Source organism: Lacerta agilis, chromosome 12 (genome assembly GCF_009819535.1).
Source record: "Lacerta agilis isolate rLacAgi1 chromosome 12, rLacAgi1.pri, whole genome shotgun sequence".
In the NCBI taxonomy this organism is placed as follows: domain Eukaryota; kingdom Metazoa; phylum Chordata; class Lepidosauria; order Squamata; family Lacertidae; genus Lacerta; species Lacerta agilis.
The window spans coordinates 48,673,676-48,798,142 of record NC_046323.1 but is presented as its reverse complement, the minus strand read 5'-3'; the positions used below and the strand labels follow the sequence as shown (position 1 = coordinate 48,798,142).

Genomic DNA, 124,467 nt, shown 5'->3' with positions numbered 1-124,467 from the left:
TTCCTTGTGCTCGCAAGGACCCCGGATCGTCCGTTTGGGTGCCACTGGAAACAAATGTTGGGCCTCGGCTTTCACTTTTCTTTTCTTTTCACTCTCTCTTATGAAGCCAGGATTGGGAAGAAAGGCAGCACACCAGTGGCCTCATCTGGGGCCGGGGGAAATCTTATCGCTCAAGTTTTGTTGCGGTTTTGGAGCAGTTAAGGGATATGAAGAGGAGGGAATCCCATGTGAACTGTCAGGGGCCACAGTCTTGACTATAATTGCTAAGTTTATCATTATTGTACTGCCAGTCAGGCTAGGAGTGAGGTGCTGGTGGAATAACCACTCTCATTTCGCTGGCAAATAAGGATGTGAGGGATTTGGGTGAATATCACAATATGACGATCAGGATACGATGAAGCTTCCTAGAGAGTCTTAAATAATGAGAATTGTAGATCTTGGGATTAACGTTTGTGGTAGGCCCTGGATTGCTCCATGAATGTTTATGGTACCCTAGAAGTGTAAGGTTGCGCCCTGAGAGTTGTAACTCCACACTGCTTTTCTCCTCAAGGATTAATGGCACCTTTTCTCATCCAAAGGCCTCAAAGGCCTTTCAGAATCTACATCCAGAAAAAAACAGCACCGGTGGCAAAGGAATTCACACATTCCCCACTATTTCCATCACAGCCACCTGCGGCCATTTCACTTTGTTCATTTCTGTGCCATGATTTCGAAATAAAACAAATCACAGTGACTGGTGGCGTACGTTTTTCATAAATCTACATGCGGTAGCTTCACTCAGGACGAAATCAGCAAGTGAAACTGGGGCACTCCTGTTTTGTCTTCCTTTTTGCCCCCCAAAGAGGAAGGACTTGTGGCTAACCCCACCACGGTTTATCGTATTGGTAGAGCTCCTTGAATGACTTTTCCCAATCTTGAACTGGAGAAGGAACCAGTGTCCGGCTAGGAGACCCTGACATGGAGGTTAAAACATGCATAGAGCCACAGTAGTAGTTGCCAACCTATTTTGGCCAGTGGGCCCATTTGGACTCTTGAGATGTTGCTGTGGGTGTCAGTAACAAAATGGCTGCCGTCGGGCTTAATACAAAATGGCTGCCGTGTCTGAAAGAGCAGAAAATGCTCCTGCCATCATTGGGGGGAAAACATCATTGGCCACTGCCATGCTTGCTCAGAAAGCAGTTTCTTGAACCTCTCCTCTGTTCAGAACAGATGGGAGGGTAGATGTACAATCCTGCCATTCAAGAAAAAGTGAGCATTTGCGGGTGGAGGTGGCAGAGTTCAAGGTAGGAGAGCTTGCGCTCAACCAGTTTAGTTGGCTATGTGCATTTACATATCAGGTGAACCCAGTAAGAAAAATAAACAGGAAAAGATGAGGCAGAGAAACACGATTCTTTTTTTTTTTTTCTTTTTTTTTTAATCGCAATTAAAAAATATATTATTTATATCGTACTCTTGTCAACCCTCTAAATCTGTAGCTTTATATGGCATTTTTAAATTAAAAAAAAACCCTCAATATAAAAGTCAGTTTTGTTTGCAGAATGATTGGGTTATATCTCGCTAAGCTCTACTCAAAAGCAGATCTTCTGAAATAAAGGGACTTTCATTAGCTGTGCTCGCCAGTTCCAATGGGTCTACTCAACAGTATGACTGACATGAGATATAACCCATTTAGGCAAGATCCACTGTCATGTCAGGGAAAGAAGTGGGAGTGTTGATGTTGGGCAAACTATTTTTGTCGTGTAAACAATAGTGCATTGCAGAGGGTTGGACTAGATGACCATTTGGTCCCTTTCCAACTCTATGATTCTATGTCTTACACCAGCCCAAGATCCCCATTGGATTCAGCTAATGCATTACGACACAGTCAGGGCTCCACTTATGGAATATCTGTTAAAAGTCAGCTACAGTTGCGTCTCAACCATTCGTCAAGTTTACCACCCTGTGATTGTCTTCTACACAAACAGAATAAGGCTTGGGCAGTTATAAGGTCCCAATCCGTTTTTTGTTTTTTAAGTGCTAGACCAGGACCTTACAGTTACCACAATAAGGCATTACGTGGCTATTCCATTGCAAAACCCCAGATGGTAGTGTTTGGGGGTAAGAGGTGACACTGTTCATCATAGCACCTTGAGAAACGAGATAATGCTCGCCGTAAGAAAGGGAAAACGTAACGGCTTTTAGAAACCACCTCCCAGTTTAATGAATTTGCAGTGCGTTTCGTGAAAGTGGCTCTCAGGATTCCACCCCCCCCCCCGTGTGTGTGTGTGTGTGTAAAGGGACCCCTGACCATTAGGTCCAGTCGCGGACGACTCTGGGGTTGCGGCACTCATCTTGCTTTATTGGCCGAGGGAGCCGGTGTACAGCTTCCAGGTCATGTGGCCAGCATGACTAGGCCACTTCTGTGAACCAGAGCAGCGCACAGAAAGGCCATTTATCTTCCTGCCGGAGCGGTACCTATTTATCTACTTGCACTTTGGCGTGCTTTCGAACTGCTAGGTTGGCAGGAGCAGGGACCGAGCAACGGGAGCTCACCCCGTTGCGGGGATTCAAACCGCTGACCTTCTGATCAGCAAGCCCTAGGCTCTGTGGTTTAAACCATAGCGCCACCCGCGTCCCTATATATGGCAAAGCCTAACCCAAAACAAGAGGCGATGTTGGGTTAGAGGCACATGGATTTCCATGACACAGGATGAGTTCCTGTCTCCACTGAGGCCCTGCTCTATAACAATGCAGACCCCATTTTGCAGGTGAGAGGATTGGAGGTGGTGGCCACTTTGTGAGGCTGGCCAAGTCTCGAAATTTGCACTGAGAGGTAGTGAAAATGGTTGAGGAAAGAAGCCGGTGCCAACTTTGCTGACACCTCGATCCTGACAACTCGATCACAGCTGATGCTACCCTGAGAGAGCAACTCTCCACAAATTGAGAAATTCAAGTTGAGATCACAGATTCTCTCGGTCGGATCACTTTCAGGCACATCTGCTTTGATGTGGAACTGCAAACTGGCCAGTGCTGTTGACCAGTTCTTATGTCTTGAAATGAAATCAGGGGCATTTGGCAAAGCACCACAGTATAGGCACCTAAGTCTGAAGCAAGCTTTGGGCCTGTTCTCATGAGATAACATTGCGTGTAAATGAGCCTTCAGCCTCAACAGGTTGTTTAAAAGGATTCTGCTCAGTGAAAAGCAAAGGTTCTCCTTTCTTTCCAATCTAAAGTGAGTTTTAGAGGCTGGGACCACATATAAAATAAGAGTATTTTGTACGACATTGTCAGTAGGATAGCATTTTCACAATTTGCTATAGAACACAGTGTAACATGCAGCAAAGATCCAGAGCCATTTAAAACTCGTAGATATCACTGGGAGAATTAGGTGCATATTTAAGTCTTTCCCACTGAAATCTACCGAACACTTAAAAAGCGTTCGGCTTTAGGTGGATTGAGGGCATGGATTTTGTAGTGTATCTCACATGTAATGTAAAAGAGGCAGAATGGTGGCAGAATAGGACTCTGATTCAAGGCTTTTTGATGTGAGGTTCTGTAAACTCCACAAGTTTCTAGTCCTCACCACTTCACAGAAAATCTTAAATACAATTGCATCATGTTCAAAAACAGTAGTAATTCAGAACCAGCTGGGGGAAAACCCAATATCTGAAACAACAGAATTATCATATTTTATATCAGTCAGTTTCTTTCAAGCGGCTGAATTTGCTAATGTTGGGATAAATTTTCACAGGCAACAATCATCTTTGGATAATGGCCTATGAGATGGATTAAACCCCAGTCTATATCCTCACCCCTTCAAATTCAGAATAGTTTCCAAGCTACTAAGAAAAGAGAGGGCGTGACTGTACAATGAACCTGCTCCTTGGCTGCTTTTGCCTAAAAACAATGTAATAATTCTAAAAAGATCGAACAAAATTACAAAATTTACAAAAAAAGTAGTATCTAGCAAATTCACAACGTGATGATTGATGCACTTGCCTCAGCTTCTAAAACTGAAAAAGCCTAATGCATACTCTGACAAAGTCCGAGGATAGTGCTTACGTCTTAATGTCTTAAAAAATATATTAGAAATCACATTTTTAGAGTTATGAAAACTGGCTGGGAGTACATTGCTAGTCCACTCTAGCGCAGCAGAAACACAGAACGAAACACTGACCCCAGAAACCAGCTTCTTGAGAATCTCTTGTTTCAGTCAATGTGTAAATTACCAGTCCTTAGGACTTGAAAGAAGGTGAGCGACGCCCGGTTAATTTTCAGAAGTCAGAGAAGTTGCAAAGGAGGGATTTGGGCTGCTGCTAAAGGTCGAATTAAACATGGCACAAGTCTGCTAAATTTGAATGATTTACACAGCTTGCAGCACCCAGCAGCGGAATATACACTTTCTTAAAACGATGTGTACGTATGGACACATCGTTCAACACCTTTCCTTAGCTTTCAAAATTGCGTCGGTAATCGCCTTTACGCTTACCTTACTTATCATGAGGACTGGGAACTTTAAAAAGTGAAAACCCTGAAAGGTAAGCACTGGCGCCTTGCTGCCCGAGCGCACAAGGCAGTCAGTAACCATCGGACATAAGGGAGGAGACAGAGGCATGGAAACAAGCGGAAAGGACACAGGAGTAGAGAAGCCACATCTTGGATCTGACTCAGAACATGCCTGAAGCCAGTGCTACAGTCCAGATGAGGTCCTCAATGACAACAGAGGGGGGACAGTGGCCAGTGTGTGGACCTGCCAGCCTTAAAGGACTGAAGTAACAATCTCCTGCGCCTGTCCCCTATCTTAATTTTCGTGCTTCTCTCCATGATTGTAAATCTAGCTCTTTTTCTCCTTTCCCCCAGAAACGGCAGCTAGGGTAAGGAGCAGGGGGGTCAGCAAACTTTTCCAGCAGGGGGCCGGTCCACTGTCCCTCAGACTTTGTGGGGGGCTGGACTATATTTAGGGGGGGAAAAATTGAACGAATTCCTATGCCCCACAAATAACCCAGAGATGCATTTTAAATAAAAGCACACATTCTACTCATGTAAAAATACCAGGCAGCCCCAACAAATAACCCAGAGGTGCATTTTAAATAAAAGGAAACACTCTAATCATGTAGAAACATGCTGATTCCCGGACCGTCCGTGGGCTGGGTTTAGAAGGCAAATGGGCCGAATCCAGCCCCCGGGCCTTAGTTTGCCTACCCATGATGAGGAGGATAGCCCAGCTTCCCAACCACAACAGAACGTGGCATTTTACAGGCACTTGGAACAACACTTCTCCACGATGCTTTCTAAACGCAGCAAGAGGGCTTGCACAACGACCTCTGCGGTGGTTGGCTCGACTCATTTGTCCATTTCCTGCTCTCCGAGGATGTTGTAGGTATTCCACATCGGCTGAAAACCAGGGTAGTGTTTGAGGTCCCTCTCTTCCCAGCTTGGTAGGCAGGTTCATTTGGAAAGGGACTGCAGGGACCCCTCCCTTGAGCGGTCCGAGAAAATTGTCCTTTTAGTAAGCATCCGTAATATTGATGTGCACAAAGAGCGTGGCAGAAGGGTACTGGTCTCCGTTCTTTGTCAAGAGATGGATGTGGCGATAGCCTGGAGATTATCACACACACACAGAGAGAGAGAGAGAGAGAGAGAGAGAGAGAGAGAGATTACATCAAACATTGTGGTGTTCTCTTCAATTGGTGTATTTCAAAAGCTGGCACTGGGAGTAGCGACAATCAGACTCACACAGGCCAGGGGGACTGGGGGATGCAACATAGAGATGGGGGAGAAATTCAGTTTTAACGTGGCCTAATCCGCTCTTCCCAAAACAAGACACAACATCCTGAAAAAGCAGATAGCCTTCGAAACCTGTACATCTCTGAATTTTGCAGTGTAGTTCTCCAGCCACAAATCTGCATATATTAAGAGAAAGTGTGCTATAAACTGGTTTCTCTGAAGGTGGTCAACTCTTTCTCTTACACGTGTCACCAATAATAATTCAGAAAAGTGTGTCTTGGATTATCAGGAATTTGGGAAGCGCTGCCTGATGTGGGCAGTAGAGGGCGCTGTGCTCCTATAAGACACCTGGGAGGTTCGTAAACAGTGTGATTTATCTGTTGTTGCAGACCCCTTGAAATTAACGAACCCAAGTTAGCCATGTTAATTAACTGCACAGGGTTTACTCTGAGTAGGACTAGTGTTGGTTACGGCCCTATCCCCTGAATTTCAGCCCACAAGGCTTATTAACTACGAACCCCAGAATTTGGGATTCCTTCCAAACCTGTGTCACAGTTTTGCAGTCATTTTGCAGCACACACACCCCCCCACGTTTTGCAGCATGCCCCCCCCCCAACTGAGTAATTGATACGGGTTCAAACCCAAAAATCCAACAATGTTTGATTCACTCCAAACCGGTGCCAAAGTTTTCACTGCAAAATGACTGCAAAGCTTTGGCACAGGTTTGGAGAGGATGCAAAAATTTGGGGTTCGTAGTTCATGAAGACCTCCCAACCATATTGAAAGAGACATTACACTTAAAAAGGAGAGAGAGCCTTTTTTAAAAAAAAAGAACAACACCCAGTTGTTAGCTGGCCCCAGAAACTCCCTGTTACCCTAAGCTTCAAATGAAGATTTGCTCTGAAGGTTAAGATGGGAAGACTCACCTTGCTTCAGACTTGTGAAGGGAGCTGTGAATTGCCCGATAAAGTCATTTTTGGTCGACGCGTCAAAGTCTTCCACCATGAAACGAACCAGAGCGAGCTGAGGGACGTCAATGTCAAACTCAAACGCTTCATTCCATCTGGGGTTAAAGCCTGGCAAAGGGGAGAGAGAGTGTTAGGTGAGGAAGGAAGGAAGGAAGGAAGGAAGGAAGGAAGGAAAGAAAGAAAGAAAGAAAGAAAGAAAAACACAGGCAACACAAGAGATGTACAAGTTTGAACATCTTTCCAGTAGGCTAGATCCGTAAAAGATGGAAAAATCTGGCCACATCCTTGATCGATAAAAAAGATGCTCTGAGACTCATTTTTCCTTCTCTCTCTCTCTTTCTGCCTGAGCTACATCAACAGAAGCATAGAGTGCTGATCAAGAGAAGTAATAGTCTCACCCTATTTTGCCTTGGTCATACCCCACTGGGAGTCCTGTGTCCAGTTCTGCACACCACAAGGATGTGGACAAGCTTGAGGGACATCTAGGAATCTCAACTGAAGCATCCATGACAGATGGCCATCCAACCTCTCTGCTTAAAAACCTCCAAGGGGAGTTCACCACCTTCTGAGGGAGTCCGTTCCACTGTTGAACAGCTCTTACCATCAATCATGAATCTCCTTTCTTGTAGCTTGAAGCCACTGGATCGGGTCCCACCCTCCAGAGCAGGAGAAAACAAGCTTGCTCATCTTTCACATGAAAGCCCCTGAGATATTTGATGAATAACGTATCTCCTCGTCTCCCTGGTGTGTAAGCTTTCGACATGCCAAGGAGATCGCGCCATTGTGGGAGTTTCCAAAACAGCAATCCCCTTCACCCCAACGTCTTGCAAGGTGTTATAGCCTTTTGAGAGGACTGTACCACATGCATGTCTGCACACTTCAATCGGTTTTCAGTTGGGCTGAGAGCCACGCAACCCATTGCCCAAAGTTGGGAGAATATACAACCAAGGCTTTTGCCCGCTATTGGTATTTTCGGATTCAGGATCCCTTTCCCCTTCCAAGAAGCAATGAAAGGCCCTTTTGTAAGGCATCTTGGACAAAGAAGAACAGCTCCAGCTTTTTCCTTCACCGGGAAACAAATGAACAAAGCTGCTATTGAATCTCCATTTACCCAGCTACAGCAAGGAGAAAAGAGCCTCTCCAAGCTAGGAGCCAAGGGGGTTTTGTCAGAGTAGCAGCCCAGAAGGTATGGCAGCCAAAATCTTGGTCCTTTTTCAATCACTATGCAGCAGAACCACTGGAGTGGACTTGAAGCTCATGGTTTCTAAGTGCCTTGGTGTCATATGGACTGGTTAGATGCAGAGGAATGGTGGGAGGAAGCAGCTGGGAAACCCCCAATGGAAGAAGACTCAGAGCCCGGGGAGTGGTGGTGGGATGACAATGAGCAGTCAGAGGGAGAAGACTGGGAAGAGGAAGTGTTGGGAACTGAAGAGGTAACAGGGTTTATGAGCAGAAAGAGGCTGTGGCAGAGAGAAATCTAGAATGAGAAGCAGAAGCTGAAGCAGGAGAGGAGAGGAGGCCAAGAGGCAGCGATGAATTCAGCTGGTGAAGACTCACAGGTGTCTCCTCCTCCTCCTGTGACAAGCTCCCCTCTCCTCTGACCTCCCAGAACCAGAAGAGGCATGAAGTGGGACGAGGAAAGACAGGCATACAGGCACAGTGTCAGATTGCTGCAACAAGCTCATCTCCTTGCTCGTCTCCCAGAACCAGAAGAGGCATGAAAAGGGCAGAGGTGAGGTTGGCTTCACAGAGGCACAGTCTCCAATTGCTTGGGGAAAGCCCTGAGGAGGCGGGGACTTCCAGTCTCGGCAACTGATTTTCATGGAGGAAGACCACCGGGAATGAGCTGCTGTACTCATTAGGCCTGACACTCAACCAAGTCTGTGGAGATCGTGTTTTTGCTAATAAAGAGCTAACTCCAGCTTTGAACTGTGTGATTACTGACTGGGGGCTCCTGCGGCATTTGAGGACAAAGTTGCAAGGGATGTTCGGAGACAGAAAGTGACTTGTGTCAAAACTGTGAGCAAATGTGAGCTTGAAGAAGGACTGGCCATCTTTATCTCCCGGGTGAGAGATAGGGAAGTAATTGAGAGAGAGCTGGGAGGGAAAGGTGCTATGAGCGAGAGGCGCAGATGCCATCCGATCAGATTAATTGGTTAGTTTAAAGCAGGAGATTCCAAACTATTCCTCCTGGAGTGTGCTGGATGAGGAGAGGGGAGCGCTTGAGCCTGAGCCTCCTAAAACACTAAACTGTGGTTAGGTCCAAACCATATTAAACAAACCACAATGCTGTTTGCAATCTGGAGGTGATTGTGGGATGTAACAAAGGCAGTCAAATACAACATTTCCTGTATGCCCAGAGTGGACACACAGGGGGAATGTTGCTCCAGACAGGACGGACTTCCTGTCACACCTGGTCTGGAGCATCCTCCCCTTGCATGTGACCAGGTAAATGGGCGTGACCCTGGCAGACCCTATAAAGAGGCTAGTCATGCAGCCATCTTCCTCTTGCTTCTTGACCTCTCTTGTCCCTTTTTCGCCTTATCCCATTGATGCCTTTTGCTCTCAGCCAGCAGCATATGGGCTCATCCCTCACAAAGGATGAACTCACGCTTTCAGGATCATGCTGTGAACTGAATGTGAGTAAACCTCATCATTACTTTTAAAACTAAGACTGTTGTGTCATTATTGTTTTTAAGAGGGGGCAAAGGGAATTTAACAGGATTTCTCAGGAAACATCAGAAGGAAGCATCTCCTCTTACCGTTGTTGTCAATGACGGTGGTTTGCTTCTTCTCGTTGTCCCTCTGGACGCCGTGGATCTCGACTATCACCCTGGGGTCCACAATGGAGTTCTTGCTCTTGTTCACCTTGGGCAGTTGCTGGCCTGTGATGACCTGTAAGAGAGAAAGAGGCGGAACATTTGTTGGGTCTTGAGTGCCCATCATGACTTGGAAGCCTTCCAGGGGACAATAAGGAACAGCACTGAGCCACCAACTTTGGACTTCAGAGAAATGCATGTAATCCTCGTTTCCAATTCCTACCTTCACCTGGAGTTTCTTCCGGGTGCACCATGGCCCTTCTGAGACGGCCTTGGGGTTGAACCTGGACTGCTCGTCCCGCAGGAATTCCGGCTTTAGGACGTACCCACAAAAGCCGTTTTCCTGGAATCGGCCTTGGTAGACATCCATATCGGTTCCCTTGGACTGAAAATTCAAGGCAACTGGGGGAGGAGGGGGAGAAATACGTACAATTAATTGGCAAATTATTATTTTAAAAGGCAATGCTTCATTTAGGTATGTATGATCATTAGTAGCCCTTAACCCATTGAATGGGGCACGGTAGCAGATTTACAGTAGAAGAAGAAGAAGAAGAAGAAGAAGAAGAAGAAGAAGAAGAAGAAGAGTTTGGATTTGATATCCCGCTTTATCACTACCCGAAGGAGTCTCAAAGCGGCTCACATTCTCCTTTCCCTTCCTCCCCCACAACAAACACTCTGTGAGGTGAGTGGGGCTGAGAGACTTCAGAGAAGTGTGACTAGCCCAAGGTCACCCAGCAGATGCATGTGGAGGAGCGGAGGCGCGAACCCGGTTCCCCAGATTATGAGTCTACCGCTCTTAACCACTACACCACACATTGTCGTGTTCTGGAAAAGTAATGTAGTTCTTGCTTTCGATTACTCCACAGAGAGTTGTTGTACAGCTTCCGGAGAACGCTGAAACTGCACCTGTTTACCCTGGCTTTTGACACTTGAGGTGTATATACCTTAAGACCCGCCTCATTTTTAGGACTGTAATTTGTTTTGAACCAAGTTTAATATTGTGTTTTAATGTTGTAAACACTCCGGCGCCTTAAAGGGGAGGGCAGGTGATAGACAAACAGACAGAAAGGCAGAGATAATATTACTTCACAGCCCCCTTTCATCCCCCGTTATTCACAACTAGATAAGCCATGTTGATTTTAAAAACCCAGTTGGCCTACTCCTCTCCCGTCTGCATTTACCAATCTGGCACCCCACATTCCACATGTCAACGGGGTTGTAGTTAGACGAATCCGTCCTCCATCCCGCAGGGTAGATTCTACTCAGATGCCCGATGTTGTGATGGATAAAGTCGGTCCCTGGAATGAGAACAGGAAAAAATGACAATTTCTTTCTCCTCCTCTAATAATAATGGAACTGTGGGAGAGCTGGAGTGACCCAGAGAGACAGATTAGGGTTGTGAGGGCGGAAAACGCTTCTTCGTACAACACATAATTAAGGTATCCCACATGAGGCTCCAGTAAGTGTTGGAAATGTAAAGGAAAAGAAGGCACTTTTTCATATGTGGTGGAATTGCAAAACGATTAAAAATTATTGGGATACGATTTATAATGAAATTAAGAAAATGTTTATGATAATGTTTGTAAAAGACAAGAAGCTTTTTTTAATTAGGCATTTCAGGTCAAGATATGCCAAAAGAGAAGAAAAAACTTTTTATGTATGCTACGGCTGCGGCTAGGATGCTAGCCCAAAGAAGGAAAAGTGATGAAATACCAACCAAAGAAGAATGGCTACAAAAACTGATGGAATATGCTGAAATGGCGAAGCTAACAGAAAGACTTAGAGATAAAGACAACAGAGAATTTTAAAAAGATTGGGAACCATTTATGTTGTTGTAAGGTTTTCAGTGGCTGCTCATGAGTAACCAGGCTGATGCAGAAACTTCTGAAACTAAGTTTCTTTATTGTGCAATTATATACAGTGCAGCTAAAGAAAAGATGTCCAGCTCATCCTTCGGCAGAGTCCGGGAATGACCCCTTCTGGTTCTTTGCCCAACATAAAAGGCGTGGGATGCGGAACCCCCACCTACCCCCTCTGCGTCTTTCCCCCCTGCGCAAATGGGGAGACGGAAGGGGTGCTTCTCCTCCAGCCTCTGCCTGGTGCGAGGGCTCTCTTCCCCTGTCAGAGCCCTGACTCCTATTTCCTGCTCCCATCTCCCCCTCCCCACTAGAGGACTCACTGCTTCCCCCACTGGAGGAAGATGAATTACTCAGCATCTGGGATGGGGGCTCGCGATACCGATAAAGCCCTGGCAACTCCTTGCCTTCCGGCGAGGGCAGTCCTCTGACAGTTGTATTTACAGAAACAATGTAAAGAAATGGACTCACAAAGCAGGGTTTGAGTAAGCACTTGCAATTAGCAAAAATAAACACAGACATTATAAATGTGATGTTAAAATGATAAGAGATAATGATAACTAATATAAAGAATTTATATGAAGATAGAACAACGCAAGCAAGGGGAGTGAATATGTAAAAAACCAGAATAGAAAGTTGAGGGAAGTCGGGGAGGGGGGTCTGGGGAATGTATTCCATTGATTTTGATGAATTGAAATGTTAGCATGATAAAAATGTAAAATTCAATTAATATTTTTTTTTAAAAAAAGGCTATCACACATGATTGTGGCCACTGGGATCTGACACAACAAATCTACCAACCATTATTAGCACCGCTGGCCAAACAGAGCTTCCAGGTTCAGCAGCGGTATACCTGCATTTGGGTGGTGCCGGAAATGAGAAACAGGGGGAAGGAGTGGTTTGGCAAGCCCTCTGTGTAAGCTTATAAGATGGGGGGAGTTCAAAAGTAGGGGAGACATCCCCCCCCCAAAAAAAACACAGCATGAGCATGATCGATAGCCATGGAATGCTGACTGATTATTAGGGGGGAATAAATAGAAAATGAGGGGGTGGGTTTGAATGGAATTTCCTCGCAGTGGGCTGGAATGGAGTATCCTGGGAATGGGCATGGCTGGCTAGAATCGTGAAAAGCAGCACACTCCACACTGCAGCGTTTTACTTCAGGTCACACACACACATGTTCTTGGGTTATGTTCAGTCGGTGGATCTCTCTTTTGAACACACCAGACCAGGCAGGGGGGCTACGTACCAGATTCCTGGGCCAGCTTCAAAGCTTTGCTTTCGCTGAAGGATGACATTTCATTGCAATCGGCATTACCGAAACCTTGGAAGTGGACGCTTTTGCAGTAGACCACCGTGTCAGATAGCTCCTGGGCAAGCTTCAGTTTTTCACTCTAAAAAGGGGGGAGGAACAAGGTAGAAAACTTAGAATTCATCATAATTTCAGGGGCGGGAGGCAGGGCGTGAAACAACCCACTAGCTTCTAAATCTCAAAAGTTGTTAGTCAATGCTCGTCTTACTCAGAGTAGACCCATTTAAATTAATGAACGCCAACGGGTCTGCCCTCTGAGTAGGACCAGCACTGGGTACAACCCCAAATGTGACCAGCACACTAGCAGGTAGGTGGCTTATTTGCTAGGATTCAGAGTGATGCAGCGCAGTGGTTTTCAAATTATGTTTCAGGGAGCACTGGGGTTCCCTGGATGTTTCTCAAGGGTTCCTCCACGAGAACAACAGCAATGGCAAATCCTCTTCCTTGAAAGACAGACCGCCTACCACTGTTCATTCCTTTCTCTTCAATATACAGCCCCACGAGAGTCTTGGGTGCGTTCCAAGGCACATATATAATGCCAACAGGAAAAGAATGAGGTCCAAGAAGACCAGCCAGCGCCCCACATGGTCCCTTCACCTATCAGGAGCTGCTGGGATCCAGGCCAAGCTGCTGCCCCAAGTGGTGAGCCAATGGGGTCTACTTCTCCATGGAACACCCTCAAGCCCTTGGCTGACCTCACAAACAGGAAGCAGTATAAGAGGACTTCCTGTCCCAGCTGAGCCTTGCTTGAGCAATCAGGGCCACACCGTTGGTTGTTCTTGGGTCATGACTTCTGCCTTGCTCCTTGACTCCAACTTATTCTTTAGTGATGACTACTGGTTTGTTCAATGTCAGCTTTGACAGCATCTTAAAGCATGTCCTGGTATGGCTTCCTCCATTCTCAGAGGCAGTATGAGAACTGTATGTGAGAACAGGATGCTGGACTAGATGGGCCTTGGGCCTGATCCGGCAGGACCTATCTTCAGAAGTTCTTAAGCACGTCTGTGGCAAACGGGTAACGCAGAAAGGAACCCCCAAAGCCCGAAAGTGTCAAGATTGGACTTGGATCCGAAATATGTTTACTCAGAAGTAAGTCGCAATGAGTTCAGTAAACCTTACTTCCTGGTAAGGGTGCTTGGGATTGCCACCTTGAGCTGTAATCCTTTGCACACTTCCCCAGGCACTGACACAGTGGGACTTCCTTCTGAGAAACACACACACACAGGACCACACTCTTAACTGCTATGATAACATATCATAACGACAGAGACGTGAAGGGATAAATTAACTGATGCGGAGGGATTCTGTGAATGCTGCATGGAGCGGTGTTCCCAAAATCCATGCTAGCAGTTGCTAAGAACACCCAAAATCAGGGCGTGGAATTGCTAACATGGTCCGCGAGGCTCACCGTCGTTTTCCTCTCCACCTCAGTCTTCACAGTTTCGTCTTCCATTTCAGCCGCTTCATCCTCATCAGAGACTTCTTCCGTCTCTGGGCTCAGCTTCTTCCCTTTCACCAGAATCTTCCCCTTCAATTGCTAGAGGGAAAGGGGAAAGGGGAAAAGAGATATAACAGCGGTAAAGGGTGCAATTGGTGGAACAGGATCAGTATCTCTGGCCCTGGGAAGGAGGACTACACCTCCTATCATCTCAAACCATCAGCCAATGCTGTCTGGGGCTGAGGGAAGTTGTAGTCCCGTTGTAGTTCCACAACATCTGGAGGGCCACAGGTTCCCCACCCATGACTTAGTTTGTCAACCAAGATGGCAGCTGCAGCATTTTACGTGCTGATAAAATGCAGTTAAACTCACCTCCGGCGAAGGGAGCTCGGACGCATCTGAGTCGACTGGCGCCACCAAAAGCATGTCTTCCAAGATGTTGTGCATGTGGTATGCTATCGTTTTCTGCTGCTCGAGACTACAGTGGTTCTCCAGGGATATGATGACAGGATAAGGAGAGGTCTGCGGGGGGTAGGGGGGTGGGAGAGAGAACAGTGACATTAATACATGAATAACTGCTGTTTTCCTCCTGTACGAGTGACTCCAGTCCTTGAGCTCTTCAAGAAAGGTCCTGATCTGCTGGGTTCTTGCTTTTGAGGAAGAAAAATCAAGCCCCCCCCCCCCCCCAGAGCAGGGCCTTCTTTTTTATAAAAATAATAATAATTTAAATGTTATTAATTTTCAAGAAACATTATCCAAATAATTGGTCCTCCCCCAGAACACAAGTCTAATGCAACACATGTCTTCATACATCTATGCGCATGGGTAGGCAAACTAAGGGCCGGGGGCCGGATCCGGCCCAATCGCCTTCTCAATCTGGCCCGCAGAAGGTCCGGGAATCAGCGTGTTTCTACATGAGTAGAATGTGTCCTTTTATTTAAAATGCATCTCTGGGTTATTTGTGGGGCATAGGAATTTATTCATTTCCCCCAAAACAATATAGTCCGCCCCCCCAAAGTCAGAGGGACAGTGGACTGGCCCCCTGCTGAAAAAGTCTGCTGACCCCTAATCTACGGTGTGTGCATGGTTGGTGGGTGCCAGACATCAGGGTGTCCATTTGAATAAAGGGATGTCATATTTTAGCAAAACCACCAGGATCAGTTGCATCATTCAGGGTGTGTACTCTCTCAGTTAAAGGTAAAGGGACCCCTGACCATTAGGTCCAGTCGCGGACGACTCTGAGGTTGTGGCTCTCATCTCGCTCTGTAGGCTGAGGGAGCCAGCATTTGTCCGCAGACAGCTTCCGGGTCATGTGGCCAGCATGACTAAGCCGCTTCTTGCAAACCAGAGCAGCGCACGGAAACGCCGTTTACCTTCCCGCCGGAGCGGTACCTACTTATCTACTTGCACTTTGACGTGCTTTTGAACTGGTAGGTGGGCAGGAGCAGGGGCCGAGCAACGGGAGCTCACCCCGTTGCGGGGATTCGAACAGCCAACCTTCTAATCGACAAGCCCTAAGCTCTGTGGTTTAGACCACAGCGCTACCCACGTCTCTCAGTTAGATTCTCAGAAAAAGCAATTGTCCCACAGGTGCTGAAGTCTCCCTCAATGAAGTCCATCAGATCCCTGCACTGCTTTACTTCAGGCATGTAGGTTTTTTGTTTGTCTGTGCCAAGATTCGACCAAGATTTTTTTTTATGACACAAGAAGAAGAATTATTGGTGTATATGTATTTGTTTAATTTCAGTTAGGTGATGGGTTAATGTTGGTGTTTTATTTGTTTGTTGTAAAATCAATAAATTCTTGTTAAAAAAAAAATAAAGCAATAAATTCACCCGCGCGTTTTAACTGACTGGGACTTTTTTTTTCTGAAATGCCTGTTGTTGCTATTTTCATTTCTTGCTCGCGGCATGTCTCAAAGTGTCATGCAATGATACAGAAGGCATAAAGATATTTAAAGCTAGGGTGCTGGCTGGGGGGGGGGGGAGAGGAGCCGCCCTTACTTTGAAAGCGTAGTTCTTGATAGCTTTGATGGCATCGCAGAAGAGGATCTTGGAGGTGAGCGTGTAGCCGTGGTAAATGACAGGCTCCGAATTAGGCCCGTCCCAGCAATCCAGCTCCACACACCGGCAGCCTTTGGTCAGGGCTCTGCAAAGGAAACATCGCAGGGTCTGTTGGGAGTTGTTCAAAACGAGATTCCCAGAAACGGCGAAAGGAGGAGGTGCCCGTATATCCGGAGCTGCATTATACCAAGTCAGACCATTGGCTCCATCTAGCCTACACCCTTGTGCAAATTAATTGAAACAAAGCGTGTTTTCCATCTTAATCATAATCCTGTACTGTACTCAAAACAAACACGAAAATTCAGTTGATTATTATGGTGTCGGAAGCCTGCAGCCAACAGAAGGAATGATGCGCTCGCCACAATATACTGAGGTTCTACGAAGGAGAGTTATTCCAGAGCTGGAAAAGAGGTATCCTGACGGTACTGGGATATTGCAGCAGGACCTAGCCCCCTGTCACAGATCGAAAGTGGTGAAGAAATTCACGACAGAGCAGCAAATACAGGTACTTGATTGGCCAAGGAATTCCCCGGACGTAAATCCCATTGAGAATTTGTGGGCCGTATGCAAAAGCCGCCTCCATGCTGTAGACTGTACAACTATGGAGAAGCTCATTCAGGCGCTGATTCAAGTGTGGCACAGGCATCCGAAAATCAACAGTGACAGTTCGAAACTAGTAGACTCCATGCCAAACCGTGATCAAATGCTGCTTAAAAATAGCGGAGGTCATATCCGTTACGAATGTACGTATATGTGAGTTTTGTACATGTATACGTGAGTTTTGTACAATAAACTACATTGTTTGTTTCAATTAATTTGCACAAGGGTGTAATACTGTTGACACTGACTGGCAGCAGCTCTCCGGGGTTTCAGGGAGGGAGTCTTTCCCAGACATGTCTGCAGATATTGGGGTTGTACCTGGGAACTTCTCCGCACAAAGCAAATGTTTTGCCGCTGAGCAGTGGCCAGAACAATGGCCGTTTCTCTCCCAAGACCTACGGTCCCAGAATGGTTTGACAAACAATCTGTCCTCCCAGGGAACTCTGGGGATTGTAGTTCTAGGCGGGGGAATAGGGATCTCCCGACACCTCTCAACACCCTTAACAAACTATAGTTCCCATGATTCTTTGCGGGGGAAGCCACGACTGTTTAAAGTGATACCGCTTCAAATGTAACGTGTGGCTAGGACCCAAGGCTGCTCACAAATGTTTTCCCTACCCCAGCCTTTGCTGACCTGATGGCTTCCAGATCTTTCGGACTATAGCTCTGAAACAAATTGTTTGTCTGGGATTCTGAGGAGCACCAAGTTGCTGGGTGTGACCAGTGCTGCCCTTTTTAACTTCCCACAATGCCTTGGGTGATGCTGTGCCCCGGGGGCACTGTGGGTAATTAAAATGGAAGCACCTCTCCCAGGCCCCTCGGACAACTTTCTTGGCTCTTCCATCAGAAGAGGGGAGATGATGCGCCTCACCTGATGTAAGCCTCGGTGCTGCTGGGTCCTCTCAGCTGGTCCTCCATGAGGTAGGTGTTGTGCGAAGACGATATGTAATAGTGGCTCAGCGGCTGGGTCATGTCCTGGTACACGGGGATGTGAGCTTGATTGAATACATTTCCGTGGGGAGACAGCAAATACATCTGGAAGCCATCTTTGGTCATGGCGTTTTGTCCCTTGACTGTAAAAAAAAGGGGGGATACAATGGGGAGAGGGAAACGAGAAAACTGAGAATGGGGCAGGCTACGACTACATGGCTTTTTTTGTGGGGGTTGGGGGGTTGTTGCCAGCTTTTAGACATTGAATATTAAGTTTTAATGCTGATTTTCAGAAATTAAATCTTATTGTTTTCCTTTATTGTATATATGTGAGCTGCTTTGATAGTTTTACTGGTGAAAATTGCTCAAGAGAGAGTGGCGGGGAACTATAGCAGGTGTCACCAAACTTTTTCAGCAGGGGGCCACTCCACTGTCCCTCTGAGCTTGTGGGGGGCCGGACTATATTTCCAGGGGGGGGAGGATGAACGAATTCCTATGCCCCACAAATAACACACATTCTACTCATGTAAAAACACACTGATTCCCGGACCATCTGCGGGCCAGATTTAGAAGGCGATTGGGCCAGATCCGGCCCCTGGGCCTTAGTTTGCCTACCCATGAACTATACACTATAGCCTACTCATACCACCAGAAAATTCTTCCTGATGTTTAGTCAGAATCTCATTTCTTATAACTCGAATTCATTGGTTCTGACCCCACCCTCTGGAGCGGGAGAATGCTTCACCTGCCATTTGACAGCCCTTCAGATATTTGAAGATGGCTACCACCTCAGCTCTCAGTCTCCTGTTCTCCACTCTAAACACACACCCAACTCCCTCAGCCATTCCTCATAAGGCTTGGCTTCCAGATCCTTCATCGTCCTGGCTGCCATCCTCTGCACGCATTCAGTGTAAATATTGTCAAATCCAAAGGGTTACAAACATACCGCTTCCGTTGGGTTCGTATCTCTCAATCAGAGAGAGGGCCAGCTCAGGCCCTGCATCCTCCTCGCGCTGTTCTTCTCGGAGGAACCTCACCAGATCCTCCAGCGACATCATCGCCTGGCCGTTGGAGTGCTCAGAGAAGATCTCGTCGATCTCGCTCCGTTCGGTCAGTATCTTATAGAATTCCTCGATCTCGTCGTCTTCCAAAGTGTCCGTCTGGGATTTGTCGCATTGCTGTGAACGCAGAGAGAAGAGGTAAAAACCAGTCTTCTTTATGGGTTGAAACCTGAACCAGGGCTAGACAATGCAAAACAGATACGGGTCATTGGGAGAGGTCAGCTTTGCAGCCATGGTTGGCAGCTGTTGCCGAGGTACCACACCTTTTTCTCCCTGTTTTAGGGCTGAATCAGACTTGGCTAAATAAAGTGGGGGAAGGAAGGGTGGATTCTGGAAGCTAGAAAAGGGAGCCGCCATGTTGAGGGCTTCAGAGTAGAGAATAAGGATTCTCTCAATTTTGGTTTCCCTCAGTTTCTCATTTTTTCCCCCAATCTTAAATTCAGTTTCCACATTTCCACATCACTTTGTGCTTCTTCTTCTTAAGTCCTCATGGAACTGCGTTAGCATTTTAACATACATTTATCCTAAAGTACCTATGCTCATTCAAACACATGCATCGTGCTGAACCCAGAAGTGACCCAAAAACGTCACAAAAGGGGAGGAATTGAGTGTTTGCAGGCTTCTCCAATGGTGTTTCAAATGGGGGGGGTTGCCTGCATTTTTGTATGCGATCTTGCCTAACATACACATTTCTTCCATGCTTTTTTGTATTTGTGTGTGTCCTTTTCTCTAGCCATATGCATTTTATGGCAAACTGCATTGCAAAATTCAGACAAGTGTGAATTTTGAAGGGCAGTGTGTCAATTCGGTTTGTGTATTTTTCCAGAAAGAATTCAGTAGGTTCGGCTTTAAACGTGAACCAAACTGAATTTCTGCTCCATTGCTGTTCGGTGTGCTTTAATCCACTTTAATTATGCAGATCAAAATTTCCAATATTCAACTGAATCCCTCCTACAAAATTCTGAGAGTCAGGAATACACACACACACACACACACACTGGTCTAATGAGTGCAAATCCTACCCTTTCCATATGCTTTACTCAAGAGGAGGTCCCACTGGATCCCATCAGGCTTCCTTCCAGAGAATGTCCATAGGATCAGGTCCCTACCGTTTCATGAAACACCACTGCCTCATAACAAAATACGCTTGCAAGTGAGCGAATTAAATTCTCCTTACCTCAAAGATATTCCGGGCATAGTTGTCATCGACTTGTATGTTGACTTCTTTCATAAAGTTCTTGAGCTCTTTAAAGCTCATCTTGTTGTCTTTGTTCTTATCCGCCTTCCGCAAGCAGGCGTGTATCCAGCTGTTCAGTCACTTGTTAAGGGGCCTACATCAAAAAAGAACCTCCCCTCCCAATATTACTATCCTAAGCTTTTTGGGGGCGAATGTGTGTGAACGCAGGTGGCTCCGGTTTCAAAATAGGTTTATCTCGGCCTATAGCTAGGCTGTTTGTCAGACTCCACCCTTGGTCACTTTGGGTAGGATATGCATCTCTGAAGTGGCACCGAGGCAACATTGATGCTATGCTGGCCCACTCATAAGGCAAGGTGAAGCAAATGCCTCAGGTGGCAGATCCACAAAGGCAGCAGATCCAGTCTCCAATGAGAGCATCGCCTGCTCCTGCGGTGGCAACAGGAGTGTGGCGCCCACCTTGGAGGCAGGATCCACCATCTGCTTGGCAGCCTGCCCCTTGCCACCTCTACCTCTCAGCAAATAGGGGACGCTGGCTGGTTTCCTCCCACCCCTAGGGAGGAAATGGTATTAATTGTCCCCTGGGGTCTGCAGCCACCTGTCGAGATTCAGAGCAGGCCCCTTTCCCCCCGTGATGACCTTTGATCCCCACTTCACCTGTCTGGTAAGGTTGAGTAGGTTTCGCCCCTTGATCCCGATGTAGATTGTTACTCTCGCTTTGTCCCAAATGTAGATTTTCACCCATCTCTTCTTCACTGGCGGGAAGAGGGCGCCATTTTGTGGTTCGCCTCAGGTGCCAAAATGTCTCGGGCCGTCCCTGCACAGGGCTATCTGTCACCGACTGCCCTGTGGTCAGGCGCAGGAGACTGAGGGAGGCAGGCAAAAGATGGCCCCAGAATGTGGTCCAACGAGATTGTCCCCTTCCCTTGCCCTGCAAGGACATCTGCCACCGACTGCCCAGTGGGCAGGCACAGGAGACTGAGGGAAGCAGGGAGACAAAGATGGCCTCACAACCAGGTCCAAATGGAGCACCCCCACAGAGCCAACTGACACCAACTGTTCTGAGAGAAGGATCCTAATGAGCAGCTGTTCTTATATCAACTGGTTGTGATGGTTTTACTGTAGTGTTTCTGTTTTACCTGTAAACTAGCTAGGGCCGATCTGTATCCTTCAAGGTGGTATACAATAATTCAAAACAAAGCTGAGATGCACAAGCCCTTTGTGAGGTAAAAACAACCAGCATGGATGTACTCTGAGGTGTGTGCATGTAGAAACTGGTTTACAGTACAAGTTAAATTTTTCATCCATTACAGTGGTACCTCGGTTTACGAACTTAATCCGTTCTGGAAGACCGTTCTTAAACCGAAACCGTTCTTAAACCAAAGCATGCTCTCCCTAATGAGGCCTCCCGCCGCCAGTGCCCTTCCACCATTCGGATTCCGTTCTTAGACCGAGGTAAAGTTCGCAAACCGGGACACTACTTCCGGTTTTGCGGAGTTCGTAAACCGAATCGTTCGTAAACAGGGCTGTTCTTAAACTGAGGTACCACTGTGCTCTGCTCCTGCTCACCAATAGAATTTGGCCTCCAGAAGGGAATGTGGCCCTCGGTCTGTAAAAGGTTCCCCATCCCTGATTTATATTAATGGTGCATATGACACATTTGCAAAGCACAATTCAACATGCTAAATGCTCTGGAGGAAGTCATTTAAAGGTTGCAATGACACACACTCAGATGTGTGTGTACACACACACACACACACACAGGGAGGGAGAGAGAGAGCAGTGTTGTGAATCAGTGCTTGCATCACATTTCAAACGGATTACTAATCTTTCCCCAAGCGTACCCAAATATTAAAATGCCCAGCTAATTATAATACAGGTAATTGCAGCTTCAAGGAAAAACCTCTGACTTGCACTAAACAGAGCCAGCAGGAGTTGACCTCAGTCAAACCTCGGCTCAGAAAGGCAGTTGGCTTTCAAAATGTTTGAACTGGATCAAACCCCTGGCCGACGAATATCTAAATTTAGAAGTCCAAGCTTGAACCTCAAAAGCAGCGTCAATCTCGTGCTTGTCTATGAGAAGCCAGGGTTTTCCAAGAAAACGGCCCAGATCAGAAGGCATGATCGCTGCATGCCGGTAATTATGCCCCATCAAATGGGCTGTGTCTATCTCCGCTGCTTAACCATACCCAAATAGGGACACGTTTTCACTCCGTTAAGAAAGGGCTTTCTCCAGACTCCAATGCCGTCCTTCGGGGCACCGATTTAGCAAACATAACGGCTGGTTCTCAACCCAGTGGTGGAGAAGAGGAGTGAGGAACCTCAGGCCCAAGGGGCCTTCAGTATACTTGAAGGAGCATCTCCACCCCCATTGTTCCACCCAGACACCCAGGTCCAGCTCCAAGGGCTTTCTGTTGGTTCCCTCCCTGCGAGAAGCAAAGTTACAGGGAACCAGGCAGAGGACCTTCTCGGTGGTGGCGCCCTCCTAGTGGAATACCCTCCCATCATCAGATGTCGAGGAAATTAACAACTATCTGACTTTTACAAGAAACCTGAAGGCAGCCCTGTATCAGAAGGTTTTTCATGTTTGATGTTTGAATTGTGTTTTCAATATTCTGTTGAGAGCCGCCCAGAGTGCCTGGGGAAACCCGGCCAGATGGGCGGGGTATATGTAATAAAATTACTACTACTAATACTACTACTACTCTCCTCAGGCCACACCCCCTACTTGCCCCGCCTCACACCTTCCTTGAGTGTTCGTGCCTGGCCATAATGTCTCCTTGGACTCTGAAAACTCCTATTGCTTCCCTGATGGAGGCTACAGAGGGTTGTGTGACTCTGTGTAGAAACTAGTCTTCTGTACAAAGGGAACATTTGCATTTGACGCTCCGCCCATTTTGTTCCTGGCCCCACCCACCACCAGCAGATGTCTCTCCCCCCCCCCCCCGGCAAAACAGAAAGGTTGCCTTGAAAGGAATGAGGCTCTCAGGTTACAGCTGGATATAAATGCGATAAACAGCTCTGGTACGAAACCAAAGGATACTGTTGTAATTTCTGCCGCTGGCTCATGGAGTTGCTCTTTGTGATGATCTTGGCCAGGCCTGCCACCCAGTGATTGGCATCAGCTTCAGAGCCAGCTATGAGGTCCAGGTTCTTCCTGTGGTCCTTGAATATGATGGAAAAGCAGCGATGCTCGGGTACGTCCTTGCAGTATCTTTCCATCCCTTCCGTCCTGTGGCCTGCCCTGACGTCTTGGATATCCTCGATGGAAACTGCAGGAACAAACAGGTCGGGTTTTTTTATTATTATCAAGAGCGAGCTATGAGCCCAGCCTTATCTGCATTTTGCAGAGGAACCAAGCAACATTTCCAGCGCTCTGGTTTGCTCTTTCCCCACAGCGTCTTAACCCGAGTACAGTGGTACCTTGGCTTGCGAATTTAATCCGTTCCGAATGCACATTTGTAGGTCGAAAAATTCGTAAGTCGAAAAAAGCGATTTCCCCATAGGAATGCATTGGGAACGAAAAATTCAGAAAAAATTGTAAGTCGAGTAAACCGCATCTAAAATTTGTACGTCGAGTAAACCCCATCTAAAACCACCAACGGATGTCCTTCAGATGTCGAAAAAATTGTAGGCGTGCGGGCACTTTTTTCATTCGTAAGTCGAAAAATTCGTATGTTGAGTAATTCGTAAGTTTTAAAAAGGTTCTAGCACCTCTCGATTAAGACCAAAATAATAATAATAAAGTAAAAGGAGATGTAAGGGAGAAAGATACAGAGTATCCCCTTTCATTTGGCTCGAACCACCAACCTTCTGGTTAATAGCCAGACACACTGACCCACTGCACCGCAGCTGTAGGGTTAAAAACACACTTGCCATCCAACAAATCAGGACTTTGGTGATGGGAAATGCACAAGAAAGTTCAGGATAATGTTTGCCTGGCACAACCTCCCTTCCTACAAATCAGAATGAATGCTGAATTAATAGCCAATGCCATCTAACTTCCCTGAAAACTTAGTGCAAACGAATCAGGATGAATGCTGGGGGAACAGGTTGCGTGGAATGGGCTGGTTATTTATTCATCAGTCATTCTGATTTGTTTGTAAGGCGGTTCCTACAATTGCCTGTGAACTGAAGTCGCTGGTGCACCACTGAGCCCTCAACCTGCAAAACAGCAAGAGTCTGGAACCGGTTTGGGTTCCTCATTGCAGTTTGAAAACAAGCCGGTGTGTGTTCCCACAAGGAACGGCTCCCTGGACGTATTTTCGCACTTCTGCTTCTCATATGAGCTAGGAGCGTGGGGTGCATGTGAGATACACATTGTGGTTTCTAGAGCTATCAGTTGCAAGAAGACATTTCAGAGAAAGGGGTTCAACTGCCTAGCACAAGCAACGCAGTACAAAGCTTACAGGCTTAAAATGCAGCAGAATCGTTCCCCTCGCCCCTGGATTTCAAGTCGTGTTTTTACGTTGCTGTAAACGCCAGAGAAGAGGCAGGGATGTTGTTGCCCATTGAGCATTACCTGATTCGTTTTCCTGCACCTGCAACCCCACCTCCTATTCCATGGAGTTGCCATCTGGGCATGTGCAAAGCTGTCCCAAGTGTACACACCTCAGCTCAGCCCACCTCAGATTTGCATCGGAAGCTGGTTTGAGCGAAAACAAATCAAACAGCCATATTTCTCAAGAGCCTTCAGCACGCATACGGCGAACGTCATATGTGCTCTGCTTCAAGCACCAGCAGCGGGAACGCACTGGAGTCAGAGTGAGCAGTAATGTGTACACAGCCTGGCCTAGCCCCGTGTAGGATGAAAGCTTTAGTGTGACCACACGCTTTGTGCACAGAAGTCACAGGTTCGAATCCTGGCATCTCCTGCTAGAGGGGTCATGTACAAAGGTGATGGGAAAGACCTCTGGTTGAGGCCGTGAAGAGTCGCTGCCAGTTGGAGTAGGCAATATTGGGCTAGGTGGACAATTAGTCTCATGGATGTAAGGCAGATTCCTACAAAATGTACAAAGAGAGGCCCTTATCCCACCTTCTCGCCAGCCGCAACATTGGCATGAAATTTGGACATGAAGGCTGGAAAAGACCCTGCTAGATCAGGCCAATAGCCCACCTAGCATCCTGTTTTTGCATTTTCCAACCAAATGCCCCAATGGGAAGTCCCATAGCTGGAAGAAGAAGAAGAGTTTGGATTTGATATCCTGCTTTATCACTGCCCAAAGGAGTCTCAAAGCGGCTAACATTCTCCTTTCCCTTCCTCCCCCACAACAAACACTCTGTGAGGTGAGTGGGGCTGAGATACTTCAAAGAAGTGTGACTAGCCCAAGGTCACCCAGCAGCTGTATGTGGAGGAGCGGAGACACAAACCCGGTTCCCCAGATTACGAGACTACCGCTCTTAACCACTACACCACACTGGACAGGAGCATAAGAGCACTCTCCACTCCTGTGGTTTTCAGCATCTGGGATTCAGAAGCATTACTGCCTCCGCCATTTTAGCCTCCTCCTCCATGAATTCGCCCAATCCTCTTTTTAATGGCTTCCAAATTGGTGGCCCTCACCGCCTCCTGAGGGAGCCGGAGAGTTTAACTTTGTGCTGCACAAAGAAGTACTTTCTTTTATCACCACACCTCTCAGCGGGTTTAGCGAGACGTGTGAAGCATTTGTTCACCGAGACCAAAGTAACAATGCCCCCCCCAAAAAAATCACAGCACAATTTGGAGCAGCCGGCTGCAGCAAGGGAGATAAGACCACAGCGCATTATCTCACTAAACCACAGGCCTACAACGACGCCTAGGATATATGTGGGCAGCTGAGATGAGATAGAAACCGCAAAGGATCTCTTCTCCACAGGCAGCTTGTAAAGCCTAAAAGGAGACCCTTATCAGTCATCCTTCTGTGTGAGAGGATACAGTGAGGGGAAACCACCAGTTCTGGTGTTCCTCTGACCTCCATGGATTGAAAAGGGGCTGCCTTCATTCAGCCTTTCCCAACCTGGTGCCCTTCTGATATTTTGGACTACAACTCCCATCAGCCCCAGCCTGATGGGAGTTGTAGTCCAAATCATATGAAGGGCACAAAGTTGGGAAAGGCTGGCCTATAAGGACAATGGGGAAATAACCATTGGACCTTTCTGAGGCCATATCCAGCCTCTACATTTAAAGCAGTATCACACCACTTGGCATCTCCCAAAGCATTATGGGAACCGTAGTTTGTGCAGAGTGCTGAAGGTTTCTGGCCCCTTTTCTCTCTAATTTATTTTGGATCAGATCTTCCAGAGCACATCCAAAATATTAGAATCACATGCCCCCAAAATCAACCAAAACCCGGTCCCACTTTTACCATATGCAGATGATACGACCTTATTATCACTGAGAAGGATACGTTTGAATTGTCTTTTACTCTCCTTGGTTTCTTACTGCAAAATTAACAAACTCTCTCTAAATTATGAGAAGGCAAAAAATCTGGTCGTCTCTAAATCCCGGAAACTAGAGAAATGGAAAATAAGAGGACAAGAAATCCAGCAACTAAAGATAATAATAATAATAATAATAATAATAATAATAATAATAATAATAATAATATTTATTATTTGTACCCCGCCCATCTGGCTGGATTTCCCCAGCCACTCTGGGCGGCTTCCAACAAAAAATCAAATACAAAAATATCACACATTAAAAACTTCCCTGAAAAGGGCTGCCTTCAGGTTTTTTCTGAATGTCAGGTAGTTGTTTATTTCCCTGACCTGTGATGGGAGGGCGTTCCACAGGGCGGGTGCCACTACCGAGAAGGCCCTCTGCCTGGTTCCCTGTAGCTTTGCTTCTCGCAGTGAGGGAACCGCCAGAAGGCCCTCGGCGCTGGATCTCAGTGTCCGGGCTGAATGATGGGGGTGGAGACGCTCCTTCAGGTATACAGGACCGAGGCTGTTTAGGGCTTTAAAGGTCAGCACCAACATTTTGAATTGTGCTCGGAAACGTACTGGGAGCCAATGTAGATCTCTCAGGACCGGTGTTATGTGGTCCCGGCGGCCACTCCCAGTCACCAGTCTGCAGATACAGATATATCTCGGAATTTTATTCCAGAGCAACTCAGGTTGGGCAAACAATCGCGCAGGTGCTATAAAACAGGCAAAGTGTAGCTCCTCAGCAGTAGCTCGCTATTATTTTCAGAAAGGTAACCAATTCATAACAGCTGCCACTCAGATTTTTCAAGCTAAAGTGTCGTCCTAGCTACATTTTGGGATCCCAATATAGATGCAAGCATGTAATAGGGATTTAGATAAAATACACTCCAGGTTATTGAGACGTATCCTCGGGCTCCCAAATTCAATCAAGCATGAGACAATGTGTGCAGAATTAGGTATACACATGATTGAATATTGGGCGTGGACTGGCACTATAAAATACTGGCTGCGTTGCCATTTCCGTTCCCAACCTTCGAGTCTGCTTTCCGAATTTACTTAAGGACTCCTATAAATCTGGATACAAGCTCCAACTCAAACACAGCAAAATCAGATCTATTGGTACTGGCTTGGAATTATTGTATAATCCCAGTAAGCAATATATTTATTGCAATATCCAGATTAGATTAAGGGATATTGAAATATCAAAACACTGAGTCAGCTGTAAATAAAATCTGCTCCCCCAAGTTCTGTGGTTTAAATAAAACCGATAGCAGGATCGCTTATATCTCAAAGTTAATGATTCCAGCCTAACGCAGGGAATTTATGTTATGCCAAACACACGAAAAACGTGACCGGCTGAAAATTTTTGTGTGTTTGGCATAACGTCAGTTGTGATCTTGGTTCTTTTGTGGGAATTTATGTTAGCCTAACTGAACAGGGACCCAGGTGGCACTGTGGCTTAAACCACTGTGCCTAGGACTTGCTGATCAGAAGGTCGGCAGTTCAAATCCCCGCGACGGGGTGAGCTCCTGTTGCTCGGTCCCAGCTCCTGCCCACCTAGCAGTTCGAAAGCACGTCAAAGCGCAAGTAAATAAATACGTACCACTCCGGCGGGAAGGTAAACGGCGTTCCCGTGCGCAGCTCTGGTTCGCCAGAAGCGGCTTAGTCATACAGGCCACATGACCCGGAAGCTGTACGCTGGCTCCCTTGGCCAGTAACGCGAGATGAGAGCCACAACTGGGTGGAGCCAGAGTGAATGCTGGGCGGAGCCAACTAATCCTAGTTTACTCCCCACCCTCTTCTTCCCTGCTGAGTTCCATAAGGGCAACAGTGAGACTCAGGAAAGAAGAAGCCGACAGCGACTTTCAGCCCCTTAGATTGGCTGCAAGGAAGAAGGTGGGCAGGTGGGGGCTGGCTGAGGTTGGTGGAGCGGTGCCCCATTCATCCTAATCAACCAGCCTTTGCTGCAGCCAGCCACCATCCTTGTGTGCTTGTAGACATAGATACTTAGCAGTTCTGTCTAGATTGTGTCATGGACTGCCTGGACATGGAGGAACAGTGGGAAGGATCTGCTGGGGAACCCCCCAATGAAGAAGGTTCAGAGCCCAGGGATTGGTGGTGGGACAATGATGGGTGGTCAGAAGGAGAAGACTGAAAGGAGGAAGTGTCGGAAGCTGAGGAGGTAACAGGGCTTAGTGAGCAGGGAGAGTCTGGGGCAGAGAGAAGTCCGGAAGCAGAGGCAGAAGCAGAAAGCAGGAGAGAACGAGGCCAAGAGGCAGTGATGAGTTCGGCTGTTGAAGACTCACAGGTGTCTCCTCCTCCTACTGTGACAAGCTCCCCTCTCCCCTGATCTCCCAGAACCAGAAGAGGCATGAAGCGGAACAGCAAAGACAGGCACACAGGCACAGTATCAGATTGCTTGGGGGGGAGGAAGAGACACAGCCGGCTGTGGGGAGGCGAGGACCTTTAGTCTCGGCAACTGATCCATGGGGCAAGACCTACCAAGGATGAATTCCTGTGCTCATTGGGCCCAACACTCCACCAAGTCTGTGCAAATCCTGTTCTTGCTAATGAAGAGGTAACTCTACCTTGCACAGTATGATTTACTGCTGCCTCGCTCGCTCCTGTCAATGATATTTCTGTTCTTGCTCCAGCTACTGAGATCCCCCCCCCTCTCTGAATTTGATCCGGCAGTGGAAACAGCTAACAGACATTGTCATGGCACGGTGGCATTTGAAACAGAGAAAGACTCTGCTAGGCAGGACTGAGTGGCGTTGATAAATGCCAGCGATCAGAAAGCTCAGCAGGCAGACGGGTCCTGCATTCACAGATCACTTGAGCTTGGCATAATACGCTTCCATCAGCAATTTTTTTTGGGGGGGAAACGGTTGTCAAGCGCTGAGCAAAGAATGGCTGGTGGCTGCTCTCCCAGACACATTCACTTCTGGAAGCAAGGGCCTCTTTGCATTCTGCAGACTTCCCAAGCAGAAAACCATTTCCCCGCAGGAACGAGCATGCAGCCTGCTCAAAGATTCTCACAAAGTTTGGGGGCAAAGTTCTATCAACGCCCAGGTTACAGAAGAACCCAAGAGTCTGGCTGTTGGGCTACTTCTTATATTCTTAAATTGTTGTGACAGTTGCTCTTTAAAACAAGAAGTGTGCATGCACAGGAAAGCTCATACCAATAACAAACTTTGTTGGTCTCTAAGGTGCTACTGGAAGGATTTTTGTTTGTTTGTTTGTAAAACTTAAAAACAGGGGTCACATCGATTACAATAAATTTCAGATAAATTTGCCTAAAAACAGATTTTATTCTTGCGTGTGAGGAGTTACGAACGTCAAATACTTTCCCACCTCCCCAGTCCTGATTTGAAGAGAGCCACTTAACATCTCTGTTCCCCCCCGTTAATGGATGTGGCGGCGCTGGTAAGAACACGCTGAAAACCGGAATGCCTGCCGGTGTTATTTCAATGGGCAGCCCATCCCCACACTCGCTTTCCCTTTCAGAGATATCTGTTGGGTCTGCCACTCTGATGGCGACACGGATAGATCAAACCTCAGAGCTGCTACCCAGCCCACAAATTAATCTCTCTCAGCCACTTCCTCAGCAAGCGGACGGAGGAATCGAGAAGCAAACTGGATAAGAGCTTTTTCTTTGAGAAAAACAACAACAACCAGAAGCTTTCCTACAAAAGAAACCTTTCATCCACTATGATAGTGACATTCTGTCGGTGCTGATAAGCAGTCTCCAGAAGGGCACCAGGGGAGAGGAGCTACCTCCTGGGGTTTTGGTTTGACGTACTTTGCCTGGGATGGAGTGTTAGACTTGCCTTGCATTTTTGGCGTGGCCCCTTTTTGTGCAAATGTCGGCAGAGGAGCTTGTAGTGTGATGGCCTGGGACTCAGACTCAGACTCGGAACCAGAGGAGTCTCAGTCTGCACCGGATCCTCTGCCTCAGACATCATCTGAACCAAGTCCGGGGCCTGATCCCGAAGAGTCCCAGTCTGCACAGATTCCCCTGCAGCAAACACCAGCTGGGCCGAGTCAGGGGCCTGAGACTGTCCTGGCTCCAGATGTGGAGATTACCTCATTGACTTCAGCTGGGCCATCACTTACAGCTGTTGCACTACCGATTTGGTCAGGGGAGGCTGGGTCTAGTAACCCACTGGCATCTCCCGAGTTGCAGAGACTCAGGTCTAAGAGAAGGAGAGACCTGAGTACTCGCAGGAGTGCTCACCTTCGGGCAAGACAGGGAGGTGAGTCATCGAGGGATTGGGACTGGCCGTTGCCCCGACAAAGATAAAAGGCTGTCGGACCCCGCCCCAGGTTGCGGGTGCAACATTGCTGTATGCCAGATCCTGCCTGAGATCCTGTACCTATCCTTGCCTGGTTTCCTGCCCCGTGTCCTGCCTTGGCTCTGTCAGACTGACTCCTCGCTGAAACTTCGGATTCTGGGCCGGACCTGGACCTCGTTTCTCGGGTTACGCCCGGGCCCAGCACATGCAGTGCCACGGGGAGAGGTTGCTGCTGCTCCCTGTCCGCACAGGGCGGGACACCCACACAGCTTTGTGTGGTGTACACAAAAGGGTCCAACTTGTCTTTTGCCGAAGTCTGATCTCCCTGCCTGCTCACCCCGACCCCTCTCGCTCCCAGGCCCTGCCAAATGCCCTGTAACAGACCGCTGGCATTTTCCAGTGCGCCCTTAGCTCTGTGCACACATTGCAGATTCCTTGGTATGATTAAAAAAAAAAAACAGCAGCCAGACATAATCCATTGTTTTCTCTGCATCTAACGAATTAAACTGGACTGCTGTTCCCGCCAAGCCAGCCAGGACATTCTGCACAGCTTTAATCAGGCTGATTTTGTGCCCGGCATTTTCCTTATCCTGTCAAGTGTGAAAACCATTCTTTGGGCGTCCTCCTGCTCTCCAGCACTTCCCGGATGAAAACTTGTACCATCCCAAGGGCAACTTCGCATTGCTCTACCTCCTCGCCTATGACACCCTCACTGCAGACACACAGAGCTGGAAGGGACCTTAGAGGTTTTCTAGCCCAACCCCTCCTGCTCACTGCAGGATCTACAATGCATCCCAGTGCCTGGCATGGATTAGTTCAGTTGAACAAAGCTCACTAAACAAGTTGAAAGAAAAATGCTGAATGACACCTGAAAGTAGTTCCCATGATTGCCAAGTAAACAAAAGGTGAATTAAGTTTATTTGGGGTAGGACATTGAATGTACAGTGGAACCCCGGGTTACGCACACGATCCATTCCGGGTCGCCGTGTGTAACGCGTGCATGCGTATCCCGAACGCAACCCCCCCCCAAACGGAAGTAGCGTGATTTGAGCACTTCTGTACATGCGCAAAGTGCACAGAAGCGTTTTGCGCATCCGGGGGTCGCGTGTGGTCCGGAAATGCTTCGGGGTTGCGGGCATTCTTAATTTGAACATCTGCAACCCGGGGTGTGCATAACCCAGGGTTCCACTGTACATAGCTGTCAACCCTCCCTGCTGTTTCCCAATGCTATAATAAAGGAATTTCCCGCAAAAAAGGGAAAGGTTGACAGCTATGTGAATGTTTTCTAGTTCATCTTCACAGTCATTCTGCCCTCAGCAGGAGACCCAGGTTGTTAGCTTTCATTTTTTAAAAAAGTAAGTCAAACGGGAATCTATCAAGAAAGTTAGCAAGGAAACTGTGGAGGCAATGTTCCAAGCAAGGAAACTGTGGAAGCAATTAAACAGATATGGAGAGTGCAAAAATGGGAAAATGGGTGGGGGGGAAGGGATGGGGGAAGAAACTTGATTCAGTTTAATTTGCACTTTGCAAAACAGTACGATAACTGAAACCCAGCCATCCGTCAAAATTCGCACTGCAGTGTCACTTTCCAGCCAAGTAATGTGTATAGAAACACATATACTTGGGGGAAATGTGCCTAAGAATTCACAGATAAGTGAAAATAACATACAATACAGCATTACATGAGGGGAAATTGCTTTGTAGAAATGTGTTCATTGGGCAAAATTGCATACAAAGATGAATATATTAGCTAAAATTTGCACCAAAATGCTGTTGAGGACTCTGAACAAAATTGAATCCATCTTTAGTAGGGAGGGGGAACGCAATGGAGTGTTGTGGAGGTGGGCATGGCTGGCTGGCTGGCACCCCGAAACAGGGGCACTGGCTTTAAAGGCACATTTTTCTGCAGGCCCCACTTCTATGAATACTGTAAATTGTAAAAGGCAAGGAGGGGAGTAAAATAGAGAATTTGCCAAATAAAGATTGTTCCTGGTTGTTGGAACATATGCATCTGTTTTGCTGAGGCTGCACACATGTGAAACTCACTGAGGTTTCCAAACATGTTTTATATGCCAAGTAATCAAAAAGTCTTTTGGATATACAGTATCTTCCGAGAGCTTTGATGGATCAAGTTAAAGAGAGCTGCAGGTATTAAACAAATACCTTTGAGATGCTTTTCCAGCATACACAATCACAAGATTAGTGAGCAGATTACAAGCTTTAAAACTGAATGGAATAAATCCTTATTATCATTCTCTGAAACTTTGGAGAGATGCTGGCAGTCAGTGTAGCCAACACGGGGGTGGAGGAGGAGGAGGAGGAGGAGGAGGAGGAGGAGGAGAAGAAGAAGAAGAAGAAGAAGAAGAAGAAGAAGAAGAAGAATTTTATTATGTGCACTTTGCCCATCTGACTGAGTTGCCCCAGCTACTCCAGCATATATAAAAACATAATAAAACATTAAACATTAAAAAAAAAACTTCCCCATACAGGGACAGATGGATCATTCGTTTGATGTAATATAAGGCAGCTTCCTATGTGATCTTTCCCCGAGAGCAGTGGGAACCAACAACTTGAAATACAGAACTATTTTGAAGGCAGGGGGGAACCTTTCTTTTGGAGAAAAGGAGAGCTGGAATCCTTACACTTTTACTGTGAATCACAATTTATTTTTAGACTAAGAAACCTGCATTTGCATTGTAACATTGTGAGGGGATTTGCTTCTCAGGAAGCCCACCCCTCCCTCGGTGCACCTAACTTTGGCCGGGGCTTCGAGACGGCAAACAAGCAGAAACAATTCCAGGCACAAACAATGCCGCAGAATACTTGAAAATCCAGTTTTGGTCGGACTCAAGAAAGCCTTTCATGTACTGTATGTGTTTCTTGCAACAGAAGATATATTAAGGCTGGTTTCCTTTCCAAAGTCCCACACACACACACACACACACACCCTTATTTGCTTTTTGCAGCTAGTCTAGGACTTTGTTTTCTCTTCAAGGCTGGGCACTAAATGAGCAGAAGGGAACTGGGTGTTAACTGGAAAGTTAGCCAAGACTGGGGTTTTGTTTTGTTTTGTTTTGTTTTTTTTAAGATGCAGGGCACTTCTGCATGGTAGTTCATCGTGGGCTCAGGGCTCCTCCAGACAGTATTCAGCATTGTGTCATTGATGCAATACTTGCACATTCGTGATGGGTTTATACTGGACTATCCCCACACGTTCCTGCTTTATTAGTTGTTCTGCTATGTTTCCCACTCTTGCACTAGGTAAGGTAAAGGTAAAGGACCCCTGGACGGTTAAGTCCAGTCAAAGGCGACTATGGGGTTGCTGTGCTCATCTCGCTTTCAGGCCAAGGGAGCCGGTGTTTGTCCACAGACAGCTTTCTGGGTAGCCAGCATGACTAAACCACTTCTGGCGCCACGGGACACCGTGACGGAAACCAGAGCTCACGGAAATGCCGTTTACCTTCCCGCCACAGCGGTACCTATTTATCTACTTGCACTGGCGTGCTTTCGAACTGCTAGGTTGGCAGGAGCTGGGACAGAGCAACGGGAGCTCACCTCGTCGCAGGGATTCGAACTGCCGAACTTCTTATCAGCAAAGCCAGGAGGCTCAGTGGTTTAGACCACAGCGCCACCCGCACCCAAACTCTTGCACTGCAGTGCAATGAAAACAGCAAACCCCCGCATCCCGGACATTGCAGGATTTCAGCAGGAAGCTATAGGACGTGCACTGGTTGGAAACCAAGCAGCGTGGCCACCCCCGAAACGGTATTGAAAGAGGGATTACAAATAACTGCTCCGTCAAGGGCAAAAACCACACAGTAAAAGCACAGTAAAGAGGATATATTATCCGTATGAGAGACAATGGAGTGCGCCTCTGGGGGTGAAGCAAAACCGCTGTGTTTGCAGCACCGAAGTGACCTCCCTGGGGCGCAAGCCTGGGCAGTGTGTATGGAGGTCCTGGGCTGCCCAGATGACAAGAGCCCCCTCTCGGCCTCACTGATGTGGTTCAAAGGAAAGCAGAGCAAGACATTGGGCACCAGCTTGGCTGCAGGAGTTGCCAGAAGGAGGCGTACAAGGCACCATCCAACTGTCTTAGGGACTCCACTCCGGATTTGTGTAGGGTTTGCTCCTGAGCCTTTTCTTGTACCAAAGATATCCTGCAAGGCAGCAGCTGCACATCTAAACTAACAAGTGCAAATTAGAGGCACATCTGTGCCCACTTTCATCCTCTCTTTTTTGGTGTGTGTATGGCGGGTGGCGCTGTGGGTTAAACCACAGAGCGTAGGGCTTGCTGATCAGAAGGTCAGCAGTTCGAATCCCCGCGACGGGGTGAGCTCCCGTTGCTCAGTCCTAGCTCCTGCCCACCTAGCAGTTCGAAAGCACGTCAAAGTGCAAGTAGATAAATAGGTACCACTCCGGCGGGCAGGTAAACGGCGTTTCCGTGTGCTGCTCTGGTTCGCCAGAAGCGGCTTAGTCATTCTGGCCACATGACCCGGAAGTTGTACGCCGGCTCCCTCGGCCAGTAATGCGAGATGAGCGCCACAACCCCAGAGTTGGACATGACTGGACCTAATGGTCAGGGGTCCCTTTACCTTTATGGTGTAGTCAGTTGCCAGCCTGGCATTGTGGGAAATTAAAATGGTAGCTGGACTCACTGCCAAACACTGCTGCTTGGGGTGATGTAACAGTGCAGCCCAAGGGGACCTACTGACAGAGGAGGGGGCTTACCTGAGTTCTTCTTGCCTAGGACCCGAATCCCCACCCACCCACCCAGGAACCAACCCCTAACTACCTTTTGTTCATAGGCTGAACACACTGAATTAAAGATGGACGCAGACTTACAGAGCTGCGATTCAGGAGACCTCAGCATCTTCTTGGACTCCTGCCAGATGGTCTTGCAGTCTTCCTGGAGTTTGTAGAACCTCTCTCTCCTCCAGGAGTTGGACTTGACCTTCAGCAGGTGGCCTCCACGCAGGAGAAACTTGAGGTCCTTGTCATCTTGCAGACCTAGGGGGCATCAGAAAGGTAGGATAATTAGTGGGAGGGGCCATAGCTCGGTGGTACAGCACCTGCGTTGCACTCAGGAGGCCCCGGGTTCAATCCCCGGCATCTCCAGGTAGGGATCAGAGTGCCCCTTGTCTGAAACCCTACAGAGCCGATGCCAGTTGATGTAGACAACAAGGAGCTAGATGGCGCAACAGGTTGGCTTGGTAAAAGGCAGGTTCCAATGTTCTCAGTATGCACAAGACTCTTTTGGAACACTGGATGCAGATCATCCATGATGCTACTGGGCTTTAGCTGTCCTTGGGGTGCCCGTAAGAACCTAAGCAGGCATTCTGGTGGATCGGACCCAAGGCCCATCTCACCCAGCATCCTGAATCTCACGGTGCCTAGGCAGATATTGATGGGAATCCCATGACAAGTATCCAGGGGTATACCACCTCTGGTCCTGGAATCACTACAAAGCTATCCTCATGACTAGCAGCCACAGCTAGTGGACAATTAGTACAGAGGTAACAGTTCCGGGGTGTTGACTACCATATTTGGCCTAAAGCAAAAGGCTATTCCAGGTTGCCATTAAGAGATCACAGAGTTATAGAGTTGGAAGGCACAACCAGGGTCATCTAGTCCAACCCCCTACGACGCAGGAAACTTTTGCCCAACCTCAAACCAGAGTTAGGAATCTCATGCTCTACTGAGCTAGCTGGGCTGATGATGGATGGGAGGTCTCCCTCACTCCCCACCCAGAGCTTTTACACCAGGGGTCAGCAAACTTTTTCAGCAGGGGGCCGGTCCACTGTCCCTCAGACCATGTGGGGGGCTGGACTATATTTTGGGGGGGAAATATGAACGAGTTCCTATGCCCCACAAATAGCTCAGAGATGCATTTTAAATAAAAGGACACATTCTACTCATGTAAAAACACGCTGATACCCGGACCGTCCGCGGGCCGTATTTAGAAGGCGATTGGGCCGCATCCAGCCCCAGGGCCTTAGTTTGGGGACCCCTGTTTTACACCATACCTGATGAATTATTCCTTGCATTCACACACACACACACCCACACACCCCGCCAAAGACTGACTCTCAGGTTCCACATGACAAGCGACTATTGTTTTGAACAGTTAAATGGGACGGAGTGCTAGATATGCCTGCCAGAGGAACAGACACCCTCCCAATTTGTGCTTTGTTTTTAAGAGTGACTCTTTGACCTGTGCTGATAACATTCCAATTTACTCTCCAAGATCAGGTAGAAGAAACCAGCTTGGAATCTATAAGGGAGAAGAGAGGCGAACCAGCCAGTGAGATAGTGTCTGGAGTGTCAAACTAATAATGATGATGATGATGATGATGATGATGGCATTTTTTGGAGGGGAGCTCAACAGCTTTTGGGTTTTCCTTTAAAAAAAAACTAAACAATTTTGGGGTAGGATATAACCGCCAGACTAAATAAATCCGTGTTGTTCCAGATGTTGTTGGACTACAACTCCCATCACCCCTGGCCATTGGGGCTGATGGGAGCAGGAGTCCAACCACATTTGGAGAGCCATGAGATCCCCACACCTGTACCTGATTAAGTGGAATGCCCTGTCATGTGATGTATCCATTACTAAACCCCTTCTCGATACACAGTATGGTGATGTGGTTTTGCATCACCGTGACACAGGGCAGGAGCAGGTTGGTCATTCCTGTAATGCACACAGAAGGAATTCAGACCATCTGCCAAAAGGCAACAGGAATTTGCCTCTGCGCCTAACCTCCTCTTATGCAATTTAAATGGTGCTTTCTCAGAGTTAAGCTGCTGCTAGGACAGCGGTGCCTGCATGTGTCACTTAGGGCACGTGAAGAGCTGTAATTGCAGCCGGCAGCAGGTCTTCTGTGATGCAAGATGAGCAAAACAGGCACGGCAGAAACCAGCATGACTGTGGCCACATTTGCACCTTACGTTGGAAACAGCATGTACCGCTTTGAACCATCGTGGCTTCCCACAGAGGATCCTGGGAACCTGCCGACAGTCGTTTCGGGACCCCTATTCTCCTCGCAAAGCTGCAATTCCCAAAGGACCCTGGAAAGAGGGATTGGTCCGTGCAGGGAACTCATTCGCAGAGCCTTTCAGGAACTGGTCAAAGCCCACCTAGTCCAGCACCCTATTCCCCACAGTGTTCAACCGGCTGCCCATTATATGGGAAGCCCACCGAGGAGCTGAGTGCAGCAGCCCACTCCCCACTTGCCATTCCCATCAGTTGCCATCAATTCCCAGCATCAATTCCCATTTGGGGCCAGACTGCCTCTCAACATGGAGGTTCTACTGAGCTATCATCGCTAGCAGACCCTGATGGAATTCCCTTCCGTGAATTCAGCCTTTGCCAACCTGGTGCCCTCCAGATGTTTCAGACAACAACTCCCACGAAACAGGAAAAGTAACACAGGCAGGCATTTGGACGCCGGTGATGTTATGTGCACGCGTGAGAAGCAACGATCCCACAACACACACATACCTGAAAGTGCCTTTATTTGCACGCAAATCGTCCTTCCTATAAATGAAGATGCTGGATCCCAGGTCAAAACTAAATAGGTTTCTGTCCAGCTATGCATGCAGGCTAACCCCAAGTTCTGCTTTCCTTTCCATCTCTGCTTACCTGCTTCCTATAAACTACAATACAGTAGCTGCTGCTCTTTCTCTTTTCAAATAACTTCACCCCGCGGCCAGTTTAAACAGAGAGAGCCTTGTGAAGCAAAGAAATTGACCCAGCTTGCACAGAATACAAACCACGGTTTGTTGACCCTAACTATGGTTTGTCTGACTGTGCAAACCTAGCCTGGGCGATTAACCATAAGGGCTGCTGGGAATCCCTGCAGACGGATAAGTAGCATGTTAGGGAGAAGTCCAGACCAGAACCGAGGAAATGCTCTCGGTCCCCAGCGGGAAAGGACTGGGGAAAAGGTGTTCTCCGGGCAGTTTTGGAACAGCATCACAAATATCCTTCAAGTCCCCTGCTCTAAGAGGGGAAAGGCGAAAGATAAAGAGAAATGGCCGAGTGATAAGATCACAGCAACCAAGACCGCAAAAAATAATAATAATAATAATAATCAATGGGGGGGGAGCAGGTGTTCACTGTATAAACTGTCCCCGCGCCATGCAACTCACAAACTGCTGCATCACTATCGCAATATTATTATTGTTATTAATAATAATAATAATAATAATAATAATAATAATAATAATAATTTATTTATACCCCACCCATCTGGCTAGGTTTCCCCAGCCACTCTGGGCAGCTCGCAACAGAATATGAAAAACACGATAAAACATCAGACATTAAAAACTTCCCTAAACAGGGCTGCCTTCAGATGTGTTCTAAAAGTCAGATAGTTGTTTATTTCCTTGACATCTGATGGGAGGGCATTCCACAGGGCGGGCGCCACCACCGAGAAGGCCCTCTGCCTGGTTCCCTATAACTTCTCACAGGGAGGGAACCTCCAGAAGGCCCTCAGAGCTGGACCTCAGTGTCCGGGCAGAACGATGGGGGTGGAGACGTTCCTTCAGGTAGACTGTCCAGACTGCTATTAGCATGTGTGGCAATCTCCGTTCTCTGTGTGCAGGTCTTTCTGCAGTCAAAATGGCACAATACACAAATCTTTTGCTTTGTGGAGGTTCAAAACAAAACTTTAGGAAGAGGCTGCAGGTGACGAAACCGTACATCTGAATGACACAGCCAAGACACCTGTTCAGAACACCCACTACCACACCTGGGCTAGATGAAGAAGACAGGTAGAGCTGGGTGTCATCTGCATAGCGATGACAAAGCAGCCCAAACTTGCAGGAGTTAAGTAGCTTGGAGAAGAAGACAGATTCCCGTCATACTGAGAGGAAGAAATTCCCCAGCGCTCCTTCTGCAATTGAGCGGTCAAACAGGAGCAGAAACACTGGATCGGCGAGCCATTTATTCGTTGTTGTTTTTAAATGCATGACCACCCTTCATTCAAAAATGGGTTTAAGGATACAAATAAATTTAAAATTACAAGTTGTTCAAATCTGTTTTAATATTGTGTTGTAATATTAATGGTAATTGTTGCAACCCACACTGAGACCTTAGGGTGAAGGGTGGGTCATACATTTTAATAACAATAATATATTGTCATTAAAATAACGTAAACGGAGAATACAACAAACAGCACTGACGAGATGCTGCTGTGAACTATGTAGCAAACTGCACCAAACTCTATCAACCATTTGTGATAGGTGTCTTGTTATTAATGGGCCTCTGCTGCTAATAACCCATGTTTTTTTGTTTTTTATTAAACAAAATAAAGCAAATATAAAGAGCATAAATAAATTCTAACGCTGCAGGCATAATTCTATCGCTGGGCATAATCATTGAACTTGTTCCTAAACAATCCATGCCTCTGAGACAGTTGAAAAGATCTTTGGCTCTTTGATGAATCAGTAACGTAAACTTTGGCTCTATTCTTCTGTAAATATCATCCATAAATAAATAAGCAATGCATAGAGGAATGAAACCATACCCTCCCAACATTTCTCCGATGAAAATAGGGACAGCCTATTCAAATAATAATAATAATAATAATAATATCCCACCCATCTGACTGAGCTGTCCAAGCCATGCTGGGCAGCTTCCAACATATATAAAAACATAATATTAAACATTAAAAGAACCTTCCCTATACAGGGCTCCCTGTAAACTGCTCAGGGGGGGGGGGGTCACATAACTCCACACCCTCCAACATTTCTCCAGCGAAAATAGGGACTTCCTAAGGAAAAGCAGGACATTCTGGGATCAAATCAGAAACCGGGATGGCTTCTGTAAACCCGGGACAGTCCTTGGAAAATAGGGACACTTGGAAGGTCTGATGAAGCCATACATCCAGCTCATAGAATCATAGAATCATAGAGTTGGATGAGACCCCAAGGGCCATCCAGTCCAACCCCCTGCCAAGCAGGAAACACCATCAAAGCATTCCTGACAGATGGCTGTCAAGCCTCCGCTTCAAGACCTCCAAAGAAGGAGACTCCACCACACTCCTTGGCAGCAAATTCCACTGTCGAACAGCTCTCACTGTCAGGAAGTTCTTCCTAAGGTTTAGGTGGAATCTTCTTTCTTGCAGTTTGAATCCATTGCCCCGTGTCCGCTTCTCTGGAGCAGCAGAAAACAGCCTTTCTCCCTCCTCTACATGACATCCTTTTATATATTTGAACATGGTTATCACATCACCCCTTAACCTTCTCTTCTCCAGGCTAAACATACTCAGCTCCCTAAGCCGTTCCTCATAAGGCATCATTTCCAGGCCTTTGACCATTTTGGTTGCTCAAAACATCATAATCTAAAACAGGGCTGGGCACACTTTAGGCTTGCGTGAACTCCTGCAGCGATGGTGGAGATTTTGCTAGAACCTCAGGATTCCCCATCCGTTGTCTGGTGCAAACAACCAGGCGTTTGTTCCGATTAGCAGAACGGAGTGGCGCTCATAATCGTCATTCAGAGAACCCCACTCCTGGTTACCCTGCCAGCACTATTTATTCCAGCAATATAATTCAGGGCGAGAGGAGTCATATTGTTGCTTCAGTTGTTAAACAATTGGGTATCAGGTTGCTTCCAGGTGGCCTGTCTACCTAGTATTCATCCTGGTTTGCCTGCACAAAGCTTATGGCGAAGTCAGATGACATTGCCTATTACTGAGCATTCATCCTGATTTGTTTGCAGGGAGGTTATACAGTAGGTGTGCCAAGGAAGCGTTATCCCACTTTTTCTAGTGCATTTCCCCATAGCTTTCCTTATCGCAATAAGTCCAGATCTGGGGAGGGAAATGGGTTTGTTGCGAATGATTTCCTCCTGCAAAAGAACAACCATCTGCAAGCCCTCCAGAAATAATTGCTGATTCCTGAAGACCTACCTTCTGTCCACCCCAATCTAAAATGTCTAGGCAAAGAGAGGAATATACGAATGAGGTATAGAGTGTCAGAACCACACCTAACCGCTTTCGGAGGGCATTTCTCACTCACGGCGCCACTACCAAGGCAGCTCCCACTTTTTGCATATGCATAATGCACTTCTCCAAAAGATGAAACATGGAGAAGGGCCTCTTTTATCTAATCCCAAAGGGCAATTCAGGACGACACCATTATCATTAGCATCAACAACAGTTAAGCCATTGGGAGGGAAGAGGGATCCGTTTTAAATGGATTTATACAGAGAATTCGGTGGCGGTTCCAACCCGATTGAGTTTCGCTTGTATCTGACGTCTCTTATATTGTCTGATGTCTTGAGTCATTCATGCATTGTTTGCAGGGGAGGGAGGGGCGTATAAGTCCAGCTAATAATAATGTGCAAAAGAAATCAAGTCCCATGCTGTAACATATTTCCAGAGCAAAGATTTATAAATAATGCATATTCTTAAAATCTATTTATCGATGAATACATCTATTTATGTGATGGTTTGTTGTTGTTCAGTCGTTCAGTCGTGTCCGACTCTTCGTGACCCCATGGACCAGAGCACGCCAGGCACGCCTATCCTTCACTGCCTCTCGCAGTTTGGCCAAACTCATGCTAGTAGCTTCGAGAACACTGTCCAACCATCTCATCCTCTGTCGCCCCCTTCTCCTTGTGCCCTCCATCTTTCCCAACATCAGGGTCTTTTCCAGGGAGTCTTCTCTTCTCATGAGGTGGCCAAAGTACTGGAGCCTCAACTTCAGGATCTGTCCTTCTAGTGAGCACTCAGGGCCGATTTCCTTGAGAATGGATAGGTTTGATCTTTTTGCAGTCTATGGGACTCTCAAGAGTCTCCTCCAGCACCATAATTCAAAAGCATCAATTCTTCGGCGATCAGCCTTCTTGATGGTCCAGCTCTCACTTCCGTACATCACTACTGGGAAAACCATAGCTTTAACTATACGGACCTTTGTCGGCAAGGTGATGTCTTTGCTTTTTAAGATGCTGTCTAGGTTTGTCATTGCTTTTCTCCCAAGAAGCAGGCGTCTTCTAATTTCGTGACTGCTGTCACCATCTGCAGTGATCATGGAGCCCAAGAAAGTGAAATCTCTCACTGCCTCCATTTCTTCATTAGCCAGGAGGTGATGGGACCAGTGGCCATGATCTTAGTTTTTTGGATGTTGAATGTGATGGTTACTTTAGGAAATCTGGGGTGCACAGGCAAAATATGCATATAATATACATAAAAGAAAGCATATAATTTTCTATAATTGTTTGCATTTTCAGTGGAACCAGAGAGTGGGGGGGGGAGAGACCTTGATTCTCACTTGGAGACTAAAGAGCAAGGCACGGAATTGGGGGGGGGGGGAATCTGTGCAAATAAGCTCAACATCGAGATTTTCAGTAAATCCCATCCCTAGACAAGAGGTTTACCAAAATCTGCAGAGTCACGCTGGCTCTCTTCTTCCAAGCCAGCAATGTGAGCAGATGTCCATGCCTGGGCTCCACTCAGAACCCAGACACCATTTTGGAAACTAATTTTGCATTTTGTAACGCAGAAGTATTTTCGCCTGCACACGACTTTGATGTATTTGCTGCCTGCATTGAAATGTAAGTAAACCTTTTAAGTTTAACTTCAAAACAAAACAAAACAAAACAGAGTCACCTTCCCCCTGTCTCTCTCCCAGAAAAAGTCCTCAGCAACAGCAACCAAGGCAGTTTTAGTTCCCAAAATGGACCGAAAGCGTCTGCACCACAGAAGTCAGCCAGGGATGTGCGGAGCTGAACTATCACCGCACTTGAGAGCACTTGCCAAAATGCAGGATATATTCTTCAGGAGTGGACTTGCCACCACTTCCTTCAAATGGGGGACCATCCCTTCGCTCTTAAAGAGGCATTAGCCCATTCTTGCAACCAGACAGGCAGATTTATAGAAGCTGCCGGGAGCAAGGGTCAAGCAGGGGAAGGGTTATAGCTCAGTGGTAGAGCCATACCCTATCAGCCACCTCAGGCTGGAGTAACCGAAGTTCATCCGAGCAACTGTGCTAAAGAAGTTATTGTAGGAACATCTTGCCCTTGAACTGCATTTCCCCCCCAGGAGTTCAAGTTGAAGTGGGTGCAAGTGGTTTTATCTGCCAAATGTTCAACAAACAGGCCACAGTGGCCTTCCCAAAATTATGACCCATATTCCTGAGGCTCAAAAAAACCCCAAAGAGACTTTTCACTCTGCCAAAAATTATCCCTGCCACAGAATAAGGCACTAGACTGTGTTTCATCAGGGTTTGCTTCAAGATTTTCTCCACCTTAGAAAACCAGGATCCAGCCGAGAAGACTCAAGAATTAGCCCTAGAGGCCAATGTTTCGTTTCATTGCCCAAAGCAAAGAGGGAGAGAACATTCAGATATTTGAGTCACCATCTATAGCATAGCATATCCCAGTGATACGGGTGCTTTTACTTCTGCACCCGTTTTATTTATTTACAAAAGGTTTATTTATAAATTTTATTTACTGCATTTCAATCCCACCTTTTCCTTTAAGGAGCTCAAGGTGGCATATGAGGTCCTCTTCCTCCTCATTTTATCCTTCCCAAATTATTATTTTTTTGGGGGGGGAATATGTAAAGGAGCCCTCCTTCAAACCCACAAGCCAGTCCCCTGAAATTTAGCCATGTCTCTCTCACACACATATTCACACACACCAGAGTCCTTGAAATACAGTAACCAAAGGGGACAAACCACTTCTTGCCCCCTATAAAATCTGAGTGCTGCTTATTCCTGTGCCTCTTCTGGAAATGGCATCCCCACTGTTCCATGGAACAGGCACAACCTGAGCTCATCCCAGGACTTTCTAGGATCCATCTCTGTGCTGTTTTCCTTACCGTCAAAACCGCAAGCTTCTTGGGGCATTGGCCTGCTTGCGTTAACGTATTCATGTATTTATTTCCTTATGAAGCATTGTGCACATTGATAGTTCTGTATAAACCAACAGCAGCAGCAGCAGCAACAACAACTGAATGGCCACCCATTAATGGGGTTGGACCAGATGATCTTTGGAGGGCTCCTTCGAGCTCTTATCATTCTAACAGCCACAATTCTTTTAATACAGTATATGGCTACGTCTTAGTGCTACAGCCCCTTGCAAGAGCCATTTACTGAAGCCGCAACAACAAGGGAGAGAAGGAAACACAGAGTTCCTGTTTCTTTCTTTTTCAGTTTACAGTATTTCAGAGCAGTAGATGGGAGGCTGAGTTTTCCAAAGTAGTGATAACAACCACCAGCACAACAACAACAACATTGCAATCAATAAACTACCACAGGCAGACCGCGGGAAACTCGTTGGGGAGAGCATTTCCTTAAACTTAAAAACAATAACGAAAGGACCCGAGCAGTTTCTCCGAGCGTTATCTTGCCCAAAATGTAACAAAAACCTCCATTGCATCAAGTAGATTGAAGCGCAGAAATTGCATAGACACACACACATTATAAATCACTTCCTATGAACACCTCTCAAAGCGATGGACTGTTTTAAAAACACACACACATCTACGATAATAAAAAACAACAACACGTTTTTTAAAATCCAGTCGAGCTACAGATTGAGATAAAGAAGATCTCCTACATAACACTTTTTGATAAAAAAAATAATAGTTGGAAAGGGTAGATCTTCAGGAAGTGCTGAACTGGATATATATAAACACACACACACACACACACACACACGTTTAAAAAGGCACAGAAACAACTTTGGCTGACTTTAAAGGTGCGGCAGAGATTCAAACATCCGGCACTGCTGTCAAGAGAGCTGCCAGGAGCGCAAGGAGGCATTTGTTTGGCTGAGACACCAGCCCCTTACCCAGTCTCTTCCCATTCAGAGCTGCCACCTTCCTGCTCTCTTCCAGCAAGAGGTTTTCCTGGTACTTGCTTAGCTTGGGCTGCCTTCGGAAACACTGCATATCCCTCGGGGAGAGGCACCCAAGCAAGGACAAGCATCGGGCAGTCAGCCCCCAGCCCAGCCGGCTCCCTGGTCGCCCTGGGGCTGCCGCAAAGTCCTTATGCTTAAACAACTCGCACGCAGCAGGCACTCCAGCAACAGCAGAAACAGAAACACAGGAGGCTGGGTTCAAATGAAGGAGTGTGACGTGAGGCAATCGCAGTTCTCTTGCACCAGCCAGGCCAGCACAGGAGGATGCAACAGACTCTCTGAGTTATACTGCACTTGTGTTGTTCCAATCCTCAGGCAAGGGAGGGAACAAAGTTCCCCAGCAATTAAAACTGGATTGCCTGGCATGTGACATGGCACTGGAAGGGCATTTACGGCATTGCCTCCTCTTTTCCCTTCTTCTTCTCCTCCTTTCTCCTCAGTGCCCAACTGTTTTGTCTCCTTAATGTCTCTCACATATAATTAGGCTATAAAAGGTTGTCTGTGCCTTCCTGTCTTCGAGACCCATTTCCCTATTGGCCAAACTGCTCTGAGGTCACGGAATGCTTGCCGGCATTCGAACCGCTCATAAGGGATGTGGGTTTGTTTATTTGTTTGTTTATTTATTGAAAGAATAGAATAGTGACAAGCATTACAGGTTTTGCAAGGGGAATGAAAATTACTTTGCCTGGGGAAATTCTCTTGCAAAAGCTGTGGGGCTGTGGGTAGGGGTGTTGCAGAATTCCATCGGGGATGGGAGCAGAATTTCCCGCAATTCGCACGTCCACACAAGGTCGGGAACAGAAACCACACAAGCGAGCCTGAGCAATATTTGCTATCCTTTCGTTAGTCTGCTAATGTAAATTACAGTATTGTGTTTTTTCCTGCATTCTGTATTATGTTTCCCTTCAACTGAAGTAAAATTTACTACGTAGGTTTCAGATGTAGCAGGCTGGGACATGAATAATGTATTTCGCGGAAACCGAACTGTAGCAGAACGAAAACGGAGCTCATTGTGACCCGGAAACCGTTGCCTCCTGATATCCCTAGCTGTGGCTCGTTGAGCCATTCTGGTTGGGGCTGATGGGAGTTGTAGTCCAAGACACCTGGAGAGCACCAAGTTTGGGAAGGCTGCCGTTGAAGAATCCAGGGCTCCCCAGCGCAGTTTGAAAAACCCTTGCCCCATAATAACTCTCTGATTAAACCCAAAGCGGCAGCAGTGGCCTTTAATAACCGATGCTCCGAAACTTTGCCTCAGGATACAACACTGACAAATTAAGAACGTAAGAGCCTGCTGGATCAGGCCAATGGCCCATCTAGTCCAGCATCCTGTTCTCACAGTGACCAACCAGATGCCTGTGGGAAACTCAGAAGCTGAACCTGAGCAGAAGAGAATTCTCCCCTCCAGAAACTGGAATTCAGAAGCATTACTGCCTCTGACCATGAAGGCATTGTGGTCAGTAACCATTGATAGCTGTACCTTCCCTAAATTTCTCCAGTCCTCCATCCTAGCTGGTGGCCATCACTACTTCCTGCAGGACATCATTTTCATATAATTTTCTTTCAGCATACAACATGCCATAAATTTCAAATCTGTCTCATTCCCTCACTTTGGCGAGGTCCTTTCAGAGCTCTTCACAATCCTTTTTTGCTTATGAGGGAATGCTAGTGGGTGGGCCCCGGTTCTCCTGCCTTTGGGGGGGCCTTAGGAACATTTAAAAGGTAAAGGGCCCCCTGACCTTTAGGTCCAGTCGCAAACGACTCTGGGGTTGTGGTGCTCATCTCGCTGTACTGGCCGAGGGAGCCGGCGTTTGTCCGCAGACAGTTTTTCTGGGTCACGTGGCCAGCATGACTAAGCCACTTCTGGCAAACCAGAGCAGCGCACAGAAACGCCATTTACCTTCCCACCGGAGTGGTACCTATTTATCTACTTGCACTTTGATGTGCTTTCGAGCTGCCAGGTTGGCAGGAGAATGACTTAGCATTCGTTGGGGTGTGAAGGGGTAACACAATCATGCCATTTTGATGTCTCAACGTTCTTCCTGCTGACATTCCGTGTTACACAGGGATCATATGATTTGGCACATGTGCACTTAAGTGGATATGAAAATGTTCCCTGCGTACACTAAGGGCCTAATCCTCCTCATGCCAAGTCACCTCGCTGAGGAACTCAGGTGAATAACTTTCTGAAAAATCAGAGGACCTGTAGTGTCAGTGACTCGGTCAGCAATTACATAATTTCAGTGGGAAAAGGACTCGCTGATACAACCTCAGCCCTTTCCTTTTTTTTAACAGAACGTTTAGTACTGCTGGAGGCTGGTCTCCAGTATATTCTTAAAGGCTGCCCACAGGTGTGGGTTTGGGCTTTCATTATTAGGTTTTTCCTCAGAGGGGTGAGATCTGCTCGCATCACATTCCCTGTTCAAGAACACAAACTGGATTCTGAATTACTGTGGGTTGTCGACCCTCCCTGCACGTTTCAGAGAGACGCTGCATTGTTTTTCAAGCGTTTGAAAGGCTTTCTGGTTATGTTTTTCCAGTGTGGTATATTAGGGTTGGCACATTTAAAAAAGTCGAGTTTTTATTGGCAAAGTTGTTGGGCTTTTATTGGGGGGAGGGCAAAGTTGTCGAGCTTTTTTTTTCTTTTTTGGGGTGGGGAGTTGTTGAGCTTCTTTTTGCAAAATCTCCAAAAGAGAGAGTGAGAGAAGTTTTTGAGCTATCTTTTAGGAAATTTGCCAAAAAAAAACCCAACACTTCCGAAATGGGTTGCCATAGGATTTCCTGGACATTTTTCATGATTTTTGAAAAATCGGCCTGGATGTATGGCAGACCTATAATAGATAGATAGATAGATAGATAGATAGATAGATAGATAGATAGATAGATAGACACACATGCTTTTTATAACAATTAAAAGGGGGCGGGAGGGGAATCCATGAGTGACACAAAGACTGGTCAATCCACCCCATGCAAATCTGGCCTCTGCTACAAATGGTGGGAACAGGTTTGTCCTGAGCTCTCTCCAAAAGAGAAGACTGAAATAAGGAGGGCGCTTCCCTTCGTCACACTCCTTGCCGAAACAGGGTAGCAGTGCAGTTGCTGTGTGTGCAGAAGGCCCCCCCCCCCAATGGAGGAGAACAAGGAAAGGAGTCTAAGTAAAACAGGGGAAGACAAGAGATGTGGGGAAGACTGGACGTGAAGGGTGGCAAAAAATGGGGAAGCAAATATGGGGTGGAAGTGAAACAGGGAGAGTAAAACGGGCTGTGACAGTTTCCTGTTTCTAAAAGAAGAAAAAAATGTGCATAGAGCAGGGGCAGCCAATGTGGTGCCTGTGGGTCTGCCAGACCCTCCTGTGGCATCTATGAAAGGCCTCTGAAGATGTTCCCCTCACAAATCCACAGTGCAGGAGGGGAGACGGCTTGGCCTTCTTGCTCACTCCCTGTCTGCGCTGGCTCAGCCTTTCTCCTGAACCTGCCCGCCGTACGGGAGAGCTGCATATTCCAGCATTGCAAGGGGGTTGGGCTAGATGATGTGTAGCAAGGGAGGGGTGTAGCAAGGGAGGGGCAGAGGGGGCGGGGGGCTCCAGTCAGTGCCCCTGCTGGGGGTGACACATCGGGGGGCAGCTACACCCCCATGGCTTTTCTAAACACTTTTTAAACTTTTTTTTTTAAATTCTTTTTAGGCTACTTTCGCAACTGCTGGGGTGGAGCCGCTGGCCGCCCCGGCAGCTCCGCCCCGGCAGCGCTGAAAATAGCACCCCCTTCCAGCGGGGAAGCTCGGCATGGAGGCAAGGGGTGGGCCAGCGAGGTAGGGAGCCAACCCCTCCTCGCTGGCCCGCCCCTTGCCTCTTTGCCGAGCTCCGCTGCTGGCTGGCTTGCGGAGCCAGGGCACGGAGATGGGCGGGCCAGCGAGGAGGGACACCCCTCCTCGCTGGCCCGTCCCTCTCCCTGCCCCGACTTGCGCTCCGGGAGCCCGCTAACTTACTTGCGCAAAGGGAGCCCGCAAAGACTCCCGAATCCACCACCCTGCACCCCCGGGGGCGGGGCGTCGCGTGCGTCATGACGCACGCACACACCGCAATGCCCCGCCCCCAGGGGTGCCTCTTGCCTTCCTGCCCCGGCAGCCAAGGGGCTAAGAACGCCCCTGCTCAGGGCCCCCTCCCTTCCAACTCAACGATTCTGTGGTTCTAAACAGAAAGAAGGCAAAAGGCCTCTCTGTATGAGTGAACGGGCGCAGGGGCCGTTTCCCCATTCGTCCAGCTGCTGATAGGAGAAGGTAAAGGCTTTCCCGCACCATTTTGTGGTCCTGTGTCAGGATGCAGTCAGAGGCTCCCGGCTGGATGCCCGGGAAAGTATGAAGACAAGGAAAAGTTTCTTACTGTCCTTTTTTATTTCAATCTTCACAGAAAGAGGCTATAGAACCCAGCCTCTTGGATAATGGCGTTGTCCCAAGTGAATCTCCACCCTCCCCCCGTCTCTCCCACTCCACTCTCCCCCCGTCTCTCCTCATTCATCACTTCTATGGGTGCTGCTACATGCCCTCTGTCTTTGAGCTTTTTGCTCTCCTACTTTCAAGGCTCGCCGGCTTCTGGGAGATGGAGGGTCTGGAATGCTTTCTAATGATAAAGTGTCAGCCGGGAGTTGTTCTGGCTCTCCCATGATTTCCCAGCTTTCCCCCTCATCTGCCTCTGAGCTGTGACTTCCCTCAAACCCTTGTTGTAAATCTATACTGTCTTCCTCCTCCTCCTCTTCCTCCTCCCTGGAAGGGTCAGGCTAGGGAGGCGGTCTCCACCATTCCTCCTCTGCCCAGTGGTGGAGCTTCACGATCCACCACTGGGGGCGGAGAGCAGGTGGGGGTGGGGGCGGTGCGCGTCCCAGGGGCATGGCGTACCACCCAAAGGGGCGTGGTGTGCATCCTGGGGGCGTGACACGCTGCCCACAGGGGCGTGGCACACGTTCTAGGGGGCATGGCACGCAGCCCACAGGGGCGGGGCGCCCAACGCGGCCGGGGGGCAGCCGCGATGGAACCCCACAGAGATCGCGCTGCCGGGGGCAGTGTGCTCCCCCCGCCCCCCTCTTCCTCCGCCCGTGCCTCTGCCCAGTTCCTGAAATCCTTCTCTTTTAGCCAGGGCAGCTGTTTTGTGGTGTGACACATCCCAGAAGCAATCATGTTGTGCCCCATGGCAGCCATTTTGTGGCTGGCGCCCACGGCACTTTCTCAAAGTTCCAAATGCGCCCATTGTCCCAAAAACGTGCTCGTTGGTGACCTCTGGCGTACAGGATTGCAGCCGTATGGATCTGGCTGTATTCGCAGATGACCTGTTTACTGAGACCTCATCCCCACCTGCTTGGTCTGATCTTGCAGGGAGGTTACATATATGATGCCTACTGTTTATTGAGCATTCATTCTTATTTACTGTACTTGCGGGGAGAATATAAGATGCTGCATCCAGCACTTTGCTGCCACTTTCCTTACTGAACAACAATAAGAAGACCTTAACTCCGCATTGCATGAAGAACTGTTTTCTTTTATCTGTCCTGAATCTCTCAACGTCCTGCTTCACTGAATGCCCGTGATTTCTAGGGTTGTACACCTCTATCATCCCTATCCCCAGCTCACCTTTTCTGTAAACTATGATGTCCCAAATGCTGCAACCCTCCCTTGCACGAGGGTCGCTCTACAAAGTGGGGGGGGGTGTGTTTTGGAAGCAGGTTTGTTGCACCAAATGCACTTCAACTGCACAACCTGAATTTGCTTCAGTGAGACTAAATCCCACCTGAAAAGTAGCAGTCTATGATAGCTCTGTTTCCCCAACTGAATGGCCCTGCTGATAGAAATTTGAGTGCTAATCCACAACCAGATTAGAGTTATGATCCTTCTGCGATTCGCTTGTTTCACCCTTACTTCATAATCTAAATGTTCCACCTTGTGGAAGCTTTGCGAATCAGCAAGGCAGATCTGTAGTCATGGCTTTAGCTGTGTGCCAATGTGCTTTTAATAAAAGCTGAGAGTTTTGAGGCAGGGTTGCCTCAACTCATTCATTTCTTTTGCCTTCAACCCCTACCCCCGATGGCTTGCAACACATCCAGTTAAAGCAGAATTGAAAACACCCCGCAGCATCCAAACAAAGCTGAATGTTGGAGCCTAGGAGGCTACCTTAAACAAGGGTTGCCATATTTCAAAAAGTAAAAACCAAGACACCCTGAAAGTTGTTGAGGTTTTTTCCCCCCAGAAGACTCCAAAATAGTTTAGATTTTTCTAGGAAAACCCAAAAGTTGCTGAGCTTTCCTTTTACGAAAACGCTGGAAAAAATACGTTTTTTCAATTTACTTCCTAATATCCAAGACAAAGCGCCGCCGTTCAGAAATTCCCCCCCCCCCGGATGTCAATTCCGCCTTTGAAATCCCAGTAATGTCTAGGAAGACGTATGGCAGCTCTACCTTAAACTGAATCAGACCATTGCATACGCCGCAATCCCGTTTTTTTCTCGCATGAGCACAGCAGCCATTTTCGGTCCTACAATTTTGCACAATTTCGCACTGCAATTCCACCCCGAAAAAGTGCCTTTCCCAGGGGCACAATCTTGCACATTTTTGGGTGACATGCTCTCATGCAAAAGCACAGCCCCCCCCAAAAAAACATGGATCTTTGGAGCTCTGTGATCCTGCACGGGTCACTGAGAACATGACCATGGAGACATACGAAGAGCTGTTGTGAGTCTCCTATTCTCCTCAGAGAGCCACAATTCTAACAGCAGTTTAACAGATAAATTGTAGTTAGAATTATAGAATAGAATCATAGAATCATAGAGTTGGAAGAGACCCCAAGGGCCATCCAGTCCAACCCCCTGCCAAGCAGGAAACACCATCAAAGCATTCCTGACAGATGGCTGTCAAGCCTCCGCTTAAAGACCTCCAAAGAAGGAGACTCCACCACACTCCTTGGCAGCAAATTCCACTGCCGAACAGATCTTACTGTCAGGAAGTTCTTCCTAATGTTCAGGTGGAATCTTCTTTCTTGTAGTTTGAATCCATTGCCCCGTGTCCGCTTCTCTGGAGCAGCAGAAAACAACCTTTCCCCCTCCTCTATATGACATCCTTTGATATATTTGAACATGGCTATCATATCACCCCTTAACCTTCGCTTCTCCAGGCTAAACATACCCAGCTCCCTAAGCCGTTCCTCATCTCTGCACTGTGAACAAACTACCACTACCACGATTCTTTGGGGGGGAAGCCATGACTGTTTAAAGTGGTATCACATTACAGTGGTACCTTGGTTCTCAAATGGCTTAGTCAGGGGTCAGCAAACTTTTTCAGCAGGGGGCCGGTCCATTATCCCTCAGACCTTGTGGGGGGCCGGACTATATTTTGAAGAAAAAATAATAATGAACGAATTCCTATGCCCCACAAATAACCCAGAGATGCATTTTAAATAAAAGGACACATTCTACCCATGTAAAAACACACTGATTCCTGGACCGTCCGCAGGCCGGATTTAGAAGGCGATTAGGCCGCATCCAGCCCCCGGGCCTTAGTTTGGGGACCCCTGGGCTTAGTAGTCAAGCAATTTGGAACCTGAACGCTGCAAACCTGGAAGTAAGTGTTCCGGTTTGCGAACTTTTCCCGGCAGCCGAACGTGCTCCATTTTGAGTGTTACGCTTCCGATTTGTGTGCCATGCTTTCGATTTGAGTGCCACACTTCCGTTCTGAGTGCTACGCTGAGGTCTGTCTGTTTTTGCTATTTATTTTTGCATTTTTGTTTTTGCGGCTTTTCGTGTGTGTGACTGCGTGGAACCCAGTTCAGCTCCTGATTGATTGATTGATTGATTGTGTGACTGCAGTACATTGTTTATTGCTTTCATTTTATGGATCAATGGTCTCGTTAGATAGTAAAGTTCATGTTAAATTGCTGTTTTAGGGGTTGTTTTTAAGAGTCTGGAACGGATTAATCCGTTTTGCATTACTTTCTGTGGGAAAGCACGCCTTGGTTTTGGAACGCTTTGGTTTTGGAATGGACTTCCGGAACAGATTATGTTTGAGAACCAAAGTACCACTTTACTTTAAACATTTGGTGTGAATGCCGTCTTAGTCACACTGAGGCGTTGCAATAGGAAGGATAGCGGTTCTGGGCACCTTTGCATGGGCACCATATTCAACAGTGGAACACTCTCCTTCAGGAGGTTATGGACTCTCCTTCCCTGGAGGTTTTTAAGCAGAGGTTGGGTGGCCATCTGCCATGGATGCTTTAGCTGAGTTTCCTGCATTGCAGGGGGTTAGACTAGAAGACCCAGTTCTGCAATTCCATGATTCTATTATTCTGCCCTTAGTCCCATGGTTGGCGTGAAGACCCGACTCTGATTCTCATGATGCCCCTGTTGCCACACTTGGTAGGGGATCCTCAGCTTCTAAACTACCCTGGCCCTTCCACACTGCCCTGTCAGCCTCAGCCAGAATGGGCAACGGACAAGAAGCATGGGATTTGTATTACTAACACCACCAGGAGGGACATGGCTTCTCCCATCACCGGCCTACAGGCAGGACCGGTGCTAGGGTTTCTTGCGACCTAGTCAGACCACCTTCTGGCGTCCCCCGCCACCTGCCCCCTGCCCAAGCCTGCTTTAGCGGGAGGTGGGGGTGGTGGAGAGGCAAGCAGCAGTTTCTCCACTGTAGCGGAGAAGCTGCTGCTCGCCCATCCTGCCCCCCGCCAAAGCCTGCTTTAGCGGGAGCCAGGGGGTGGTGTAGGGGGTAAGCAGCACCTCTCTGCTACAGTGGAGAAGCTGCTGCTAGCCCGTCCCCCCCCCCCCCCCGCCCAAGCCTGCCAGCGCCCCCTCCATTTTGGCACCCTAGGCAATTGCCTAGTTCACCTTAATGGACGCGCCGGCCCTGCCTACAGGAGTCGTTGCAACCTGGCCCGTCATAATGACAGACAATGTGTTAATAGGATAATAACTAGCCGTCATGGGATCGGAAGCATGGTTTTCATTCTGTGTGGCTGCTGCACATGAGAAAACAGGTCTTGAGAAGGAGGACAGGCAGTGCGTAATTTGAGGGGTGAATCACAGAGGACGGCTGCGTTACTGGACTTCTCTGGTGAAGGCCGAAAGCAAAAATGCGATTAGTCACACCTGAAGCTCCTTCTGCCGCACATGCAGAATTGTGCTTGCTTCAGCATCCCTGCCCAAATGAATTCGGCACCTTGGCTATGTTATTTCAAACGCACCGCTTGCAATGTTTAGAAATAACTCTTGATTTGGAAAGCAACCCTGAGTGGCTTTTAAAACCCCAGGCAGATTGCTTATTGATAGTTACCAGGATTAAATGCTGCCTGGATTTTAATTGGGAGAGTCTGACTCATGTTGTGATTAATTGGCTACAAATGCAATAAATAACAAACAAACTACAAAATAAAAAATAAAAAAATTCCTTCCAGTAGCACCTTAAAGACCACTAACTGGAAGGAATTTATTTTTTTCAACTATGGCAGACCAACACGGCTACCTACCTATAACAAAAATACAACTGCTGTTGCGCGTCCACTTGAGCTCTGCCCCATTATAAAGGCATTCTTGCTTCCCACAAAATAAGTACTATGGCTCTAAGTATGCCCTCCTAGTGGTGCGGCAACAAAACTTCTAGCACATTTGCAAAGAGATCATAAATTCGATGCCTGCAAAATCATAACAAAATAAAAAATAAAATAAAAAATTCCTTCCAGTAGCACCTTAGAGACCGACTAAGTTTGTTCTTGGTATGAGCTTTCGTGTGCATGCACACTTCTTCAGATACACTGAAACAGAAGTCACCAGACCCTTTTATATATAGTGAGAGAGCGGGGAGGGGTATTACTCAGAAGGGTGATGGGAATGGGTGATTACCTGTAGCTGCAAAACCATAGATTGCTGAAAAACCACATCCAGAAGAAATGCATTGTTATTAGGGGGAAGACTTAGGGTTGCCAGGTCTGCTTCCAAAAAATAGCAGACGGGGGGGGGGAGTTTAAATTAAATTAAATTATATATTTTCTTACAAACATTTTAACACGTATTAAAATACCATCTCATCATAAAGCTTTTGAATAAAAAAATGTCCACTATTTTGTGGAAAAAAATAGTGAACATAATGTGAAAAAGTGGACTGTCCACTCAAATAGTGGACACCTGGCAACCCTAGGAAGACTGCTTTGCACAAACGTGTCAGTTGGGCACAATCACATGCAAATATGTGTGTATTAGGAGAAATGTGCACTTTGAAGGATTTTTCACGAGTTCTTTAAACAAAAAATAAAAGTGCAAAGCATTGTGGAGAGCTGAATTTAAGGCTGTAAAAATGGGAAACAGAAAAATGAGAGTTGCAGATTCGCCCATACTGTATACTCTTCAATTCCTCTCCATAGTTATTTTCCCCATTCCTGCTCTCCCTAAACTTCCGCCCGGGTATCCATCTCTCTCTTCCTCTCATGCCTGGAAAGTTTCTGGCTTGCAGACTTTCAAAGCTTTTCCCAGCTCCTCCGGGCCACCCTTCCCAGCTGAGCCAGTGTTTCCTTCCAGCTGAGGCTGCTCAGAGCAGGCCTGCTTCCTCCGAGGTCCCCGCCCTGACCTAAGGGGGGAAACGCGTCGCTTTCTGATGAAAACAAAAAAATCTTAACTCTTGGAGACGGGGAAGGGAAGTGGGGGAGAGATTATGAAATCAGGAGGAGTACGAGTCAAACCATGTCGGCCTAAAAATCACCGCTTCAGAGAACATAAAAGAAATGCAAGTTCAATGGCAGTGAAAAACGAATTGCGCTAAAAGCTGCAGCACGGAAAACAGGAGCGATGCGCCCTTGAAGCAGAGGCGCATCTTGGTTTTTGAACACGCGGGCGCGCGTGCGTGTTTGCAAACTCGCTTGCAGGCCGGTCCTAACGCTGTTGACTCAGGAGGAAACCCCTCTGTGTCCCCGCAAATCGGGACCAAAACTTCGTTTGGGCCTAAAAGTGCAGTTTCTACGTTGCGGTCCAGTGTGCGTTTTGGAGAAATGGACCAAACTGCATGTTGTTTTAATAGCTGTGCCATTTAAATAATGATAATAATAATAATAAAAGCAACCGGGACGACGCAACCCTTAACACAAAGTAGCCTTGGGAAGGAGGGCAGGGGGGGAGACGCCTGATCCGGATCGGGACCGTGTTGTGGGTTTAAGGGACGTTTAACCCTTTCCCTCGTGCCATTTTCCTGCCAGAAATAACCCACCCCACCCAGCGCTCTCCGCTCAAAGGTGAAATCAGCTGGTAGCATGTTGACGGGCAAACAGCAATTTTGTCAGGGTTGTGTGCGAAATTGGGGAAGGGGGGGCAGGAAAACAAGTTTTAACAACTGCCTCCCCCCTCGTCTCCTCTTTTTGCAGCACAGTCCGGATCCGGATTTGGCACACAAACACCACATTCCCTCCATACACGTGGTTGGTTCCCCCCCCCACACACACTTTCTTACCAAATAAATGCAAAGTCCTAATATTGTGTTTTCAATAACATGTAAAACATGAAGTGCAGGTTGGCTCCCAAAGAGCCATTGCAGGTATGTCTACTCAGAAGTAAGTCCCATTAATTTCGATGGAGATTTACTCCCGGGTAACTGAGTATAGACTGCAGCCTTTGAATTCGTTTGGAGGTTAGACTACTGCTAGACAAGACTACTACAGTATTCTAAATATTAAAGGTTGCCTATCTTGTTTGTTTAAATTTTCACCCAACCTTTCCACCAAATGCTCAAGCAGTAAAGACAAATTAATCAGCAAGTCCAAGGCACAGATAAAACAACTCAAACCAGCGTATTTCTAGCAGCCGTAACAAGGCTGTTTATGAGGTCAAACACCCTTCTGAATATGTACAATCTAGCTACTGCTTTTGGATAAAAAGGTTGTGCAGGTTTGGGGCATTGTTTCAACACCTGCAAAACCTATTTGAGCAGGGATGGAACACTGCAGAACAGCCCTAAAATGTGTGTACACAAAGGGTAATATTAGTGACTCCTACTTTCTTAAGGAAATCAGCCCTGAGTGCTCACTGGAAGGACAGATCCTGAAGCTGAGGCTCCAATACTTTGGCCACCTCATGAGAAGAGAAGACTCCCCGGAAAAGACCCTGATGTTGGGAAAGATGGAGGGCACAAGGAGAAGGGGACGACAGAGGATGAGATGGTTGGACAGTGTTCTCCAAGCTACCAACATGAGTCTGACCAAATTGCGGGAGGCAGTGGAAGACAGGAGTGCCTGGCGTGCTCTGGTCCATGGGGTCACGAAGAGTCGGACACGACTAAACAACAAAAACAACTAATTATATTCTAATGCTCCCAGCTAAAAGCGGAATTGCAGCAGAGTTTCCACACTGTTGGGGGTGTTGTGCTTTTTGTGTGAATACATTCTGCTATGTTCTTTCCACATCAGTGGGAGCGTCACAGTTGCTGTAGCTGGGCGAAGTCTAGTTCACTGAGGAAGTCATTTAAAAACAACAACCAAGTGATCCTTAATTTTTTAAAAAATCAATTATTTAATTACAACTATGCACTTATTCATTTAAGCGTACATAATTAGGAACATAGGATGTTGACTTTTACTGAATCAAACCATTGATTGCTCCATCAATGTCAGTAATTGTCTATTCTAGATGGTTTTAAAGAGTGTGTTTGTTTTTATTTGCATATTGCATCCTTCTGGACTCTTGAAGAAGTAACAAGCTTTTTTCTCTCTCTCTCTGGAGGAAGTGGCAAAATTGAAAGGAAGTGGGGGGGGAACGACACACCTTCATTTTGGGTACAGTTTCATCTTCGGTGGTTCCGGCTGTAAGATCATATCTCCACGCTGCTGAAAAACCATACGTATATAACGATAGTTTTTATTGGACCAGCCTATGTTGGTGTGGGAGAGAGAGGCCTGCAAGCTTCGCAGGTCTCTAACAGAGATGTTGCTTGACATACAGTTCTGCAGAATCTGGAAGTCTGCATGGGTTGTCCCAATGGAAGATATCCCTTTATCTATTTACTTAATCTCCTGCCCCTTTTCTGTGGGGTGGGTCTTCTGTTCCTTCTCAACTATTACACAGTATGGAATTTGGGGGTGGGGGGTGGGGAGAGAGATCATTTCACTCAGAGCCGCAAAATCCGCACACAGTAAATTCCATTTTTGCAACTATTGAAGAATGAAACAACCTTTTAGAAGACATCTTAAGGCAGCCCTGTTTAGGAAAGCTTTTAATGTCTGATGAATTACTGTATTTTAATATTGCGTTGGAAGTCGCCCAGAGTGGCAGGGGAGGCCCAGCCAGATGGGCAGGGTATAAATAAATTATTATTATTATTATTATTATTATTATTATTATTATTATTACACTCCTCCATTTGTGTGTTGGAAGAATCTGATAATGTGCTTGGTGGTGTGCGTATTCTCTATCACTTCTTTTCAATCCTTCAGAGCATACTTGCATACTTATAACTACACCCTCATATATTTAGCAGGCAGAAATAATTAGACTAAGGCTGCAATCCTATACATGCTTCTCTGGGAGTAAGTCCCATGGAACTAAATGGGAATTACTTCTGAGTAGTACTGGACCATTATGATAGCTAGTAGGATGACTCAAGAAAATGAGGCGTGAGAAGTCGCCATTTCAAATCCTTCCACCCATCAACTCCCCAGGTGATTTCTGGGAAGCAAAATGGAGTCTATTATTATTATTATTATTATTATTAATACCCAGCCCATCTGGCTGGGTTTCCCCAGTCACACTGAGCAGCTCCCAACAGAATATTACTAATAATAAAGCGATAAAACATCAAACATTAAAAACTTCCCTAAACAGGGCTTCTTACCTTATATAAGCCTACCTTTCAGAAATGTTGCAAGGATCGCTTAAGCTGATGTTTAAAGGGTAACGGGACCCCTGACCGTTAGGTCCAGTCGCGGACAACTCTGGGGTTGCGGCGCTCACCTCGTGTTACTGGCCGAGGGAGCCGGCATACAGCTTCCGGGACATGTGGCCAGCACGACTAAACCACTTCTGGCGAACCACAGCAGCGCACGGAAACGCCGTTTACCTTCCCGCCGGAGCGGTACCTATTTATCTATTTGTACTTTGATGGGTTTCCGAACTGCTGGGTTGGCAGGAAGGTGCTGGCTGGTGTTTGCAAAGGCTGTAAAGTACTGGGGTGGAATGCTACACAAATATTTAGTGTCCCCATTTTAATTTTAGACTGGACTTCTGGTCAGTATGGCATTGAGGTAGGCAGCCAGTCGCAGGTAGCAGAGTTTCAATTTAGTTTTCATTGGGCTTAACTCATAGAATCATAGAATAGAATCATAGAGTTGGAAGAGACCACAAGGGCCATCCAGTCCAACCCCCTACCAAGCAGGAAACTCGTTTTAAATCAATTGTTTTTATGTGGAGGGCAGATGACTCTAGAGCTTTGGCACAAAATTGCAATGAACTGGCCTTGAGTTTTTTGTTGTTGTTGTTCAGTTGTGTCCGACTCTTCGTGACCCCAAGGACCAGAGCACGCCAGGCACGCCTATCTTTCACTGCCTCCCGCAGTTTGGCCAAACTCATGCTAGTCACGGAGACGTTTTATCTGCCTCATTTTACTGAATTTTAGACAGCATAGCCCTCAAGGAAGAAACCTGTTTTCTTGTACTTTGTAAAATACCATGCACATTGATGGCGTAATAGCCTGCGGTGTAACAACAAAAGTAATTTACCTTAAGTGAAAATCAGAGCAAGTTCTTATGGTGATTACCAAGTTTTTCTCCCCCGTGGGCTCAACCTGCTCTGAGTATGACTGGTATTTGCTGTCAACTGGTGCCATTCCCAGTCAAAACTTTGAAAATACAAAATAAAAAACTCCACTTCAGCACTGAGAACGTCTTGGGAACGGCTGTAGCTCAGCGCCAGAACATCTGTTCTGCATGCAGAAGGTCCCACATTTTATCCGCCAGCGTCTGGGGAGGCAGGACCGTAAAAGGCAACTTCATACAGAAACACAGAATTGTAGAGTGGGAAGGGACCGCAAGGGTCATCTAGTCCAACCCCCTCCAATGCAGGAATCTTTTGCCTAATGTGGGACTCGAACCCACAACCCTGAGATTAAGAGCCTCATGCTCCACCGATTGAGCTGTTACTACACATTCCAAACAAATACAGATTTGCCTACAATCCATAAAATGCATTTTCAAATTTGGCTTTGTAAACAATGCTTTGATTGTGTTATCCCAGAAGTTGTACTCTCCAATTAGTTGCTTTAAAAAAAAAAAAGTAATAGCAATTAACCTACATTTGTAAATTTGCGATGGTCCAAATCCCAAACAGCTCCCAGATTTGGGTGAAACAGATACAATGACCCTGTATTAGCGCTGATTTTAGGTCTCCATTCATTACTTGCCAGGATACAGTTGAGTACACAAAAAATAAAAACACTTCCCCTGTGAAAGAGGTTATACAGAGTTGTGGAATAAAAGAACGGCAGCAGCGAGCCAGTGTACCAAATTGCAATCTAGCTTCACGAAATATCAGATGGTATTTCAATACCATAACAAAAAAAATTACTTTTGCTTTGACAAAAATGCATTAGAAAGTTGTTGGTTTAAATAGTTTCAGTTGAAGCGGTCTCCTTTTACTATCCTTAAATAAATGTTTCTCCAAAGCGGAGCCACAATAAAATATTCTGCTGGGATGAACTATTTTTCTTCCTGCAGCATAAACACTGATCGATAAGTGGCGCAATGCCTGGGCAGCACATCGCTCAGATCTGCCATTGCCAACCTGGCGCCCTCAAAGTGTTTTGGGCTACAACGGCCATGCTGGTTGAGGATAGTCCAAAACATCTGGAGCATGCCGCATTGCCAATGGCTGACTCAAAAATTCAGCGTGGCTGCGCATGGGGGACTTTGCACACCCTTAAGCCAGAGGCAAGGGAGCATTTCTCGGCAGCGTTTCAACCGTGCACACGCCTGCCATAAATCACTGCAAGCCTCGACTCACCATGAGAGGCCAAGGGGCTGCCATCGTGCTCCATTCTCCAGGAAAGCCCACCGGGGGGAAAAGGCACTTCTGCAGCTGCGGCAGATGTGGTTGCCCAGATGTTGGAAGCGAGCTGAGCGGACCTGCAAATAATTCTGCAATCCAGGCACAGCCTTGGCGGGGCTTGTGAGAGGCTCCGCGTCTCTTCTGCGCGCCGGGAAAGTGCTGATGCAAAGGCAACTCACACTTTTTGCAGCACCACAGGTCCTCGGAGCGCAGAGGAGGGTTCTCCGAAGGAGGAGTCCAGGCCCCAGCAATGCCTCTCTCTCAGGCAAACAGGGCCCTCCTCTAATACTGACGTCCCTGCTGGCAGCTGTGCGGAGGGAAAAGCAAACCAGGCCTCCGCCCAAATTGCTCATCACAAACCCTGTCATTTGGCAGCTGGAATGAAAGTTGGGCCTGTGTTGACAGGGATATTTAAAGCCCATTGGGGGGGGGAGAGGGACAAAAAGGAGCAACACAGCAGAGAAGAGGGTCAAAGGGCAATATTCCCAAACTGAGAGAGAAAGAGAGAGGAGTCCCAGACTAAATGCATGTGTGGAAATCTCTAAAAACAGCAGCGACCTTGGGGCAGAGGAATAAACAGAATTGCTATCTCGCCTGCTTTTCTGGACAGGCAAGCAGTTCCAAAATGTTGTATAGTCGATCGCCTTTCCCTATGAAAGACACGGGGTGCTATTTCCAGACTTGAAATCAATGCTGCTGTCTTAGCTCTTATTACTGCGTTAATGGATGAAGCCCAAAGAGGTACACCATCTCTCTCTCTCACACACACACTGTATCTTCAAGCTGGTAGGAAAGAAAAAACGACCAGCAAGCAAAATTTTGCCACGCGGCTGAGAAAAATGTAGGAGCCCTGCCAGAAAAGAAGACAAACCCAGAGCTTCAGAAATAGACATGAAACACACTCAGATTAGAGACTTGAAACTTCAAAGGTTTGCGGGTGTCTGAACGGGACACAAATATAATCCTGGATCACAGCTTTGTAATTTTGGAGATTTGCAATGGAAGAGAGGGTGGGAATTGGAGAAGGCAGGCCAGATTCCAAAGGCTGGCAGAGTAGGATAATGTAGTACAGTGTTTTTCAACCTTTTTTGGGCAAAGGCACACTTGTTTCATGAAAAAAATCACGAGGCACACCACCATTAGAAAATGTTAAAAAAAAATTAAAATTAAAAACGCTAATAAACTCTGTTAAAAAAAAAAGAAAATGTTAAAAAAATTAACTCTGTGCCTATATTGACTATATATAAAGTAATTTTTCAATTTTTCCCACGGCACACCAGGCAACATCTCGCGGCACACTAGTGTGCCACGGAACAGTGGTTGAAAAACACTGATGTAGTAACCCATCCATCCCAGCCATTATGTTAGCTCCCTCCCCGGGGGTCCATCACCCTCCTTGCTTTCCTCTTTGTGCAGAGAAAGCCAGTAAATAATTGCAACATTTAAGAGTCTTCTTTGCAATTAGAGAAATGTTGACAATCTTGTTCTTGATGGGTGTGTGGGAAGTTCACCCGGCAGGGAACATCTTCGGGTGAGGAATTCCCCCCAGGATCCTGAACAGTGACATTCCTTTGAGATGACAAAACAATGTGCACCCTTGGGTTTTATTGGAGCAATGAGTGGATGGATAAAAAGCAGTTTTGTGGGTGCGTCTGTGCATTAATCAGTACCGATTGCTTTTCAAAAGTAAAATTGCAAGGCTGTTGTTTGTTTGTTTGTTTGTTGTTGTTGTTGTTGTTGTTGTTGTTGTTATGTTAAGCCTGCAACCAAATAGCTGGCTGGATAGTATAAAGTCCTAGCAGGCTCAAACAAGGGAATCAGATGCTAGGGACCCCCCCCCTATCTTATTCTCTGCAACACTACAGTATGTGTAAGCACAGGGAACTGAGGAGGTGGAGGCATGAATTTCCAGCTGCACAGCTGCTGAGTAATGAGCATGGGTAGGCAAACTAAGGCCGGGCGAACGGATCCGGCCCAATCGCCTTCTCAATCCAGCCCACGGACGGTCTGGGAATCAGCGTGTTTTTACATGAGTAGAATGTGTGGTTTTATTTAAAATGCATCTCTGGGTTATTTGTGGGGCATAGGAATTCGTTCATTCCCCCCCCCCCCAAATAGTCTGTCCCCCTACAAGGTCTGATGGACAGTGGACTGGCCCCCTGCTGAAAATGTTTGCTGACCCCTGCATTGCAGCGACAACCCATGTTGCAATTGCACTGTTTATTTTTTTAAAAAATGCATGCCACTGTTTCCTAAAATATATCAAAGCAATGTACAATGTGTGCATACAATAAAAGCTACAGATCACTGCCAACCACAACAGATTTTTCTTTTCTTGAATTGTCTGCAGAATCCTGGTGGCACAGAAAGGTTTCCAGCAAACATTTTTTTAAAAAAACTTAAAATTTAATACAAAAACGCCTGCTGGCTTTCCATCGGGAGAGCATGCCACAAGACCGAGTGGCCGACATTGAAAGTTCAGTTTTGTGTTGACCGTCACATCAGCTTCGCCAACACGGGGGACAACAACCAAGGATGCATCTGTAGATGGTTTCAGTGATGGAACTGGGATTTAACAGCTCAGAGTAGTAGGCACAGCGACCAGATTTGTTCTGGACTGGGGACCTTGCACTTGCATTTAAAATTAAATTAAGATAAACAAAGGGCATGATCTCTGAGGGTTTTTGCCTACAGTCAAGTGGTATATATATACAGGTAAAACTCGAAAAATTAGAATATCGTGGACAGGTTCATTTCTTTCAGTAATTCAACTTAAAAGGTGAAACTAATATATGAGATAGACTCATGACATGCAAAGCTAGATATCTCAAGCCTTTATTTGTTATAATTGTGATGATTATGGCGTACAGCTGATGAGAACCCCATAATCATCACAATTATAACAAGTAAAGGCTTGACATATCTCGTTTTGAATGTCATGAGCCTATCTCATATATTAAACTCCAGTAGCTAATGAAAAACATTGCTTACATAAATGGACTTTTCCACAATATTCTAATTTTTCAAGTTTCACCTGTATATTATGAAATTTCACACACAACTGCTAACACATTTGCAAAGCTAAGCAAGGCCTGGTATGGTTTCAAACTGAATGCGGGCTTGATTGTTGAGATTCTTGTGTTGCAGGGGGGTTGGACTAGACGACCCTCAAGGGTCCCTTCCAACTCTTTGATTATATATCCTCCTTGCCTGCACTGAAAGGCTCATGGGGCGGCTTATTCTTTCCCTTCTCGCCGCTCCTCAGCCTAAAATGAAAAAAAAGCACACAGCCCTGTGCACATTCACCTAGGGGAGGAAGACCCCTAGATCAGATCCGGGCTGAGTAATCATTGCAAAGCGCTGGGCTGAACCGCTTTAGATAAAACCGCGGAGGGAGGTGCAGCGGGGAGACGAAAGGCGCTCTGCCCACGCTCAGAGGCAGTCCCGCAGCAGCGAAGAAGAACAAACGGGGGAGCCTGCTCAGCCACGCCCCTCTCTGGGCGGGAGGGGCCGGAGCAGGAGGAGGCGGAAGTAAGGCCGGAAGCCGCCGTTGCTAAGGGCCGAGGGAAGCGGGCCCTTAGCAACGGGGAGAAGTTTCGCCGGGCGAGCCGGGAGCGAGCGGCGGAGGGAGGCGCCATGGCTCGTCAGAGCCCCGAGCCCTCCATGGGCAGGCACAGGCCGGCCTCGGAGCTGACTCAGGTGAGGGAAGAGAAGCCTCCCGGAGTCGTGGGTTCGAGACCCGTCGTTGGGTCAGAAGTTTCCGGCATTGCAGGGGGGGCTCGGCTGGATGACCCTCGGGGGTCCCTTCGACAAAACTCGCGCGTCATAGGCTAGAGCTTCTCTGGGCATATGCAGAACGCCCTTCTTTCTCATATCTGAGGAGTTTGGGGGTTTTTTTGAGGGCGGCGAGGAAGTTTCGACTGCCGCGCGCTTGCATCCGGGCAGGGAAAGGTTTGAGGAGGTTTCTCTGAGCATGTGCAGAGCTCTTTCTTTCTCGCTCTCTCCCACAACACCGCTGATGTTTGATTTTTGGAGGGAGCTGCGTATGCAATTCAGGCTCCGAAGCACGTGGGTGTGGTAAAAAGGAAATTCTCTGAGCGTGTGCAGAGTGCCTTTCTGTCTCACTCAAACCACAGCATATCCCAGATTTGATTTTGAGGGTGGAGTGGAAAACGTTCCTTATATGCATGTTTACTCTGCTGCTTAGACATGTATTTAAAAGGTTGCGCCTGGACACACACGCATACACACAGACTAGAGCTTCTCTGAGGATGTGCAGAGTGCCTTTCCTTCTGCAACATATCTGAGATTTAATTCTGAGGGTGGGGAACGGTTATCCCTTGTGCTTTTTTATTCTGGTGTATTTGCATGTGAAAAGCCTTGTGTAAACAAAAATGTATTCAGTCTGAAAATCATTACCAACACCCGCTTTCCAGAGTAAACAATGTTAGCAGAGTACTTTGGGAGCTGCTTTGGTTTGCAGCAGATTTTGATACGAAGCTTTATGTTGTTTTATTTACTGTATTGCATATTGTTGTTTTTTGTACTGTACACCGCTTTGGATTTTTAAAAGAAAACATATGAAGTGGTTTATACATATACCTAAATAAACTTTTTCATTCCGTCCTGCACTTTTTAAAATTCCACGTTGACCTGCTAAACAGCTGTTTTCAGCTGAATCTCAACTTTTAATGGAAGTTTTCTATACATCCCGTTTATCAAGGTCATCATTGCAAACTTTGGTATTGTTTGGCCTTCGAGTTAACCTCATCTGAGTCAGTTGCAGTTATGTTGATGAGATAAAGTCTTTAGTAATTATTTCCCCATTTTTATTACATTTTATTTAAATACCTAATCCTCCTCACTCTGGGACCTTTGTGAAATATTCTCAAAATCACATCCAGTCTCCAAAGCTTTAAAAAAAAATCTTCATTTTTTTTCTGTGTAGGACATTTCCCATCTGCTGGCAAGTGTCTTTAAGCATATGTATACTTCAGAGTTCATAGCAGCGAACACAGTGGAAAATATGATCAAATCCCGTGGAGGAGACAATTCCCACCATGAGCAGTTTGTGAAAGAGTTGCAAAAGGTAATCTCTCCATTCCGACCTGTAGATAAATAACCTGTAGAAAAATAACTTAATAAGCCTCTACACATGCACACACTCAGTAATCTTTTCTTCTTCAGATTGGCTGTTGGTGCAGACTTACATGAACATTGCAAAGCTCTTCCCACTCACCCACTGCCGCCAATTTTGTAAAACAGCTGTTTGTGTCTATTGCCTCCATCAAGGCAAATTACAATTGAGCACTATTTTAAAAATGCTTTGATTGCTTTACAGATGGCTCTGGGAACCTGTATGCCCACCTTCCGCAGCCTGGTGTTCTCCAAACTGTCCAGTAAACTGGGTAGTCCACTTTAAACTGGCAAAAAAGTTTAACCCTGTAGGTTCTGGAATATATCACACAAACATAGTGGACTGCAGTTCCCATCAGGCTGTGCCGGCTGAGGTTGATGGGAGCTGTAGCCCAATACATCTGTAGTGCCACTGGGCAGAGGAAGGCTGCTTTACATTATTAGTAAATCAGCAATTATCTGGTTGCCACATCAGGTCCACAAGGAATATAATGGCCGGCTGACGGAAGCAGACATGCTAGAAAGGCACATCATGCAGGCAAGGGCCCGAGCCGCAGCAGAAGAGGAAAGGATCGTGAACTTATATCAAACGGAGGTTCCAGAGAACTACGCTCATATTAAAATGCCACCAGGTGAGGCAAGTGACAGTTTCATATCTTCTGGGGAGGCCTTTCCATTGGTCCTGCCACCTTCACAGGCATCTTTGGTGAGAGCACAAGAGAAAGCCGCCTTGGTGACTGTTTCCGGTTGTAGAAATCCCTTGCCTGGGAGGCTATGCTGGACCCTTCTTGGCTTTGCATTCTCCAGAAAGCAAAGACATTTTTTTTGTCTCTGGCAGGCCTGTGGCCACTAACTGGCTGTTGTGGCAGGGACTTCTAAGGGTCAGGGGTTGTGTGCTTTTAGAATCAAAGAATTGTAGAGTTGGAAGGGAACCCAAGGGTCATCCAGTCCAACCCCCTGAAATGCAGGAATCTCAACTAGAGCATCCATGAGATGACCATTCAACCTATACTTAAAAGCCTCCAGTGGTTTTAAGTATTTTCAGTGCTATTTTTAATAGGATTGCTTACTTGTTTTTTTTTAAATATTTGTATTTATTGCGTTTTTAGTTGTGTCTGTTTTAGTTTGTGCTGTGAGCCACTTTGTGTCCTGCACTGCATAAAAAGATGGGAATATGAAATCAATCATTATGCAGCTTCCTATTTTATCTCGACAGGCAAAGGGAAAATATTTCTTCTGGTTCACAGGGAAAAGGTTAATTTAATTAAGCAAAGCCACGGATTTGAGACGGGTTTGGATTGGAGCATTACAAATTACTTATTTGACCCAAAATAGCGCTAAAGGGATTTCCAAGATAATGATATGGGGAGCTTTACCATTTTAAGTGTTGAACAATCTGCATTTCTGAATATTTATGTATTAACATTTTCCTGGACTGGTAGTCCTAATTTTGGTGTTCGTGTGAGTTATATTGAAATGGTCACTATAAATGATAAAACAACTGTCTGATGGACTGCTGTCTTTCTCTAACCTTAACCTCTCTTTAAATGTGCATGCCATAGTGAAATCTACCTTCAGATGGTGTGTGGATAGCAAGCTTCTTAAAGACCATAATTTAATCTGCCCTGAAGATTATATCACGGACCCAGAAATAATTTCCCGAGCACCTAAAGGTAAGCTTTCCAAGCAAGGCTAATACGGCTTGCCAAGAATATGCATAGCTGTCAACCCTCCCTGCTGTTCCCCACTGCTATAATAAGGGAATTTCTTACAAAAAAGGAAAATGTTGACAGCTATGGAATATGATTTAGGAATCACATGAAATAACTACACTATTTGAGATTTCTGTTTGTACTCCCATGTTCCCTCAAAGCATCACAGAGTGACTGGTGTGAAGTTACCCCTCTCAAGTTATATATTAGCCTATATCCATTTTATAGCTGTTTTACTGTTGCCCAAAGAATCCTGGGAATTGTAGTTTGGTGAGGGTGTTGATAATTCTTAGGAATCTCAATCTCCACTCATTGAGTTTTCAAACTTCCTTGAGGAGAGAGGCCTGTGACGGAGAGCAAGCCAGATAGGTAGATCCTTGATAATAGAATTGTACAGTTGGAAGAGACCACAAGGGTCATGTAGTCTAACCCCCTGCAATGCAGGTATCTTTTGCCTGTTCATGACCCTGTGATTCTTTTGCCCAATGTGAGACTTGAACCCATGACCCTGTGTGGTGCCACCTTGCTGCAAAGCTTTAGCTGTAACCTATCTATATCTATCTGAACGTATCTATATATTTATCTACACTCAGGGTAAATATTGGGCCAGAGAGGAGAGAAATGGCCAGGTTCAAAACTGTTTTTTCCCCTTAAGAAGAATGTGCTCAAATTTTTATTTGCATTTTGTAAACTTGCTAGCTGCTTGATGGGGCATGCTGACAAAGGGAGGGGAAAATGCATGCTCTCTGTCCTTATTTATTAATTAAAGTATACCCTGCCTTTTTATCCAAAAATTAGACCCTCAAGGCAAGTAATAACCATTCTAAAACAACAGTGAGTGGGCTAAGATGAAAAGCCCAAGAATGAACAGCTGCAGTAATAATAAACAGGCTGAACACCATGCTGACAAGCACATCTAGATACAATGGTTTTCAGCTGCCGCCTAGAGGCCCAAAGATAGGGAATCATCAGGTTTGCAACAGAGAGTTCTGCAGCTTAGATGCCACCACCAAGAAGGCCCCGTCTGACACATCAAGACTCTCTCTAAATATTGTGGGCAGGTACATATGACTGGAGATGGCCTTTTAGGTATCCAAGCTCCAAATGTAGTGTTGGCTGCTTTTAAAACTTTTGGGGTTTATTTTAAAGAGAGCACTCAGCTCCCCAAAGCAGCAAAAATTAAAAAATAAAAAGGGTCACAAAATAGCACACAGGTACTAGTTTAGTATTTCCTATGCAATATTCTTTGGCTGCCCTGCAGAAAGCCAGAGTTGGCCATTTGGAGGACAATCACATTTTACAAGTCTGAGCCAGCCCTCTTTGTGGTGAAAAATGAAGAGGCATCACCTGGAAAGGTCTTCCAAATCACATTGGAATTTGCAAGAAAAAGATTGACCAGACCACTGCCTTTTTTCAGTGCGTTTAGACCTTCCCTTTTAATTGCAGATTCATCTGAGCCTGGCTACTTGCAAGAGATACTTAGCTTCAAACAGCATATTTCTGACAAACCAAATTCTCCTGGAGTTGGGGAAAGCCAGCGTGTTAACAAGATTCTGGAAAATCTACCAGAAGTATCGTTATCCAGCATTACATTTGAGTCTTCACCTTCTGTTGTTTCGGATAAATTGAAGAAAACACTTTCTAAGGTATCTGTATGTGTTTCATTGCCTTATTGCACATGTAGACAAGTGGAAAACCTCAACCTCATTTTTGTATCTAACCCTTTCCTGCCACTAAAGGCTCCTTAGACTGCCCCATTCTTCCATCGTATCAGTTCCTTCTGTCCTGTTTGTTTGTTTGTTTCTTCCTTACTTGCCTTGACTTTTGAAAGTGTTTCCATCTGCCATTTTCTGTCTAGTTTCAGAACAACAGGGAAGAGCAGTGTTTTATTTGAATTTTGGGTATACATCAGTTTATTTGTATGCTGGCTTTCCATGGTTGAAACTGTGCTCAAGGCAGCTTACAGCATGAAATAAATTATATAATTACAAGCATAACAAAAGTAGTCATGAACAGTAAATTAAACATAAAAAGTACACAACCGAATTGAAACAATTTCCACACAAATCACAATAAGGTCTGAAATAAAGATTTTAATGAAATCTCAATAACTGCAACAACTCCCCCTGCAACAAACCCCCTTAAACAGTACCCCAGCCTAAGAGTCTGTTCAGCAGCCTCAGCTTCTGCAGCTGGAGTCAGTCTGGGCCTCGCCCTCCCAGGCCAGGTGGGGAAAGGTCTGTAAGGCAAGGAGCAGGTCTTCCAGGACTCACAGCCAAGATTTTCTCTGGCCTCAGCTTTTGTAGCTGGAGTAAAGGTATGCAGCCAGTGAGACAAGGGCCTCTTTCTTTTAATATTGCAAATATAACAGATATTTGTAGCAGGAAAAGCAAATTCTGTAACTGTAAGGGGCATAGTTCTGCCAATTAGATAAATATGTGTATAAGTTATACAATCTAAAAAGTTGTGTACTTTAAAAAAACACAACTTCGGCGAGGACGCCATTGCGGGCGGTCGTGGGTTGCTTCGGCAGCGAAGCGACTCAGGCCGTCCCGGGGGTAGGAGCCCCGCTACCGCAAAGCTTTTACCAGAAACTTCCTGTCCTTTCCATTTCGATGTCTGTCTTGGCATTCTTGAGCACCAGAGACTTGTTCTGTTGGGTGTAAACCACTAAAGCAAAAGTAGTGATCTTTCTGTTTCCAACAGAGAATGCCACTGCTTCCCTCTGCAAAATGAGGTCAGCATATATGTTGCGATTTGGGGTGTTTATGATCGGTCTTAATGAATGTGAGCGAATCCATCGTAAACCTGTATCTGAAAGCGGGGTTTTTTTTCTTTGCCATCACGCCTCCTGCCAGAAGAAGGATCGTCCCTCGCAAAAATCAGCTTGGAAGAATGACATGTCCCGACCCGAAAGACAAAAAGACCGCGCTTACCTCCAGAGGCTGGAGGACCGCCACAACTTCCTGAAGAATCCCCGCTTTTTCCCGCCTAACTCTCTTCGTGGCGGCAAGTCCTTGATCTTGCCTCAGAAGAAGGTGCAGCGAATGATCGCAGGAAAGAAAAAGACCATGGTGGAAAGGTAACTGCTCTTTTCCTTTCAGAACAGATAAAAACAAATCATCTAAATCAACTAGAGCCAGCATTCCCAACAGCAATAATTATACTGAGCATTTACATCACCCTTTCAAGCATTCAAAGCCATCTTGTTCATTCCCCCTACAGCTCTTAAACAGTTCTGGTGATGTCAGGTAATGTTACCGCCATTGTGTTGCAGGTGGAGGCTTGGGGGGGAATAATAGCATTTGCTCCTGAGTGCTGAGTTTGCAGTTGAGGGCCAAACTGAATGTGACACAAAACACAGGTCTGCTGCAGAAAATGGCACCTTTATGCCTGCCTCACTTTTACTTTGCCTTCCATTATGTACAGTAGAATTTTATCTGTGCCCATGTGTCAAGGGCTGCTGGGAAGGGCCGTAGCCAGTGCTTTTTTTTTCAGCTGGAGCATGCCAGAGCACAGTTCCGACACCTCTCAGGTGGGTGCCATTGTGAGCTGGAGCTTCTTGCCTTTACATACTTCTGAGAAGCCCCAAACAGACATTTAAAGACAAAACTGAAACTGGCCAGTGTGTGCAAGTCTCCACTTTTTTTTTTAAAAGATCTACGACTCCAACTAGCTCCTAGCTGCGATGGGTCAAGCTATGGGGCAGAGTCAATTCGTATTTCCTTTTCTTCAATCCATCTCCATGTAGTGGCAGCAGGCTTTAAACTTTCCAGCCAGGCTTCTACAGTTGCATGTGTCTGCATTTATTTGACCTGCACCAGAACCAGGGGTGACCCCCCCAAACCAACTAAGGAGATAGTTTGCTGTAGTTTTTAACACCTTTGTGGCCAGTGAACACAGCTGTTGTCGAACCGGCATCTGTTCTGGGCGTGATGTGAAGGACTTTGCAGCTCCATGCCTCTCAAGAAAGAAAGAAAGAAAGAAAGAAAGAGAGAGAAAGAAAGAAAGAAAAAGAAATTGGCGATGCCACTGTTCTTACCTGCTATGTGCAGGCTGTAATCACTCCCTTGTTTTTCTTACCGTCTCATTTCATTTCAGCGACTCCCAGTCTGTGCCTGTCTTTCTAGCAAACCCACCGGCTGTTGTGTTTTCTTATTATGAAGTTGGGCAGGTTTATGAGGTAAGAGCTTCTCGCTGTGCAGGATACGAGTTTTGCTCTGCAGAAGTGCTAATTCTCTCCATCTCCATCTCCCTCTCCCTCCCAACCCCAGTCTCTGTTACTTCCTTTGCCTCTTAAGGCTCTGCATGTAACTCTTCCCACCCTTGTATGTTGGAGCCTCAATAATAATAAGCTTCCATTTTCTATTAAAATATTTCATAAAATGTGGAACCCGCAACAAAATGTTACAGCGCGGAGTTCGGGATTCCAGCCACTCTGCTCTGTTCACCCTTTCCTCCAGGTATCCCCACCACCACCTCCCAGAAACAGTTAGTCAACATCGAGTGGAAACTGAGCACACTTAGTAGTCGTTGCGTTGTTGCTTGGTCCTTCCTCAATCTTTTTCTAAAGCGTGCATGTACTTCTGCAACCTTTAGGTTACCCCACACCTGCTGATACTTTGCATCTTGTGTGGGGGGTGATGCTGTTTTTACTATATCAGGAACATCACTTACAGCCCAAACTCTGGAAATAGTGGGAACGATTCTTTGTTGATTGAATAATGCCCAGTTCCACCTTGTTTAGGAAAACCTTCAGGGGCAGGTTGTTACTGTTACTATTATTTATTCATTTTATTTCCTGGAATAATAATATCATCATTTCCAAAGGCTAAAAATGCCTCACAGGATGTATATATATGCTGCCATGTTGTTGTTTTTTACCTTTCTCTCTTTGCAGATGACCGTAGAGTTACAGAACATGACTTCAACATCTCAGTGTCTTAGAATAATTCCTCCAGCTACCTCTGCCTTTTCCATTGGGCTGGGTGAGGTTCAGGGATGCAAATACACTTGTTGGTTGCTTTTCTGCAGAAATTGGCATTTTAAAAATGCCTCCTGGTGGCTAGAAATTTGCTTCATTTCCTGAAAGAACAGGAAAACACTTGTCCTGAGAATTGCAAATACTGTGTGAGCCATGCTGGTGATCCCCATATTTTAAATTAGTCACGGACATAATTTGGCTGTCATTTGGACAAGCTCAGGGCACCCAGGTCCTGCTTTGAGACACTCATTGTCAGAAGTATCAGTTATCCAAGTACAAAGAATTATACCCAAACTTCGCTACAGGAATGGCTAATTCAGATATCCAAACAGCCAGAGTTTGCCCACTACTTCCTTACTTGTTTGTGTTTTGCTGGTCGGTTGCAGCCATTTCTGGCAAAAATCATAGAGGAAAGTCAGATAAATCACTTGTTAGTGGGACGTGGGTGGCGCTGTGGTCTACTCTAAACCACTGAGCCTCTTGGGCTTGCTGATCGGAAGGTCGGCGGTCCAAATCCCCGCGATGGGGTAAGCTCCTGTTGCTCTGTCCCAGCTCCTGCCAACTTAGCAGTTTGAAAGCATGCCAGCGTGAGTAGATAAATAGGTACCGCTGTGGCGGGAAGGTAAACAGCATTTCCCTGCACTCTGACACTTGTCACGGTCCTCCGTGCCCCAGTAGCGGTTTAGTCATGCTGGCCACATGACCCAGAAAACTGTCTGTGGACAAACGGCAGCTCCCTCGGCCTGAAAGCAAAATGAGCATCGCAGCCCCATAGTCGCCTTTGACTGGACTTAACTGTTCAGGTGTCCTTTACCTTTGCATTTTTAAATCACTTGTTCTTCTTTGGTTTTTGCTGAGTGGCTGTAGCAGTTTCAAGCAGAAAGCAGGGAGGGAGGGAGAAAAGGCAATCATGAATGAGAAATGCTCCCGTCAGAAATAATGGAAACCACCAGCTCATTACGCAAATGTTTGCCCAATGAACAATTCCCTGAGAGCATTCAGAAAGCAGGACCTGCATGTAGGTGCCAAGGCAGTGCTGGTTGCCAAATTCCTATGAAAATCTTACAATGGAAGTGTAATCCTAAAGTTGCAAACCTAGGAGAAAACCTATTGAAATCAGTGGAGCTTTATTTCCAATAAACATGTATAATCCGGCAGTTCAGGAGCTGAGGAGGACCTGGATTGGTATGCTCCAGGGTGAGGATGATAAAATTAATTACAAGTTAAATGCAGAGGCATAGAAATAGGCATTGTGAGTGCAGGAGCCCAGGATAGCAATTCAGAGAGGCCAAAGCACTGTGGATCAAATGCAATTTGTTCTGTTTTTTTGTTTTAACCTCTGGGTGCATATCGCTCTTCTCCTGCTTTCTCATTTAGACCGGTTGCTCAGTGGGGCAGCAACCTGTCCTCTAGTATTCTCAAAAGTGCCTTTGCACATTGCTGGCACTATCTTATTAACAACAACAACAACATCCTTGTTGTGCTCAGGGCAGAATTCTTTTGCAACCTGCTTGCGGCACCAGATGCATCTGTGATAACGAATTTTTCAAAGGACACCTGTGCTCCTTCTCTAGGACAATTTCCAGGCGAAGGAGGACTTGTTGCCCCCGGAATGAGTTGCTACTATGTGGTCCAGTTTATTCCGGAATACCTGTCGGATTACAAGGATTACATACTAGTAGAGTCGCAAACAACCTACCCGCTGCTGGTCCCTTTGGAAGGCCGAAGGCCACCTCCCATCTTAACGTGTGAGTTTTCTTTTATTTAAAAGCACGGACTATTTGTGGGGCAAGTATGTGAGCTTCTGGGACGTTCTTAGGATGTCATAGGTCCATCTCGTTCAGCCTCCCATTTCTCGGGGCGGATCCGCATGTTGTTTATAACGTAAAAAAATGTGTTGTTAAAATGTGACACCAGAGGGCGCTGCAAAGCAGCGAGCCACTGGCAGAGGGAATGAAACGTTATAGAATGTTATAGCGATCAGTGTAGATCCAGCCTCACAGTGGTGAGCCGGATGCCTGTGGGAGAAACTTACAAGCAGCGTCCCAAGGCAATAACCCTCCTGCGTTGTTGCTTCCCAGCAGCCTGCCATAGCTCAGTGGTAGAGCATTTGCCTTGCACGCAGAAGGTCCCAGGTTCAGTCTCTAACATCTCCAGGTAGGACTCCTACCTGGAACCTTGGAGAGCTGCTGCCAGTCAGTGAAGACAGTATTGATCTAGATGGGCCAATGGTCTGGCTCAAAATGTGTTCCTTTGGTGTATTCAGTAGTATTGCTCCTGAAGCCTGGGGGTGCCATATAGTCACTGCAATTAATAGCCATTGATGCCCCCATCCTGCATGTTGCTGAATCTTATTATAAAGCCATCAAGGTACAGTGGAACCCTGGGTTACGCACACCCCAGGTTGCGGACGTTCGAGTTAAGAATGCCTGCAACCCGGAAGCGTTTCTGGAGCGCGCGACCCCCAGGTGCACAGAACGCTTCTGCGCACTTTGCGCATGTGCAGAAGCGCTCAAATCACGCTACTTCCGGGGTTTTTTGTGCGTTCGGGATACGCACCCCCGCCTTACGCATGGCGACCTGGAATGGATGGGGTTCCACTGTATTTGCTATCGCTGCATCTTGTTGCAATGAATTCCATAAACTAATTCTGCAGAATGGGCAGAAAGCGCTTTATTTTATCTGCCTTGGGTGACCCTCGTTTCTACTATCGTGAGAAGGCGAAAGGACCTCCCCCTTTTGCAACTCCAGAATCACCTCACCCTGCAACAAAACTTACCTGATCTTCCACTGGTTTTAAACTGTTTCCCAGCCCCCCAGTCAGCAGCAGCTGATGCTGTGGATTAGAAGCTGGAAAACAAGGGAATTGGGAGCATAGAAAGATGTTTTGTGCTGAATCAGACCATTGGTCCTTCCAGCTCAGTCTACACTGGCTGACAATAGCTTTCCTGGACTTCAGATCTACCTGGAGAGTCCATGGACTGAAACTGGAACATTGTGCATTTGAAGCAGGCTCTCTACCCTTCTCCCCCCCCCCCCAGCAGGTCTTCACCTCGCTATGGTCTCTATACTACCTGCATGTGGCTCTCCAAGGTTTCAGGCTGGGTTCTCTCCTAGCCCTGCTTGGCGATGCTGGAGATTGAATCTGAGACCTTCTGCAGGCAAAGCAGATACTTCTTTGGAGGTCTTTAAGCAGAGGCTTGACAGCCATCTGTCAGGAATGCTTTGATGGTGTTTCCTGCTTGGCAGGGGGTTGCACTGGATGGCCCTTGTGGTCTCTTCCAACTCTAGGATTCTATGATTCTATGATTCTACTACCGCAGAGCTACAGCTCTTCCCAAATACAGGGGGACACAGTGAATCGTGCTAAATACAGCAGACCTGAAGGGCAGACCGCCACACATTGTTGCTGTTTACAAAGGCAACACCACAAGAGATCTTTGTGTGCCCCCTCTGCGAGAGGTCCAGAAGGTGGCAATGTGAGAACTGGCCTTTCCAGCAGCGGCTCCCCATTTGTGGAATGCTCTCCCCGAGGAGGCTTGCCTGGCACCTTCAATACACGTCTTTAGATGCTAGGTGAAAATATTCCTCATCTAGGCCTATGGCTAATTGAATACTCTATGGCCTTTTAAAGTGTGTGTATTGGGGGGTATTGATTTGTTTGTTATTAAGTTATATGTTTTTGTAACAATAAGTCTTTATACTGTAAACCATCCTATGATTCTTAGATGAAGGGTGGTATATAGATTTAATGGAGAAGGAGAAGGAGAATTTCACACCATGCCGACTGAAGAAGAACACAGTGAACCCCCACCCCTGACTACTGCCTCTAGACATAATAGAATGTATTGTCCTGGATTGAGAGTGCTTTATTTTTAAGCCCCTTTCCTGCTCTTGCTTCCCCCCTCCCTTTTCTTCTTTTGCTATAGTGCCTCACATTTTGGACTGCGGACCTTGTCTTGTGGGTGGAGTGAAGTTTACAGAATTCTTGTGCAAAAATGAAGGGTCCAGCATTGGGAAGTTCTGCATAATGCCAAAGCATATCTGGCCACCTCCTCACTTCCGGGTAAGTAAGAATAGGAAGTCCCACCCTCCACTACCATGCCCTCAATCCCATCTGGAACGTTAGGTTGCAGCACAGATTGCATACAGCCATGCGGTAACCATTCTCTTTTCTTCTATGAAGGCCGTTGCCACTTTAGGTTATGTGGAGCAAGAGCCGTTCGGGATCCGACCTGCCGTTTTTGAGCTAGCTCCAGGCCAGTCTACCCTAATTGAGGTCAGTTGTTGGCGCTCTAGCTCACATTTCAAGCATATGCTCAAAATAGATGTGCAGTTATTAGGAAATCTGAAGCAGGATTCAGCGGGTGGTTCATTCATTTGAGAGAGAAAAATGAAAGCAGGGGTAGCAACATAATGCCCTCCAGATGTTGCTGGACTCCAGCCCCTGTTGTTTTCTTCCGTCTCATGACCTTTTCTGTGGTGGCCCCCAAATAGTGGCACTGCCTTCTCTGCGACAGATTCCCAACGCCAACATTGGGGATGATCAGAAAACACACAAAGGCAGACTTCAGACTTGGGATTCTGCAATGATTGCTTGCTTTCTGTGTGTGATTTTATTAGTGATTGCTGTTTTAATTGTTTATGATCATCTTTTTTACAGTTTTTACTGTGCCATAACCTGCCCTGGGATCTTTAGCGATGGGCTGATAACAAATATGCCGACCAAATAAATCATCCTTTCCGCTGGGCCTAATAACTGTTCATCCCTCACCTGAACAGCCCCACATGGACTACCTCTGATACATAAGATTGGGTTGTTGTGACACTGAGGACAGATTTAGAATGATATGGTGATCAGAGTCAGTGTTTTGCTTGTGATGCGACTGTCTTCTACACTGAGCTTGAAGACAGATGTAAGATTAAAAAGAGGTGTTTGTTGCCGCTTTTTGTTTTATACAGTGGTACCTTGGTTCTCGAACTTAATCCGTTCTGGTAGTCCGTTTGACTCCCGAAATGGTTCAAAAACCAAGGCGCGACTTCCGATTGACTGCAGGAGCTTCCTGCACTCAATCGGTAGCTGCAGAAGCTGCTTCAGACGTTCGGCTTCCCAAAAAGTTCGCAAACTGCAACACTTACTTCCGGGTTTGCGGCGTTCGGGAGCCGATTGGTTCGGGAGCCAAGCCACTCGAGTACCAAGGTACGACTGTATTTTGTTCTCTCTGGATTACTGGTCTGCGTTTGAACTGTTTTAGGTTTTAGACATCATTGAGATCTTTTGGAGAATTATTGGCAGTCCCCTCATTGTGCAACACTTCCCAAGATTCTTTTGGAAGGCAATGATGAAGCTGAAACTTAGCACAACATTCATGTCCATTTGTAGCGTAGCCTGTGGGAGCATTGTTCTTTTCATGACGTAGAAACTTCTCTTACAGGTTGTGTTCATGCCCACTTTGCCCGAAGTGGTGTCAGTGAAGTATGTCCTCGTTTGCGACAATTGCCAAATCAACGACCTTACTGTGACAGGTTTGCCACTATCATCTTCGCATCTTTAGTATTCAAATGAAAATGAGTTTAGCGCCAGGACTTGGGGGCCATGCAGGCAAGCTCTCATCAGCAGGACCTCTTAACTAGGGGTGGGGGTCAAATTCAATCCAGTGATCAGCTAAAGCTGGATCTACCTAATTTGCGCTGTCTGAAATTGTGCCCCAACTGAAAAGAAACCATCCTTTTAAAAACCACACTTTTCTCTGTATTTTGCAGTGTGTTCTCCAACCAAGCAGCTTGTGCAAAACAACAACAACAACATATACTGAGGTTAACTGTGTGTGGGAATACATATAATCAGTGAAAGCAATATACAAAATGCATGGTATTAGGCAAAATTGCATAGAAAACGTGTGTTGGGAGATGGCCACACTAAAATGCTGGTGATTTTTCACTAGGACTTTTTTTAAAAAAACACAAACTGAAGTGGAAATGTGAACTGAGCAAGAGAAATGAAAATTGACAGATTTGCCCATCCATCCCTAATGGTCCTCTTGGAGGGTCCTCTTAATTCACAGTGGTTGGAGGGCAGTTGTGCAGCCTGTTGTCAGCTCAGATGACACCAGAAAGCAAATCAAGCCTCCTGGAAAATCCAGTATCTCCATGGCAGAACACGTGCTGTGAACGCAAAAGGGTTTAGCATTTGCTGCTGCCAACAAGTTTCTCAAGTGATAGCTCTGGCAAAAGACCTTGATCTGTCATGACTCTGGAGACAGGCACCACTTATTCGGGGATGAGGTTGGGGTTTCGAGATAGGGTAGGGAATTGCCCTCCTAGCCACCCCCAGATGTGCGTATGGACCCTGAGCTATTGGTGGACGAGTAGCCTGTTGTACAGTGCCTCCCTGGCCCAAGGAAGTCATGTTGCTGTCCTCTGAGGGTTCTAGCTTTGATGCCCTGTTGGAATCGCAACCTTCTCTGTTCCATCAGAACCAACAGCTGCCAAAGCAGGCTGGGTCCCTGTTAAATCAGGAGATGAGCGAGCTAACAGCTGAGATACATATGGCCCAATCTGAGGATTCCTGCTCCTGAAACAGCTTTGAACTCCGCTGTTGGTGTCCATTGAAATCTTGCCTCACCTCCATATGGCGAGCCAGTTCGTTTATTTCTTAGAGAGTTGGAAGGGGCCCCGAGGATCCTCTAGTCCAACCCCCTGCAATGCAGGAATATGCAGCTTCCCTGTATGGGGATCGAACCTGCAGCCTTGGTGTTGTCAGCACCACGCTCTAACCGACAGAGCTGTTCCGTCTTTCTGCCCAAGGTGGCATGCATAGTTTTCATCCCCATTTCATCCTCACAACAACCCTGTGAGGTGGATGAGGCTAAGAGACAGTGAGTGACCCGGGTCACCCAGTGAACTTAATGGCCAAGTAGGGATTTGAACCCTGGTCTCCTAGGTTCCTGGTGTGATGCTCTAGCTGCTACCCCACAGTAGCTTTCAAAACAGATGATGTTCTGAAGCTTTGGAGAGCTGCTGCCAACTAGGGTAGGATGGGAAAAATCTATGACTTTGCAGGTGTTGCTGGACTACAACTCCCTTCAACCCTGATTATTGGTCATTTGGCTTGGGCTGGAGTCCAACCACATCTGGAGAGCCACAGGCTCCTTCTCTCTGGGGGAGAGACTACTGGCAGTTTCCTATGGTCTGATGGGGGTCATGTGTTATACCCATAATGCAACTGGGTAGTCGCGTTGGAAGGGCATAAGCTCAGTCATGTGCATTTGCCGCAGGATGTTTGCGTTCACTTTTGTTTCCAGGACTTGGGCAGCTGATAGGTCTGAAGCTTTTGTCTGTTACTGGAGGAGAAAGCAGCCCTGCACCCGGCGAGCTTGTCGATGTGACAGCACAACACCTTGTGCGCTTTGGTTCTTTGAATCTCAACTCTAAGGCAGAGAAAACTCTGGTTCTAAGAAATCTGACGTATGTATGATGCTAAAACTGTATGGAGGGCATTTTTCTGGGCAGAAGCTGGTGGTCTTTGCACTGAACAATATTTATTATAGGATAATACAGTACAATTCTCACATACACAGCGCTTTAACAAGTTTCTTAGAGGTTTAGTTCACCTGCCATAGGGTTAGCTGCTGGGAGACGACACATGCGCTCATATGTTCCATCTTGTCCCTCACCCCTTGTGCTGCAACTGTGTCCCTGACATCCTGGTTTGAACAAGCAACGGTTTGTTGTTACCTCTGAATTAGGTAAACTGTGGTTTTGAAAAACCATAGTTTACCTCCAAACGCACACTGAGGGAGAAAATCACGATTCGGTATTCTCATTCTGGTTTGAAAGCAAATTATGGTTTGTGAAAACTGGAAAGTTAGGGTGGGGAGGGAGCATGGAATGACTGAGGTACAATTTCTGATGCCAAACTGCTGTTTAAATAGACAATACATGGGAGCTGAGCCATTTCTCTTGGACCAGCTGCTCTGGTTCTATATCCTCGAGGTGGGGAGTGGGGACTAACAAAGGCAAATACTTAAGTCCCTTATCTTGGGGGGGGGGTTAATTAAAAGGTTCCCTAAAAACGTAATTTTCCTAAATGTTAAGCCTGAAACTGCAGAATTGAATGCCTTCTTTTTTCCTTCTCTTTGCTCAGCCACGTGGATTTCCCTTTTTTCTGGCAGATAATGAAGCCTAATCTGCAGGCATCAATGTTGGAAGGAAAAGCGGACCTAACAAAGATAAAGTACAACTTGGAGACGGAGTCCGCTTTCTCTGTGACTCCTGCCATGGGGGTTCTGCACCCCCATAGCAATCACTCGTTTACTCTCTCTTACCTTCCAAATGAGGTACAGCCTTGCTTGTACAGTACTTGGTTGATTCAATATTTGCCATCTATACTGTGCAGCTTGTTGGATAAAAGTTTAACCAGCTGCTACTAAAGGGTCTGGATGAAACCCAAAAGCCAATGAGTTTCTTTCCATGCTAAAAGTCATTCTTAGATTACATTAAGTATGTGCTCTGTAGGCTGGTATAAATCAGGCCTGGCTAACCACTACTTCTTCTTCTTCTTCTTCTTCATCCAAACTTCATTGAAAATTTGCCTTCCAAACTTGTTACCTGCCAAGCCAAGCTCTCTCTACCCGTTTGCTGTGGCCAGACATGTTCTTGGCACCGGTTTTAGTGTGAGACAATTAGCAAAACCAATAAATCCCTTTGTTTTCCTGGTGCTTCCACACCTGCCTACTGAGCTGAGATTGGCTTGTGTGGGTCTGGGGTGGCTGTTTGGGGCCCAAGCCCACCTTCAGCCTTGAGTTGGGGGCACATGCCAGGGTGGGTGTGGCTGCTTCCAACTCCATGGCGAGACAACACTTGGTGCAAAATGGCTCTCAGTCTTACCTGAAGCCTCAGCTGTTTAAACTACAATAGGCTTTGATCTCACAAAGCCATGGATTATTTTGGGAGTTATTGTGATGTAGTTGATTGCCGTTCTGGGTTTTCGTTCTCCTTGCAGCCAAAGTCGTATCACAGCGTGCTTCAGATTGTGCTGGAAGATATCCCAGAGCTACCTGAGTAAGTGATGTATCAGGGGCATGTGAAAAATGTTCTTAAATTGTGCCAGAGATGGTTGGCATTCTTGTTGCTGTTTTGGTCCAAGAGGTGAATTTATTTTCCTAGTGGCACCTTCCTCCTTTGCCTGATTTAGCACCTTATTGCTGAACTCTGTGTGTGCTGCCACACAAACACAAGCATGGATATGCACATGTTGCATTTGTTTCCCACTCAACCCTGGTCCCACTCCACCCCCACCTAATTGCCTAATAGCAGATTTGGGAGCTTGGGTGGGAATGAGACCCATCACACATCCCCTGCAGCGCAACTTCCCCGGTCTCATGCCGACTTTAGCCCTTTAGCTGTGCTTAATTTCAGTGGATTGTGCCGGGAGCGCCACAGGTCCTTTGCATTCATGGCAAAAGGTGCGAGGCAGGTTTACTTCCTGACAGGGAGGATTTGATTTAAATCACAATTTAAATCACTAGTCAGTAAGACTTGATTTAAATCTTCTTTTTTTTACAGAGAGACTCATTCTTGCTGGTATAATATTAATATTTACAACCAGATGAAGGTTTCATTTTTGGAATAATAAATTTTCTGAGTAGTTTTTTTACAGTTATATCAAAAATTACTGATTTGGTTATACTATTAGAAATACATAGACAGAAATTATGAAATTATTGTGAAGTTTAATTTATTTGGACAACTTTTCTTCTGTACTTTATTGGAAGGTAAAAAATTATCATTTCCTTAATAACAATTTAAACAATTTATTTAACTAAAACAATAACATTATAGCATATGTATCCATATGTTTGTTAACTGATGTTGTTAAACAATTAAAAAAAAAACTTGTGAGTTTTGGCACACATGAAAAACCTAAAACAAATCCTCATTTCCAGATGAATAGCCTTTGGACTATAATGTAACTTATAAGAGAAAACTATCTTTAGAAAGATTTTTCCTCCAAAAGCATTTTATTTTAAAAATCAGATTTATTTATTTTTTTAAAAAAAGAAGCATTGATCTTTATCCACTCTCTTCCTGAAGCCCGTTCCTCTGCATGTTTAATCAGTCTTTGTCCCATCACATTCGGAGGGGTTTTCTCCCAAGCAAGGAGGCAAAGTATAAGAAAGAGAGGCGTAGACTTGAATGTGCCAAGAGGAGGAAGAACAGTCTTTTTTTTTTCCTGCTGGGATGGGAATCGCATCCTTTATGCCATTCTAAATATCCACAACACCAGCAATTCTAACCCCGTCCCTCACGCAGCCCTCAAAAACGGGAGCAGTACGAAAGCGGAGAAAGGCGTCAAGAAGACGTGATTGCTTTGGAAATAGATGTCAAAGGCGATACGGAACCCTTCCAACTCCTTTTGGAGCCCTATGCCATTATCATCCCAGGAGAAAACTACATCGGTGTAAATGTCAGGAGAACATTTAGCGTAAGTCTGTTTTTACTTCAGCCACTACATAATACGCATTGATCGATTGCCGGGAAGTATTTCTGTATTGCTGTGTCACAGATTATCAATAGTGCGGTGTGCAATGTAAGAACATAAAACACCACTCACAAAATAAAAATGCATTTAATCCTTAAAATGACAGGCTAATGGAAAGTATATAACCGGCTGCAAAGTCCTGTTGGCATAGATAAGGTCTTCAAGAGACACCTGCCAAATCTCTGCTTGGAGTGTGTCCTGTCAGGTGAGGGACCAGTGACACTAAATCCCCAATTTCGAGTCAGGCCTCTGTAACCTGGAAGGCAGCAAACAGCCCTCCTGGTTGTTTGTGCTGTTTGGAGGCCATGTCTGTTCTGTGCGCTTGGAGGTCTCCTATACAAGTGTGAAATCTATATCTTCAGTAGTCTGGAAGAAGCCCCCGTGCCTGGGGAGGAAGCTTGATGCTTGTCCACGGTCTTGTGTGTCTTCCTTTACCTTCACACATGTCAGAAAATAATTCTAAACTCTGCAAATAGAACAATGCAAGCAGATTAAATTGCTCTCGTGCAGAGCTAGGCTTTGGCTTTATATTTCTAGGTGTCAGAACCCACTTTTATGTTATCGTAGGTAGGATCACCGCCCCTTAACACCCTGTACATAAGAAAAATGTATTACTTTTTCTTACCCCTTTAATCTCCCCTACCACCATTCAATTCTAAATAGTCTCATATTCATATATTTATACTAATGAAGTATTAATCCGTGGGTCTGTTTCGTATCTACCTGGCGCACACGCCGTTGGTTGCTTCAGAAGTCTGGAAATGGCGATATGGCCATTGATTGTCTGTTCATTTATGAATCTCCAGATGTACAATAACAGCAAATCGTCCGTCAAGTTTACATGGGAGAAAATAAGTGATTGCGACATAGTTGAAGTTGAACCTTATTCCGGAAAATTAGGTAACTCTTTTTCTGTCTGTTGCATCTGTGTTGCACACACTACATTAATCTGGGCAGAGGGGCTTCCTGGCGAGAATGGGGGAGAGCGACTTCCCTCCCCTCCCCACCCCAGTCCTCCAGCCTGGCCCGGTGCTGTGCTGAGAACCTAGACAGACACAGCTGGGCCACTCACACACAGTCCATCTCACCTGCCCAGGTCTCAGGAATATGCACCTGGGCATTACCTCCCCATCCATGATCAAATCATGAATGAGTTGTTCTTTAATTGTGGACTGACCTGGCATTAAGAAGCGGCAGCACCAAGCTAGAGGGCTTGTTGCCAGGGCTTCTTACATATCATTCGATATGTATGTTCTTGATACTCCCTAGGCCAGGGGTCTGCAACCTTTAAGACCAAAAGAGCCACTTGGACCCGTTTCCGAAGGGGGGAAAAAAACTGGGAGCCGCAAAACCATTGCGACATTTAAAACAAATATAACACTGCATTTTATTTTTAAAAATCCGATTTAAATTTTAAAAAATCCGATTTAAATAAAAAAATCAATTTTTTTTTTAAAAAAATCATTCATTTTTATCCACCCTGGGGACCACTACCAGGTCACAGCCTGATCCAAGGTGGGTTGCAACAGCATACAAATATTTGATTTGTTGTTGTTTTTTTTAAAAAATGAGTCCTCAACTGCACACTTGTGTTAAATGTTTGTCCCATGTCTTATTGAAGACTGCTGGCTTTTACAATAATCTTAGTGTCTTTTACCCTTAATATTCCAGACCAGAGGCTATGTTCACCTCTTCCAACCTCCTCTCTTCTAAATAAAGCACAGAATTGCACCAGAGAAGCCTGTGATGCTTGTGCTGACTTGCATACAGGTGGCTGTAGTAGTTCGTAGTGTTCAAACCTTTTTAGGGGAGTTCCCTGCCCCCTTAATGACAATGGCGATAGATTTTGCACATGAACACAGATCCAAGTTAGGACTCCTCTCTTCCACGCCAACAGGTGCTTTGTCAAGGCTCCCCTAACACACACTCAGGACAGAGGAAAAACTGCAAAACGTCCCGGCCTTGCTCCGGGGCGGAGAGAGACGCGTGGAACCCAGGAGCGAAGGAGGCAGCGGCAGGGAAACCATTTTTAAAAAGAGGGCTTCCCCCCTCACCCGCCGCCCCTGGCCCAGCCCGCAGCTGCCTACCTCGTCGTCGCCTCAACGCAGCAGCCAGCAGCCTTCCGAGAGGAACCGCGGCCAGCCCTCCCCTGCGGTCCCACGACCCAGCCGAGGAGTCCTGGCCTCCAGTGCCCGTGCGGGGACGCGTCTGAAGGCCCCCTTCCTGCCCCCATCCCGTCCCGCCTCCCAGCTGCCTCTGGATGCCGCGGGGTCCCACATACCCGCCGACCCCGGAGCTCCCCTGTCCGCCCCAAGGCCGCCTCCCACGCTAGGAAGACTCCCGGAGCTGGGCAGGGTTGGTCCCACCAGGCAGGCTCGGGGGGCGGCCTCTCCCATGGGCGCCTGCTTCGGAGGCGGAGGCGGGGTCTTCAAAGTTCCCCCTCCCGCTCGCCCAGCTCTATCTCTTCCCGAAGGAGCGTGCACGCCTCAGGCGCGCTCCCCGCCAGAGTCCTCGGCTGAGCTGCACCACCTCTACTGCGTCCCCACCGCCTCCGAGCCCCGCTGCCCCGCTGTTCAAGGCCAGGTGATCCTGGGTACGCCCCTGAGCTGCGCCCTCAGCCTCCGGAGGGCGGGCCGCCGGCCAGCTGGAGGGCGGTCGCTGCCAGCTGGAGAAGTGGGCGGGCGTATCCGCCCCGGAGCCCCGGCAGCCGTGTAAAAGAGCCGCATGCGGCTCCGGAGCCGCAGGTTGCTGACCACCGCCCTAGGCCCATCATAAAACAAAGGAGAACGGGGTGGGGAGGAAAGATTATACACATAAGTGCACATGCCACTATCATGAGAAGGCCATGATATGTGTTTTGGGTAATGTTGGGTTTGGGAAACCATTAGGCTTTGAAAAAACAACACATACGCTCATTTTTTTTCCAGCTGGAAGTAACAGATTTGTCTTCTCTAGGGGTAAATGAATTCCAAGAGTTTGAGTTCACCATTACCGGAGGGAAACCTGGGCATTCCTGCCACGATCTGCAGTGCAAAATCACTCACTCCCAAGAGCCCGTGATATTGCACGTGGAAGCCGACTTTAAGGTGGGAATATCTGAACCTACGAAGCTGCCTTATTGTCTTGGCCCTTGGGGTGAGTGGAGCCATGTGCTTTGTGCCAGAGGTATGGCTCCCTCCCCACACAGTGCTTGTGGCCTTCCATCGGACTTGGCTGCCCACCGGCAGAGAGTTCCACAGTCCCCACCCCAGTGTTTCACTCAGTGCTGTTGTGTTAGTCAATTTGAGCATGCATAACCTTGTCTTTTGGATGCTTTTCACTGAGACTTTTGTGAAGGTAGCTGACCTGTTTTGTGTGGTTCGCTTTTCTCAGGGACCTGTTCTTTCCATTGACGTCCCATCCTTTGACCTGGGCCTCCTTAAACTGGGAGAAAAAGTGCGGTTCACGTTTCAGATAGAAAATCTAAGTCAGCTGCCAGGGAAGTGGAAAATTCAGGAAAGCCCTGCTTGCTTAATGGAAAGAAATGAAGAGGTGTGTTGCTCTGAGATCAGAATTTGGCCATTCCCCTTCCTGTGCCTTGTCCAAAGGCAGGGCATTGAATGGAAGACACTTGATGCCTAGACCTCTGTTCATGGAATTACATTGGCTCTTGGGTTTCCCCCCTGCAGACCTCTCCGTTCAAATTTCAGCCACGTAGTGGAGAATTGTATCCTCTTGGCAAGTGCAAGGTCTCTGTTTTGTTTACCTCATACATGTGTCAACGTCTTCAGACCGTGTTAGAGATGGAGGTGGAAAATGGAGTTGGAAGGTGAGGGCATGAAATGGGTTAGAGACTATTCTGGTAATGATGAGATCTCTGTCTCCCAGTGGGCATTTCAAGAGAACATTTCCATCTCTGCTGCAGAAAGGGTCCCATAGTGTTGGTCATGTGGCAGTTGGTCATGTGATGCCAGGCAGAAACAGTCCTCTTTACCTAAGCCTTTGGCCATTAAATAATCTATGGTTTGTTAAACCTTGGGGGGTGGCGGCAGTGGGACTGTTATTATGATTATTTTATTATTATGCTGTCTGTTATGCTTTTATTATGGTTTTATTATTGTGTTCCTTAAAACGTGTTCTTAATGTTGTGTACTGCCCAAGGATCTTTTGATAAAGGGAGGTATATGAATTGAAATAAATAAATAATAATAGGAGTATGGGTGGCCCAGAGGGAGGGGCTGCCCTGTCTCCCCTCTCCCCCAGACCAGCCCTGTCACATAGCAGGGTGCCTGCTGTTTTGCAGTAGAATCAGCAGTGTTGCTGCTCCTTTTAGAACTGGGCAGTCCAACTTTTCTTTTTTTTATTTTATTCAAATTTAGGCTTTATTAATTAAAAAAGAAAAACACACATTACATCTCATACATTTCCATAGTAACATACAATATCATTGTTCTCATACCTTTCCCGTTAATCCCATCTCCCCCCACCCCCCCACAACTTTTCATACCGAGTGGGCCACAAGAGTACTTTGATACAGACCCCGCAGGCTGCACACTGCTTTGTTGCGCGGGTGTGTGGAGAGCTAGGTCAAAATTGGAGGGCACCCCAGCCCTCATGCTGCCTTCCAAATGCCAGATAAGCAAAGTACCAGGCTTTGGGAAGGAGGCATGGGGCTCTGGTAGGGTCCTAGATCCCTCCCAAAGCTGCCCAAGTGCTAACTAGGCTTTGGGAAGGAGGTTGGAGGTCTCTAGGACCTTGTCAGAGCCCTCATGCCTCCTTCCCAAAGCCCAGCGCCTTGCTTACCCGGCTCTGGGAAGGTAGCACAAGGGCTGCAGGGCGTCAGATGTTGTCATGGACTGCCAAAAAAGACCTTGAGGGCCACATGCGGCCATTGGGACACGTGTTGGACCTGTTGAGAAAAATACTTATTGTAGTAGAGAACTGCACCACTTCTCCCCTGTATCAAAATGAGTTAGGAACAGGAAAGGTTGTGTGCTCTCAGTAGAGGGGCTCCTGTACCTTTGGATGAATGATGCCCAGGCTTCCATCATTGCAGCCTCAGCAATCTTAAAGGGACACTTACAGCAGAGAGGGGGCTGAATTTCACATACTAATTCAAACTGCCCTGCTATGGAAGATAAGCGTTCGTTCACTACCTGTTGCTGGAGCTCATATACTTTTTTCTGTTTTCAGTCACATCCTGGTTTTTGTGGAAGTCCAGACTCCCCACGTCTGCCTGCTGTCGAGTCATTTGCATTTTGACCTCTCGGTTGGAATCCCTGCGGAAGAAAAAGTCCAACTTTTTAACCAGACGCTGCTCCCGTCGCACTTCCAGTGGGGTGAGGTCAGTGGTGCTCCTACTCCTGACTAGTCAGAAGAGCGTCCAACTGCCTCATGTTAACTGACCAGCCTTCCTGATTTGTCCGACAGCTCCTTGGAAGCCAAGCTTCTTCCTGCGAGCTCAGCATCTCTCCGAAAAGTGGCACTTTGGGTCCCAACGAAACGAAGGAATTGCGTGTGGTGATAACTACTAATGTTAAGGTTAGGGTTTTCGTTTTAGAAATACTTGGCTTTCAAAATGCAGAATAACATTGCGATTGCTGCTTCATTTGTTCGTAGACATCTAACCCCCACAATGGGGTGGGATGCTGATGCTGATGACCTCTGGGACCATCACTGTGGTGTAGCGGTTAGAGTGTTGGACGAGGACTTGGGAGACCAGGTTTCGAATCCTCACTTGGCCACAGAGCTCACCAGTCACTGCCTCTCTGCCTAACCTACCTCAAAGGGTTGTTGTGAGGAGGAAAGGGGGTTACTGTTTTGTTTTTGTTTTAACTATTTTGTGCTTTTATTCTATATTTTCACCCTGAGATTTTCAGAGGAAGGACGGTGTATATATTTCAATAATAAGACACAACCTCTGCACAGCCACCTGCCCGGGGGGGGGGGGGTCAGTGATGCCCAACCACGCTGTCCTCGACTGCAGTCAAAGAAACAAGAGCTCCTTCTTTCCTAGAACTGCCTTTATCTGCTGCTTCCATTTTTTAACTTCTGTTCTATTTATTTTTTTGCTATTGTTGATTGTTCACATAATATTTGTTGGATTTTTACTGTGTGCGTGTGCTTTTTTAAACAATTAAAAGCTGCCCTGAGCTCTGCAGGTGCCGGGGGGGGGCAGATAAAAGTGTGTGAAGTAATAGTATTGCATGTCACCCCAATCTCAAAACGGTGCAAGGTTCAAGGCGTTCCAGGCACTCACCCATCTTTTCTTTTGGGGATGAGGCACAGTGGAGGCTGTGGTGTCTCTATGGTATATGGTTTATTTATGCACATATACAACCTGAGCCTACGACAGAGGGGTTCACAGCATCAGCACCCCCAAAAGGCCCTTGTTTCTCCCATAGCAGTAGCCTTGGTTTCAGACAGACATCAAGCCTTGCCCTGCCTCTCTCTCTTCTCCCAGCTTGCTGCTTTTTCCTCCAGCTCACGTCACTGCCACTCTCTGCTCTCACCTCTGGCTCTGTCTTTCTAACTATCCATGAGTTGAAGGAACGTCCTCTTCCATTTGCCATGTCCCCCAGAGCCCCTTCCTTCGTTCAACTAGTGTGGTGTAGTGGTTAAGAGCAGTGGACTCGTAATCTGGTGAACCGGATTCGATTCCCTGCTCCTCCACATGCAGCTGCTGGGTGACCTTGGGCTAGCACACTTCTTTGAAGTCTCTCAGCCCCACTCACCTCACGGAGTGTTTGTTGTGGGGGGAGGTTGGGAAAGGAGAATGTTAGCCGCTTTGAGACTCCTTCGGGTAGTGATAAAGCGGGATATCAAATCCAAACTCCTCCTCCTCTTTATACCTCACCAGGAGGCTAGCCTGTCTATTCCAGGAATTAGAAGACTGGGTTAGATTTTAACACTTGCTGGACACATGGATTAGAAGGGTCTGGCATACAGATTAACCTCCCAAACCCATATCAGTAGCCAAATAAACTACGATTCATTCTTTTTCCCATGGCAAAATTGGTTTTTGTATTTGTATGGATGTTTCCCACCCCCACCCCCTTCAAAAACCTTTCTCCCTTTTTCTTCTTCTTTCACTGCATTCCAATATGTCTTATCATATTAAATGTGTGTGTCTTTTTGCCTCTGACTTGGAGTGTTCCCTCCAGATTTAGTCCTCCTGATGAACACATATTCTGCTGATGCCATTTGCTCTCTGCCCTTCTGGCCCGCCGTTGATGATTCTTACACGAAGGTCTAATTCTTTTTCTGCCAGGAGAAGTTGAGTGACCTTGCCCTGTGCTGTAGCATCGAAGACATGTTGGACCCCCTATTTCTGGCTATTTCTGGTGAAGTTAAGGGGCTCAGAATCACCTACTCCATACCTTCTGACAGGTGAAGGAAACTTACAGTTGATAGCTTAGTAAAATATAGCTATTACTAGTGGCTCAAAATGACACTTTCTTTGGATTATATTAGCTAGGGTATAAAGAAGCATTTTTCTTGCATTTCCACTAAACTGTTAATGGAAGCCCAATATAATCGCTCATTTTCACATTCGTCTTTCTTTCTTTTGACAACCATTATGTCTCTGAAAGCGTCTCGCTGGCAAACGAGGGAGTCCATTTAGCGTCTGTTGCTGTTTCTCTGCAGTGTTGAGCAAAATTCGGAATCTTCCCAAGATCTGATGCTAGACTTCGGCTCGGAAGTGGCATTGAAAAGTGTGATAAAACACCAACTAATAATTACCAATCACTCTGAGTTAGCTGCTCTGTTCTCAGTAGGGGTTGAGTATTTCAGCCAGCCGGGTCCACTTCCCTCAGATGAACAGGGACAAGATGGGTAAGCCTTAGATCATATATGCGAAAGTCTGTTTGTGGGGGGATTGTTTTATGATGGAGAAATATTTTCTGTTGTAAGTGTAAGCCTCATTTTCTTCCATTTCAGCCTGATTAGTGGTGAGAATAAAAAATAATTACTAATAGAAACTCCCAAGTGGCCAAGTGCCTGTTACTTACTTTGGGGGCATCTCGGTTTACCTTACCTCTCCCCAGATATGCTGAAATAAGGTAAAGGGACCCCTGACCATTAGGTCCAGTCGTGTCCGACTCCGGGGTTGCGGAGCTCATCTCGTTTTATTGGCCGAGGGAGCCGGTGTACAGCTTCCGGGTCATGTGGCCAGCATGACAAAGCCGCTTCTGGCAAACCAGAGCAGCACATGGAAACACCCTTTACCTTCCCGCCGGAGCGGTACCTATTTCTCTACTTGCACTTTTGATGTGCTTTCGAACTGCTGGGGGGGCAGGAGCTGGGACCGAGCAACGGGAGCTCACCCCGTGGCAGGGATTCAAACCGCCGACCTTCTGATCAGCAAGCCCTAGGCTCTGTGGTTTAACCCACAGCGCCACCCACGTCCCACATAAATGTGGTATGGCTCATTTAATCTGGCCACTTTCCCATGTGAGGAAAGCTGATATTGGGAGGAAAGCTGATATTATACCCCCTTTAAAGATGGGTAACTAAGTCTGAACAATAATAATTTTCAGTAGTAAATATTGATTCACCCAGATGGCCTCGGGCAAGTGACTAACACAGCTGTGCTGGTTGGGGCAAGCTCTGGAGGGCACTAGGCTCTTGAAAACTTAAAGCATGACATCTCAAGAAATCCCTGCACCTTTCAGAGTTCTCACACAGGAATCTTTTTCCAAGCTCCTCCAAAGCTGTCGTGGAAACCACAAGACGAATAACGAGGCAGGCTGCCAAGAGGAAACAATCAGGTAGGCAGAGTCTGGCATTGCTATATTTTCAGATGTATTGTGGGTAAGTGGCGGAGGGGAGGGGCAATGCAGGGATAAATTCAAAAAAGTGCCGCTGGATGTGATCCGACGAGAGGCTCTCCTGTGCCAGTCCCATTGCCTTGCTGCCAAGCTGTTCATCTGCTCTGGATGGACTGGATGGCCCTTGTGGTCTCTTCCAACTCTGTGATTCTATGATTCTTACAGCCTTCAGAGCTGCCATGCTGTCTCACGGAAAGGGAGCGACTTTCCACATACACCCCTCTGCGGGGATCCTGAAGGCCTTCGAGAAGCTTGTGGTCAATATAACAGCTTATAACAACATGTGGGGGCAGTACCAGGACACCCTCATCTGTAAGGTGCGTGGTCCAAGGGGTTGCAGCTCTGACCTGGAGGTTGGGAAGACCGAAGCTTAACTGAGAGTTCAGCATCATTGAGCAGAGTGCGGCTTGCTTTCGAGTAAGCATGCATAGGAATGTGTGGAAAGTCTGTGCCCCCCCACACTTACTGGAGGATGAGCCCCCACTGCACTAAGGGGAGCTTAACTTCCAAGGAAATGGGTGATGCTGATGGGTGGCATAGTTCGCACCCAAGGAGTTTGGAGCTCAGAATGACGGGTGGGCTTTGTCTGGATGTGGGAAGAGGAGCTGTACACTGAGCCTTGTTCACAAGGTGGTGACAAGCGGCAGACCAGCTGTGCCGCATCTGAAGGTGTGCACATTCCCTTCAGTGCAGTCAGCTTTCTGCAATAAGCAAGTGTTTTCTTGCTTGCAAAAGGAAAGCATGCCTGAGAGTCATTTGTCTCCCAGGACACCTCAGGATTTAGCAGCTGGGTTCCATTTCTTACATGCAAAATATTTCTTTCTCTGTACAGGTGGGGGAATCGGAGCCAATGTTGATCCCCATCCGAATGACTGTGAAAGGCTGCCCAATCTTCTTGCAGATGACAGGACCCAGCCATCCAATGCCAACGCCTGTAATCAGGTATAATAATGATAGTAATATATTACTTACACTTCACCCATCTAACTGGGTTGCCCCAGCCCCTCTAGAAGGCTTCCAACATAATATAAAAACACATCAAACGGTAAAAACTTCCCGATACAGGGCTGCCTTCAGATGTTTTCAGAAAGTTGAGCAGTTGTTTATTTGTTTGACATTTGGTGGAAGGGGATTCCACAGGGTGGGCACCACTACCAAGGCGGCTCTCTGCCTGATAAAAACCTACCTGCTCTTTGCAGGATGGGCAAAATCTTGTCCATATTTGGTCCCTGTTCAGTTTCTCATTTTCTCATTTTCTGCATCTTAAGTGCAGTTCTCCACATTGGTTTGTAAATTTTCAAAAGTATGAAAATTCACCAGCATTCTGTGAATTTTTCCCTAGTATGCACATTTTTCTGTGCCTAGCATACATTTTTTTAATATCGATTTTCCCTAATGTAATGCATTTTTTGTATGTAATTCTCAGTAACATGCATTTTGATGCACACTTTTCCCTAGCGTTTGAATATTGTACACATTACTTGACTGGTGGACCGCACTGCAGAATTTGGAGCAGGGATTATTTTGAAGAACAGCTGCGTTTTCTGTTTGCGTTCTGTTTCCAAAAGTGTGACTTAAGGAGGTTCACCTTTAAAGGGGATTCTCTGTCAGGATTCCCAGGCCCTTCTGACCCAACGGCAGTTCCCAGCTGTCCCGGAGGATTGCAGAGCCTTGTGGCAGAGGCATGCCCCCTTCAACAGAAAGACCCAGAACGTAGACTTAAGTGATGCATACCCAGATGACACCATTTTTCTTTGCCAGGTTTGGGGCCCACATTTCCGGAGGGGATACCGTCTCGCGGTACATCCGGCTCAACAACCCCACTCCCTTTGGTAAGCGAAGACTATGTTTGTCCTTTGTGAGAAGCATTATAGCAAAAGCAGGGGTCCTGTTTCCAACCCAAGAGTTGCATTCAGTTCTGGGCAGCTTCCAGCACTGAGTGGGGCCAGAGGCATAGCAATAAACGTACATTAGTTCCTTTGCAGTGAGAGATTTCACTTTCTTGGGTTCCATGATCACTGCAGATGGTGACAGCAGTCACGAAATTAAAAGATGCCTGCTTCTTGGGAGAAAAGCAATGACAAACCTAGACAGCATCTTAAAAAGCAAAGACATCACCTTGCCGACAAAGGTCCGTATAGTTAAAGCTATGGTTTTCCCAGTAGTAATGTATGGAAGTGAGAGCTGGACCATCAAGAAGGCTGATCGCCGAAGAATTGATGCTTGTGAATTATGGTGCTGGAGGAGACTCTTGAGAGTCCCATGGACTGCAAGAAGATCAAACCTATCCATTCTCAAGGAAATCGGCCCTGAGTGCTCACTAGAAGGACAGATCCTGAAGTTGAGGCTCCAGTACTTGAGGCCACCTCATGAGAAGAGAAGACTCCCTGGAAAAGACCCTGATGTTGGGAAAGATGGAGGGCACAAGAAGAAGGGGACGACAGAGGATGAGATGGCTGGACAGTGTTCTCGAAGCTACTAACATGAGTTTGGCCAAACTGCGAGAGGCAGTGAAGGATAGGCGTGCCTGGCGTGCTCTGGTCCATGGGGTCACGAAGAGTCGGACACGACTGAACGACTGAACAACAACAACAAGTTCCTTTGCACAGCAGGCTGCTTTCTGCTGTGCAAATATTAATGCATCCCTCTCTGTCCATCCATCCATCCAAGGACACTTTTCAGCAAGGCAAAAACATTTGGGTGAGGGAGGGGAGTTCCAGGCGCCAGGCGGACACCCGGAGCAGGTCGTATTTGTTTCATGGGCCTGAGTTTCCCCACTTCTGCATTACAGTGTTTTTGTTTGCTGCGACGATAGCAAAATCCCAGTAGCAACCAGCTCCAGTAGGAAGCTTTTGATCATCTTTCACTGAGCTTTCCTTGCCTTTGTGGGGATCCTGAATGAGCTACAAGAAGAGATCCCAGCAGTTTTGGAATTTCCATGTTAACGGACAGCGGTTTGAGGCTCCATGCTGTCCCATAGGCAGAGGTTTTGTGGTGAGCGTCCCAAGGGCATTTCTGTGGTCTGAGAACTATTCCCTGCTCGCCTGCTTCCAATGTTGTCCTTCCATCCTTGAGGATTAGAAGCCTGCTTAACAACAACAACAACAATAAATCTGAAGAAGTGTGCATGCACACGAAAGCTCATACCAAGAACAAACTCAGTTGGTCTCTAAGGTGCTACTGGAAAGAATTTTCTATTTTGTTTCAACAACAATAAATTTATACCCTGCCCATCTGGCTGGGTTTTCCCAGCCACTCTGGGTGGCTTCCAGCAAAAGAGTAAAAATACATTAAAACAACAGTCATTAAAAACTTCCCTAAACAGGGCTGCCTTCAGATGTCTTCTAAACATCAGATAGTTGTTAATTTCTTTGACATCTGATGGGAGGGTGTTCCACAGGGCGGGCGCCACTACCAATAAGGCTCTCTGCCTGGTTCTCTGTAACTTCGCTTCTCGCAGTGAGGGAACTGCCAGAAGGCCCTTGGCGCTGGACCTCAGTGTCTGGGTTGAACAAAGGGGGGTGGAGACGCTCCTTCAGGTATACTGGGCCGAGGCCATTTGGCTTTGAAGGTCAGCACCAACACTTTGAATTGTGCTTGGAAACGTACTGGGAGCCAATGTAGGTCTTTCAAGACCAGTGTTATGTGGTCTCGGCGGCCGCTCCCAGTCACCAGTCTAGCTGCCACATTCTGGATTAGTTTTCGTTTCCGGGTCACCTTCAAAGGTAGCCCCATGTAAAGCGCATTGCAGTAGTCCAACCGGGAGATAACCAGAGCATGCACCACTCAGGCGAGATGATCTGTGCGCAGGTAGGGTCTCAGCCTGCGTACCAGATGGAGCTGGTAGACAGCTGCCCTGGACACAGAATTGACCTGCACCTCCATGGTCAGCTGTGAGTCCAAAATGACTCCTAGGCTGTGCACCTGGTCCTTCAGGTGCACAGTTGCCCTATTCAGGACCAGGGAGTCCTCCACACCTGCCCGCCCCGTGTCTCCCAAAAACAGTACTTCTGTCTTGTCAGGATTCAGCCTCAATCTGTTAGCCGCCATCCATCCTCCAACCGCCTCCAGGCACTCAAACAGGACCTTCACTGCCTTCACTGGTTCCGATTTAAAAGAAAGGTAGAGCTGGGTATCATCCGCATACTGATGAACACCCAGCCCAAACCCCCTGATGAAAAGGAAAGAAAGCTGAGGTTTTTAGGTCGCTGTGTTCTGCATTGTAGCATTGCACACAGCTTTGACTGAGACATGCTGTTAAGCAGTATGCAAGGTTTCTCGTCTGTGGCGCTTGCCTGGTCACAGTTATTTCAGGCGTGCAAGACATATTCTAATGTTGCCGTTGCAGAAGGATGAACATGCAAATACAAGCTCAACCTTGGTTATAAATCCTTAGCAGCTCTGAGTTTCTTTCTGCATCCCCCACCCCCCTTTCTCAATCCAGACATTCGAATGGACTGGGAAAGTTATAACCAGGATAAAGATGACGACAAGCTGGTGGACCTCTTGGTCTTTTACGGAGCTCCTTTTCCTATTAGAGACCTCGACGGCAATGAGATTGAAGTCCTCTGGGAGACTGAAACCCCCCCAGAGAAAGTGCCTTACGCTGCAGAACCTCTCAAGCAGAACCTGGTAGGGATCTATTGTGCGGTGTTTTCCTTAAAGGCAAGAAGGCACCTTGCATGCAGCTCTTGGATATGAATGTCAAACGAGCAAGAATGCTCTCATGAGTGTTCTTTACAATGTTCTTTACAGCTCTCCTTCCTTCCACTTGCACTATATTTTGGTGGTGTTGCTTTCCAGGCTTGAAACTAGAGCAGGCTTCTCCATCCTAGTGAGCACTAGATGTTTTTGCAATTAGATTATTTGATTTCTATACTGCTTAATATATTAAAAATATATCTAAGTGGTGGACAAAAAACTGAAGCAACAAGAGACAGACTTAAAATATCACAAAAGACACAGCTACATATAAAAATGCTATATTAATACAAAGTTACTAATATATACAATGTGTGACCAGAAAGTTCGTGAATGGTCACAGAAATCAGACAACAAATATTCGAATATACAATTGGCATTGGAAACCCACGAAATGCTCACAATTGTGTACAGAGATTAAGCTGTAACTTGAAAGACAGTGTATGAGTGGTTTAAGTGTTTCCGTGAAGGGCGGCAAATCATTGAAGATGACCCTCGGTCTGGCAGACCACCGACAAGCAGAACGGCAGCAAATGTCGACAGAGTTTGTGAGTTATTGATGCGGGATCGACGTTTGTCCATCCAAATGATGGCGGAAGAATTGCATATTCCACTTGAAATCGTTACTGAGGTTACCGAGTTATCCCACCCTCCATATTCTCCCGATCTGGCCCCACCGGATTTCTTTCTTTTTCCAAAATGGAAATCTGCACTGAAAAGGCACAGGTTTTCCAACATTTCACACATCCAAGCCGCTTTCATGAGGGAACTGAAAGCAGTATGAAGAGAGGACTTCTCCAGAGGTTTCCAACGGTTCTACGAACGTTGTCAACGGTGCGTTGTATCAGAGAGGGCCTACTTTGAAGGCCTGTAAGGCATGTATGTTTGAATATTTCTCAAATGTCCGATTTCTGTGACCACTGAACTTTCCAGTCACACCTTGTATGAATCATTATCAATTCATTTTCCTTCTGACACACGCTCCCTCTCAGCCTCTGGGTTTTCCTTGCCGGTTAGGGCTGAGGGGAATGTTGCAGTTGAAAACATCCGGGGGGAAACCAGGTTGGGAAAGGTCGGACCTAGAGTTTTGCATAGGACTGGGGCTGCACTTCCAGTTGTTGTTTTGCTTTAAACCACGAGCCCAGGTTCAGATATCATGACATCCTGGAGGTGCAGCAAGAACAGCAGATAACGTAGGAGCAAAGGAGACACCATAGTTTGTTTTTAACTGTGGTTTAATGTTCCATGCGGACCAGGCCAACCTGGGTGGAATTGCAGAGAATCAACTTTTTCTCCTGGGATGAAGGCCCATTGTGTGGGTTATGGCTCCACCTGTCGTCCAGGGGCAGAACATGCACCTGAAGGCAGTTGGCATGTCTTGGTCCTCCTCAGCCCCAGCCCATTTCCTACCTTCGTTCGAGGTGGTTCATCTTGGTCTTTGCTTCTGTGTCTCTTGATGAGTTGAGTTTTCCCTCTGAACTTAAGAAGAGCCTGCTGGATCAGGCCAGTGTCCCATCTAGTCCAGCATCCTGTTCTCACAGTGGCCGGTGGGAAACCAGCAAGCAGGATCTGAGCTCAGGAGCAGCTCTTTCCTCCTGTGGCCTCCAGCAACTGGTGTTCAGAAGCATTGCTACCTCCAACTGTGGAGGCAGAGCACAGCCATCTTGACTAGTAGCCATCAATAGCCCTCTCCTCCATGAATAAGTCTAATAAGCCTTCCAAGTTGGTGGGCATCACTGCCCAAGTTCCCTAGTGAAGAAGTCCTTTCTTTTATCTACCCTGAACCTTCATTGGATGTCCTCGTGCTCAAGGGCCTTCTTTCCTACCTAGATTTCCATTCTGTTTAAAAAGTAAAAGGAGAAGAAGAATCCTCTTTTGCCACTCTGGTGGCTACTGGCCTTCTATCGTCACACTTAGAGGCAGCAGTGGCTCCGAATACCAGTTGCTGGAAAGCACAGAAGTGCTTTCTTGTGCTCACGTTCTGCTCCCTGGTTCCCCACTGGGGCATCCGGTTGGCCACTGTGAGAACAGGATGCTGGGCAGCAAGGGCCACTGGCCTGTTCTAGCAAGCTATTCGTATGTAGTTTCCTCCCTCTCTGATCCTTCACAACCCGTATTTTTCATTGCCATAGAATCTGGGTGCAATTTTGGAGGACGACGAAGGAGGAAGCAGCAGCAGCAGCAGCGATGACTCTTGGCAACCAACCGTCCTCAAGAAAATAATCTCGGTGGTCATCCGGCCCCACGAGGGAGTTCCCTCCGACTACCCTTTCTGCATCACTCCCAAGCAAGTGGTATGTTCTAGCTGTCCTCCTGTGACCTTGGAAGCCAAGGGGTGAAAAGATGGGAGGGAGGGAAGGAGGGGAGGCTTTCAACATGAGAAAGGGCTAAACGGGGGGGGGGGGTCCCTTCCCTGTGTTTTCTGAATAGAATAAAGTAGTAGTAGTAGTAGTAGTAGTAGTAGTAAATAATAATAATAATTAATAATAATAACAGTAAGTAATAATAGAGTATGCCACCCATCTGACTGGGATGCCCCAGCCACTCTGGGCAGCCTCCAACAGAATATAAAAACATAACAAAACGTCAAACATTAAAAGCTTCCCAATGCAGGGCTGCCTTCAGATGTCTTCTAAAAGTCAGATAGTTGTTTATTTCCTTGAAATCTGGTGGGAGAACATTCCACAGGGCAGGATTTTTGTTTATTATTATATTATTCAAAACAAGGTGATTGACTGAAGTGGTCGGATTCTGGATTATGATGTACCCAGCAGGTTTAAATAGTTTTTTAACCCGTATTTTAATTAACTGTTTTTTCCTTTTCTTTCACGTTTTATTGTAATTTTATTGCTGTTAGCCACCCTGAGCCCAGTTTTGGCCGGGGAGGGCGGGGTATAAATAAAATTTTATTTATTTATTTAATCATCACAAGTGTGGGGAAAAGTTACTTGTTCTGAATGCTTCTCCATATAAAACACTCCCCATAACAGTCTACTTCATACTACGTGGCGGAGCATTTAAGAATACAGTCCCTCCACCTCCTACAATCTCAGTTCTGCAGGCTCCATATATTTAGAAAACTGGCTCATATCAGGAACAGGACACGAGGTTGACCCTGGCCTAGGCAGCTGTACACTCTGTCTGGGGTTCAAAACACAACCTTTCCTCTTCCCCCCAAAATCAGAATATTTTTGAAGCCTCGCTAGCTTCTCAAGTTGTTTGCCACATGTGGGGGTGCAGGAGGGGACGGCTGTTTCAGAAATACAAACCTCAAGCCCCCCTGGATATGCAGAACCACCTGCCCTCTCAGTGTTCCTAATCAGCTGTTTGTGCCCAGGTGGTCCCTGCAGGTGGTGCTGCTGCCATCCACATTTCCTTCACTCCGCTGATGCTGCCAGAGATCATCAATAAGTTTGAATGCGAAGGTTTTGCCCTTGGCTTCATGAGCCTGGATAGCAGGGTATGGATAAGAGAAGACCGCCTTTCCTTTCCTTTCCCTCCTTATCCTATCCATCCCATCCAATCCCATCTGACTTCTCTCTTTTCCAGCTTTGTTGTGTTCCTTAGGCTTTGTCCAGCACCCTGCTCTCACTGCCCCACCCAAACTAACACCCACTTGCCACCACCATTCGTCATCCTACCCAGTCCTCCCCAAACAGAGAGAAGGTGTGCTGAGGAATGGTGCTGTTTTTCAGGGCAGCCTATGAGCATAAGCCAGATTCATTCCCTGAGTCTTCTCCAGTGGGTGGCCCAACCAGATACGCAGGTTAGGCAGCTGCTCATGGTGACACAGCCCCATCACCTCTTCTTATCAGGCCAGAAGCCTCACATGAATCCAGTTTCTTGCATCGCTGCTCCATGGCCAGCTCTTTGCACAAACTGAGATGGAACAAAATATAAAATTCTTTCCAGTAGCACCTTAGAGACCAACTGAGTTTGTTCTTGGTATGAGCTTTCGTGTGCATGCACACTTCTTCTAGCTTCTTGGAGAGAGTGTGGCATAGTTTTTTTTGCATATTCAGTAGGATAAGTGGATTGTAGAGGGTTCTTAATTCTAAGACCCTTGGGTATAATGTCCAGGTTCTTGCATTTACTTAGAAAGAAGATGTCTGAAGAAGTGTGCATGCACACGAAAGCTCATACCAAGAACAAACTCAGTTGGTCTCTAAGGTGCTACTGGAAAGAATTTTCTATTTTGTTTCGACTATGGCAGACCAACACGGCTACCCACCTGTAACTGAAACTGAGATGGGTAACCTAGGATCCCTGGCAACCTTGCAGTGCAAACAAAGCCATTTTCTTCCATCTTGGGAAGCCACGCCTCGCCATCCAAAGTGCTCTGGTCGTGGCAGGTCCTGCCTGTCCCCTGCGCCCAAGAACGGCCGTAGCAAAATCAAGCTGCAACCCGAATTAAGCCCAGCCCCATCCCATCACTCGGAGGAGGCTCAGTGTGGCTCTAAGTACCCACAACGGACCACCGTTGATACGCTTTTATTCCCCTCCACCAGATGGTTCAGAACGTCCCTGGGAAAGTGACTCGTGGAGATGGCTACGCCATCATGCCTCTGCGGATTGACCTGCAAGCGTTTGTCAAGCCTGCTTTGTAAGTGCCAGACCTGAAGCGATGGGGTGGCTTTTGGGACACAGTGAGTGGCGGGTGCTCACAGCTGCACAAGCAGATGTTGGGTGGTGAAGGGCACCTCCTGGAACGGCCAGTATGCCTCACAACTGGGGAGGAATTCTCTTGTCACCATTTTGGAATTAATGCTACCGCCCAAACCCAAATGAGTTGGAAGAGTCCGGAAAAGAGTGCTCGCTTGGGTTCCTTCAGGGACTGGAAACCTGGTTTCGTGCTTCCATTTCCTGAAAGAGAATGGCGTTCGCTCACCTTGAACCTTGGGAATCTAGAGGTGATGGACCAGAGGGAACTTGAGCAGAGCCCAAAGCTTTCCCAAAATGGAGGTGGGGTTCATTCTGCTAGGCAAATACCTTTTAAAAAAACAAACAATAAAATCTCAATCTTATTTTGTCCTTTGCTACTTTACACAGCTTTGAGCTTTACTGCTTTATTCATTTTATAGTTGCTTTAGCTAAAGGAGAAATGAACTGCATTTCATTCATAAACAGCTCTGCTGCTATTATTATTAAAAGGTGGCTACAGTTAGAAGGGCAGGGATGATGGGAGTTGTAGTCCAGGGGGGGGCAGACTGGAGAGTCTCCTTCAACCCCAGGTCAGAGATTCCTCAGCTCTGACTTTAAAACCTCAAGTAGAAGATACACAAAAGTTGGCTCTTTCCTCCTTTTATGGGCCACAATGACTGAGACAGCTGTGCGTGGGGTTGCAGCCTAGTGCAAAGTTTGTGGACTTGTTCATAATTCCGCTTTAAGAGCTTGTTGAAAGTAATCCATAGCCAAGCTCGGTGGGCATACTCTACACTGAATGTGCCATTAGTGGGTTACGCTCCTGCTTAGACAAGACTGAATGTCCTTTTGTTTTCTTCCTGCAGGCTAACTGCTGAGATGGATCATGAGAGCGGATTGGTGTTTCACGCTCTGGCCAGTGCCCTTATCCCAGAAGAGCCCCTCATGGGCGTAAGTAGTCCCGATTCCATTCCTACTTTTGAGATCCTCGAAGAGTTATGTCTTTCCTCACAGAACAAGGCTCTGAAAGTGCACCATAAAACAGTCACACTCAGAATCCAGTGCGGGGATGCACTGTAAGGGAAATGCAGTCACCTGGGGATGTGAAGCGGGTTTGATTTTGATAATTTGTTTCTCAACACTTCCTCGCAAGTCACTTAGCAACAGGCAACATTAAGCACTGCCGTGCAACAAGAAAAATTGCTTTTGGGCTGTTTTTGCCCTTTGAAATTATTTATTTCCCAGCACTGCAGATATATGCAGCCGTGTGTGAGTTGAATGCACGTACGTGGGGAATCACCTGTGTAAAATATAATTAATTAATTAATTAATCCACCGCCCTATACCCAGGGGTCTCAGGGCGGTTCACAGAATAAAATCATTTTTTTAAAAACACCCAATAGCCCAACCTTACAAAAAACATTTTAAAAGGGCATAGAATGAATGCCCTTTTATGTATATGCTCTCTCTCAATCCTTTAGGTACTGACACAGTCAGCCACAACCCTCAACCTGAAGCTCACCAACAACACAGAGACTCCTCTGTCCTTCAAGCTGGTTTTGACGACGCCCTTCTCCGTGTCTGGCGTAGACCCCAGGAAGAACCTGAAGATGCCCCCCAGTGACAGTGAAGACGGGGGGCAGCACATTTTACTCTATCCTCTGGAAAATATGCTGGTAGGTTCATCTTCAAGCCTTAACCGGCAGCTTACAGGCACCGTGGATTGGATGCGGACTAAGCTTAAAGCCCCACTGCTTTCACTTAAACTTAAGCCCCACTGCTTTCACTGGTACCGAAGTTCTAGTAGAAAGAAATAAAGTGACACAGACCAGGGGAGGAGACCAGGGCTTCGGATTAGAAGCATAAGCTATTTTGCAAGGAGGTTTTACCATTTAAACTACTAGCTTGAAGTAGGAACCCCGTCAAGGAAAAGGAGAGAACCATCCAGTGTCTATTTAAGTCATTATTTTTACTTAATACTATTTTTATTAGTTAAAACAATTGTATAGATAAAAACAGTTTAAAACAGAGGCAGCACAGGCATAGAATCGGTTCAAATCCAAGATCCCGACTGGGACAAAGTCTTCAGAAGGTGTGTTGAAAGAGGAACGTCTTTAGCAGGCATCAGAAAGGCAACAGAGAAGGCGCGTGTCTGATACGCAGTGGCAGGGAGTGTTAAAAGATAAATGCCACCACACTGAAGCACCCTCTTTCTCATTTTTTTGCATTAAAATTTTTAAATTGCATTTAGTCCCTTCAGTTCAAACTCAGTATAGTCATTATGAGAACTGGTGTTGCAGGTCCAAAGAGGGCCTCTTTTTTAAAAGTAGGAACCTGTTTGCACTGATAGATGAGCATCCATGTGGTAATTGAACAAGCCATTCCCCTATGCAGAATGACTGGCTTGGCTTCTTCTGTTGTCTTCTATTTGATGAAGAGTTCTGTGTAATTCAAGAGCCTGCTCATCTGTTCACCGAGAGAAGTTGGTCCAGTAAAAGATAACGACATTGTGTTTTAATGGACTGCAATACCTCATATTCCATATGAACCTACCCGGACCCTGTGATCATCCTCTGAGGCCCTTATTCATGTACTCTGAGAGGTCCAGAGGGCAGCAACACAGAATGGGGCCTTCTCTGCAGTGGCTCCCCATCTCTGGAATGCTCTCCCCTGGGAGGTTTGCCTGGCACCTTCATTATACACCTTTAGGCGCCAGGCAAGAACGTTCCTCTTTAACCAGGCCTTTGGTTGATTGACATCCAATGCCCTTTTTAAATGTTTTTTTGGGGGGGGTTATTGGGTTCTTCGTTTTTATTTTGATTATGTATTTTGTTTTTATATTGTGATTTCAATCTGTGAAGCACCCTGAGATCTGCAGGTATAGGTCAGTATACAAATTTTAATAATAATAATAATAATAATAATAATAATAATAATAATAATAATAATAATAATAATTAAATAAATGTATGTACAGCACATCTTTTTTCCTGCAAACATAGTTCTGTCATTAACACATTTGGCCTGGCTTACATGTAGGTAAAGGTGTCATTCCACACATCCCTTGAGTTACTAACCTACCAACATCTCCCAGAAGACCAGTTCCTGCCTGGGCTTCAAGTGCTACAGCTTGAAAACGGAGACAAAATACTAGAGTTTAAGCAAAATCTCGTCATTGAATACAGTAACAAAGCAACCCAGGTATGCAGATTGATGTCAGTGAGCTAAAAGTCCAGAAAAAAGACCCCAAGGGCTTCAAAATGGTATATGGGAGCTACCCCATTCAGCAGCAGGAAGCTGTATTTACTGCATCGGGGCTCCCCACTTACACACATTTTGCTTATGGGCCCAGGGGGTTAACCCCTATGTAAGTCGGGAGTCGCCTGTACTTTAAAATAAATCAATATATTCCTATACTTGCATTGATATATTGCCTCTAACTGCTTAAGCCCACTTTACCACATATTGTTTCAACCCTCTTTCTTATTTTAAAGTTATTACCCCCAGACCAGTTACTAGTCTTCTGAAGCTTATTGGTTTTTAGGTACAAGTTTGATCTTTAAGAGGGGTGGCTGCCTTGCCGTACCCACTTCTTTTTTTGGCCGGAAATACGGACTGCCAAACCGAATTGCGTGCAAGAGCAACAAGGTCTCCCCGATTGCAGCAGTGTCTGGCTGTGCGTAGAGCCGATTGGCTGAGACGTGGCAGAGTTAGGAAGCTGTTGCCCAGAGAAGCGGTCTTAAGATTTCCGCTCTTAACCTGCAGCAGAAACAAAACCCCAGAAAACACTGGCTCCTGTGTGGAGGTCCCTCTGAATGTACTTTATGGTTAGGTTGGATCCTGGTTAACCACTGGCGCTGGCAGAAATGCTTACCCAGCTTGGGAGAGTTATATTTAGAGAGAGAAGGGAGTGTGTGACAACTCACCCTCAGAATTTTAGCTGTTATTTTTTAAGCATCCATTTAAGCATCCTCAGAGAGATCTGGTGTCCACACCTAGAAGCTGCACTAGAAATGCTCTGGGATGCTTGCACCAGGCTAGCTGCACACCTTATGTATATGGGCAATTAGCATAGATCAGCTCTGGCCTATCATCTTCCCAGTCTGCTTTGCCTTGTCAATACAGAATTCCTCCTTTATCAAAGGCACTTGCCCTGTTTTATACCTTTGCAGGCATTGCCCATGGCTGCATACCTCACTGTCCCAGTACTTGGGCTCTCTTGTGACACGATTGATTTTGAAATCTGCCTTGTTAATCAAACGAGATCCGAAGCTGTCCTTGTGATGAATACAAGCGGATGCAGGAGCTACTGGACAGCTTTGCTAGGTAAGAGAAATCGGGAGGTTGACCTCTCCCACTCTGTTAAGAACATAGCTGTCAACTTTTCCCTTTTTCTTGCGAGGAATCCTATTCGGAGTAAGGGAATTTCCCTTTTAAAAAAAGGAAGTTGCCAGCTATGGTTAAGGCGGCTCCTATGCTTGGAAGCATGTCCATTTATTTAATTTAGAAGATTTGCAGATCTCCTTTCTGCAAAAAAAAAAGTGGGCGCCCATTGTGTTAGTGGTGCATTAGAATGATAATGAAGGACACACATTTGCAAACTGCAGTGTATTTTTGAAACAATTTTGGATAAATTAGAGTAATGAATTCAGTAGACTGGAAGCCAGGACAACTGTTAACAACTTTATCAGTAGCCATTTTATTCAACTGGTAAAGGTGCGAGTAGAAGTTACTGAGGTTTTCTTTTCATCAAGAATTTCAATACTGTATACCTTTCGCTCTCTCACTTCCTCTTACAGATAAAAATGAGCGGCACAAAGAACCTGAAGTGTTTTCCATCTCCCCAAATAATGGTGTTCTTGAAGCACATCAAAGTAGCGTGCCTACCAAAACACTTCTGGTGGTTCGCTTCACCCCAAGGTAGGACATGAAGCGAGTTAACTTTAGTTAGCATTGCTTTTGTAGGGTTACCACTAAAGCTGCCAACCTGTTGGAAAAATTAGGGGCGCTTTATGAAACCATGTTTCCTCGTATTTTGGCTGCAGTGACTGCATTCCCAAGCACTTCCTCTGACAACTTCTGCAGTTCACGCTGACAGTGGGGAGGTAGCTGGAGCAGAACTGTTTTCCATACAAAAGGGTAACCTATTGGTCTTCAGTGTACAAGAAAGCAGTAGCTGCAGAAGTATCCCAGGGACAGATGGGCTGCCTGGCTCAGAGAGGAATACTTGCGTATGAAATATAAATTGTGTCAAGGAGCTAGGCTTAGGGCACATTATAAAGCTAAATGCGCCACTTCTAGTAACCTCCCAAAACAAGTTACAGGTAGGTAGCAGTGTTGGTCTGCCGTAGTCGAAACAAAATAATAAAATTCCTTTCAGTAGCACCTTAGAGACCAACTAAGTTGAGCTTTTGTGTGCATGCACACTTCTTGAATTTTTTATTTTGCTTCGACTCCAAAAACAAGGGTTACTAACCTTTGCCACCTCCAGATGTTGGATTCTGAAGTCGTTTCCAGCAACCTCTGGAAGGCGAGTTAGCTCTGCCCTAAAAGACTTGAGGCAGATACAGCAGCAAGTTTTCTTTATCCACTTGTGTGTGTGTGGGGGGGGGGGTTAAAATCAGGAGTGCAACACAGCTGGCATACAGTTGCAAGATTTTAACTGACAGAGTACCACATAAATTAAGTAAGCAAGAGCTTGATCCTGCTACTTCTACCTTCCATAATATAGAGTAACTGCATACATTCAGGGCTGCATCTGTGTTTGTGGCTGCAGATCCCTCTGGAAGGGGAGTTTAAATGTGCGTGGCGTGACATCACCACTAGGAAGCAGCTCTAAGACTAGCAGGCCTCCACCCACCTTCCTGGATTGTGTTTCTTTCCCTTTAAACAGGGAGGACGTGGAATATCAAACCACAATCACAGTTGTTGGGATGCTGGGAGAGGCACCCTGCCTGCTCTACGTCCGGGGAAAAGGATCTTACGATGAGAAGTATGAAGAAATGCGCAAAACGTAAATCGCCCAACCAGTTTTCCAGCAGGTGCAGCTGAAGCTGCCGCTGTAGGTGGCTGTAAGTAGCTTTATCCAGTTTTGGTGATGTACAGTAGAAAATAAAAGGCCATTATTTCTGTTGACTTGAGTGTGAAGGCTTGATTTCTGAATTAAGAAGCTGAGCCATCAAATTTAAAACAGAATTTTAGTAGGATCCTAAGAGAGGCGAGCTAGTGCATTTTTATAAATCAGGACTAGAAAACAGTAGTTATTAGAAAACTTTTATTATTTAGTTGCTATTAAAGGCTCAAGTTCTGACACTGGGTGTCTCGCAAAGGCAGCTATACTGAGGTTTTCATTAATTGAATTTAATTAATTGGTTAAAATCCTTAATGATCAGTGTAAACTTCTGACCTGGCATAATATTGGAGGGGAGGCACTTGCAGCCACCAAAGGTAAGCTTTTGAACTCCAGTTATTAAGTCACCTTCCCATAGAAGTTCCCTAAGCAAAGCAAAGCCACAACCCTCCTCTGTTTCAACAGCGCTACATCAACCTGTGCCTTTTATCAGTCAGTCCTAAGAGGACCTCTACTGACTGACTCTTGTCTCGCAGAGTTAGGCTGGCTAAATGAAGAAGCCAGTGCTACTGGAGCCTGCTCCCAAATATACGATTAGTCCCTTTGGGCAGAATTCCCCCAGGAACGGGTACTCAAATGGTTCTGCCCCACAGGTCAAGCCTGTCTTGTAGGAGGAGCATGCCATCCCAGTGCAAGATTTAGCTGGAAGGCTGCAAACAGGGATGAGTGTATCCCACCTGCAGGCTACATACTGAGCGTCTTTTCATTGGACCGATTCATGAATCATTTTGGGGGGGAGGTGCTGGAAACTTCCAGCTGTTAAGCAGGCCAGAGTTCTGTTCACTTCCCAGGGTACTCGAACACCGCTGCTGCTCCCATCCCTGTTCCAATGCACATGGAGACCACGCCATATCCTCTGAAAGAAGGACACAAGTTAGTGCCTAACTCTTGTTTGCATTCTCCAGTTTCATCTGACATGTTTCATTTGAACTCATACCCTGATTCATGGTCACACAGGTCAGAATTTGCAACACAGACTAAAACCAGCTAACTCTTCTGCCCTACATGACAACTGGCACAATGGCAGCTGAATGCAGTTCCAGCCACCTGAGATACTTCAGCCCAGTATTCCTAAACTGTGGGATGCAGGAGCTAGATTTATTCAGAGGTACTCACCCCTGCCTGATGTGCCTCTGTATGATTTACTGCTTCGACATACTCAAAGCAGTGTATGAGAAAAAAATGAGAGCATGCACATCTTGGCCACCCAAAGATTGGGGGAAGTTGCTTTCAAAATCATTTGAGTTACTGAGATTTGGGGAGGGAGAGAGAAATAGGTTCTACTGCAGTGAACACCTAACAGTACACTTGGATTGCATGTTTAAGGAGGAGTGGCAGGGACCAATCAAAAAGTCTGCTCCAAAAGGCACTAACACCAACAATTCAACAGTGTCTTAAATTTCTTTCTGCCAGTTAGAACTTGCATAAGAAAGTTTTGCGATAGTTCTAACTCCTGAACAAGTTTCTCCAGTTGAGAAACCACCTGTGCAACCCCCTCCAGCACTAAGGGCATAAAAAAGTATGTCTTTGTTTAGCAACGTGCAGCATCAATACATACTCCAAAGTTAAGAGTTAATGCAGGCGACTCCACACTCACCTCTTCCCCCTACGCTTGAGCTCGTTGAGCAGAGTGACCACCTGCCGCGCCCCAGTGCAGCCCAGAGGGTGCCCCAAAGCAATGGCCCCACCAAGGGGATTGACCTTCTCCATGGGGATGCCTAGCTTCTCCACACAGTAGACAGCCTGCAGAAACACCACAGTCAGTGTCACCTCCACTTAGTCAGGGGTCTCAACATCTGAATCTCCCACCTTAAGACTTCTTAAGGAGATTCAACATTTTAAAGCAACTGAGTAGAGTTACACAAGTCTCCTGTTCCTATTTTCTCCGTCTCTGCGTGTAACAAAGCAAGCTAGGTGAGCACTAGAATTACCTGAATAAAGGCATGACCAAAGAATATGAGCACCCCCACGGTATGTCCTGGATTTCTACTACTCACACCGCATTATAAATGTCAAAGCTTTGGGAGGGATGTACAAGGAGTGGTGAGGAAGGGACACTCTACCCTATCCCTCCAGCCCGACTAGCAGAAACATCCCTGGAATGACAAAAATAAATGCAGTTCCAAGAAGTTCCCGACCTAGAGGACCAGCTGCCACTCCACAGTCTCCTCAAAACAGAAAGCTGGGGGAAGGGGACTGTGGGTTCAATCCACCACCTCCTCTCATTTGCCAAGTGAACACCACAGGGAATGGTATTCTACTTCTGGTGCAAAGTCCTGGTGCAAATTAACAATATTAAAAGTGGGGAGCATGTTTAACTGGAAGTAGGATGTTCAGTTCCCAATGCTGAGGGTGGACCTTCAATTAAAACTCTCACAGCAGCAAAGAGCTCTTGCGTGAAACCCATTCTTGCACCCTCATCACAGTGCTGCTGCCGCCGCCTCTGCCACTTCCAGTGCCCTGAAAGGGGTTCCATGGGGAAGGGTGGGTAAATTGCAGCAACACTGTGTGAACTGGTTTCACACAGCACTGAAATGCCACTGCTTAAAGCCCCGTAGTCCAATTCAAGCCAAATCGGTTGGGTAAGATCAAGGGAGACTATGGCAGGGGATGCTGCAAGGAAGAACAAATAGCCTGATAAAGGATAGGGGCACACGTTTTCAGCCCAGGCTGTGTGTAGAATGGGGCATGCAGGAACTATTACGCGTGGGCCTGAAGTATTGGACGCCCATTATCCAGGGGCTATGAGAACCTTAAATGCAATCTACCTCTTAATTATTGCAACTAGAAAGCCCTTATTTTTTGACATTTTTCATCTACCTATCCAAGATGCTTTTAATACAGATGCATTGCAAGAGAAGTGATGAGCCCTTTTGCTTTCAACCTAAGCCTATCACCTCCGGAAGAAACCTAAATCCATTTGGTCCCAATACAGAGAAAAGGGCTTCTCCCTACCCCACCCTAAAAATGAAGTGCAACAAAATAGGAAAATCTCACCTGGCTAGCAAAGGCCTCGTTGATTTCAAATATGTCAACATCTTTCACAGTCAAACCTGCACGTTCGAGCGAGAGAAGATGCCAAAGTAAGCCTTTCCAGTTAATATTCGTAACACCACTGTTGCAATTCATTGTGAAATTAGCCTGCTCCACCCTTTCAGTGTTTGACTCATCCCCGCAAAAGGTATGGGAGGGAAATATGAACATGGGGAGGGAGAGGGAGAATGAACTTGGGAGAAATATCTGAAGTGTGTGTGCAAGAGTTAGAGATGCTTGTGTGTCCGTGGTTTGTTTGTGTGAGGTATGTGGACGAGGGTGAGTGAAGTAGTCACCTGTATTTTTCCTGCTACTGGTAAATTCTCCTTGTTACTAGGTATCAGTGGCATCACAGTGTGTTGATGAAATTAATATTCGTGATCCCCACCAGCAGGATACAGTGGACTTCCTACTGCAACCTCAGGTTTTCTGGGTGGGGGGTGGACAGCGGCAAAGGCCATACCCTCTCCATTTTGTGTGTCATGCCATGCTCCACGGCAGCCCTTTTGTGACTGGTGCCCACAGCACTTACTCAAAATCCAAAATATGCCCATTGGCCCCAAAAGGATGGCAACCCCGGCCCGAGGTTAACTTACCAGCCTTTTCCAACGCCACCGGAATGGCATAGGCTGGTCCTATGCCCATGACATCAGGCGGAACGCCAACTATTGCACACGACCTCAGCACCCCGAGGATGGGGAGGCCCAGCTGGGAAGCTCTGGAACGTTTGGCCAGGAGAACCGCAGCAGCGCCGTCACTGACTTGGCTGGAATTACCTGTGGCGAGAGATTTCAGGTTTCAGCATTGTGAGGCAAGTTTTGTTACACAGAATGGTGGCGAGCCCAGCACAAACCTGTTAGTTATGACACAACTCTGAAAAAGAAAAAGAAAAAAAGATTCAGACTAGGTCTGTTCCCAGCCATCTGCAGGCCTAAGTTAATGGGGTCACAGGAGTTTCTACTGCCTGTAGTGGTGATCTCTTGACACAGAAATCCAGCAACAACAGGGATTCATTTGCAGCAACTAGGGGTGCTGGCAGCTATTCAGAGCAGGACTAACCAACAGCCTTCAGAGAGGATCAATATACAGCAGTATCTCGGGTTACAGACTCTGCTAACCCAGAAATAGTACCTCGGGTTAAGAACTTTGCTTCAGGATGACAACAGAAATCGCACAACGGCGGCGCAGCGGCAGGCCCCACTAGCTAAAGTGGTACCTCAGGTTAAGAACAGTTTCAAGTTAAGAACGGACCTTAACTTGAAACTGTTCTTAACCTGAGGTACCACTTCTTAAGTTCTTAACCCGAGGTACCACAGTACCACTTATTTTCTCTTTTGCTGGTTTCCAAATGTGGGAATCCTATAATCCGATACGGATTGAGAAGCGGACACGGGGCAATGGATTCAAACTACAAGAGAGAAGATTCCACCTAAACATTAGGAAGAACTTCCTGGCGGTAAGAGCTGTTCGACAGTGGAATTTGCTGCCAAGGAGTGTGGTGGAGTCTCCTTCTTTGGAGGTCTTTAAGCGGAGGCTTGACAGCCATCTGTCAGGAATGCTTTGATGGTGTTTCCTGCTTGGCAGGGGGTTGGACTGGATGGCCCTTGTGGTCTCTTCCAACTCTCTATGCAGAACTCTGCAATGTTTAGGAATTGTTGCCTACCCTTCCCAACTAATATCTCATTTATTTCCCACAACCCCGCTTCAAACATGCACACAAGCTTCCACCATTAATAACAACCCATTTAAGAGAAATTTTATTATGTTTCCTTAAGTATAATAAAAGAAACAACCCTTTCTAGATTATGGGTAGGAATTAGGAAGGTGCCTTATAACAGGTCAGGCAATCTGCCCATAGAACCCAGTATTGTCCACTCTGATTGGCAGCAACCTTTCCCACAACCTGATCCTATTAAGATGGAGATGCAAGGGGCAGTTCTAGAGCAGTATTTCCCAAACTTGGGTCTCCAGCTGTTTTGGACTACAATTCCCATCATCCCTGACCACTGGGTGCTGCTAGCTAGGGATGATAGGAGTTGTAGCCCCCAAACAGCTGGAAACCCAAGTATGGGAATCCCTGCTATAGAGTATAAATGATGCATTCCACCACTCAGCTATGGCTCCTTCCAAACGCAAGTCACCACTGTGGCTTCATTAATTATTTCAAACTGGCTTTTCTCGCTTTGCTGTTAACAGCACTTTGCATCTTGTAGCTACTAAGCATTTTGTAATTAACAGCCAAATCAACAAGACTGAACCGGCACGTTTCACTGAAGTGCCTAACTGCAAATAGAGAAGACTCCTTGGCATAAATTACAAATGCCTGCAGTTGCTTCATCGCCTGTTAATTCAGCATCTGCTCCTGGCGCTTACCAGCGGTTGTGGTCCCATTCTCCTTGAAGGCCGGCTTCAGCTTCGCCAACCCCTCCAGCGTGGTGCTTGGCCTGACCCCTTCATCTTGGAGCACAGTGATCGTCTTCTCTTGGCCCTGGTCATCTGTGAAGGTGGTGGTGACAGGGACAATCTCATCTTTAAACCACCCCATCTGCTGGGCTCGAGCTGCTCTGGAAGCACAAATGTACTTTTTTGCACAATGTTTTTCAGAACGTGGCTGTGTACAGTACTAAGCACAGGGTGAAGCCACAAAATAAGAGTGTGTGTTCCACAAGCTGTATGAAAGACATTTAAATGACGTCACCAATGCTAGCACAGGAAAGGAGCAGAAGGAGTTGTCCATGCTTGCTATAAGAGGAGTCCAAGCAATGTTTGCTGCTCTGGCACCCCTTCCATTTGAATGCAAGGTTTCTGCCCATTTCAATGGTGTTTCATGAGGATCTTTATGTGAGACTGAGGAAGATCTGACTTTACACAAACACTCTATTCCTAGTCTCAAACATTGGCACTTGAGATGCTAGACTTTGGCAGTTTATTAGATGATCCTTGACTAGGGGTAGGCAACCTAAGGCCTGTGGGCCGGATGCGGCCCAATTGCCTTCTCAGGACAGTCTGGGAATCAGCGTGTTTTTACATGATTAGAATATGCCCTTTTATTTAAAATGCATCTCTGGGTTATTTGTGGGGCATAGGAATCCGTTCATATTTCTTTTTCAAAATACAGTCCGGCCCACCACATGGTCTGAGGGATGGTGGACCAGCCCACGGCTGAAAAAGGTTGCTGACTCCCGTCCTTGACCATTTGAGCCTGCACAGGTTCCACAAAGCTCTTCCATCTGACAGGATGACAAGTTTGCATCCAAACCTAAGACAAACACAAACAGGTCTACAAACGTTTACAGCCCCACACTGCAGCAAAGGCTGATCCATTAAGACTGATGCCTTCCATGTTCTGCATACAAGCCAAAACTAGCACCATAGCATCTGCTCGTGCCAGGGAAGATACGAAACATTTGTCTTCCTAGGCAGAACTGAAAGACTTCAATTAAGTGGCTCAAAGGCACAGTCCGATCAAGGTGCAGAACCCAAGCGATAATGTCTTACATTTGGAGAGTAGGTGGCACTGAATTCCTGTGCCTGCAGAGCAAGCAGCAGCGCATGAATCAAGCCAGCTAAGCCACACAACGTTTGACGCACACCAGAAAAGGCAGTAAAGCCCAGGTTCCTACCAACTCCTTAGTACAGTTGGGAAAAGAGCTATGCTTGAAGCCCGAGAGAACCAGATTCAGTGTAGCTATTACTGAGCTGGCAGGACCAATGGAATGAATTGGTGTGAATGCAGTTTCTGGAGTTCCTACCAGAACATAAGTCAAACTGAGGAGAATGGGGTGAGCAGGAAGACATTATTTCCCCTCCGTGCATATCAGAACGCCCCCCCCCAGCGCAAGCAAGCAAGAGGGAGGGTGTTAATGCATGAACTGCTATGATTGGTGGTGCCATAGCAATGGCAAGGAGAAAGGCTTGAACCTTGAATTCCCTGGGAGGAAGGCCAAGTTCTAAAGGGCATCTGGCTTGGAAGCGACTTCCCCAACTACGCACTTGGCACACAACGAACAAGCGAAGAACCTGCTGCGAGCCACTATGTTGTATCATCAGGCAGGAAGGAAACCTGGATAAACCATTGAACCAAACAGGTTATTTCGAAGGAATGACACAGCATGATTTAATGCTGTATTTGCCAAAACATAGTATAGTCGCACCTTGGTTTTCAAACAGCTTAGTCCTCGAACATTTTGGCTCCCAAATGCTGCAAACCCGGAAGTTCTGGTTTGTAAACAATTTTTGGAAGCCGAACATCCGACGGGGCTTCCGCAGCTTCCAATAGATTGCAGGAGCTCCCTGCAGCCAATCAGAAGCCGTGCTTTGGTTTCTGAACGGATTCCATTTGACTTCCAAGGTACGACTGTACTAAGAAAAGCTGGATTCAATAAGCTGCTCTGTCTTTGGGATGCTGGTGAACCGTAAGCAGTGGCTGTGGCAAACTGGCTGTGGACACAGAAATCAGGCAGCTTCTAAGTGGGAAAGAGCCAAAGTTCATTTCTTTGGGAGCTGGAGGAGAAAAGCAACCACTTACTTTTGCTGAGAAGCCAAGGCAAAGGCATCTTGCTTTTTCCGGGTGACGTTAAACCTTTCAGCTACATTCTCTGAGGTTATTCTGAAAAACAAGATAAGCTATCAGGTGGATTAATCCACTGGTTCAGAGCCTATTTGTCTCTCTAAGGAAAGTGAAGGAACCAATGTGACTTTCAAAAGAACCAGGTGGTCCAGAATCATGCATGCTCAGGATCTACCACCCCAGAAATCACAACTTTCATTATTTAAAAAGCAAGCTTCCAGTTCGTATTACTGCAAGGCTAAGCTTATAAGTATGTGAGCGATGCCCAGTGAAAAACATCAAAAGAAGTGGGGTGGGAAAATAGACCAACTAGCTGAAGAGGACATATTTATTAAACACTTTTGTATTACTCCTTTCTGTAACAAAGTGACCTCAGAACAGTTTGCATAAAGCATTGAAAACAATACCAATTCTTAAATTACAAGTGAAAATCACAGCAACAAAATAATTATACAGTAGTCAACAAAACAATAGCAAAAAGAGAGACGAACTGGAGTAGCCTAAACATAGTTGCCAAAATGTTGGGAAAACACCAACCATGTCTTTGCTTTCTTTAAACAACTTACTCCAGTGGCAAGCACATGCAAAACGGATGATTTTGTTCAACTTATATACAAAATGCATAACTTCCATGCAAACTTTTGACTTTTTATTGGTGTGTGTACACAAGTTGCTGTTATGTTTGCTATATGTCTTTTACTTGCCTCTATCACCGTTCATCAGCTTTACCAGAAACGTGACCACAAACAATTTCTCAGAAACTCACTTAAATGGAAAGTAGCATCAAGAAAGCCCCCCTAAAACCATAAGAAGAGATAAAAACGCCTACCCCATTGGGATAAGACAGTCTCTGGCATTGCTGTTGTCCATCATACGAGAACTGACGTCCCCAGGATTGCCGACGGTACGCAGAGACATGCTTTCGACTCTGGAGGAAAAACAGAGAGATCGAAATACTTTTGCGAACATCATTTGTATGAAAGAACCATATAGGGATCAGGAAAAGAGACAAATATCTAACTGTTTTCATAAGAACACATAAAAATGTGTCAGGGTACACCACGGTGTTGCTCATGAGTAACGACAGAGTCCTCTTACACTAGAGATTACTTTATTGTGCATAACTATTTACAGTGCAGAGCTAGCTAAAAACATGACTGCTCAGTCACTTGCAGAATCCGGAAGTGCCCCTCTCCTGTTTCCTGCCCAGCACCAAAGCCTTGGCACCCTAAAACGACATCTTCTGTGTCCCCTGACCCCCCCCCCGATGCTGTGCTGGCGCCGGAAGCTGCAACTCCCCCTCCGATTGCCTCGGCTGGCGTTGCTGGGTCTCTGCCCAGCATCCCTGACTCTTGATGACTCCTCCTCCTCTTCTGCGGGAGAGAGCTCTGGCGATGGGCTTTGAGAGGAGTCAGATGACAGCAGTGGCTGGGGCTCCCTGTACCTGAGCAAGACCTCCCCTCGAGGAGGTTCCCTACCCTGATCCTCCCCACTAGCAGGATCACCTTCCCCGCTCTCCCCGCAAGGAGTACTCCCGCCCGGGCTCTCCTCACGAGGAAAAGGCAAATCCCTGACAATATATATAGCACATAATCAAAATATGAACTCGCTGCCTACATATATTGTGCCTGTTGGACCATCTGGAAAAATCACTTGAAGCAGCAATCTTATACCCACTTACCAGAGAGTAAACCCCACTGAACTCAACTTGTACTACTTCCAGGTAGACATGTATAAGATGCTACTTCTCCACTGTAACGGTATCAATCTCTGCCAGCCTTCCTTGGATTGGTGTCCTCTAAACATTTTGGACTAAAACTCAGAACATGCTTTCTGGACCTTATGGGAGCCAAAGTCCAGAACATTAAGGGAGCAACCAGGCTGAGGAAAGCTGTCCTGTGCTATCAGGTCAGAATTCTGAAAAAGAGACTGTTACACCTCAGTTATATTTATATTGGTAACTCTGAAGGATCCTATTGAAATCAGTTATTTCCAGGCAACAGTGTGCTGAAGGATAGCATTAAAGATCTTATGTGCCTTCAGGTCTTACTCTGTACCAGCTGGGGCACAGGCCGTTTGCATTATTTTCTGAAATGCTCTTACATGCAAGTCTTTAAATATGTGTTTAGCAAGAGAAGCTGTGCATGTCACCATACCCTGATTTTATGACAGCCATCTTTGCAGTCAGACTGAATAGTCCATGGCTCAAGACTGGCTGCCAAACAGCCTCCACAAAACTAATAAGCCACCCAATGAAGCCATGGGTTTGCCAAAGAGCAGGTTTTTAAGGTCTGCAGTCTCACTTGTCAGCCCCAGACCAGAAGATACGAAAAGCAACATATTGCCAACAAAAGAAGAACATAAGTGAGTATCTAGAACTAGCTAAACTCACAGAACCAACAAGAAATCACTCAAATGTTAGAATGAGGAGAGAATGGGATGTTTTTATAAACTACATGAAAAAGGTGGTTCCCAGCGCTTTGCTTGGCTCAGCGTAGATTAAAATCCCACAGGCAATCAGTATGTTTCTCCACAGACTTACTAACAGAAAACCAACAGAAATATGATTTATTGGGAACTGTTTAGGGGGGAGGGAAGTCAAGATACGAATCAGAGTCGAGCCTGAAGTTGTAAGAGGAGATATTATAATTATAAAAACAGAAAAAGCCTATAGTAAATAACTAATAGGAGAAAGGACGGCTTGTATTCCTTACAGAGATGTTTATTGGATACTGTTTTGTTTCTAGTCTCTTTTTCTTTTTTGGATATGCAATATGTATATGTAACATTTATATGGCTAAACAGAAGATACCAAAAGGTTTACGACTCACAAGAATCAACTACCACTTTTTATTTGTAAGGGCAGCATATCTGCCAAGTCAACAGTTCTGAAATCTGTACAGATGCAAGAGCAGTTCCTGGCTACACTTTAAACTCTTGATAGCATTAAACAACAGATCAATGTTGCCAGGCAGGCAGGCAGATTAGCTACAGCAATTCTCTACATAGTTTTTAAAAGTGGGCTTAGTGAGTCTTTCCCAGAGAAATCAATGCAAAGCCACTCACAAGTGGCAACACTTGGCCTGCATTGCTCAACAGGAACTGAAGGTCAGAGTGCTCGGTTTCAGAATCCCAGATCAGCCTTTGTCCTACATTTTTCTGGCATAGCATTTGCAAGCTATGCTTTCGCAACACATACATGTCACTGCAAAATTAAGACCAAGCTACGACGCCTAGATTATAACAAAGGTGTGATCCTAAGCAGTATAAAGCTGAAACATGTAAACATCCTCCTGCAGGAATGGCTTTTACGCTGTATTCAGGAAATTGTGCGTGGCAGTGCTTGGACCTCCAAAGGCAAGCAGCCCACTTTCAAAAGGCCCTGCGAAGTTGGACTGAAAATGGAGCCTGAAGAATGACCTCAACCAGCAAGCTCAGGACTAGGAGGCCTACACTAGGTCTGAACACCACACCCACTTGATCACCCCAACACTTAAGAAGCTCGAGCACAGCGCTTCACGGGTTCACCACCCGAAGGAGTCTCAAAGCGGCTAACATTCTCCTTTCCCTTCGTCCCCCACAACAAACACTCTGTGAGGTGAGTGGGGCTGAGAGACTTCAGAGAAGTGTGACTAGCCCAAGGTCACCCAGCAGCTGCATGTGGAGGAGCGGAGACGCGAACCCGGTTCACCAGATTACAAGTCTACCGCTCTTAACCACTACACCACACTGGCTCAAATCACAAGTTTCACTGGGGGAAACTGTCAATAGGATTAAGTAGAACGTGAATAAAGTAAACGTTAGAACCGCCCTAAGTAAATTATAAATCAAATTAAAGTGGAAGTTGCATCAGACCCACAAGTTTCCATAATGGATTTGGGTGTTTTATTCTAGTGCAAACATTGCTTCGCCATTGCTAGCATGAAACACGGAGGGTGTTTTTACATTCCTAAAATGCCAGAATGAAAAAAGCTCCCCCTTCTGTACCAGCTGCCTCACTCGATAAAATACTATATGATCTGTGAAGAGAACGTGACTGAGGTTACAGACTAGCAAGGGATGTTCGTGAAAAGACTCATCTTACCCACAGGCCAAGCCCATGTCGTAAGCTCCATTTCTGATGCCACCTACAAATAAAACAAGCAATAATTTAAGATCAACCTTGGTGAGCATCCCTCTCACCAATACTGCACAGATAGATGGGGATTACATATTCTGGGAACTAAAACGCTTCACTTAATTCTCCAACCTGGTTAATGTTATTAAGAATTTACAAATTTCAGTAAAGTTGATTTCTTTAGCTACTAACTACAAGGAGCCTCTCCTGATGCCTTCATTACATATCTTTAGGCACCAGGCAAAAACATTCCTCTTCTCCCAGGCTAATTAAACAATCTACAGCATTTTAAAACCAGGTGTATGTGTGTGTATTTGTTTTTATGATATGTGTTTTTGTGTTTGTATTCTAAACTGCCCTGTGATCCTTGGCTGAAGGGCAATATAGAAATGTAATTAGTAATAATAATAATAATAATAATAATAATAAATGAACACTCCCAGATCTTCATGGAAATAAACTTATTGGTCCAATAATCTTAACCCCATCTATCAACAGGAGTCAATATAGAAACAACACAGGAAGTTCAGCTCCAGGAATTTAAGTCTTCACATGCCAAGCTGACACTTGCTTTGAACAGGACTTTCAAAAGCCCTAAGACTAACCAGGCCTCTGAAAACCCGCAAGTGCAGAATTTTGAGGCAAGCTCCTTATCTGCTACAATAGACAGACTCCTGAGAATCTGGGGTTTTGTCTTAAGTTCTTAAATGTGAAATTGTATTTGAAAGCGTGCATGCAAAGCCTGCCAAAACATTTGTGGGGGAAGGAGACAACTTCTGTATCCTGTATTGCTACCCGTGCCTCTCCTCCCAGCCTCAATATATTCCTTTTATACACATCAATCACATTACAACACACCATCCAGGCTCTGCAAAACTTAAACTATTGATCAAAGATACAAAGTAGGAAAATTCCATGCTTAACAGCAACACCATATCAGAATTACTGAAATGCAGAATTTACTTTGAATGCAGAATTTTAATGTCTTTTTGCCATGAAGCGCAGTTGTCAGCCCCTTTCTTACCAGCTATATTGATCAGAGCCTGCAACCCAGATGAGCACTGCCTGTTAACGCATGATATTGGTACAGTCTCCGGAATGCCACTGAAACAAGACACACGCAAGATTATTAATTAGCACAGAAACAAAGTTGGAAGCCCCTCTCAGAGATGCCAATTTAGAGGGATGGGGTCATTCTTTTGAGGGTCTATTTATGCTGAGAGTAAGATAATGCAAGATACATAAGCTATTCCAGCCACTTAAGACTCCTTAGTCGCACTGAAGATTGGGACTAAGGATCTGGTGTAGTTTGAGGGATTACAATCTATACATTATAGTTCAAGAAATCTGACTTACACCAAGTCAGACTATTGGACCATCTAGCTTTGTATAATCTATGCCAGATGTGCAGAACCTTTAGCCTTCCAGATGTTGCTGAAATACAATCCTCACCACCCCTGGCCATTACCCATGCTTGCTGGCATTATGTTCAGCAACACTTGGAGGGCCAAATGTTCCACACAGCAGATTTCCAGGGTGTCAGGCAGATAGTCTTTTCCTATCTGGAAATGTGTAGCATGCAATGCACATGGCCTGCTGCTGAGCTCTTTCTCAAACTCTGCTACAGCTGAGACTCAAAAGCCCCTAGAAAGTGGAGAACACTGATCCACCACAAACTGCCTTGGGGAGGTGGGGAAGCATAGCAAACCAGCTTGCAGAACGTGACTCTGACTTAATCACCATGCCCTGACTGAACCAATTTGCGAAGTATTTTCCAAAATATTACCAAACGCCTTTCTTGTATCCTTGTGATGTGTTGTATTTTAACGTACTGTTGTTTGCTGCCCTGGGGACCTCTGCATTGAAGGACGAGTTACAAACTTAATCGCAATGCATAAACTTTCATCAAGACCAAGGGCAACCTTCTCAAATAATAAACCCTGATGGAGGCACAGGACAGTGAGAGCCACATTATTAGACTGAGACGCCAGAAAAGATACTAGTTGTCACTCTTTATGAGTAAGCACTCAATTATCTGTAAGTGAAAAGCCATCTAATCATATCTTTTTTTCTAAAGTGCAAACCCCGTTTCATAGCCCAGCCTCTTAAAGACAGGTCAAGTAGACAATATAGGCCTCACCTGTGGTGGGGGGTGGCAAAACAGAGAGCAGCACATTCCTAAACCATTACACCACTTTCCCTTGGCCTCTTTTAAACCAGCTTGGAATTACTTAAGTTACTAACACTTGTTACTAATTACTTAAGTTACTCCACTTGTTCCTTAGCCAGTGGAGTGACTATCAAGTTTCATCTCACCCAGTATTCCTCCTCCCCGCCTTAGTATTTTCCTCTTGGCATGTGGAGAACCTGAGATAGTTATCACCACACCTCCTATCTGCCCCACAATGCATGACAAAGTTCACAAAAGTAGGACAAAGTAGCAATACTCCTTCCGCACTCTCAAACATTACCAAAGCTGGCAGCCCCAATCTCTAACATGTTTCTTATCTGGTATCAAGAGTGTTAAATAGCAAAGTTCACCTTAGAAATTGTCCAATCCTTGCCACTAAAGCTCCAGCTCCAGGTTGGAGAACATTCCCTAGGTACAAAGAGATTAATCTGCTTTTGTTATCTGCAGTTCAGATGCCATCTCCAGATTTATTTATTTTTTTAAGAAGGCACAAGTCAGCATTTAAAAAGATGACAGCCCGTTTCCCAGACAGGAAGTATCAATCATTCCATAGCACAAGGTTAACGAATTTACAGTTACAACTGGGGCAGAAACAGAAATATGTACAGCAATGCAACTTCAAAGGAAATTACTCACCTACACAGATATCTCCCAGCTTCTCGGGGCTTAGATTTAGGTCTTTAAGGACAGCTGTCATGACCGCAGCAAGAAGTTCATCAGGTGTAGTTTCCTTGATGGGGAAGAAACAGAAAACTCTGTTCTCTTGCGTGTTTCCCACACTAAGGGATTTGCTATGTAACTATGTACTTAAACCTTGACTCTTATAAAAAATTACTTTTTGTAGCATTGAATTCATTCGGCATGTGCCAAATTGCTAATTTTTGCTACTTTTGAGTTTACTGGAATGTCTTGTATTTTGCACAATTGTATTTTCAATGCTCTGTATTCTGTTGTTTGGGCATAGCTCATTGCGGAAAAGCAGCATATAAGTACACTAAATCTGTCAAATGTTTACTTATATCCCACTTTTCACCACCATCTGCACCCCTGGACCAGGCCTCAAGGTGGCTTGCAACAAATTAATCCATAATCTGTTGAGTAGCTTAATAAAAAGAGAGCGCCGGTCAAGGAACCACTTCGGACACTGTGTTTGCTCTGGCAGTTCATTTTTGCTGGGATAGCTCAGTGCTTAACAATGTGACTCTTAACCTTAGGGCTGTGGGTTCGAGCCCCACGTTGGAGAAAAAAAAGTTTGGACTTGATGACCATTGTGGCCCCTTCTACCTCTACATTCTGTTTCTCTCTTTTTCACACATACCTCCCAATCTCCTTTTCCTAGCCACAAAAAGTAGTTCACGCCTATCACATCTGATCTAAACAAAACAAAAAAATTCCTTCCAGTAGCACCTTAGAGCCCAACTAAGTTTGTTCATGGTATGAGCTTTCGTGTGCATGCACACTTCTTCAGTTGATCTAGTTGTGGTTCCTGCATTGCAGGGGGATTGGACTAGATGACCCTGCCGCCTCTATTTTATGCTTCTAAAATAAAAGGCAAAAAAACCTAAAAGCACATAAAAAGTAATTCTTTTTGAAATAATAATAAATGAACTGAGCTGTAAATATTTAAAAAAAAAAAACCCACAAGCTTACGAAAATGCACAGAACTTGAAAGCATTGCAGCATCGCCTCAGCCGCCCCCACCTGCGCCTCACCCTCCCCACCTGCTCGCTTCGCCCACTACCTTGAAGCCGCCCCGCTTGGCCTTGGCGATGGGCGTCCTCCGCCCGTGGACCACCACCACATCCTCCGGGCCTGCCGCCGCCGCCGAGAGGGCGGCCCCAGAATAGCCCAGGCAGGGGCTGGCCCGCAACGAGGCAGGTCGGCCGCCCCCGGTCAGGTGCCCGACAACCACCTGCAGGCGCTGCATCCTCCTCCGCTCTGCGCCGCCGCTCGAATGGGCAGGTGAGGCAGCCCCGGAGAGCCACGCCCCCCTGCGCGCTGCATGCCGGGAGGCGCCTCGCTCCTCCCCTCAGCTGGGCGGGCGTGTGAGAGAGGCAGAGATGCGCGTGCGTCCTGCATGCGGGGAGGAGCCTCGCGGCTTCCCAATCACCCGCGCAGCTCTGGGCGCCATCTTGCCACAGGCAGCGTGAGAGTAGCGCCATAGAAATAGGAAAACACCAAGAGTCGCGCGGGGACACCCACACCCATTGGACCTGAACCGGGAATCATCAACAATCTCAATCTACGTTGCTGAAGGCAGAATCGGGAGCTTGGCAGATTGGAGGACTGGGCTAAAGTTAACCAGTTTCAATTACAGGTGGGTAGCCGTGTTGG

The 124,467-nt window shown here is 46.4% G+C and overlaps 3 protein-coding genes across 4 annotated transcripts; 1 reads left to right on the top strand and 2 right to left on the bottom strand.

Moving 5' to 3' along the window:
- Nucleotides 1-5,158: 5,158 nt before the first annotated feature.
- Nucleotides 5,159-61,599, bottom strand: PLCD1 (phospholipase C delta 1). 2 transcript variants are annotated; one of them, XM_033165705.1, is made up of 15 exons: nt 45,449-45,563; nt 35,491-35,655; nt 22,992-23,220; nt 19,931-20,060; nt 18,639-18,870; nt 17,634-17,835; nt 16,103-16,247; nt 14,472-14,621; nt 14,070-14,198; nt 12,599-12,743; nt 10,675-10,791; nt 9,717-9,895; nt 9,437-9,569; nt 6,633-6,782; nt 5,159-5,577 (listed from the first exon to the last, which is right to left on the bottom strand). In XM_033165705.1, the coding sequence occupies exons 1-15, from the start codon at nt 45,546-45,548 to the stop codon at nt 5,486-5,488; spliced, it is 2,298 nt and encodes a 765-aa protein (XP_033021596.1). In that variant the 5' UTR covers nt 45,549-45,563; the 3' UTR covers nt 5,159-5,485. The 2 variants fall into 2 exon arrangements, with proteins under 2 accessions (XP_033021596.1, XP_033021597.1); XM_033165706.1 differs by lacking the exon at nt 45,449-45,563 and adding an exon at nt 61,521-61,599 and having other exon boundaries at nt 5,160-5,577.
- Nucleotides 61,600-62,287: 688 nt separating this feature from the next.
- On the top strand, nt 62,288-108,146 carry DLEC1 (DLEC1 cilia and flagella associated protein). Its single transcript, XM_033165990.1, has 39 exons — nt 62,288-62,306; nt 65,002-65,264; nt 66,514-66,654; nt 67,177-67,333; nt 68,264-68,374; nt 69,860-70,059; nt 71,272-71,495; nt 72,515-72,596; nt 73,314-73,401; nt 74,972-75,145; nt 77,327-77,463; nt 77,584-77,676; nt 78,833-78,923; nt 80,702-80,864; nt 81,544-81,736; nt 82,402-82,460; nt 83,712-83,883; nt 84,747-84,840; nt 86,896-87,026; nt 87,313-87,471; nt 87,609-87,748; nt 89,113-89,263; nt 89,350-89,460; nt 91,190-91,308; nt 91,567-91,755; nt 92,623-92,690; nt 92,916-93,067; nt 93,583-93,692; nt 94,512-94,582; nt 97,195-97,382; nt 99,584-99,745; nt 100,789-100,911; nt 101,960-102,054; nt 102,959-103,043; nt 103,574-103,768; nt 105,132-105,293; nt 106,265-106,418; nt 106,892-107,012; nt 107,986-108,146. The coding sequence occupies exons 1-39, from the start codon at nt 62,288-62,290 to the stop codon at nt 108,107-108,109; spliced, it is 5,271 nt and encodes a 1,756-aa protein (XP_033021881.1). The 3' UTR covers nt 108,110-108,146.
- Nucleotides 108,147-108,348: 202 nt separating this feature from the next.
- On the bottom strand, nt 108,349-124,082 carry ACAA1 (acetyl-CoA acyltransferase 1). The gene is made up of 12 exons (XM_033164883.1): nt 123,875-124,082; nt 122,770-122,863; nt 122,484-122,541; nt 120,967-121,046; nt 119,910-119,952; nt 116,655-116,753; nt 115,784-115,864; nt 113,629-113,819; nt 111,852-112,031; nt 111,220-111,275; nt 109,820-109,965; nt 108,349-109,078 (listed from the first exon to the last, which is right to left on the bottom strand). The coding sequence occupies exons 1-12, from the start codon at nt 124,058-124,060 to the stop codon at nt 109,003-109,005; spliced, it is 1,290 nt and encodes a 429-aa protein (XP_033020774.1). The 5' UTR covers nt 124,061-124,082; the 3' UTR covers nt 108,349-109,002.
- Nucleotides 124,083-124,467: the final 385 nt, after the last annotated feature.

What these genes read in the sequence shown, in the direction of transcription:
- PLCD1 (XM_033165705.1), bottom strand. Translation starts at nt 45,548, where the DNA reads ATGCAGTGTTTCCGAAGGCAGCCCAAGCTAAGCAAGTACCAGGAAAAC. An exon ending in GGAAGAAACTCCAGGTGAAG is followed by an intron (nt 9,570 to 9,716) that starts GTAGGAATTGGA and finishes TCTCTCTTACAG; the next exon opens with GTCATCACAGGCCAGCAACT. An exon ending in CACCGTCATTGACAACAACG is followed by an intron (nt 6,783 to 9,436) that starts GTAAGAGGAGAT and finishes CCCCTTTGCCAG; the next exon opens with GCTTTAACCCCAGATGGAAT.
- DLEC1 (XM_033165990.1), top strand. An exon ending in GCATCACTCCCAAGCAAGTG is followed by an intron (nt 99,746 to 100,788) that starts GTATGTTCTAGC and finishes GTTTGTGCCCAG; the next exon opens with GTGGTCCCTGCAGGTGGTGC. An exon ending in GCGTTTGTCAAGCCTGCTTT is followed by an intron (nt 102,055 to 102,958) that starts GTAAGTGCCAGA and finishes TTCTTCCTGCAG; the next exon opens with GCTAACTGCTGAGATGGATC.
- ACAA1 (XM_033164883.1), bottom strand. Translation starts at nt 124,060, where the DNA reads ATGCAGCGCCTGCAGGTGGTTGTCGGGCACCTGACCGGGGGCGGCCGA. An exon ending in GCTGGGAGATATCTGTGTAG is followed by an intron (nt 122,542 to 122,769) that starts GTGAGTAATTTC and finishes CTTTGTACCTAG; the next exon opens with GGAATGTTCTCCAACCTGGA. An exon ending in CTCAAGCGTAGGGGGAAGAG is followed by an intron (nt 109,079 to 109,819) that starts GTGAGTGTGGAG and finishes TCCTTCTTTCAG; the next exon opens with AGGATATGGCGTGGTCTCCA.